Here is a 124,911-nt window from a genome sequence, read left to right as displayed (position 1 = left end):
GGCGTACCCCAGTGATGCAGACCTGAGTGACGTTGTGGAGGCTCTGACAAGGAAACATCCCTGCTTGAGGCAACCAGACTCCTTCAATGAGAGCTACGGATGGAAACTCAGACTAAAGACTAAGATGAACAATTACCGCACTCAGCTTAAGTCACATGGACTTGCATCTGAGCTCTTAGTAAATACCCTCAAATCAAAGTCACGAGAAGATCCTTTTCCCAAGCCAGCCAAGAACAACAAAAAGGCAAGAAGAGGTGAGGCCAATTACTATCCTCAGACCAGCAGTGAGAATCCAGAAAGCCTAGAACTAGAGCGAATATCTCTCCTGACCGAATTAAAGAAGAGAAACAATGAGAAAACTGTACGAGAGAAGATGGCCAGGACCTTCGAATTCAGGAGGAAAGAGGTTGTGGATAAGAAGCCTGACATCAAGAACCTCTTGGAAAGATGGCCAGGTCTATTTCAGATGGAAGAGGTATAACTTTAACTTTTTTGTACTAATGCCTTTTATCATAGTTTGGAAATGGGAAATATATGTTTTGACTTTTTCTTGTTGGAAGTTGGTCTTTAAAAAAATGTATTGTACACTGTCTACTCATGTACAGATTAATGCAGAGTTTCTGCGGGTTACTGCAGTTCCCCTGCTAACCAGATTCCCAGCTGGACAAGCACTCCCCACAGCTACTTAAAATAATCAGAAAGAAAGGAGGGACAACCAAAGCAAAAACTGCCATAATCCTAGAGTTTCTTGATCAGGTAGGGTGTATATAATTAACTATTAAGATGACAGTTAGCATTTTAACCCCTGTATCTAATGAGAATTTGTATCCTGTTACAGTTTTATTTTGGTAACGTCAGTGATTATGGCTGTGACCTTTTAAAATGTTGAAAGGAAGTGTGGGCTTTGTCCTTGAATGAATGAAGAGATTTATTGTCATTATACAAGTACAGAGCAGAACTACAACAAAATTTATTTTGGAGACACATTTTCACTCTCACTCGCCAGATACACATACATACATATATACGTATAAACTTTTATTTTGGAACAAGAAAGCATATGCCGCTTTTCCACCACACACCAACATTGGCCCGGGTGTGTGTGGTGCTCACGTGATGTGATATAGAAGCACTCCCACAAAAGGCTTTAAAAAAAAAAAAAACTCCCAGCAACCATAATCCATTGACTTTGGACCATGGTGACTTCCTCCACAAGAACCAAAAATCAAACCAATCAAAATGAACCACAGACAGAGCAAAGTACAAAAACACATATATCGCGATTGTTGTTGTTCTTCGGGCTGTGACGTTGCGGACAAAGACTTTTGCGCGCGACTTTTCATAGCCAGATGGGTTCGCCCCTGTTCCCAGTTACGTCCATTTTATGTTTCCACCACAACAAGCGAGTTCATCCGTGCTAAACTGAACTGCTCTCAAGCGCACCGTGCCGATTTGTCTGTGAAAAAGGGGCATTAGTCACCTCATGAGGATAGAGAGGTGAAAAAAAATTCCTTTCATGCAGCATACTCTCCATACTGCATAGTAACAATTTTAACTGTTCCTGCAGGATGCTGATGCTGACATTAGGAGGGAGTGTATACTTAAATCTCTCATTATCTACCTTGGAGAACGTGTTGAGGACTTGATAAAAGAATACATGGTATGTCCATATCTGTTCTGTCTCTACATGAGATGCAGTCTCTTGATGTAAATTTGACAACTCTGCTATTAAATGCAGTGATTAATGTAGAACAGCAACGATTAATCAACTCATCAAGTTAATATCTTAGGGTTCTGTATTGTTTTCTTTTTTTTCTTGGGCTTTGTGGAACGTTTATGAAAATGTTCCACCATTGATTAAATTTAATAATTATGCAATTCACAATCTGATTAGTCAAATAATTGTTCTAATAGTCTGTGACCAAACAACTATCAAAATAGTAGTTTATTATGGTCAAAGATTTATCAGGTGTGCCAGACTTCAGTTCTTCACTTGTACATTTTGTTCCACATTTTACCTCAAGATATCCCAGAAAGATGAAGCTGAGGAAGAGCTGCAGAGTACCACCATGGCACTCTTTGTCTTCAGGGACAACTCAAGCCTCCTACATCAGCCTCGAGACATCGGGATAATCATTGATGGTGTGGAAGTCCTGAATGAGTTGCCTTCTGTGGCAGCTGGAGTGGCAATGATCTTTGGACTCTGTTATGCTCTTAATATGGAATATCCACGAGGATTCAGGTTCACCTTTGAGGCTCTTCAAAAGATTATGATGGAGCTTGACTTTAACAAGATGACCTCTAAGATTCGCAAACTTAATTGTGAACTTAACACTGCACAGTAGTGTGTTTGCATGCATGTGTGCATGTGTATGTGCACATGCATGTGCATGTGTGCTTGGTTATTTTGCTTGGTTGGCCTGCAGTGGTATTCTACATTCAAAAATTATAAGAACACCCATTTGAAAGGGAGATTTAAGTTGATTTCATTGATACATGTGTAGATTTTTTTTACATTGTACAGGCACAGTGCACATATAAACATTTTTGAGTACTTGCAAATTGATTTAAAAAGAGTTTTGGTTTTATGCCAGTTTTAGACAGGTTGCAGGTTTTATACCAGTTCTAAAAAGATTGCAGGTTTTATACCGGTTTTCAAAAGATTGCAGGTTTTATACTGGTTTTCAAAAGGTTGCAGGTTTTATAAAACAAACATTTCTCTAATCATTTCTGCCGTAGCACTAAATCTTTATATTACTAATCCTCTCTATTGATTATAGTTAAAATGGTTTGGAACAATAAATAATTTTGAAATAATTGGTTGGCCAACTGTCTTGTTTTTTTAGGAAATATAGAGGATTTTTGAACTGAAATAAAATGAAATGTAAAAAATATAGTTTGAATATATGTAAATCAATTACCTGGCTTCAACACAAACATATTAGTTCATGTTAATTTGGTTCGATGTGAATACATTAGGTTGGTTAAATTTCAATATATTAGCTTGGTTCAATAATTAAAATATGGTTCTATGTAAAAAAATCAATTTGGATCAATGCAAAATTTAAAGTTTCAGTCAAGTCTAGTAATATTGTTTATATCAACATAAAAGTATCAGGTCATATCAAGTGACTCAATTTGGATTCTATGAAGTCAAATATTTTGGATGTGACCATTGGACATCAATTTTTTTAAGTTGAACAGGGTTTTTCTTTTTACAGTGCAGAGGGTGGTTAACACGACGACTTAAGAACCTGCTGATAGAAAAATGTTCAGAAATCAGAAGCATTCTACAAATCACTGTTCCGTTCATCCAGGTTGCAGGACTCGACAATTTTCAGCAGACTGCTGAACAGGATTTTGGCTGTTTTACTGCAAGTTTGGTTGACTAATAAATATATGGAAAAATATGAATATCAGCTGGAAACCCAACAGAACCGCACACATCAATTAATAATTACATGATTATTTATCACAATTATTAATTAACTGATTTTAGTTCAATTATCTCAAGATGGTTAAAAACTCTCCTCCTCTCGGAATACACCAAATACTCTAGATAAACAGATTTAAAAAACACAAAATGCTTCAAAATAAAACAAAAAGAAATATATCAATATAAATCAATAGAATAAAACAAAAAATATTAAAAGCTTATCTGTATAAATGTGTCTTCAGATTCTTTTTTAAAACAGTCAGTGGAGTCTATACAGTGGAAAGAAGGTTAAAGAAAATTCTGCAATCTTTGTGCCACTGCCTGAAAAGCAGCAACCTCTGACTATTAAGAGCTAAGATCTCCAGAAGAATGAAGTTTGAGCAGGTCAGGTCAGAGATGGTGAGCTTGACCATGTAGTGCCCTAAGAGTTAAAGCCAGGATTTAAAAGCAAAACCTAAATTTTACTGGCAACCAATGAAGAGAAGCCAAATCTGCAGCATTTTGCACAGTCTAAAGTTACAAGTCTGCTACAATAAAAAAAAAAACAAGAAAAACAATCAAATACAAAATCAAATCAGAAGATGTGATCATTCTGTGGGTTCATGATAGAAATGAAGGTAAATTGATGTAAATATTCCTTTATTGAATGAGAAAATCATGACATGTCACAACTCTCTTTGGTCTGATGGAAAAGATCTCAGAGCTGCAATTAGGACAGTTTTTAATGGGTCTAACAGGACAGAGATGCTATGAAACAACATACTTATAAAATATCATTTGATGCTGCAATTAACTTACCTCAGAATATAGATGGCATATAAACATCTACAGCAGCAACAGACACAAATGTAGCAGTAATATTTATCCATTTGTCCAACATAACTGAGAAAATGCTGACAGCAGTTACTTGGGCTGTCTGCTATTATTTGAAAAAATTATTCCACCTCCACTGGACGTCTCATTCAGATCCCGACCATAATCAAGTGAGCCATTTGTGAGCTGCGGTAGGTCGTTGGAAGAGAAGTATGCTTTTGGAGGAGTGTTTATCGCCTTGTTCATCGGAGCACGCAGACACATCTCATGAATCACCATTGTTGTAAAAGAAAAACAAAAAACTGTTCACTGGACTAAACAGAGAGGACAACTTTTATTATTTAACGAATTGATAAGTGCCTCTGTGTCACGCGACTGACCAACAGGACACAACAACAAAGCAGATCAGGAGGAGGAGTGGTGTGTGCAGACATGGCTGAGAAGAGACAAAAACTAAAGTATCGATCCCGTCAAGTTAGTGTGGATCTGATACCAAAACCAACGTCGGTATCACTTCCATCAATGCAACATAAACATAAACATAAAGGTGAGTCCTCTTCAGTAACTTAAAGTGTTTCCAAAGGGGGGCGACATTTTACCACAAAGACTGCAGGAAGAGCGAACAGCGGGGCGTTCGTGAGGATTAAGCTGCAGTCTGATGGGGCCAAACCTGGGTGACTTTGTAAAGCTGAGAAAGAGAAACTATGGTGATTATACTGTTTTTATTCATTTTTTCCTCCTTATTTGGAGAATGTATTCTTGCTGTTTCATTCACTGTTTAGTTTTGCTTTCACTTGTTGTTGTTTACTTTCAGTTTGCGAGCTGATTGTCCTGAATATCCAAATTGTTATGACTATTGATCAGAGGCCATGAGAGATACACAGCAGTATACACTGATGGGATTCTCATCTTAGGGATGGCTGTTCCCTTTTTTGGCATTCATGAAACTGGCTCAGGGTGGTGCTGGTTTCAATCACTATTTATAAAATCACTGTTTATAAGGTTGAGGAAGTCTGCAGTCAGCTGAGGCTGAAGAAGTCACTTCAAAGAGGGAAAGTTTCTCACACTAAAAATGCTGCATCCAGATGAACATGATCAAGTTTGTTGGATAAAGAGGAAAATGAAAATATATATTAAAAAAACCATGACAGAGTGTAATAGTACAGACATGATGGACATTTAGTTTGTCTATTTCTGAGAACCTTTGTGTTTTGTATATAATCTCTAAATGTCACAGAGAAACAGACGAGTCGATCCTCTGCAGATAAAGTGCTCTTTGATTGAAGTTTAATTTTTCCTCCATTTTCACCGTTCATTCATTTTAAGCACGCCTGCTAATTAAAACTCACTTCCACCTGTGAGCTCCTGAAAGACCAGTGGATTTTATCACATGTGACTCTTATTCAGTTACATCCCAGCAATGAATTAAAGTCATTATGTTTTAATTTAAATTAATATAAAAAGTCAAGAAAGTACAAACGATACACAAATCCAGAATGTAGTTTGATTTCATCATAAATGAAATAGAAACATTAAGGTGTTTAAATTACACAGAGAGGCAGAGTTTACACACAGTGTGTCTTTGTCTGCTCAGCTGTTTGCAGGTTTACCTCCATGTCAGTGTGGAGCTAAACTAGACAATAAAGTGCTGTGTACTCTTTTCTGTCAGGATAAAGTATAAGACAGTCAGTACACTGAAGTCCAGCCTGAGCTCTAAGGAAAAGCAGCAGCTACACAAACAGCTTAAAGTGCACAAAAAAATCTGGAGACTGATTCATGTAGGCTTCATTAAAGAAGTGAAACTGGCTGATAAACTGAAGGATACTTTGAACTACTGGAAACATCTGTGATTGTAATTAAACTCAAACATATGCTCTAACATGAGTCCTGTGTGGGTTTCTTTTTTCAGAGAAACAATTAAACTGTTTTTGTGGTTAAATGTTTCTGAAACAGTTTTAAAACATTTAACACAGAAAAGATGATAAGATGTCAATTGAGTGTATTTAACTAAACAGACTCTTAAAACGATCCAACCAGTTCTCACTGAATGCATCTGGTGAGCAGGTCATCACAGTGTTGTCTTCAGTGCAGTAGTACTGCTCCTGCAGATACTTCCTGTCAGATTCCTGTCCTGTAGACTTATCACTCAGACAGGTATCAAGGTGCACGGTGGCTTTAAACCTGGAAGAGAGGAGCACCAGGGACAGAGCCAAGGCAACGACAGAGAACGGGACACTTTCACTCTCTCCTGGGAGGATGAATGGGATGACGATGCGGTTTCGTCCTGGTGGACCATATTTTGATGAGAGAGACTTAAATGTTTTCCACGTACCATCATCTTCCTGCAGAGGGCTAACAATGATATTTGGGATCTTCCGTCCTCCAGCTTTCTTCAGTGAGTTCCAGTAGTCTGGCAGGTTCAGGGGTTGATATTTGTCAAGTGGAATTACACCGTGAAAAAAAAACGGTAGTGAACGGTAAAAAACTCTGTGCTCTGGCCTCATTTTTCCTGTTGCAATGCCATAGGTTACAGCACCAGTGGTGCCACAGTTCCAGGGAGAGTACAGGACCAGGTCCGTGATGGTGGGCAGAGGCAGCAAACAGCTGGCTGGGATCATGGAGTCTCTGATTGCTCCATGTGCCACAAAGATTATGTCAACAGTGTCACTGTGGTTCTTCTTTTCTTCCTCATCAATTTTACTTTTCAGGAAATCAAACATGTCTGAGAGTTTTCTCAAGGTGCCAGACTCTGAATTTTCTCTCAGCCACTGCAGGACAGTTTCATCTTTGCAGTTTTCTATTGCAAGGTTTATTAATCTTTTCCTTTCAGCAGAGCTCCTGGGACTTTCAGGGCGACATGCAGCAGCCAGCCTTTTCCTTTTATAAAATAACAAAAAAAACATTTTTTTAGCAAGTACAGAAAGCTTTGACTGGATCACTGTGATACTAAAGAGAGTGAGGTCATATATGAGCACACGTATGCAGATCTGAGTAGTATTATACCTGTGGCTTTTTTTGCCCCCCCCCCCCCCCCCCCCCCCACCCACCCCACCCCAACCCCTCAGGCATCCCCCCTCCCCTATCCCCCTCCGCGTTCATGTGTGCGCGTGAACGGACTTTTTGCGCGTGAACGGACTTTGCGCGTGAACGGACTTGTGAGTTCAGAGGTCATATGAGTTTACATGTGTTTAATGGCGTTTTATTTAATGAAACCATTATGTGTTTTAATTAAACTCTTTTTTAAAGGATTGTATAGGTCTCAGAGTTCTGTTATTTAGACATAGATGATTTAATTTAACTAGTTTAGGAGTATTTTGTTTTTTTCTTTAGTACTCTGAAACACACAGAGGCTAATAGTTTCAAACAGAAAGTTTCTCCACCTTCTAAATACTGTGTATTCCCACACAGCATTTAATTTAACTATTTAGGAGCATTTTTGCTTTTAATTTAACTATTTAGGAGCATTTTTGCTTTTTCTTTAGTGCTGTTTAGGAGCAAATAGTTTCAAACAGAAAGTTTTCCACCTTCTAAAAACAGCGTATTCCCCACAGCATTTAATTTAAATAGTTTAGGAAGATTTCACTTTTCTAATAGTTTCACAGGCTAATAGTTGTTAAATAGAGTACCACAAACAACATGTATTCCTTTAGAAATAAACTTTTTATAGGGATTCTTAACTCTGCAACAGTTAGACCCCCAACAGTCAGCAAAAGAAGTCATGAAACAATAAAAGAGACGCCCTTATCAAGAACATCCCAGCACACACCCATAGATGATTTAACTGTTTTAAGAGCATTTTTCTTTAGTGCTCTGAAACACACAGAGGCTAATAGTTTTAAACAGAAAGTTTCTCCACCTTCTAAAAACACATATTCACACACAGCATTTAATTTAACTGTTTTAGGAGCATTTTGCTTTTTTCTTTAGTGCTCTGAAACACACAGGGGTAATAGTTTCAAACAGAATACCACAAACAGCAGGCATTCCTTTAGAAATAAACAGGGATTCTTAACTCTGCAACAGTTAGACAGAGGGGGGTTACAGTAGACCACCTACAGGCAGCAGAAGAGGTCATCTTTATCAAGAGCATCTCATCTGTACATGGAGTTTTCAATACAAACAGTCTCCTTTATCTTATGTCAGAGGTCCGGCGGAGCCAGGTCCATCGGAGCCACCAAAGCTTTTTCACCTTTTATCATGCCATTACACTTTATACTGACCATCCTCCAAACAGGTTTCACCTTTTGTTTACACCTTTATCTCTGCATCTCAGAGGCCAGCTGAAACCAAGCCCCACACCTATATAAAAACGCCCTAATCAAACACCCTGTATTTTCCTCACTACTTTACAACGAGCCTTGAGAGCATAACACTTCGTTCATCAGCACAAGCATTTTACTTTTAATTTAACTAGTTAGGAGCATTTTACTTTTCTTTAGCGCTTTGAAACACACAGAGGCTAATAGTTTCAAACAGAGTGTCACAAATAACATGTATTCCTTTAGAAATAAACTGTGATACTTCTAAAAACAAAAAAAACAAACACATATTCTTTTCCTCATCACTAGCCATTTCACCATTTTATTTAAATATCTGAATTTTCGGAATGATGATCCAAGCGGGACACAGAGGCTGCTAGTTTTAACGCACCAGAATGCAAATATAAATAAAAGCCTGACTATCCTGACAGCCTAGCTGCAGCGACACCTTTCTTTCACACGGATGCCTGGATGTGCGTTGGAGCCGACTTTGCTACCCGCACACAGCGTTTCTGACCTACGGGCGCTGCTTATACAACAGAGAAAAGCAACAATACAGCGTGTTTCTCTGCTCCAAGGCATCAGAGGGCCTTTCACACGGTAAGCATGTCTGTTATACCCAGAGCATAAATGTCTGTATGTCAGTACTGATTATACAAACCCTGTTTAAAATGTGACACATATGCTGTCCGAAAACAAATCCTCTAAATTTGCAAAGTTACTGATTTAAAAATATATTTTCGAATTTTTAGTTGCATGACAAACATACGATAGACTCTTGAGCGTATTTATTTATATAGCTACATTCACAATGGTACAACCGTGCTAAATAAAAGATGCCCAAGCACCAAAGCACTCTAATGCAAGCCTCTAAACTGTATGTTTGATAAGTGCATAAAGTGTACCTCTACCTCTACAGCTGAAAACAGTTTGTATCCGCACTCTGAGGGTCTGCTGAATTGTTTTTAATATTGCGCTTTTTCACGAACTGCAGATGATGAATTCCTCTTTATTGGAGAAAGTGTCCTTAAGCTATTGTTGCTCATACTTACTGAGTTCCCTAGCTACTTCTTTACTATGTCAGTAAACTTTTTGAAAAGGAAGGTGTTGTAGATTTAAAGAAACATCCTAATTGAAGCAAAGGCAAAAATTGGAATGAATTTTATGTGACTGTTCATATTAAAGCCAACAACAAGTGAAAATCCAAAACCGACTCCAATCCTTTGTATTAATGATCTCCCCCCCCCTCTCTCTCTCTCTCTGTGTGTGTGTGTGTGTGTGTGTGCGTGCGTGTGTGTGTGTGAGTGTGTGTGTGCCCTCACAGAAGGAAGGTCACAGCAGGAGCTTTTTCAAACACATTTCCAAACAGTTTTTACAAGAAGTGTAGCTCATACAATGGTATAAATGTATTATTTGCGATACTTTATAAATATGAAACTCTAAAGATTTTGAGTTCATGCACATTGTGAAACAAGAATCTAAATATATGTGTCACAATGACTTCTATAAAAGCATGTTGTTTATGGGGATAATGTGACAAATCTTTTGTGACCCTATTAATGATCAATGGTGATTGAAGAGGAAGCTGAACCCAGGCTCTGGACATTTTCATGACAAGCGACAGTGCAGACATCTACTAATGAGAGAACATGTTTTATCATCATAAACATGGTGATATGAAGCATCGTTAAAGTGTCACTTCAGTAATGCTGACCCATGTTTTTAATAGATGACTTTAAAACACTAAACTCTAATTTCTGTGGTTTATTTTAAGTTTACAGAATATAACATGTGGTAAGACGACGAGTTTTACTTCTCACAGGTCGTGATATGTGTATCTATTTATCATGTATGCTGCTTTGCTCTGTGGACTGTAAAATGTTTCATTGTGTTCATGAAATAAACCAGAATTTCACCGTCTGCATCTTTCAGTGTTTTTCTGCTTTTGTTCACTCCAAGTTTGACAAACCTACAGACATCCAGAGTTAACTTGCTAACAATGTGGAGCAGTCTCAGTGTATTTAGCTGCTTTTTTCCCTAAACACAACCAACTGAGAGAAACGCCTGTAGTCCTCACTTTGGTCATTTTGAATGCTGAAGGAGATTTGTTCCATAGACACCTTATACTAGTGTTTCCCGCACTTAATCCATCACTACTATGTTCTATTAAAATTCAGATTCCTTTTATAGTTTGCAGTGAAAATTGTTAAACCGTTGCTTAATGGGACAGAAGTACACATCACTCTTTACTAACACATTTGTAGATAAGTTTATTGCTGAACCACACAGCTAGCAGTCTCACACACTCTTTGAGTTTTGAAGTTTTGTGTGTAACGGTTTAGTCTACCAAACCTTACCCTTTTCTCCCCAGTATCACAACAGCATGACTCCCAAAGTACGGCTCAGTAAACAACCAATGATTCTAAAGCCAGAACAGAAAGATACAGTTGGAAGATGCATGATTGCGTTTTTTATGATGCATAGTTAAACTACCCCTCTTCTTCTCTGTGTTGTTGTTGTTCTTGTGTGTGTGTGTGTGCGTGTGTGTGTGTGTATGCCTTAGAAGTCAAATAACACATTAGCCACACTTAAAAAAACAAAAAACATTTGAATTTCATTTAGAACTAAGATTCTAAGTTGTAAGCAGAAATCTTATGCTCAGCCACAAACATGTTTCCCCACTTTCACAATGCTGAGGTGTCAAATCCACAACCCCCAACAAATGGTTTGTTACACGCGGGTGTGAAGGGCAAGCTTTACTTACACAGCCTCACACACAGTAGATTTTTAAGTTTTTGGGGTACAATGTTTTAGCCACAGATGCAACTTATACTTTTGATAAAGATCACTCCACCTGTTTATTTCTTAAGAAATTAAGCTCTGATTTATAAATGTCTACACAATAATAGACACCGTGTGCTCTGTGACATTATAGTCTTCTGCTGCGTCCATTGGTTTGCATTTTAAACTCCCAACCTTTCAGGTTGTTATGAACGACTTACATTTCTAATATTTTGTGGTATAAAAGTGAACCATGTGGGTTTTTTTTAAATTTCTGTGTGATGGAATGACTTAAGACACAAGTTATTTAAACAATTCTAAATGGCAGTATGATGGCCATAGTACTTAGTGCGGGTCAAATATGTTAAGGATAATGTTTATCAATGTAAAATTGCAAAGAACCTTAGGATAGATTATAACATCTTGTAAACAGTTACCTCAGATCCTGTACTGTCAGATCTATGTATGCAAGGTAAAACATTCCACAGTACTTCCACTTAAGTAAGTAACTAAACACATAAAGTCACCCTTACCAATAATCCACTGCTCCTTGAAAAAAGTAGCACAAACAGACAACTGACTCAGCAATGATGAGTAGAGCTACCCGAGGCCGAGACTCAAGCGGAAGAAAATTAAAAGTTTTGGTTTTTGTGGCTCGAAAAATTAAAGAAAGTATGTTTAGTAATTCAACAAGACCCGCACCTTCAACACATGTACATTCAAATTTTGGAACAGCCTCAACAATGCTGTTGTTCAATAGTTTTTAGCCGCTCGAAAAAGTCATTTTATGGCTTTAACGTTTCCAGCTGATTAGGAGAATGACTGCATTTCAAATGTGCGTCCAAAGGCTTTAAACATCCGCATTGTCTGTAACGACAGTATCAAACTACAGTGCAATGTTTTTACTAAAATTCAACATTTTCAGATGAAAATATGGCTGCTTTTTGTTTTTTTTCACTGTAACACACCCCTCAATGCCATTTTTAGGATATTCTTGGTGATCCCATTTTTTTTCATATTCATGCTTTTGGGAGTAAGGGGAATCTAATACGTACGTTGTCACTGTGTTTTGTACTACCAACTGTGAGGGCTCTGCGTTTGCTTTGAGCAGTCTGTTTTTATTTTGTCTTGTGAGTGCGTGTTTTTCAAACAAGATCCTCATCAGTTTGATTTTGTTACCACAAACTTTGTGTGAAGTTCACAACAGAGGTAAAGACATTTAAACACACAAGTTTAAGGAGGCAGCGGTTGGACCAGTTGCGCAGGGCAGGTGAAACAGAGAGTGTCCGGGGAGATGTGCAACAGAAGCAGAGGGAACATTTTACAAGATGATAAATGGCACATTTAGGCGATTAAGGATTTGTTGACAAGATTAAAAGACACGGCCGTCAGAGTTCAACAACATTACAGTTTGATTCAATAAAAAGTTTTAAACTACACAAGGTTCATTTTCTCCTCTGATAGTAATCATATTAAACATGTCAAGAAAGAAAGAGTACAAAGAAAAATAGTAAATGTTTGTCTAATTCAACTCTTCCTGTGAACCTTATATGGTGAACCTTATATGGTGAACCTTATATGGTGATGGCCAGAGGGGCCGATGGCGCGATATGGCAGCCTCGCCTCTGTCAGTCTGCCCCAGGGCAGCTGTGGCTACAACAGTAGCTTGCCTCCACCTGTGTGTGAATGTGAGAGTGAATGAATAGTGGCATTGTAAAGCAATTTGGGTGCCTTGAAAAGCACTATATGAAATCCAATCCATTGTTATTATTGTTATATCATCCCTTAATATGTTCGGTGTTACAAACTTGAAGAGGCAGAGAAAAGATCATCAGACATTAATCTAATCAGTTTTCAGCCTTCATTCATATTGAAATGTTGAAATCTTCCCTGCTAGACCGAAGTGTAGCGTTTAACACCGTTGACCATAACATTTTATTACAGCTATTATTAAATGGAGAGGCCTCTTCACACACTGAGGTTAATTATGAAGCTCCACAGGCTTCTGTGCAAAGACCAGTTCTGTTTACATTATACATGCTTTAGAAGACATAGCATACATTTTCACGGCTATGCATATGATACCCAATTTTATTGATTAAACTGTCGGGATGTCTTAGACACATAATGAGCTTTAATTTTCTGCTTCTAAGTTCAGATAAAACTGAGGTTATTGTAATGAGTCGTAAAAATCTTAGAAACACTGTGGCTAACAAGATCCTTACTCTGGACGGCATTGAGCCGCCTGTTGTAGTCATTTGGCACATTATAAGTGAAATTGAAGCACACAATCCCGTCGCACAACATCAACATTTATTTATATACAAAAATAAAAATGCTTTTTACAGAAAAGAATTGTAACTTCATATTTTATCAACGATTACGTGGGTACATGTTTTAAAAATGCACTAAATGTAGGATACATTGTTTGGTAAAATGCAGGTTACACGTTTTAAGAAAGAAAAATCAGTGTTTCAGAGAAAACATTAGCAGCCTCCTTTGTAACACTCTGCGACCAACCGTAGCTGTCTGATTTTCACCATGTCCAACCCTACCAGATTGGTGTATGCCTCGGCTATGGCGTCAAAGACTTTCCTTTCCGATTTCAGTTCGTGCAAGAGAGTTTCCGCCACCATGCGGACTTTGACGTCGTCCATTTTGATGTTGCGAGCAATCAGAAGCCGTTGAATAGATGGAATGAAACGTGGGGTGAGGAGTCTTTTTCTGATGCTGTGATAATTTTCAGCGTAAAAGTCATCCTCCAAGACTTGCACACACTCGTGTTGTTTCTGGCGGGGTTGATCGGACTTACAGCCGTTGCATTCGTCAGTGAGGTACCTGTTGATTACTAGGTTGACTAGATGATACACCGCGGTTTTCACGGTATCGATGAAAAAAGAAGATGCCCAACCGTCAAGCTCGTCGGCTTGCTGCTGCTGCTTCTCCAAGGGGCGATGGTAACCGGGCGTGTCGGGTACTATTGTGCCCTCGGCCGCAGAACTTTCGTCCTCCTCAGTGTGGCGCAGGGCTGTAGAGGCCATACTTCTGGTTTTTGAGCTAAAAAAAGGTTTGAAGGAATGAGACGGCGGTGTTCTTTTTAAAATAACAGGAGGGGGCGTAATCTGGAAGTGGGTTGATCTTAAAGGGTGCGGGTAGGAGTGGCAACAATTTTCATAAACCGTAGAGTGGCCACTGTGTCTCTCTACCAGCTGCAACTTTGGAAAAGAACGGTAATTCTCATCTGTTGGGCTTGAAATTCTCCATGAAAATGGCATCTTCCAGCCCTTCTGCTCAATCAACCATCAAAGTGGCTGAACCTGGTACATACTTGGTACTTGGTACTATCAGGGATGCTGGGCAATCTTTACTCTCTGAAGAGCCATCCACGAGCCCTGCATTTGAAAATTGGAGTGAAGACGCACCGTGTTCACTAGTGTCAGAGTGGAGCCCACCCCCCTCACCACCGCAACTGTGGACTATGGACACTGACAACGAGGAAGATTTTTTGTATTTCGGCGACTCTCCCGACATTGATGAGGTAGACTGGGCATGGCCACCCTTCCAAGGTCCTGAGAGATTACCGGAACCGCTATGGGATAATGATGAGGAGTTACCATATGTACCCACGTAATCGTTGATAAAATATGAAGTTACAATTCTTTTCTGTAAAAAGCATTTTTATTTTTGTATATAAATAAATGTTGATGTTGTGCGACGGGATTGTGTGCTTCAATTTCACTTATAATGTGCCAAATGACTACAACAGGCGGCTCAATGCCGTCCAGAGTAAGGATCTTGTTAGCCACAGTGTTTCTAAGATTTTTACGACTCATTACAATAACCTCAGTTTTATCTGAACTTAGAAGCAGAAAATTAAAGCTCATTATGTGTCTAAGACATCCCGACAGTTTAATCAATAAAATTGGGTATCATATGCATAGCCGTGAAAATGTATGCTATGTCTTCTAAAGCATGTATAATGTAAACAGAACTGGTCTTTGCACAGAAGCCTGTGGAGCTTCATAATTAACCTCAGTGTGTGAAGAGGCCTCTCCATTTAATAATAGCTGTAATAAAATGTTATGGTCAACGGTGTTAAACGCTACACTTCGGTCTAGCAGGGAAGATTTCAACATTTCAATATGAATGAAGGCTGAAAACTGATTAGATTAATGTCTGATGATCTTTTCTCTGCCTCTTCAAGTTTGTAACACCGAACATATTAAGGGATGATATAACAATAATAACAATGGATTGGATTTCATATAGTGCTTTTCAAGGCACCCAAATTGCTTTACAATGCCACTATTCATTCACTCTCACATTCACACACAGGTGGAGGCAAGCTACTGTTGTAGCCACAGCTGCCCTGGGGCAGACTGACAGAGGCGAGGCTGCCATATCGCGCCATCGGCCCCTCTGGCCATCACCATATAAGGTTCACCATATAAGGTTCACCATATAAGGTTCACAGGAAGAGTTGAATTAGACAAACATTTACTATTTTTCTTTGTACTCTTTCTTTCTTGACATGTTTAATATGATTACTATCAGAGGAGAAAATGAACCTTGTGTAGTTTAAAACTTTTTATTGAATCAAACTGTAATGTTGTTGAACTCTGACGGCCGTGTCTTTTAATCTTGTCAACAAATCCTTAATCGCCTAAATGTGCCATTTATCATCTTGTAAAATGTTCCCTCTGCTTCTGTTGCACATCTCCCCGGACACTCTCTGTTTCACCTGCCCTGCGCAACTGGTCCAACCGCTGCCTCCTTAAACTTGTGTGTTTAAATGTCTTTACCTCTGTTGTGAACTTCACACAAAGTTTGTGGTAACAAAATCAAACTGATGAGGATCTTGTTTGAAAAACACGCACTCACAAGACAAAATAAAAACAGACTGCTCAAAGCAAACGCAGAGCCCTCACAGTTGGTAGTACAAAACACAGTGACAACGTACGTATTAGATTCCCCTTACTCCCAAAAGCATGAATATGAAAAAAAATGGGATCACCAAGAATATCCTAAAAATGGCATTGAGGGGTGTGTTACAGTGAAAAAAAACAAAAAGCAGCCATATTTTCATCTGAAAATGTTGAATTTTAGTAAAAACATTGCACTGTAGTTTGATACTGTCGTTACAGACAATGCGGATGTTTAAAGCCTTTGGACGCACATTTGAAATGCAGTCATTCTCCTAATCAGCTGGAAACGTTAAAGCCATAAAATGACTTTTTCGAGCGGCTAAAAACTATTGAACAACAGCATTGTTGAGGCTGTTCCAAAATTTGAATGTACATGTGTTGAAGGTGCGGGTCTTGTTGAATTACTAAACATACTTTCTTTAATTTTTCGAGCCACAAAAACCAAAACTTTTAATTTTCTTCCGCTTGAGTCTCGGCCTCGGGTAGCTCTACTCATCATTGCTGAGTCAGTTGTCTGTTTGTGCTACTTTTTTCAAGGAGCAGTGGATTATTGGTAAGGGTGACTTTATGTGTTTAGTTACTTACTTAAGTGGAAGTACTGTGGAATGTTTTACCTTGCATACATAGATCTGACAGTACAGGATCTGAGGTAACTGTTTACAAGATGTTATAATCTATCCTAAGGTTCTTTGCAATTTTACATTGATAAACATTATCCTTAACATATTTGACCCGCACTAAGTACTATGGCCATCATACTGCCATTTAGAATTGTTTAAATAACTTGTGTCTTAAGTCATTCCATCACACAGAAATTTAAAAAAAACCCACATGGTTCACTTTTATACCACAAAATATTAGAAATGTAAGTCGTTCATAACAACCTGAAAGGTTGGGAGTTTAAAATGCAAACCAATGGACGCAGCAGAAGACTATAATGTCACAGAGCACACGGTGTCTATTATTGTGTAGACATTTATAAATCAGAGCTTAATTTCTTAAGAAATAAACAGGTGGAGTGATCTTTATCAAAAGTATAAGTTGCATCTGTGGCTAAAACATTGTACCCCAAAAACTTAAAAATCTACTGTGTGTGAGGCTGTGTAAGTAAAGCTTGCCCTTCACACCCGCGTGTAACAAACCATTTGTTGGGGGTTGTGGATTTGACACCTCAGCATTGTGAAAGTGGGGAAACATGTTTGTGGCTGAGCATAAGATTTCTGCTTACAACTTAGAATCTTAGTTCTAAATGAAATTCAAATGTTTTTTGTTTTTTTAAGTGTGGCTAATGTGTTATTTGACTTCTAAGGCATACACACACACACACGCACACACACACACACAAGAACAACAACAACACAGAGAAGAAGAGGGGTAGTTTAACTATGCATCATAAAAAACGCAATCATGCATCTTCCAACTGTATCTTTCTGTTCTGGCTTTAGAATCATTGGTTGTTTACTGAGCCGTACTTTGGGAGTCATGCTGTTGTGATACTGGGGAGAAAAGGGTAAGGTTTGGTAGACTAAACCGTTACACACAAAACTTCAAAACTCAAAGAGTGTGTGAGACTGCTAGCTGTGTGGTTCAGCAATAAACTTATCTACAAATGTGTTAGTAAAGAGTGATGTGTACTTCTGTCCCATTAAGCAACGGTTTAACAATTTTCACTGCAAACTATAAAAGGAATCTGAATTTTAATAGAACATAGTAGTGATGGATTAAGTGCGGGAAACACTAGTATAAGGTGTCTATGGAACAAATCTCCTTCAGCATTCAAAATGACCAAAGTGAGGACTACAGGCGTTTCTCTCAGTTGGTTGTGTTTAGGGAAAAAAGCAGCTAAATACACTGAGACTGCTCCACATTGTTAGCAAGTTAACTCTGGATGTCTGTAGGTTTGTCAAACTTGGAGTGAACAAAAGCAGAAAAACACTGAAAGATGCAGACGGTGAAATTCTGGTTTATTTCATGAACACAATGAAACATTTTACAGTCCACAGAGCAAAGCAGCATACATGATAAATAGATACACATATCACGACCTGTGAGAAGTAAAACTCGTCGTCTTACCACATGTTATATTCTGTAAACTTAAAATAAACCACAGAAATTAGAGTTTAGTGTTTTAAAGTCATCTATTAAAAACATGGGTCAGCATTACTGAAGTGACACTTTAACGATGCTTCATATCACCATGTTTATGATGATAAAACATGTTCTCTCATTAGTAGATGTCTGCACTGTCGCTTGTCATGAAAATGTCCAGAGCCTGGGTTCAGCTTCCTCTTCAATCACCATTGATCATTAATAGGGTCACAAAAGATTTGTCACATTATCCCCATAAACAACATGCTTTTATAGAAGTCATTGTGACACATATATTTAGATTCTTGTTTCACAATGTGCATGAACTCAAAATCTTTAGAGTTTCATATTTATAAAGTATCGCAAATAATACATTTATACCATTGTATGAGCTACACTTCTTGTAAAAACTGTTTGGAAATGTGTTTGAAAAAGCTCCTGCTGTGACCTTCCTTCTGTGAGGGCACACACACACTCACACACACACACGCACGCACACACACACACACACACACACAGAGAGAGAGAGAGAGGGGGGGGGAGATCATTAATACAAAGGATTGGAGTCGGTTTTGGATTTTCACTTGTTGTTGGCTTTAATATGAACAGTCACATAAAATTCATTCCAATTTTTGCCTTTGCTTCAATTAGGATGTTTCTTTAAATCTACAACACCTTCCTTTTCAAAAAGTTTACTGACATAGTAAAGAAGTAGCTAGGGAACTCAGTAAGTATGAGCAACAATAGCTTAAGGACACTTTCTCCAATAAAGAGGAATTCATCATCTGCAGTTCGTGAAAAAGCGCAATATTAAAAACAATTCAGCAGACCCTCAGAGTGCGGATACAAACTGTTTTCAGCTGTAGAGGTAGAGGTACACTTTATGCACTTATCAAACATACAGTTTAGAGGCTTGCATTAGAGTGCTTTGGTGCTTGGGCATCTTTTATTTAGCACGGTTGTACCATTGTGAATGTAGCTATATAAATAAATACGCTCAAGAGTCTATCGTATGTTTGTCATGCAACTAAAAATTCGAAAATATATTTTTAAATCAGTAACTTTGCAAATTTAGAGGATTTGTTTTCGGACAGCATATGTGTCACATTTTAAACAGGGTTTGTATAATCAGTACTGACATACAGACATTTATGCTCTGGGTATAACAGACATGCTTACCGTGTGAAAGGCCCTCTGATGCCTTGGAGCAGAGAAACACGCTGTATTGTTGCTTTTCTCTGTTGTATAAGCAGCGCCCGTAGGTCAGAAACGCTGTGTGCGGGTAGCAAAGTCGGCTCCAACGCACATCCAGGCATCCGTGTGAAAGAAAGGTGTCGCTGCAGCTAGGCTGTCAGGATAGTCAGGCTTTTATTTATATTTGCATTCTGGTGCGTTAAAACTAGCAGCCTCTGTGTCCCGCTTGGATCATCATTCCGAAAATTCAGATATTTAAATAAAATGGTGAAATGGCTAGTGATGAGGAAAAGAATATGTGTTTGTTTTTTTTGTTTTTAGAAGTATCACAGTTTATTTCTAAAGGAATACATGTTATTTGTGACACTCTGTTTGAAACTATTAGCCTCTGTGTGTTTCAAAGCGCTAAAGAAAAGTAAAATGCTCCTAACTAGTTAAATTAAAAGTAAAATGCTTGTGCTGATGAACGAAGTGTTATGCTCTCAAGGCTCGTTGTAAAGTAGTGAGGAAAATACAGGGTGTTTGATTAGGGCGTTTTTATATAGGTGTGGGGCTTGGTTTCAGCTGGCCTCTGAGATGCAGAGATAAAGGTGTAAACAAAAGGTGAAACCTGTTTGGAGGATGGTCAGTATAAAGTGTAATGGCATGATAAAAGGTGAAAAAGCTTTGGTGGCTCCGATGGACCTGGCTCCGCCGGACCTCTGACATAAGATAAAGGAGACTGTTTGTATTGAAAACTCCATGTACAGATGAGATGCTCTTGATAAAGATGACCTCTTCTGCTGCCTGTAGGTGGTCTACTGTAACCCCCCTCTGTCTAACTGTTGCAGAGTTAAGAATCCCTGTTTATTTCTAAAGGAATGCCTGCTGTTTGTGGTATTCTGTTTGAAACTATTACCCCTGTGTGTTTCAGAGCACTAAAGAAAAAAGCAAAATGCTCCTAAAACAGTTAAATTAAATGCTGTGTGTGAATATGTGTTTTTAGAAGGTGGAGAAACTTTCTGTTTAAAACTATTAGCCTCTGTGTGTTTCAGAGCACTAAAGAAAAATGCTCTTAAAACAGTTAAATCATCTATGGGTGTGTGCTGGGATGTTCTTGATAAGGGCGTCTCTTTTATTGTTTCATGACTTCTTTTGCTGACTGTTGGGGGTCTAACTGTTGCAGAGTTAAGAATCCCTATAAAAAGTTTATTTCTAAAGGAATACATGTTGTTTGTGGTACTCTATTTAACAACTATTAGCCTGTGAAACTATTAGAAAAGTGAAATCTTCCTAAACTATTTAAATTAAATGCTGTGGGGAATACGCTGTTTTTAGAAGGTGGAAAACTTTCTGTTTGAAACTATTTGCTCCTAAACAGCACTAAAGAAAAAGCAAAAATGCTCCTAAATAGTTAAATTAAAAGCAAAAATGCTCCTAAATAGTTAAATTAAATGCTGTGTGGGAATACACAGTATTTAGAAGGTGGAGAAACTTTCTGTTTGAAACTATTAGCCTCTGTGTGTTTCAGAGTACTAAAGAAAAAAACAAAATACTCCTAAACTAGTTAAATTAAATCATCTATGTCTAAATAACAGAACTCTGAGACCTATACAATCCTTTAAAAAAGAGTTTAATTAAAACACATAATGGTTTCATTAAATAAAACGCCATTAAACACATGTAAACTCATATGACCTCTGAACTCACAAGTCCGTTCACGCGCAAAGTCCGTTCACGCGCAAAAAGTCCGTTCACGCGCACACATGAACGCGGAGGGGGATAGGGGAGGGGGGATGCCTGAGGGGTTGGGGTGGGGTGGGTGGGGGGGGGGGGGGTGGGTGGGGGGGGGGGGGGGGGGCAAAAAAAGCCACAGGTATAATACTACTGATCTGTTGTGATATTTTTAATCATAAAAGTTTTCTACCACCCTGTGACAGACAGCATGTCCAGCCTGTCACTATAGAGTTCGACTTTAGCTGATTCTCACTGCTAATCACTACATTAAACTTCTGCAGTGAACCACAGATAAAAGACCTGCAGAAGTCGTGAGGTTAATCTTAACTCTACATATTATTTTACAGAAGATTTGCATTAATTATAACAAACTCTGTGAAGAAGGATTTCATGTAAAAAATAAAATGGAGGCAGGTATGACCTCAGGTTTATCACTCAGTTCTCTTTCTGCTTTTTCTTTTAAAACTGGATTCATGTTCATTTGTTTTCTGCCGCAGCTTCAAATCTCCACCACCCCATAATGTTCAAAAAGCCCCATTCAAAAAGTGGATTTAGACACAATTAATTTAAATAGTTTTATTCATTGTACAGTGACTGAAATATGAAAATCTTTATTATCTTATAAATAAATGTGCTTGTGAGAGACTCACAGAATTTCTGCTTGCATTTCCAACGCCTCTAAAAAAGCCATGGCTCTCAGAGCCTGGAAGAATTCGAGTTCCTCTTTGTCCATATTTAGTCGATAATCGGCTCAGGAACACAAAGCAGCTCTTCTTTCTGCGACCTGGACAAGAACCAAAAGTCCAGTGTAGCTGTAGCACAGTGATATTATTCTGTTTTAAAGATCTTCAAAGTGAACAAAGACACGTCCACTCAGATTTACACTGTTTCTATTATTTTGTTACCGTGTTTATTGAGTTTAGCTGATTGACAGAAAACCTCTGTGAACAATTTAATGTCACCAGCTTGTTAAACTGAAGCCTTCATAAAGTCTGCTGATCAATAATCCAACTATGATATAAAGTATGTACAGAGTGGATCACATAGATCACCAGAGTCTCCAATGAAAGCACAACAATAATCACCACACATGAAGAAGTTAAACTTTTGGTCTGAATCAGACTGTTTACCTTACCTGCTTTGGAGAGCACAGATGAGTGTGTGAAGGAATCTGATTATGTGAGGTGTTCAGCGATCTTTATGTAGCCTGAATCATGATCACAGGCAAATAAAAACACAGTGAAAGTGAAAGCACAGACACCAGGGTAATCCCCGGGATTTACACAAAGAAAACGAAAGAAAAATATCTTAAAGTAAAATTCACTGCGTCATGTGGATTATTTATATTATCAATAGTTTTTGTTTTTAACAGCCTTTCCTTACTCTATGAAAGTAAGCAAATAAAGTTTCCAGCAGCTCTGCGAGGCTCTTTCATATCAACCTGTGAAGGCAGAGACACAAACACAGTAGAGATTGTTCATTTTCTAGGTTTTTGTTAGTTTAGCTCTTTGGGGTCTTGAAATCATGGTACATGTTTCCACTTCTTCATAAAAGATAAGACAGGAGACTTTGAACCTCTGATCAGCTGATTTTACAGCAGTGACAGTGTTTACACAACAACCACGAGTTCCTGTAAACCAGCTGATTTACTCTCAGCAGTTACAGTCAGGTCCATAAATATTGGGACATCGACACAATTCTAACATTTTTGGCTCTATACAACACCACAATGGATTCCAAATGAAACGAACAAGACATGCTTTAACTGCAGAGTGTCAGCTTTTATTTGAGGGTATTTACATCCAAATCAGGTGAACGGTGTAGGAATTACAACAGTTTGCAAATGTGCCTCCCACTTCTTGAGGGACCAAAAGTAATGGGACAGAATAAGAACCATAAATCAAACATTCATTTTTTAATACTTGGTTGCAAATCCTTTACAGTCAATCACAGCCTGAAGTCTGGAACACATAGACATCACCAGACGCCGGGTTTCATCCCTGGTGATGCTCTGCCAGGCCTCTACTGCAACAGTCTTCAGTTCCTGCTTGTTCTTGGGGCATTTTCCCTTCAGTTTTGTCTTCAGCAAGTGAAATACATGTTCAATCGGATTCAGGTCAGGTGATTGACTTGGCCATTGCAAAACAGTCCACTTCTTTCCCTTCAAAAACTCTTTGGTTGCTTTTGCAGTATGCTTTGGGTCGTTGTCCACCTGCACTGTGAAGCGCCGTCCAATGAGTTTTGAAGCATTTGTCTGAATATGAGCAGATAATATTGCACGAAACACTTCAGAATTCATTGTGCTGCTTTTGTCAGCAGTCACATCATCAATAAATACAAGAGAACAAGTTCCACTGGCAGCCATACATGCCCACGCCATGACACTTCCACCACAATGCTTCACTAATGAGGTGGTATGCTTAGGATCATGAGCAGTTCCTTTCCTTCTCCATACTCTTCTCTTCCCATCACTCTGGTACAAGTTGATGTTGGTCTCATCTGTCCATAGGATGTTGTTCCAGAACTGCGACGGCTTTTTCAGATGTCGTTTGGCAAACTCTAATCTGGCCTGCCTGTTTTTGGGGCTCACCAAAGGTTTACATCTTGTGGTGAACCCTCTGTATTCACACTGGTGGAGTCTTCTCTTGATTGTTGACTCTGACGCACATACACCTGCCTCCTAGAGAGTGTTCTTGAGCTGGCCAACTGTTATGAAGGGTGTTTTCTTCACCAGGGAAAGGATTCTTTGGTCATCCACCACAGTTGTGTCCCGTGGTCTTCCTAGTTTTTTGGTGTTGCTGAGCTCACCAGTGCGTTCCTTCTTTTTGGGAATGTTCTAAACAGTTGTTTTGGCCACGCCTGATGTTTTTGCAATCTCTCTGATGGGTTTGTTTTGTTTTTTCAGCCTAATGATGGCTTGCTTCACTGATAGTGACAGCTCTTTGGATCTCATCCTGGCAGTTGACAGCAACAGGTTCAAAAAGCAAACAGCACACTTGAAATGAACTCTGGACCTTTTATTTGTTCATTGTAATTGGGGTAATGAGGGAATAACACACACCTGGCCATGGAACAGCTGAGAAGCCAATTGTCCCATTACTTTTGGTCCCTCAAGAAGTGGGAGGCACATATACAAACTGTCATAATTCCTATACTGTTCACCTGATTTGGATGTAAATACCCTCAAATAAAAGCTGACACTCTGCAGTTAAAGCATGTCTTGTTCGTTTCATTTGGAATCCATTGTGGTGGTGTATAGAGCCAAAAATGTTAGAATTGTGTCGATGTCCCAATATTTATGGACCTGACTGTACATGTAGCGCTCTCAGAAAATTTCATGTCCATCCGTGTTAGCAAGTCATTTAACTTTCTCTTCCGAAGCAGCGGCCTGCCTCTGGAAGCTTCCCCTCCATCGTGACTCCCATGGATCTCCCCTCCAGTGCTCTCCCTTGTGAAATAAACAAGACAAATCCTGCTTTTCATATTACACAATACCCACAACAAGCTGGCGCTACATTACTAACTCTACTCTCCTCCACTTCACACATCCTGCCCTGTGCCGTTCTATGTTTTTTATAATTGTAATATTTTCATTTTACTCTTTATAACGTTCACTGTTTTTGTCCTTTGTTTTTGTCCTTTATGCAGCTGCAGTGTTTATAAGGCTGAGGAAGTCACTTCAAGGAGGAAAATTTTTCACACTGAAAATGCTGCATCCAGATGAAAAGAGTCAACTTTGTTGGATAAACAGGAAAATTAAAATATGTATTAAAAAACCACATGACTGAGTGTGTCTGTAAAGGATATAGACATAATGGACATTCAAATTGTCTATTTCTGATGACCTTTGTGTTTTGTATATAATCTCTAAATGTCACAGAGAAACAGATGAGTCGATGCTTCTGCAGATAAAGTGCTCATTGATTGAAGTTTAATTTCTGCTTCATTATCACAGTTCATTCATTTTAATCATGCCTGCTGATTAAAACTCACTTCCCCCTGTGAGCTCCTGAAAGACCAGTGGATTTTATCACATGTGACTCTGTTTCAGTCACATCCCAGCAATGAATTAAAGTCATTATGTTTTAAACTACATTGATATAAAAAGTCAAGAAAGTACAAATAATACAAGAATCCAGAATGTAGTTTGATTTCATCATAAATAAAATAGATACATTCAGGTGATATCTTAAAATTACACAGAGAGGCAGAGTTTACACACTGTCTGTGTTTTTGTCTGCTCAGATGTTTGCAGGTTTACCTCCATGTCAGTGTGGAGCTAAACTAGACAAAGTGCTGTGTACTCTTTTCTGTCAGGATAAAGTATAAGACAGTCAGTACACTGAAGTCAAGCCTGAGCTCTGAGGAAAAGCAGCAGCTACACAAACAGCTTAAAGTGCAAAAAAAATTTGGAGACTGATTCATGTAATAATTAAATGAATTCCCCTAGGGAAAATAAAGTATTCTGATTCTGATTCATGTAGGCTTCATTAAAGAAGAAAAACTGGCTGACAGACTGAAGGCTACTTTGTATGGGATTGTAATTGTAATTAAACTCAAACATATGTTGTAACATGAGTCCTGTGTGGGTTTCTTTTTAAATCTGAGCTCCACAGGTAAAAACAATAAAATGGTTTCATGTTTCTGGAACAGTTTGTAAGAAACTGACACAGAAAAGACATAAGATGTCGACTGAGTGTATTTAATTAAACAGACTCTTAAAATAATCCCACCAGTTCACACTGAATGCATCTGGTGAACATGTCATCACAGTGTTGTCTTCAGTGCAGTAGTACTGCTCCTGCAGATACTTCCTGTCAGATTCCTGTCCAGCAGACGCATCACTCAGACAGGCATTAAAGTGAACGGTGGCTTTAAACGTGGAAGAGAGGAGCACCAGGGACAGAGCCAAGCAGACGACAGAGAACGGGACACTTTCTCTCTCTCCTGGGAGGATGAACGGGATGACGATGCGGTTTCGTCCTGGTGGACCATATTTTGATGAGAGAGACTTAAATGTTTCCCACACACCGTCATTTGGCCGCAGAGGTCTAACAATGATATTTGGGATCATGCGTCCTCCAGCTTTCTTCAGTGAGTTCCAGTAGTCTGGCAGGTTCAGGGGTTGATATTTGTCAAAAAGAAATCTACTGTGGAGAAAAAACGGTAGTGAACGGTGAAAAACTCTGTGCTGTGGCCTCATTTTCCCTGTTGCAATGCCATAGGTTACAGCACCAGTGGTGCCACAGTTCCAGGGAGAGTACAGGACCAGGTCCGTGATGGTGGGCAGAGGCAGCAAACAGCTGGCTGGGATCATGGAGTCTCTGATTGCTCCATGTGCCACAAAGATTATGTCAACAGTGTCACTGTGGTTCTTCTTTTCTTCCTCATCAATTTTACTTTTCAGGAAATCAAACATGTCTGAGAGTTTTCTCAAGGTGCCAGACTCTGAATTTTCTCTCATCCACTGCAGGACAGTTTCATCTGTGCAGTTTTCTCTTGCAAGGTTTATTAATCTTTTCCTTTCAGCAGAGCTCCTGGGACTTTCAGGGCAACATGCAGCATTCCTATTTGCCGTTTTATTAGAAAAGAACAAAGAACGAAGATTAGCAAGTGCAGACAGCTTTGACTGGATCAGTGTGATACTAAAGAAAACTGAACCTTTAAGTGTCTGAGTGAGGACATAAATGGTACCAAGTATTGAGTTTAATCATAAAAATGTTTCCTACCACACTGTGACACACATGTCCAGCCTGTCACTATAGACTTTGATTTTAGTGTCCATGTTAAATGCTGATTCTGCATTTTCACAGTTACACCCTCAACCACCCTGTGATGTTAGCTCCATTTAAAAAGTGGATTCATACATTTATTTTAAAATTTGTTTTTTGGGGTTTTTTTTTTTGCGCAGTTACTGAAACATGAAACACATTTATTTTTTAAATCAATTTGTTCTTCAGAGACTCACAGAATTTCTGCTTGCTTTTCCATCGCCTCTAAAAAAGCCTCCACGAGTCTCAGAGCCAGGAAGAGTTCGATTTTCTCTTTGTCCATATTTAGTCGATAATCAGCTCAGGAACACAAAGCAGCTCCCCCTCCTGCGACCTGGAGATCAACCAAAAGTCAAGTGTAACTGTAGCACAGTGATATTATTCTGTTTTAAAGATCTTCAAAGTGAACAAAGACACGTCCACTCAGATTTACACTGTTTCTATTATTTTGTCCACCTGGTTTTTGAGTTTAGCTAAATGACAAAAAACCTCTGTGAACAATTTGATGTCAACAGCTTGTTAAACTGAAGCCTTCATAAAGCTGATCAATAATCCAACTATGATATAAAGTATGCACAGAGTGGATCACACAGTTCACCACAGTCTCCAATGAAAGCAGCAACAATAATCACCACACATGAAGAAGTTAAACTTTCAGTCTGGATCAGTCTGTTCATGATTATATGAAGAATTAAAGGTGAAGTGCACTAAAATATTCAGTGTAACTATTTCTGAAGTAACTGAACGAAGCAGAATAGAAATCTGTCACTGAAGTAAAAATCTACTTTACCTTACCTGCTTTGGAGAGCACAGGTGAATGTGTGAAGAAAATATGAGTATGTGCTGTCTTCATCTACGAGCTTAATGGAGTCTGAATCATCAGTCATGATCACAGGCAAATAAAAACATGGTAAAAGTGAAACCACAGACGCCAGGTAATCCCCGGGATTTACACAAAGAAAACAAAAGGAAAAAAAACTTAAAGTAAAATTCACTGCTTAATGAGAGTTCTCAATATTATTAATAGCTTTTGTGTTTAGCAGGCATTCTCACTCTATGAAAGTAAGTAAATAAAGTTTCCAATAATTTAACAGATAAAAAAAGCCCAAGTGTTGATGAAAATAGCTTAAAGTTCCCACACATTTATGCAGAACTTTAATTACTGTACTTTTCCTCTCACACACAATCACACTCTGCTGGTTTGTCTATAACACATGTTTTGCTTTCACTTTGTATTCTTTGTTTAACCTTTTCATATTTATCTAATATTATAGTTTTGTCTTCCTTTGTACAATGACTTGCTCAGGCCACTCCTCTTATTGGAGTGGGGAATAACAACAACCCTCCCTCTTCTTCCTGCCCTTAAACACAGATTTTTAGCACAGGCACCATATTGAGGACAGGTGGCAGAGAAAACATGGAAATGAGCTTTTTTGTAGTGGATCAAAAAGTAAAAACCTTGCAGCTCAGTTTAACTGCAGAAAACCAAAGGTGAAAGAATAGAGGCAGAAAATAGGTTTTAGTTTATTAATGTCATAAGTTTTGAGTTGAAAGTTCACCAAGAACCTCTTGTTCCTGATGTTTATTCATCCTATACTATATCTCCGGTACATCTCCACCCCTACTGTATACAAGGTTCTAGTGTCTTTTATTAACCAATGAAATCAGTTGAAAATTGAGGACCTTCAATGTGCAGGAAAGTCTGAGGTGCAGTGAGGCTGGACTGACTTGCTGACAAGAGGCATGATGATGGTGAGTGTGATTTTTCTTCTGAGTAGTTGACTGTGAAGAATCTGTGGAAACTAACCACAGATGTGCAATCAGGACAGCAGGACCAGATGAAGAAAAAAACCTGGAGCGCTCCAACTGATCCAGCAAATGGTTGCATCTGCTGGATTCATTATCTGGTTGCATTGTTGTGTCATGTAGCGGAGTGTGTTGAAATGAGGACCCAAATGCTCTGATGTCAAGAGGCAGAATTTGCTACACCAGAAATATTACTCACCATCCACTGACAGAACCACGTGGACAATGTATTGCCTCTGGAGTTACAGTCACAAATGCCATTTAAAACTTTACAGTGCAAAACAGAAGCCTTGCCTCAATCATCTGGGATGTGTGTCACACCAACATGTATTGTGGCATAAGAACCAGTTTGCTGGATTTGAACAACTTGAAACCTTGAGATTTAATACAAAAACAAAAAGGAACATCCAGATTGTTATATCTGGATATGACTGCTCTTGGCAAAGGCAGATGTGTGTGAATGGGAGAAAATAACACCTGAAATGCTTCTTCGCTCTGTATCCTCAGTTCCAAAGTGAAGATACAGAGAGACTTTACAAACTTCACAAAGTGATAGCGACTTCATCCGCCCAATGTTATGGGGTGTACTGAAGTGCATGAATGAATGTATATTAACAACTGAAATTAAGTTAACCAGATGAAGCATGAAATGTCTTACTCTTGTTTTCTTACTGTCTGCAATGACATACATTTAAGAATCATGCTGAAGAATCACCACCTATTGTTCTTTGTGTTTTCCAAACCATGCCAACTTTTTCTGCTTTGGGGTTGTATGTGTAATCATAGTAAATGACACATACTTGACTACAGACCAGTTTTGATTGAAACATCTGGCACAACTTGGCCCATGCTTTAAGATTCTCTGCATTCATTTGTGTGAACAGATGGCTGAAAAAAATTTTCAAATATTGATGTACGACAGATGTATATTAATGAATGAAATTACATTTTGGTTATGTTTTATGCATAACAAAAAACCTTAAAATAATGTGGTTCAAACTTTAAAACATCAGGCATGTTCAACAGATATAGTTCCCTCATACAAACTGTTTCTCTTATCGAGTTTTTGGTCTTCCAGTCATTCTGATAGAAGTTCATCTTGGCTTCATCTTTTCAAGACTTTATTTTCAGTGCTGTGCAGCCTATCCTTCTTGTTCCTGAGCGTAACCAGTGGTTTGCATCTGGTTGTAAACTCTTGAGAGGATGAACTCAACAGCATCACAGACTGCATTACGGATTACATGAACTTCTGTGTGGACAACACCGTACCCATCAAAAAGGTACAGTGTTTTTCTAACAACAAGCCTTGGATAAATCCTGAAATTAAGGCTCTCCTCAAGGAGAAGAAGAGAGTCTTTAGATCTGGAGACAAACAGGAGCTGAGAGTTGTCCAGAAGAAGCTGAAATGGAAGATAAGGAAAGGAAAACTACAGGAGGAAGATGGAAGAGCAGCTGCAACAGGACAACATCAGAGGGGTTTGGAACAGCCTGAAGACAATCTCAGGACAAAAACCAACCCCCCAGGCTGCAGGAGACTTGTCTTGGGGTGGCTGCAGGAGACTTGGGGAGCTGAGAGACCTAAATAAATATTTTAATAGGTTTGATCAACCACCCACCCCTCCCACAGCATCGTCCCCCCTGCTGCAATCTCCTTCATCTTCAGGGACTGCCTGTCCTTCATCTCAGGACTTCACACCTCCCAGCTCCCAGTCATTACACCCACCCCTGGCTTCTGTGGACTCCAACATACACCCCCCTCCCCCAAAATCCACTCTTTCTATCTCAGCACTTCAAGTGAGGAATGAGCTTCGCAAGATCAAGGTGCGGAAGGCTGCAGGTCCAGATGGCGTCAGCTCCAGGCTCCTAAGATGCTGCGCAGATGAACTGTGTGGCATCCTAGAATATCTGTTCAACCTGAGCCTGTCACTGGGGAAAGTACCACAGCTGTGGAAGACATCCTGTGTGGTACCGGTACCAAAGACCTCCCATCCCAAGGACCTCAGCCGCTACAGGCCGGTAGCCCTGACTTTGCATCTGATGAAGACCCTCGAGAGGTTGGTTCTAAACCATCTGCGCCCCCTGGTGAGGTCTTCATTGGATCCGCTGCAGTTTGCTTACCAGCCTGGCATCGGGGTGGAGGACGCCATCATCTACCTCCTGCACCGAGCTCTGACTCACTTGGAGAAGCCTGGAAGCACTGTGAGGATCATGTTCTTTGATTTCTCCAGTGCTTTCAACATCATCCAGCCACGACTTCTGAGAGACAAGCTGGAGCTATCGGGAGTGGACCACCACATGTCCCAGTGGATACTGGGCTACCTCACAGAACATCCACAGTATGTGAGGTCACAGGGCTGTGTCTCTGATACACTGGTCTGCAGTACGGGGGCCCCACAGGGAACTGTGCTGGCACCGTTCCTCTTCACCCTCTACACTGCAGACGTCTTCATCATCTCCCCACGCCACCACCTACAGAAGTTCTCTGGCGACTCTGCCATAGTCGGCCTCATCACAGGTGAGGACGACTCAGAGGACAGACAGTGGACTCTGGACTTTGTAGACTGGTGTCAGCAGAACCACCTGCTGATCAACGCCGGGAAAACCAAGGAGCTGGTGGTGGACTTCCGGAGATGCAGACCCACCACACTGACACCGGTGAACATCCAGGGAGTGGACATTGAGATAGTGGACTCGTATAGGTACCTGGGTGTTCACCTGAATAATAAACTGGACTGGAGCCACAACACTGATGCTCTTTACAGGAAGGGTCAGAGCAGACTCTACCTGCTGAGGCGGCTGAGGTCATTTGAAGTACAGGGAGCGCTTTTAAAGACCTTCTATGACTCTGTGGTGGCATCTGTCATTTTTTACAGTGTTGTATGTTGGAGCAGCGGTTTATCTGCAGCTGAGAGGAAGAGGTTGGATAAACTCATCAGGAAGGCCAGCTCTGTTCTGGGATGCGCCCTGGACCCAGTGCAGGTGGTGGGAGACAGAAGGACTCTGGCCAAAATAACATCTCTGATGGACAGAGTCTCCCACCCCATGCATGTAAATGTTGCTGAACTGCAGAGCTCCTTCAGTGACAGACTGCTGCATCCTAGATGCATGAAGGAGCGTTTCCGCAGGTCCTTCCTCCCTGCAGCTGTCAGACTGTACAATCAGAACTGCTCCCAACAAACATAGATGTTTACATCAGCACTGTAACTGCAAAAAGTTAATTAACCAATTCCCACTACAACCTGGTTTGCCTCTTATCTGTAGTTATTTATATTTAATTTAATAACTGTACAGTACTCTGTTTATAGTAACCATTGTCCTTAATGTAAATATGTAAGAAAAATTGTGTATGTTTCTGTTCTGTGTCCCGTGTACTGTTTGTTTGTATATGTGTCTTTTTGGCTGCTGTTACAACCAAATTTCCCCTTGTGGGACAATTAAAGGATTATTCTATGTCTGTGAAGGTTCTCAGTCATCAAGGCCTCGTAGTCTAAGGAGTTTGGGAAGAAAAGCGTCTGGACTTCTTTAAGCTGCTTGAAGACGTTTCACCTCTCATTTGAGAAGATTCTTCAGTTCTAGAGTCAGATGGTCGAGAGTCCCAGGCTAAGTCCACACTAATGTGTTTTTATTTGAAAACTGATCGTTTTCTCTCCGTTTTGGCCTCCCGTCCACACTGAGACGCTGTTTTTGCTGACATAAAATGCAGCGTTCACACTAGCTTACATTACAGTACAGTGCATGCGTGAAACACAAGAAGATTCAGCCTGCCTCATTTCTGTCTGCCACTTATTTACCTTCCGGCTCTTTGAAACGTTGCAGCAAAATGTCGAGGAAAAGCACAGAGTTTTTTTAAATGGACTAACAATGAGGAGTTGTTGCTGCGAGTAACACAAAAGTGCGAAGTAGCAAAAGCAAGTGAGAGTTAAAGAATTTGAAGAAAAGCTATCTGGAGCATGTACAGACTGATATTGATTTTCAATAGGGCTGTCAAAACTGAGAGCAAACAAAACAACTGCTGTATAATGCCCTCTGCTATCTTAGTTTAATTGGTCACATGACTGCATCACATGACTAACATGCATCATCGTTTTAGAAAGTCTCGGTTTTTGCTGTCCACACTGCGACACAAACGCACCGTCTTCAAAAGTATGCGTTTTGGAGAGCGTTTTGGAAAATGATGTGTTTTTCCTTGGAGAAAACGCCGTCTCAGTGTGGACAGGAGGCCAAAACGGAGAGAAAACGATGCGTTTTTAAACGAAAATGCATTAGTGTGGATGTAGCCTAGAGCAGCTCTCAGGCTGCTGGTTTATTCATTGTTCCTTGGATATTTAAAAGTAAAATGGGAGGCAGAGCCTTCACCACCTCTTCTGTGGAATCAGCTCCCAGTTTGGATTTGGGACATGCTCTCTAGTTCTAAGATTAGGCTTAAAAAGTTTTCTTTTTGGTAAAATATATAGTTAGGGTCGGATCAACTGACCCTAAATCCTTCCTTAGTTATGATGAAATGGGCCTAGATATCTGGGGGATTCCCACAATGTGGTGCATTAACTCACCGCATTTAATTATTAGTTATTATTCATCGGTGGCTCTCTTCCACAGCATGTTTTTGTCCTGTTTTCCTGCTGTCACCTTCAACTGATCACGGCAGATTGCCGCCCCTCCATGAACCTGATCGTCCTGTTAAAAGGGAGTTTTTCACTCTTAAAAGTTTGTCTAATTGTTGTGGTTTCTCTATATTATTGTAGGATCTATGATTTGGTGCAATATAAATATTACTGAATTTAATAGATAGACAGATCAATACTTTACTTTATTGTTCCCACAAGGGAAATTGCTGTATTACAGACCATGATGAAGAATAAAAATTATATTAATTTATCATCTACAATAAACAACAAGTGAGAAACAGCTTTAAAATAAAATAAAACATTGTATTAATATCCACCCAGAAGCACCACATATCTGATATAACTGAATAAAATATTTACCGGAGTTACTCTGCTTGACATTTACTTTCAAATATATTTTCTTGCTGACCCTTAGACACTGCCCTGTATACTTTTTATGTGAAGGGCTCGAGTGTTTTTGTTTTACAGCTGAAAACAGCGATTATCCTACTTTAATAACCGCATTATTTCAACATGAATTAAAAAACAGATTAAGGATAGATAACTAGTTATTTTAAACTTTCTTATCAGTCACACACTTCTGAATTGTGTATCATCAGCCTCTTTCATATCGCCTCGCCCTCAAAGACACCACAGCTGAGCTGCAGCAGACTCTGGACACTTGCAGTCCAAAGACAAAGGAAATCAAATATGGCAGTCAACAAAAATAGTATCGAATGTTAACACACATCTTATAAACTTTCAGTAAGTTGCAGGAATAAAAGAATCATACCCTATAATCATGTGTATATACTTTGTATTTCTAAATACAGAGATAAAGTAACTAAGTGTATAAAGCACTTAACAAAGTCCTTTAGGAGGGATGGGTTTTATAACAAAGGTGACAGGCTCTGGTGTTCAAAGCACACAAAGAGAAGGACAGTAGGGAGATCTGAGCATTAAGGAGCAACTCGCATCACTGATGTTACTGTTAAAACAACACTGAAATGTGTTGACGATTCATTTGAATTAAAATGGGAGTGTTTTGCTGTACTGTATCTGAAAATATCTTGTTTATCTCAGTCTCACACACACACAGTTACTGGAACAACACTGATAGAAAACGAGTCCAACAGGTTAAAGATATGCAGAAAATATTTTTTGGACGACTTGTGACCAAAGCAGTCATAGTAAAACCTGCAGATTAGAAACTGAAAGTTCTGACTTTAATCGTTTAAAGTAAAACTAAAAGCTGCTGTAAAGTCAATTGTATTCAAAGTCTGCATTCATTATTTATTTTCATACATTTCAAAATTTTCTCTCCTCTAGCTATTTAATGTAGAAAAATATGATGCTAACATTCCTCTGTACTCCTTCCATAACTGTCAGATAACAGCATGACGTGCAGCTCCTGTCAAGAATGTCAGTACTGTGTTTTATCTCAATGACAAGAATAGATATTTTACTTGCTTTATTCACTCCTGTCATTTTCATTGTTAAAAAAAAGGGGAAGAGCAAAAACCACTAACCTGTAATACTCAACGATTATTGGGCGATTGAGAGAAAGTCCTTCTTTAATAAATACCACTGAAGAGTTGCTGTGGATTACAACTGCCAGTAAATATGAACTTCTGTTTTTTAAATGTATATTCAGTAATAAAGATTTGGATTCACTCATCTGCCTCTATTCATGGCTGATGGTCTGTTCTCTACATCACATCCACTTTTCCTCTGCTCTCAGTCTCAGTTCTGTCATTGTCATTCTTAATCAATCAATGTTTCCTGCCCCAACAATCACACAAAGCCCTATGAGCAAGCACTTGGTGACAGTGGGAAGGAAAAACTCACTTTTAACAGGAAGAAACCTCCTGGCAGAACCAGGCCCAGGGAGGGGCAGCCACCATCCATGACTGTTTGGGGGTGAGGGAAGGATGAAAGGACAAAAGACACATTGTGTAAAAGAGCCAGTTATTAATAATGACTAATGATTAAATGCAGAGAGGTGTTTAAGAGAGATGAGTGTAGAAAAAGAAGAAGATTAGGCTACTGGAATGCCCCAGTGGCATAACTAAGGGAGGGTTCAGTGTGAGCTGATCCTAACTACGAGCTTCATCAAAAAGCAAAGTTTTAATCCTTATCTTAAAAGCAAAGTGGGTGTCTGACTCATACCTAAGGGGCGCAAATCAACATCTTAAAAAAAATATAAACTTTAAGGCATACTGAAATGTGTTTAATTTTGGACTACTAACATGCAGTGTTGGGGAGTAACGGAATACATGTACCGCCGTTACGTATTTAGAATACAAAATATGAGTAACTGTATTCCGTTACAGTTACCGTTTAAAAAGGTGGTATTCAGAATACAGTTACTTTGGTGAAATAAATGGATTACACGGCGGTACTTTCCTGTTTCATATTGTCGCGGGTCAGGACTGTTTGGGTTTGTTTGACAGCTACGTTCTGTTATTCCAGGCGGCAGCGTTACGGTTGCCATGGTTACAGGGTGACGCGCTCTCTCGCTGCGTGTTTCCTGGGTGAGAGAGCGCTTTTTTGTTGTTGTTGTTGTTGTGCTAAGCTAAAAGGCAGAATGCTACAGGCATGGCCCTAAAGAATGTAGCCTCATGGGCAGTGTAGTCCGTGCTGCAGCGAGAATGGACTGCCATACACGTTATGTGTCTGTGAGCGAGGGAGGGAGAGAAAGGAAAGTCCGAGCTGTTACGGAGCAAAAACGGGAGCTGGAAGCATGTAAATATAATAATAACCACAGCAGCCAAGAAGAGTGACTGACGAGCCCAGTTGTAAGTAAGCTATTAAGACTCGACTGTACGCTGTATTCGTGTTTTCCTCCGAAACAATAAGTTCCGTTGGAGCAGCCTTTCAACGCCCCTCTCTGTCTCTGGCAAGCAAAGTTGACCCAGACAACAAAGTAAAGCTATTTTTCGGCTACCAGCCCGACACGGAACCCACCGTATTAGCCAGATGTCCCTTTACTACGGTTCGGAGCCGCGGACCTTCAGTAACAGTAATAAATCACAGCAATAGTACATTCACGTAGTTGTAAACAGCATGATAATATATTAAGTAATCCAAAGTATTCAGAATACGTTACCCTCATTGAGTAACGTAACGGAATACGTTACAGAATACATTTTGGGGCATGTATTCAGTATTCTGTAATGGAATACATTTTAAAAGTAACCTTCCCAACACTGCTAACATGTTTTAATGAATAGCTGAAGCAGTTTTCCTTCTTGGTGCCTGCAGTGGAGGTGTGCTCCCTGGCCTGCTGCAGAGGAGGGGGGATAAGTTAGATCGCACTGCTATCTTCTTGGCTTTTTCAGTGACAGCGGAGCAGAAAGACAAGTGGGTGGCAGCAGCCTTGGAGTGACTGTTTCCAGCGTGCAAAGCACCAAAACAACAGAATCGGCTGCCAAACTGAGCAAACTGACAGCGGTGTGTGTGCATGGGGTCATTTCTACAGTGCCTTTGCACTGATTTAAAATTCTGTTAGCAGGAAGTTCATGTTGAGCTCAGTGTGTTTGATTTGACTTCATATGTGAAAAAAAAACAATTACACACAACTGAACAAACATTAAAATGACCAGAGACCGAAAGAAAACTCACACACAGAAAATGAGCTGAGGGAGACACCTGGTGGACAAACACAGACACCACAGGAAGAAAGACTAAAGTGCAGAGTGGAGACAAACAGCTGGAAATACTTGTTGGAAAGGATTGTCATGCTTCAGAAAAACACGCAGCACACACTCTAACAGTCCTTTATTTGCAGTGAAGGAGACACGTGAAGAAACCAAATCACACAATAATGAAGTGAACACATTTATAGCCAGTGTTCAAGATGATGGATAGAAATGAAAATCATTTTTATGCATTTTTATGTCTGTGTCTTACAGCAGATACAGAATTTACATAAACTCACTGGCCTTTTTCTACTGAACACTCTTTACTGATGGATGATTCATTGTAAAAAGTGGATCTACCAACATTTTATTTCTTTGTTATTGTGATTAAAATGTCAAACAAATATATTTTCCACTTTTTGTGTGACAGAGGCAGGAATTTCTCTGTCCTGCATGTGGAGAAATCTGCTGTTAAATCAGAACATTAACAGGTTTCAGGTTGTATTCAAACACGTATTACTGTGTATCATGTGTCAGCAGGCATGTGTTAACAGGTGTTACGGGTTCGAAATTGAGGACGAGAGTAAAACAATGATAGTCCAGAAGAGGTCGGTCAAACAATTGATTTTAATGAATGCACGCAGCGTGGAGAGGTGTAAACTGCAAAACATCAGTTGTACATCTCTACCCAAAATACACTCTAGATTGCTTTTATAACATCAGGGTATTGTAACGCCCCTTCTTGCGTTTACAAGCACATAATTTGCATGTAGAGAACATCCATGTATTTTAAGAGATAACTGCAGACACAGAAGTTCCCCATCCATCCAAATATGGTAAAGATCTCAGGCCTTTGAGGTCCCCATGGACTGGACATCCTTTCGTCACCTGTAACTAAGCAAACTCCAATACCACAAGAAGCTGAATACATTCAGGCCTTTGCTCAGCTACTATTTTACTGTAACAATATACTCAGGCTCTGAGTTATGATATATATATATTAACTCAATCATTTTAAAGTAGTTATAACTGCACCTGTAATAAACATGTTAATATTTGATTATGATAACCCCTGTAATACTAATTATAACACAATGCCAACAGCTTCAATAAATGCTTTGATGAAATGATAATTAATGTAATGATAAGGATGATGGTTATATACAGTTCAGCAGTGACCTAATTTCTTTAAATATTACAATTCCCTCTCTTGATGTCTCTCCAGAGACATCACCACACCATTTCCTTGTGTCACTCCTCGACCCACTCTGTCACCTCTACTTCCATTAATGGCATCATGGGCCCCGAAACCACCATTCCCAGGTCCACTTCCTTCGCTCTGACCCTCTCTAGCCGTCCCCTGACTCAGCAAATCAGACAACCACCTCATGTCCTCTAGGTGGTCCAGTAATAAAACACCAGCTCCCACTTGAAAACACTTCATACTTAAGTGGTCTCTGCTCCTTTTCTGGGTCCCTCTCTAGTGGAAATCTTCTCCTGTAAGGGATAAAACAAACAGCCTCTCTCTGCTACCCCTCACTAACCTACTTTGTTCATCTAATGTTCCTTTAATTATTCAAAGTCGGTTGACAATATCATGTTCTGGGCTCTATCCATTATATTAACTTTACTTAATCTCAATACTCTTTATGTGTGTGAGCAACGCTTTTAGTTCTATTAAAAACACCCCGGGTAAAATATACACCATCCCTATGTCAGCCTAAATCTCCGCTAAAAAGCACACTTCAAAGTTTTCTATCAGGATTTACGCCTCTTTTGGCCTCAAGCATATACATAACATGCAAAAGTTACTGTTAATGCCAGTTAGACAAGTTTCCATTATCTACAACATTTTGTTTCACCCGGCTCACCCTCACACATTTCCTGTTCACTTATTGCATATTTATCTTTAACACCTTTTACCTCAGCAGTTGCTAAGCAGAAACAAAGCAACATGTGTTCCACCTTTACCCTGTAAAATAAATCCATTTCATGCTTGTGTCTGTAAGCATGTTTTGCATTCATTCATTACACTCCACGCCATTCCTGCAAGTTAGGAGCTGTAAATTTAAAAGCTACATAAAGTCCAGGCCTTCGGCCTGGCCTATATTTAAATCATGTGTGTTTGTAAGCGTGCATGCAATTAACCTGCTATGTTCTCATCTTCCCTCAACATGTATCACCTGGACACTCTCACCAGTGAAGCTTAAAACCCTTTTGGACGGAACATCAACTCTAAACAAGCACAGTTATGCATTGTGTCTGAAATAAACTCAACCTGTAAATAGAGACATCACTGTTATCACAAACATATTCAATACTATTAAAATTATACTGTAGAACCTGTTATTAATGCAGTCATCATAAGGCACATTATATAATAGCAATAAAAATCTCTAAATCCCCAATCCCAACAGGTCCTGTTTTTAAATCTTCCCTGACTTTCCCTTCAAGTTCTGCTTTCTTAGTACAATAATTAGGTCCTCCTAATCCCATTACATCTGCCATATTGATTCCTTCATGTGTAAGTATCAGATTTCGAGCATCTAAAACTTTACTCAGTCTCTGTTGTGCTAATGATGTCATAATTAAAACCTGCAAATTCACATAAGCCACCACACTATGTGTAGTCAGAACTTTTAGTGAGTGTTCTCTCCCTACATGAGCTTCTCACGACGTCAGGACTCGATGAGGTTTTCCCGTAGGAGCACACAAAACGTTATGTCCTAATTCCGGCTCGAAGGACCAAATAAATGTTAGGAGTTTTCCTGTAAATTCAACTCAGATTGGAATAAATGACACTCAGAGAGGTTTTACAAATTAACGTGCACGGGAGAGAACTGGACAGGCGCTGTTCCTTCGCTTGACCTCAGTTGCTCTCGTCCGCTCTCCCGTAACACTGCTCTTTTATTGTGGTTACATGAATATGCATAGGTTCATTAACATATGACATCTTATAGGTATACATGTGAACAAAGAATACCCTTCGTGTGTGTGTGTGTGTGTGTGTTCATAAAATGACTTCCTAACCCTGCTGGCCTGGAAGTCCAGCAGTTCATCTAAACAAAATGCACTTAGAGTAAAACAGACATAGATACGTGTATCCTACCATAAAACAATAAGACAAGGTACGACCTCTCCCATGCTCCCAGGATGTGGGTGTGAAAGCCAGAGTGCTCTGGAATGCACACAAGCTTCCTAGGATGAGACATCCTTTCAGGATACTATCAACTACATACTTCTAAACACAAATGATTACATGCAGCATTCTACCATAAGTAAACCTATATAATTAAAAGGTAATACTGACATTATATTTAACATTCTATTAACATTTGCCTTGTACACTAAAACTTCCTGTTTTTCAGTCTGGCTGAGCACTTGTTTGTCAGTATAAAGTGGCCTTGCTCTACAAGCCAGCCTTCATTATTAAAGTACATAAAACAAGATAATGAGCAGATTCATATTAAAAATATAGCTTTTATTCCTAACACCAGTCCCCGTTTTTTTTTCATTTCTCCCCTGAGAAATGAACTAATTCCTAGTTTATGACATTTAAGTTTACTTCAATACATTCCCATTTAATTTTATTTATATAGTGCCAAATCACAACAAAAATTGCCTCAAGGTGCTTCATATATACAGAGAAAAACCCACCAATCTTGTGACCCCCTATTGAGCAAGCACTTTGGCAACAGTGTGAAAGAAAAACTCCCTTTTAACAGGAAGAAACCTCCGGCAGAACCATGCTCAGGTACGGGCAGCCATCTGCTGCGACCGGTTGGCGTCAGCTAACAGAGACTTTTGAAGAGAAATACTTAATATTTAATAATCCACATTTCACTATTTTATTGTTCGGTTCAAATTTATTCTGTATTGTTCTTTATTTGTTATTGTTTATGTTTAGATTGTTTATTGCTAGTCTTGGTTTATTGTTGTCTGTTTGGGAGCTGACATGGTCTCTATGGATAAGCGTCTTTTGGTGGGGTAGCATCAGGAGAGAAGCTCCAGAGAGGCATCTTCCATGTTAAACACTAAAATATAACAAAAGAGATCTCCTCAACGTGTTGTATATTTTTAATATTTCCTTATTATTTTGTCATAAAATAAATCAACCAAATAACTTAAGCTGTGACAGCACCTTGCGTTTACGCCGGGCTGTGAACTGCCCTGAAGCTACACCCCCTTTTACCCCATTTAATTTCTCAATCTTACTTTAAACTATTCCTGACCTTCTCCTTCTCTCATCTGATCTTCTCAAGTACGTCCTGTACCAAATTTGCTTCCTCTTTTCAAGTCCCACATTTAATTACAAGCTCTAATACATTTGCCCTATATGGCTGTTCCGACGTGTTTCCTGTCAACTTAACAGAGTTATTCTCAAAACTCAGAGCTGAGGTTCCCCTTTCCTAAGTCTGTATGTTCTACAAGAGAGCAAGTCTATAAACAAGTTTATCATCACAAAGGTTGTTAGGTAAAGGTCACGTAGACATTTGCTTAGTAACCCTAAAAGAGCACATTTCATGTAGCTCATTTCCTGTAGCTAATCACATATATTAAGACCCCCCTTTTTGTGACACATCTCATGTGTTACAAACTCAAAATCCTTCACTCAGGTTAGGGAATTAAAAGAAAAGTTAATCATATCATATTAGGTATAGTTGCTCCGGGCCTTCAAACCTGTGTTTAAGGAATGAAATCAAATTAATCATCATGTCAAATCTTTTCTTGGCTCCATCCACAGCCTGCATCCTTTAAACGTTCTAGAAACAAAAGCCTGTGTGTTAACCAGAACATCACCTTTTATACTCACTTTCTCCACTTATGATCCAACCTGTGTTATAAAACAAAACTTAAAACATAACAATTATCAGTCATGTGTCCAACCTTAGTCCAGTCTTTTGTCAGTGTCCAGTCGGTCCAACCTATGGTCTGCCTGGTCGTCCATTCACCCACACATTCACTCACACGCATTAACATCGGGTATTGGTAGACTTCCGCACGAATAATCAGATTTACCACCTTCAGCAAACTCAGTTTATTTATATAATCATTTATTTTCTTTTTACTCGTTTCTTAAGAAAATAGTTCTTTATACTTTTGGACTGGATTGGCTCGCTGCAATCCTCTTAGACAGGGACCCACAATCTGACCCATTGTAATTCGGAAAAGGTCACCTTACTTTTTGTTTTCCTGAGACTATTGTCGGCGCCGTTATTCATTGTTGTCTTTTGCAGGCCTGCTTAGAACAAAAATGAGAAAAAAGAGAGCTGAGTATTAGCTCATCAAAGTACAAAACAAAATCACCTGACAGGTTTTTTCTTTATAAGTGCACTGTTACAAAACCCCTTAAACATGTCCATGTTTATTAAAACTCCCTCTTTAAAAATAAAACAACAACCTCAAAAATCTTCAACAATCTTAAATTTCACCCATAGAACACACCCAAAACGTAAAAAACTACACCGTTTCGTACACAATATCCCCCTTTAAGCATTTTACCATACTTACATTCAGCCTAAGATATAAGCACGTTCTCACAATATGTCAACACTAATTTATAAACCTCTTAATCAAATTTTACACCTCGTAACAGTCTACTTTGCTTCCTTTCCTCAAGGCCTCAATCACACACACACAGCAAGCTCCTCTGTCATCACTCACATTAGCTCTCCAACTAATTTTCATACTCAGTCACAAGATAAATACATGTTTAAACCTTATCACATTATTCAATTATTTTCATTTTCTTTCTATACTAATCGCCTACTTTTATCAATCAGTACGAGAGCACTCCTAAGGCACTCTTTTAAAACTGCGTTAATACTTTTCTTGTGTTTTTTCCATCTTTTTAAATCTTTCCATCAATTTTATTAACCATTCACACCATTCTCTCACTCATACAAGCAGCAAGCAGATCTTCATTGCATATGCTTATGTTCTTAGCCAGGTTTATTCAATGTCTCTATGCATTAAACTTCATGAGCTTGTTTTTTTAGAGTTAATGCATTTTCTGTTTGTGTGTGTTATTTATGCATCTATGGCTCCGCAGTCTTTCAAACTCCTTCCCAATTCTCCAGTTAAGCAGTCAGTTTTCTCTTTCCCCGAATTACTAACCCTCTATTTTAATTTCCCACCTTAAATAAGCACTCCTAATCTTCAGCCAGGAGCTAGGGCCTGTTTTCCAGGTTCATGGACACATGATTCTGTGAACAATTCAACCAGAAACTTGCCTTAACATATCCATTGGCGTTAACCTACAATTTTCTTCCAACTGCTGGATCTGGAGAGTTGGTCCGGGTCTGCTTTGCTCCTAAAAATAACAAACTAAGACATTTGCATTATTATCACGGGTGCCTAAACGACCCACTAAACCACCCATTTCTCTTTTTCTAGTCAAAAATACCAATTATGTCATGTATGTAAGCGTGTTCTTCCTTGCGTTATGTGGTCATGTAAATGCAGTGTAAGCTGTTTTCTTCATTGCATGCCAGGTGATCATCTTAATTAAGTGTAAGCAGTTTCTTCATTGCATGAGTGTAAGCTGCTTCTTCATTGCATCCTTATGTATTCATTGCATTTTCATGTATTCATATTTAATTTATGCATCTTTTCACTGAGCTCTACATTCAAACTATCTCACTTCTGATTCGTTTCGAAAATAATCTCACATGTAACAATTTGTATATGTGTGTTTTCTATTCATTAATATAATTGTCAGTTATTTTGATTATCTTTACCTTTTGTATTGTTTACCTCTTTGTTGTGATGTAGTGGACATCCCTAAACTATCACGAGTTCAGGGTTCAATTTCAATCCAATCATCTCCTATCTTCTCGCAGTCAAACTCGTCCAGCTTCATCTCTCACTGGTCCTTTTCATTCACAGTGTCCTGTTCGGGCTTCAGAGCCCCAGCAAACACAGTCTGTTTCTCCTCTGTTTTGATCTTTCAGTATTTCCTCTTCCTTCAGTCTTATTTTCATTTGCTCTGTTTTCTTCTCCATTCATCTTTTCTGTCTTTTCTTCCAAGATTGCTCCAAGCTTGGCAAATATGACAGTCAGTGCCTTCAAGCAGACATGTCACGCTGTTCTTCACCAGCATGCATGTTGCATCACGTGCTTTCTTCCATGCTGCTGGACTCATCAGTCGTTGTCAGTGTTACTGCTTTCGCCTGCACTGTCTTTTAGCTTCCGTTACTTCTTCACGTCCACGATGTTCTATCGGTCTTCATCAGGAAATTGACTGTCCTTTGCGTTTCTTCTCGGGGTCAAGGATAAAGTGAGAGCTCAAGCTGCACAATTTCGAGCCAAAGACTGGCTTATTTTCTCCCAATTCTTTTAATCTACTTTTCTGCTGCTGAACTCAAGGTTCCAATGTTGAGAGAGTCCACCTGTATTGGCACACTAAAGCATATAATTAGTATCCTATTCATTTTTATCTTAAAACCTCCCTTTTGCTTCATCTGCCCACAGTTAACTCTCTCTCTCTACTCTGGGTGCACACTTGTCACCGTGAGCTTCCCTTTTATGGGCATGCATTTCCTGTCCCAGACACACACACACACAGTTTCCTGTTTCTACAGCTTCTGCAGAGACTTCTTTTTAATTTCACAGTCTACAAATAATCAGTAATTCTACTAAATCTTTATCTAAAAACAATATGCCTTCATTTCACTCACACACATTTTAATAGCGCTCTTTCACACATCAGGACAACTAACACTTCTCCACACACATCACCATTCTTTAGGTCAGTTTTGTAGCATCAGTCACACAATCATTTCTTGAGTGGGTGTACTAAGTACATATACTTATGTGTTTTTAAACAGAAAAATAAACTCAACCTCTCATAACATCAGTCAAGGTCAAATATCTTCATAGACCCAAAAGTAAGCATATTATTTCCCTAGTCAAAAGTCAAACCGTTACTCACAGTAATTTTTAATCTCACAGCCTTTGTGTTTTGAGTCATGGTCAGTGGCCCCTATTTCACAGCAAACACGCACCTCTGTTTCAACCAGCCCTGTCTGACCATCCGTTATTGGAGTCAACACAAGACTAAACGTAAAGCCAGTCATATCTCTGCTATCTTCTTCCAAAACTCCATGGTCTGTTTCCTCCATGGAGTGTACAGGTTACATTACAAAACTACATTTGAAAGCCAATCGCACACATGCAAAATGAGACAGACATGTATCATAAAGTAATCCTCGTATTTAACAACCGTAATGCCAACAAAGTAGAAATAAAAGCAATTCTTCCCTTAAAACACCAATATAAGTCGTCCTTCACCCAGGCTCTGCAGTCAGTCATTAGCCACTTATTAGTAAACAGGAAATGTCACTCGAAATAAGTCACAGGCACCTCATTTACATAGACACACACACTCTCAAAATAACCGGCTTGCTGCAGTACCCGTGGCAGACAGAGACTATATACAAACATAGAAATTATAACAACCAATTATAACACCGAGACGTCTTATAAAATATACAAATATGTACAAGGCCTGAAAGCGAACAACCTACCGAATTTAGAAAAAATTTAACCTTAACGGTCCAACCGATAAACTCCCTGAGTTTTTTGTAATCAATTATAACCAGTCTCGGCCCCGGGCCGTGGTCAGATAACTAATACTCTAAGACAATTTAAAAGCGGCAACCAACTAAACCCCTGTCGAAAAGTTATGGTAGACTTCCCCGAAGTTATAATTGTAACGTTACACGCCCGAAACCCGGTTTCTATCGACCAAAAAAGTGCAAAATACCGTCCCGGACGGTAAAGTGGTCCAACCACTAGTTATTCAGGAGTGCCCCAGGCTCCACAGTGACCAACTGACTATCCCTCAAAAGAGGACAAGATCGAAGCGTCCTTGACCTTGGCAAGCGTTACCTCTGAGCAATGCACTTCTTAGAACATTCCCAATGTTCCGTTCTATACAATTTAATTACTTTTGAAGACACCCCACAAAAACCACAAAACCAACTACCTCGGTGTCCAAGCCCGGCTTTATAGTCAATAGAGACATTACTGTCACAAAATTCACCAATTCCCTGCCATCTTTAATTCCTTTACCAGTGTAATTCCTTAAACTTATCTTAATTCACTTTTCTCATACCTTTATTACTTCTTCACAACCATTTTAACTTCACTTAATCCTATTTTCTCTTATTCTCTTTACTCTTTACTTATTTTATACTTCATTATCATTACTTCAACTTCCATTCTCATGAGATTTTCACCAAAATCAAAACAGACCTTTACCAGTAATTTTCAGTGAGTAGACTTTCAATTTTGTCAGAACCAATTCAGCACTGTTTGGAAATAATTCAACAGGTAGTGCCTTACCTTTAAATAAGCCGGCTTATGTCCACCCACTTCGACCACTGACTCGTGTCTGCCTGTTTGAGCACCTTGGACCCTCTCAGTCCCAACCTCCAACTTTCTCCCTCTCTCAACCCTCGGCCAATGCACCAAATGTTACGGGTTCGAAATTGAGGACGAGAGTAAAACAATGATAGTCCAGAAGAGGTCGGTCAAACAATTGATTTTAATGAATGCACGCAGCGTGGAGAGGTGTAAACTGCAAAACATCAGTTGTACATCTCTACCCAAAATACACTCTAGATTGCTTTTATAACATCAGGGTATTGTAACGCCCCTTCTTGCGTTTACAAGCACATAATTTGCATGTAGAGAACATCCATGTATTTTAAGAGATAACTGCAGACACAGAAGTTCCCCATCCATCCAAATATGGTAAAGATCTCAGGCCTTTGAGGTCCCCATGGACTGGACATCCTTTCGTCACCTGTAACTAAGCAAACTCCAATACCACAAGAAGCTGAATACATTCAGGCCTTTGCTCAGCTACTATTTTACTGTAACCATATACTCAGGCTCTGAGTTATGATATATATATATTAACTCAATCATTTTAGAGTAGTTATAACTGCACCTGTAATAAACATGTTAATATTTGATTATGATAACCCCTGTAATACTAATTATAACATAATGCCAACAGCTTCAATAAATGCTTTGATGAAATGATAATTAATGTAATGATAAGGATGATGGTTATATACAGTTCAGCAGTGACCTAATTTCTTTAAATATTACACAGGGATTATGAAACACGTTATAAGACGGTCTCAGGCTAAAAATACTTTGCTTCAATTAAAAAAATGTAGGCAAATATTTTCACGGATATGCATTAAAACAACAACAAATATGTAAATGAGTCATATCCAAGCAAATAAATAAATAAATAAAATAAGACTCTTTGTTAACTCAGGATTCAGGATTCATTTTTGACATATTGAATCCTGATAGTTTCTCAGCAGCTTCATCATAATGTGTTTTTGTTATCATACAAATTGGACAAATTCAAAATATCCATAAAACCAAAAGAATCTGCTGTAGTTTTTGATGCTGTACCAACAAGTGTCCTCATACTGTTGATGATTTAGCCTTCAGTTTAGAAGCTTTAATAACAGCTGACTGTAGGAATATAATTAGTTATGTTACTACCTCTTTTGCTCTTTCTTATTTAATGATATACAGCAGGAGAATGCATGGAGGACCTATGATAAATACTGTATCAATAACAAGCATGAACCTGTTTACGCTGTCTCTTTGGGATATGAATAAAGTTATGAACGAGGGGGAAAAAAACGTCACGTGACTGCAGGCCAACAAACCACAGCAGAGCAACAAAGTAAAAGGAGGCGTGTCCATGCGAGAATAGTCACGTGCACAGACATGGCTGCTGTTTGACGAAGCAGACTGAACTCAGGGGTGAGAGACAAACTTAAGTATCGATCCCATCACGTCAGTGTAGATCAGTCTGTATCGATGCTTGTATCGATCCGTCCAGCCTGAGTTGAAGCAGCAATGAGTTCAGTTCAGTTTCTGAGAGAGTTCATCAAGGAGAGACTAACTGCTGTTTGTGAAGAAATCTTCTCTGAGGTTCAAAGAACCATCGTCCAGTATGAGGAGGAGATCAACCGTCAGCACAGACTGCTGGATATCAGCCGGAAACCCGACAGGAACTCACACATCATAGGTATGGACATGTTTTTAACTCTGTGCTGTTCAAGCTCAGATTCTTCAGTGTGACTGACTTTACTAGAAGATGTTAAACTGGGTATTTATCAGTGCTGTGGTTCATTGTCCAGTGATGGACTATGTTGGACTGGTGCAGGTCCATGGTCACTGCTAGGTTAGCTCCTGGTAGCAGCAGAGTAAGAGTAAGCCAATGTAGACAGCAGCATCTCTGAGCAGACCAGGGACGGATCCAAAGAAATTTTCTGCGGGTGGCAAAATCAAAGCCCTTTTTTCAAACACATATGCAGGTGGTTACAATGATTCAAATGCAGTAAGTATACACATTTTTCATATAAATATAGTCTATAACTTAATTATTGTCTGTAGCCCACATACATAAACACTTTAGTTACATAAAACATGTGATGTTATGTACTGTATAGTAGAGCTGGGCGATATAAGATTTTTTCATATCACGATATGTTTTTTTCATTTCAGGCGATAACGATATATATCACGATATAAGCCAAATAACTATATTTGTAAGATTTAAATGTGCCGTTGCTCACAAGTAAAATGTGAAATAAACAGCAGCTTGTTTTGATTTAAATATTTATTTCCCATAATAAGTTCAACAGGGTAGATGTACTTAAGGAACATGAGACTTTTTCAGATAAATAAAGGCAAATATTGCAAACTGCACAAAACGCAGCCGCTAAAGCGTTTAAGTTGTAAAATAGAAAAAAAAAAACGGACTACTAAATTGTCAATTCCACTTAGAAACAAAATATTAATTCTAAAAATAAATCTTAGTTTGTTTTACAGAAGAACAGACAAAATTGACTAACTTTTGTCAATATCAAATAAACTGAGAACTAAAAGGAAATTCTCAATCTCTCCTTGTTGTATAGCTTAGCTTTTCAAACAGTTACTTTAGTCTGACAAAAGCCGAATGACGAATTAGCGCTTTCATTGAGAGATTGAGCATGCACCGGTTTATTGTATTTCCAGACTTGCTTTCGGCACAATTTACAGTGCGCGCTACTCTGTTTTTTGTCAGACTTGAAATAGCCGAAATACCTTCACACTACGGAACTTCTATGACCCTTCCGTTCGACAACCTCTCCGGCATTGGAACCATCATCTGTTTTCTCTTCAGTAACCTTCGGTCACGCTCTCGGTTGATTTTTCTCTAGTCGGCACACTCATTTCCTCCATTACCCAGGCGGCGCGGCTGGCTGCTTCCCAAACAAATACACATGTGCGGCTTGGCACTTGTGCTGTACATAACAAGTCACGTGACGTGATGTTGCGGCTGTGATTGGTTTGGCTCTGCGCTACTTAATTTGGATTGGCTGTTCTTCTTTTTTTTTTTAAGAGGACAAGAGAGATGAGGCCTATCGCAATAGTTTAATTTTTCTATCAAGAAAAAGTTATTTCGCAATACATATCGTTATCGTTCTATCGCCCAGCTCTACTGTATAGCCTGTATAATAAATAGATGTGTAGCCCAATAAGTATAAAATCCAGAAAGCTACACAACATGGGGCGGTTCATTTACAAACACAGGTCTAACTTAAGTTTCACACTTTTTTCATTAGAAAAATTTCAAATTGTTACATGCTTAAATTTACACAAAATGTCATAAATCTGCACTGTCATGAACAAAAAATTTTTAAACAATGTCTTTTTATTAGGAGGTTTTCCTTTTATACACGTAAACATCAACATATATATTATACATATAAACAGAAAGAAAAGAGAAGGGTTACAGATGATCTGTACATTAAGGTTAAGTAGTACATTTAGGCTGTAAAATGAGGTCAGAAATGTATCTTCAGCTGTGAAATAAAAGGAAAGAAAAAAGGGATAGAAAGAAAGAAAAACATAAACATATGTATGATATATCCCACAGTAACATAATCCCTGCAAAATAATCCCATTCATTCCCACCCAGGTCACTGCCCTAGACCTGCACACTGTATTTCCACACCTGACTTAAGAGAGTTTGCTGAAAAATTCTTATAGATTTTGAGAAGCATCAAGGAAGGGTCCCCACATGCTTTGAAATTTCGCAGTGGAGTTCTGAAGTGAGTGTCTTATCTTTTCCAGTTTTAGACAGGCCATGAGGTCATATAACCACTGTTTGTGAGTGGGAGGGGCAGCGTCCCGCCACCTCAGTAGGATTGCCCTCCTAGCCAACAGGGAACAGAATGATAATGCCTGTTTTTTAGAGGCTGGTAGAAGCACCTCATTCCCACTGATGCCAAACAGAGCAAGAAGGGGGCCAGGGGCCAGCATCACACTGAGAATCATGGACAGGGTATGAAAAATGTCTGACCAGAACTGAATGGGATTGGGACAAGACCAGTACATGTGGACCAGTGAGGCTTCAGCGGTCTTGCATCTGTCACAATATGGAGTGATTTCAGGATAGATACGGGATAATCTGGATTTTGAGAAATGGGCTCTATGCACTACTTTGAACTGGATTAAAAAGTGGCGGGCACATAATGATGTTGTGTTGACATGTTTGAGTATAGAGGCCCATGTTTCATCAGAGATTATCATGTTTAAGTCTTCTTCCCACAGTGTCTTGAGCTTGGATGAAGAGGTGTGTGTCATATTTAACATTTTATTGTAAAGCAAGGAAATCAGCCCTCTATTGGTTGGATTGAGTTGTAGGATGGTTTCTAATAGTGTAGGCTCTGGTGGAGGGCTCGAGCCTGAAGTCTGGGAACAAATAAACTGCCTGACTTGCAAGTATCTGAAAAAGTGTGATGGTGGAAGACTATATTTATTAGCAAGTTGTTCAAATGATGCTAGTTTGTTGGCTATGAATAGGTCCTTAAAGCAAGTTATTCCACTTCTGTGCCACTCCGCAAACCCACCATCCTGGATAGAAGGTTTAAAGAGATGGTTAGATGCAATGGGGCTGAGAAGGGAGAAGTCACAAAGTTTAAAATATTTCCTAAACTGGCCCCATATTTTTAATGAGTGCACCACTACAGGGTTGGGAATAGAGTTGAATGAAAAGGATGAGAGTGGAGAACAGAGTGCAGCTGGTAAGGATATACTGTTGTCACTATGCAATTCCATAGTCACCCAGTCAGGACAACCACTCCGATTATGGTAAAAATACCAAAACACCAAACATCGTATGTTAGCAGCCCAATAATAAAAACGAAAGTTGGGAAGTGCAAACCCACCCTCAATTTTAGATTTCTGAAGATGCATCTTATTAAGCCTTGGGCGTTTACCCTGCCATAGATAAGACGAGATGACACAGTCCAGCTCATTGAAAAAAGTGTTGGGAATGAAAATGGGTAAGGCCTGAAAAAGGTATAAAAATTTGGGTAGAATGGTCATTTTAATTGAATTGATACGTCCTACCAGAGACATAGAGAGTGGTGTCCAGTGGGTGAGGGACCGCTTCACTTGGTTCAGCAATGCATTCACATTTTCTGTGAAAATGTTTTTATGTTTTTTTGTCACTGTGATTCCCAAATATGTATTTTTTTTCCTTTCAACTCTGAAGGGCAAGCAGGTGAAGTCTAACATACTTGCTTTGCTACTTAGCGGGAAGAGCTCACTTTTATTAAGGTTCAGTTTATACCCTGAAATCTGACCAAACTGATTAAGCATATTCAATGCAGATGGTAGAGAGGCTAAGGGCTTAGAAATAAAGAGCAGGAGATCATCTGCATAGAGCGAGACCTTGTGTTCTGTATTGTTTCTCCAAATGCCGTGTACCTCTTTGCAAGTGCGGAACGCAATGGCAAGGGGTTCTATGGCCAGATCAAAAAGCAGGGGGCTGAGAGGACATCCCTGGCGTGTGCCTCTGTGAAGTTTGAAAGGTTTTGATAATTGGAGGTTAGTTCGTATTGTAGCAGATGGTTGAGAATAGAGTAATTTAATCCATGAAGTAAATTTCGCTCCAAAGCCAAATCTATCAAGGACTGCAAAGAGATAATCGAACTCAACTCGATCAAAGGCCTTTTCAGCGTCAAGCGAGACTACACATTCATCAGAGTCTGTAGAACTGGAGTAAACTATGTTAAATAGCCTCCTTATGTTAAAATATGAATGACGACCTTTAATGAAGCCTGTCTGGTCTTTTGAAATAATTTTTGGAAGAACTATTTCTAGTCTACGGGCAAGTATCTTGGCTAATATTTTAGTGTCTGTATTCAATAGAGAAATGGGTCTATAGGAGGCACATTCCAACGGATCTTTTCCTTTCTTTGCAATAAGTGTAATACAGGCTTCATAGAATGATTGAGGAAGAGATCCTTGTTTGATGCAGTCCGTGAGGGTTGCACTAAGCTGTGTGGACAATAATGAAGACAAGTGTTTGAAAAATTCTGACGGAAAGCCATCCGGACCTGGACACTTGCCAGATTGCATTGAAGCTATAGCCAAGGAAACTTCTAACTGAGAGATGGGTTCATCCAGCCTTGTTTTAAGTTCTGGTGGAATTTCAGGAATGTCAAGTTTAGCTAAGAATTCATTAATTGCATTGCAGTCAGTTTGGGACTCTGAGGTGTAAAGCTGTGAGTAAAAATCCCTGAATACTTCATTGATTTTTTTGTGATCTGTGACTATGTTGCCATCTTGTTGTCGAATTTTAAGAATACTTTGCCTTGCCCTAGAACCTTTTAGAAGGCTCGCCAGTAATTTATCAGGTTTGTCACCATGCATATAAAATTTGGATTTGTCATGTAAGAGTAAACGTTCAGTCGAGTACGTTGTGAGTAGGTCAAGTCTTGTTTTAAGTTCAATGCGCTTTTTAAATATTTCATGACTCTGTTTGAGAGCATACTGTTCATTGGTCTCCTTAATTTGTTGCATTAGCTTATTTCTTTCATGGTTGGACTGTTTTTTAATTCTTGCTGAATAAGCAATAATCTGGCCTCTGATATACGCCTTAAAGGCATCCCATACGACAAGGCTGGAAGTCTCTGGGGAAGAGTTGGTGGCAAAGTAAAAGCATATCTCATCCTGGATAAACTTTACAAAATTTTCATCCGACAGAAGGGTCGAATTGAAACGCCATTGTGCAGCTTTAACAGGAGGATGTGGAAGAGACAGAGACAGAGTAAGAGGGGCATGATCTGAAAAAACTATGGTATGGTAGGCACAGGAGTGGACCTGCTGCAGACAATTAGTGTCAATGATAAAGTAATCAATTCTTGAATATGTATGGTGCACATGTGAAAAATAGGAGTAATCTCTTTTATGAGGATTTAGGGTACGCCAAACATCACACATTCCATATTCTGATAGAAAGGCATGAATGACAGATGCAGATTTGCTTAGGACAGTACTCTTAGTGGATGAGCGATCCAGGGCTGGGTCTAACCAGCAGTTAAAATCACCCCCCAGAAAAAGAGAGTAGATATTTAAGTCGGGTAGAGAGGAGAATAGTTGTTTAAAGAAATTCTCATCATCTGTATTAGGAGCATACACATTTACTAGGGCAACAAGACTGTTATACAGTTTCCCACTGACTATGACATATCTGCCATATTTGTCTGCTACGACATTGTGGGCCTCAAAGGGAATGTTCTGCCTGACCAATATAGAGACCCCACGTGCCCTAGCTTGGAAAAGTGAGTGAAAACACTGGCCCCTCCAACGTGAGAAGAGACGGACATTATCAGAGGCCCTGACGTGGGTCTCCTGCAGGAAAGCCACGTCAGTGTTATGGTGTTTAACATGTGATAAAACCTTCCTTCTCTTGACTGGATGATTTAGACCTTTAACATTCCAGCTTAGAAAGTTTAATTGCAGACTCATCTGATTTATAGAGCAAAGACAATATGCACACTGGCCTTAGATGATAAGAACAGAATAACTTTACAGTGGGTGGAAATTAGTTCAGAACAGGTTAAAAAAAAGAACAGTGTATGAGGTTCATAGCAGTGACCCTTACCCTCCCCAAACCCTCCCCACAACAGAAAATGGCTGCCAAAAAAAAGAACAAGAACAAGCAGCGAGCTCTTCAAACTTAACATATTTAGAGTGTTACTCCTCCTGTCTATGATAGCAACAACCTAGGTGTTGAAGCAATCGAACCACTGCTCCGGTGGCCATAGCATAGTAAGCTGAAACCCCTTATCTTACTGTTAAGTTTTGAAACTGTGTATCAGCCACCAAGTCCAGATGTAATTGCTGGAGTGTTTCAAAGCAGAGTCCAAGTATGTAAACAAACAAACAACCAAACACAAAAAAGAAGATGTAGTTCAATAAGTACTACTGGTATAACTGAATTATTGCATGAGAACAGACAGAAGGCTAAGAATAGATAACAAAACTCCCCGTCTCCGTACAACAGGTATTACGTCATTAACCAATGGGTAGAGGTCAATGAGGTTGCCTCCTTATTTATCAAAGAAAGAAAAATAATACAATTATGGAGTTAAATGAAAGTAATAATCAGCATTTCAGTACTATAGCATCCAGACTATATCTCTACACTCGGAGGGGAAAAGCAACGTCTTACGTGGATGCCGACTACGCCTCTATACATGTATGGAATGTTTGGTACCTGCAATTGGTGTCACTGTTTTATTAGTAATAATTCTTCATGGGGCTTCCGGAGCCTTTGGGAGCCTCTCAATGTACTGTTGAGCCTCGTCCACGGAGCTGAAAAACTTTCTGGCGCCGCTGGCCTGCGTTATGCGAAGCCGTGCTGGGAAGAGGAGAGCCAGCCTCAGGCCTCGCCCGTAGAGCTCCGACATAATGTCCTTGTACTGCGCCCGCTGATTGAGGACCTCGGGACTGTAGTCCTCCACAATTCGGATAGGCACGCCTCGGTAGTCGAATTTCCCTCTCCTCCTAGCTTCTCGGATGATGAGGTCCTTGATCTGGTATCGGTGTAGGCGGATAATGACCGGGCGAGGTGAGCGTCCCGCGGGTGGCTTCGCTGCGAGGGACCGGTGCGCTCTATCGAGCTCCGGTGGAGACTGAAGTATTTCTTTGCCCAATAACTCACAGAGAAGGTTGGAAAAGAAGTGAGTGGGGCGCCCACTTTCAGTGTCTTCAGGCAGTCCAAGGACGCGGATGTTCTGACGCCTGCTACGGCTCTCCAGGTCGGTGACTTTGTTCTTTAGCTGGTTGTTGTCTTCGCGAAGAGCGGCACACGTGCTTTCAAGGTCAGTGACTCGTTGGCTCAGGTCTTCAGTTGCAAGCTCCAAGGACGAAACTCTCTCGGCCTGTTCCTCTTGGGCTTGTCATACCTGGTCCAGTTTTGAATCGAGGGCGTTAAATGAGGTCTTAAATTCAGACGCCAACTCATCTCGGTGCTGCTGGAGCAGCTTGGTGATAGCCTCCAGCGTCAAGCTAGCGTCCTCCTTTTTGTTTGCTTTTGCAATCTTGGAAGCCATTAGAAAGGGTTAAAAGTGTTCAAAACACTAAAAAAAAGTAGTTACAAGTGTAAGCGACTTAAAGGTGGCAATTGAAGGGGTGAAACTGGTCAAAGCGGAGTTAAGTTTACCGGAGCAGTTCGTTCCTGCGTCTACTCGGGTCGCATGCTGACCAGAAGATGAACAAAAATTTAAACCTAATTTTTCATGATTTGTTGGGTTAACCCTCTGAGGTCTGAAATATAACCGGCCATTTTTGACACCTTTTGATTTTACATTTGTATTTCACCTTCAGATTGTTTCATTTGATTTTTTTCCCCTTGCCTTGTTTGGTATCATTCTTTTCAGCTCAACCTCACGTCTGAATTTAGTTGTTTTTTCATTGACATACTGTATTAATATTACTGATCTGAAATCACACAAAAAACAAAATCCTACTAGCATTTTTTTACTGTTAAAAAAAAACACAGACATGTTGAGTAAATTATTTTTATAACTTGAAATGCAAATACAAATTGTACATTTTGAACACTTATGTACACATTTTGTAAACATATTTAAATTGAAACTAGCTTATCTTTCTACAAAACCAGATTATAATAAATACTTAAACAAAGTGCTCTAAAGTTTATTCTGCACTAAAATTTGGATAAGCTTAATGAAATAAATGTTTTTTTTAAAGAATACGCAGTTTGTTACATTTATTTATTTTTTAAACTTTAATTTCTCCAACAGGATTCCACAGTTCATCAGGTGTCAGTGTTTTAGGTCCTAATGATATTCTTAGACAGGTCATGTAATATAATAGACCTTATCACGTGACCTGGTGATGAAGCTCTACAGTGAACATGAAAAATATAACGCCAAAGTGCAACACTGTTTCTGCAAAAATGACAAGATGCTAAAAGAATGTTAGCAGAATACTATTAATTTTATACATTTACAAATGAATATATCTCACTGCTCAGTGATGCCTTTAAACTGGAAAACTTTCATGCGTTTTCTGCATCATCACCTGTGAATTCCACCTCATTGCCTGAGAGTGCCTCCGTGACACGCCTCAGCTGATGAAAACATCCTACATTCATACACTTAATTTAACATGATCAAGACCACACTGTGGCACCGGTCAGGCTACAATCTGAGCTCACTGTCTCTCCAATTCATCACGATTTATTCAGGTTTAGATTCATGCTTTTGTAAAATAGTGTTTTGTGTTCTTGTATCATCACATTAGTTACCTTGTTCTGTTTTTTTTTTCTTTGTTCCTCAAGACCTCCCATAAAATCATGACTGTAATGAAGAGGAGGGTCTGGATGAGCAGCAGGTCTGTAACCAGGAGAGGAACTCCAGTCCGGACCAGGAGAACCCAGAGCCTCCACAAATTAAAGAGGAACAGGAGGAACTCTGCAGCAGTAAGGAGGTAGAGCAGCTTGGACTGAAGCAGGAGGCTGAAGGCATTATCGTCTGGACTGATGAAGAGCAGCTCAGACTGCTGGAGACCATCTGCAAACCTGTGATAAAGTTACACAGAATAGGTATGTAAAACTCTGATGTCTTAATAAAATTGAAGATTACTCATGTAGGTGACGAGTAAAAATAACATTGTAAAAATAACAGTGTTACTAAAAATAACATTGAGCAGAGTAAATCAGTTCAGCTGATTTCAGATATCCCTGAAGTGAAGAAATGACACACTGAAGCAGATTACCTCCCAAACATAGAACATGACAGAGACAAAGGGGATAGAATTATCTCTCTGTTGACTTAGCAGGGAAATTTGGAAAACATGCCCTATAACTGCACACAATCCAGACATCTCATTCATTTAACATTCATTTAATCATTTAACCAACAGTACATTTCATACATATACACATATACAGCAGCACATACATCCACATATGAAGCTGAACTTTGCCAATCAGAGTGTCAGAACTAAATAGTCATTTGCATCAGTGCACAAATAACTGGGTCAGTGCCCTGACCCACTGGTGCCGAGACAACCACTTCACCCTCAGCGTCGCAAAGACAAACAAGTTGATAGTGGACTTCCGGAGGTGCAGAGGAGTACACACCCCCATCACCATAAACGGCGCTGCTGTGGAGAGAGTAAGCAGCTGCCATTTCCTAGGTGTACATCTGGCGGAGGATCTCACATGGTCAGTACACATAAACAAAACAGTGAAGAAGGCGCAGCAGTGCCTCTTCTTTCTCAGGAGACTGAAAAGATTCGGCATGAGCCCCCACATCCTCAGGACCTTCTACCGCTGTGCCATTAAGAGCATCCTCATGCATCACCACCTGGTGTGGCAACAGCACCGCTTACAACCGCAGAGCTCTCCAGAGAGTGGTGCGGTGTGCGGTTGTTGTGGTCGTGATCATTTTGTGAGGCCACATCGAAAAGGCTCGGATGAGCTTTCCAAAGTTCTACAAGTTGTGCCTCCATCGCTTGTGTCCAGATCACACGCTGCACAGCCGAGCTTTCATTTTGGGCGTGAAAGCTCGGGGAACCGTTAACCATTTTTTTTGTCCACCAGGCCACGGCAGAAGCAGATATGGTATGTAAACACTGGTTTGTTTGTTTTTTAAACCCTCTGGTTAAGGTTAATATGGGCATGTGCAGTGAATATCAGCACTATGGTTGGGTTGCCCGGCCCTGGCCACAAGGTGTCCCTTATTTATTTTTCAGGGAGTTGGCAACCCTATTTAGGACCCAGATTACTCCCAGCTTTACAAGCACCTTAGTCCGACAAATACGGCAATAACGACGGCCCACTTGCATGTTCTACAAAAAAAAGTGCTCTTTTGTGTATCTGACGGACAAACACCAAACCAGTTAAGCTGCACCATTTTTACAAAACAATTCTGGCTCATCCTTTTCACTCAACAATCTACTTTCCCCATTCACATTCTCCGTTACCGTGCATTCTCCGTGCTTTTTCGGCACTGCGCATGCGTGTTTTACCCATATTCTATTGCGATATGTCATTTTCTTATCGTTGCCTAGCTTTCTACCGGTATTATCGTGAACAGTATAATATGGCCCAGCCCTAGTATATATATATATATATACATACATACATACATACATACATATATATATATATATATATATATATATATATATATATATACAATTTTCGTCGGAGAGACTGTTAGCTGTTAGCTTCAAATGTGACATGAAGGAAGGAAAACACACAGACTGGGAATACAAACTCTACAAGGATGGTCGAGCCTTTATCCCGTACAACGCATACATAAATTACAGAAAACAAATAAAATCTACCTCTGATACTGGTAAATACCAGTGCTCTGGTCACATGAAGAAATCACATTATACAAAGAACAGTAATACTGTCTCCCTAACTGTGCTGGGTAAGTCCTCAGTGACCATGATCAATAAATATAATATACTTTATATAATAATTCAAATATTCATCTAAATTATAAAATAGAGTACACTTAATTAATGTGTTCATGGAAGGAGCTTTGAAAAAAATCTTTAGCCAGGACCTGTGTTCTTATTACTTCATAATAGATCATATGTATACATATTTTATTTTTTCTAACAGCATGTAAACCCAGGGCCACACTGACTCCAGGATCAACAATCATACCAGTAGGGGGCAGTGTGACACTGACCTGCTCTGTGGGGAGCTCTGCTGGCTGGAAATATGAGTGGTTCAGAGGTGACCAAAACACTGAAGTTCAAATGAGAACAGATGATCAACAAAACAGAGTAATCAGAGTATCTGAAGGAGGAATCTACCGCTGCAGAGGAAGAAGAGGAAACCCAGTTTACTACACTGATAAAAGTGATGATGTCACCATTGAGATAACCTGTGAGTTGAAAAGTTTTATTTGAAATGGGCAGTGGTGTGAACTCGTGTTTGCCCCCCTCCAGATTTCCTATTTTTTGTATGTTTGTCACACTTAAATGTTTCAGATCATAAATCAAGTTTAGTGTAATATCAGAAACAGATAACACAAGTAAACAGAAAATAAAGATTCTAAATGAAAGGTTTCATTGCTAAGGGGGGAAAAATTCAGACCTACCTTGCCTTGTGTGGAAAAAGCCCCCACGTTGTTAAATAATATTATTACCTGTGATCAACCACATTTTTTTTTTACAAAGCTGAGTTTAGTTTCACTCCCATATCAAGGCCTTATATACTGCCTTGATATTACAGCCAGACCTGCTGGAGGTCGGTCTGTCAGGCCTCAGTTGCCTCAGTTAAGGTCAGTGTTCATGGCTCCACCCTAAGAAAGAGACTAGTCAGAAATGGCCTGCATGGTAGATTTCTAAGACAACAACAATAACAACAAAAAGAGGAAAATTAAGGCTCGTCTCAGTTTTGCCAGAAAAAAATCTTAATGATCCCCAAGACTTTTAGGAAAATACTTTGAGAAAATAGTTGAACTAATTGGAAGGTGTATGTAAGATAAGATAAGATAACCTTTATTAGTCCCACACGTGGGAAATTTGTTTTGTCACAGCAGGAAGTGGACAGTGCAATGAAGCAAAAATTAGAATAAAATAAAATAAGAATAAATACAGTACACAACTGTACAGAATAAAATAAAATACTATATACAGTAGAATAAAATAGAATAAAATATACAATAAGATAAAAATAGAATACAAATGCTATATACAACTCAGTAAAAATACAACAATGCCAGAAAAGATTATTGCACATTAGTGTTATTGCATATTTGTGGATGTGTGTGTTTGATCAGTTAAAGTATTTGTTGTGGAGTCTGACAGCAGTGGGGAGGAAAGACCTGCGAAATCTCTCCGTCCCACACCGTGCGTGCCGCAGTCTCCCACTGAAGGAGCTGCTCAGTGCTGTCACAGTCTCATGCATGGGGTGGGAGATGTTGTCCAACAGGGATGACAGCTTAGCCACCATTCTCCTGTCACTCACCACCTCCACTGGGTCCAGAGGGCATCCTAGAACAGAGCTGGCCCTTCGGATCAGCCTGTTCAGTCTCTTCCTGTCCCCAGCAGAGATGCTGCCGCCCCAGCAGACCACACCATAAAAGATGGCTGAGGCCACCACAGAGTCATAGAAGGTCTTCAGGAGTGGGCCCTCCACTCCAAACGACCTGAGTCTCCGCAGCAGGTACAGCCTGCTCTGCCCTTTCCTGTAGAGGGCGTCTGAGTTATGAGTCCAGTCCAGTTTGTTGTTCAGATGAACACCAAGGTACCTGTAGCTGTTCACAGCCTCAATGTCCATACCTTGGATGTTCAGTGGTTGCAGTGGAGGATGTTTGTGCCTGCGGAAGTCTACCACCAGCTCCTTGGTTTTACTGGCGTTGATCTGGAGGTAGTTCAGCTGGCACCAGTCCACAAAGTCCTGAGTCAGTCCTCTGTACTCCTTGTCGTCCCCATCAGTGATGAGGCCGACTATTGCAGAGTCATCAGAGAACTTCTGCAGGAAGCACTGGGTGGAGTTGTGGGAGAAGTCTGCAGTGTAGATGGTGAAGAGGAACGGAGCCAGAACCGTTCCCTGTGGGGCCCCCGTACTGCAGACGACCCTGTCCGACACACAGCCCTGAGTCCTCACATACTGTGGTCGGTCGGTGAGGTAGTCCAAAAATGTCCTATTACATTTGGCTTAAAAGTAACACAGCATTTCAGAAATGGAACACAAGGTTTTTTTTTTTTTATACTTAATGATAAAGAAGTACATTTAGAAACTGCATTTTGTGTTTACTTTTGATATCTATGTTTAATATTTAAATTTGTTTGATGATCTAAAGCATTTAAGTCAAAAATACAAGACATAAGAAATCAGGAAGGGGAAGACACTTTTTACACTACTGTACATTCACTCGTCACTGTCAACCAACTCAATATTAAATTATTTCTGTTGATTTTGTGTTTGTTTGTATCTCAACTGTAAATATATGTAAACAGTTTCCAATAAGGTTGTTGTAAAAGGACGACCCAGCTGGCCTCAGATATTCAGCGGTGAGATGATCAGTCTGAAATGTGAGGTGCAGGAAGGAGGTGAAACCACTGAGTGGGAGTATAGATGGAGAGGACCCAACCAAACCACACAGTGGACTCACAATAATTACTGGATATTCAATGTTTCTGAGTCCAGCAGTGGAGACTACATGTGTAAGAGTCGACGCAGAGATGACTCATATTCTTCAACAGAGTGGAGTGAAGCCTTCAACTTGTCAGCATCAAGTAGGTCATGTTTGTTGTTGAGCTTCATTTTACAAAAATAACAACGGTCAGCACAGGACGAAGTAAATGGTCTAGAAAGCAAATCATATTGGGGTTTTTTTTTTAGATACAGAGATTTTGTGAGGCCTGTGAGGCCAACACTGACCTCCCTTTTAGGTCTGCCATTCACAGGAGGAGCCATAGGAGTTAAATGCATTGTGTGTCAAGAGGGGATCAAGGGTGGAGACCTTGGCAATAACATTCCCAGCTCCTAGCTATCATTGCTGGCTGTTGTGTTAAGGAGTATCTACTCTCTTAAAGGCAAAGTCAAAGGCAAATGACTTAGGTATCCAGTTCCCAGTTGCTGAAACTAGCAATTACCTCTCTGCTGTGGAAGGAGGCAGAGCTACTGCATGAGTTTGACAGATTGACAGTGTTACAGTTGGGCTGACCTCAATCTGGAACAAGTCTCCTGGAGAAACTCTTGGGTTCTCTGTGGCAAGAGTTGCCAGACAGGGCTGGATGTCCTAGTACCCTCGGCTTGCTGCATGTGTTTGTGATTTTTACCAGTGAAAGAGAGGATTGCTTTCCACTGGGTTTGTCACGATATGCGGAGGCAGATTGTGTGGATTCTCTTATGTGAGGACCCAAATGCAGACCACAAAAGACAAAAACGGGAAGTAACAGAAAGTGTACCATTTATTAACTAATCACCAGTCAGTCGTAATTTGCATCAGCTAACAGGGGAGGGTGCTAGATATGCCTGGTAAACCTAAACACATAGTCAGAGTAGTGCTCTTGATGTTGCAGAGCTGTCTTGGAATCTGTTTAGTTGATCTATTTTTCTTTAGAAGTCACCTTTCATTGTTATTCAAATGGAAAATTCACTTGAGTTGATTGAAGTTAACAGTTCACGTTTCTAATTTACAACAGCTGTGCCCAGTCCTGAAAGCTCTTCATTTCTTATTTTGATGATCATTGGAATAATTTCTGGAGTCATATTTATATTCTTGCTGCTCTTGTTCTGTCACTACAGAAAATCCAGAGGTGAGCATTTTTGTTCCTCTGATATAAGATATTTTACTCTTTAAATATTTAAGCACACAGATGCAGCATACAGACATGAGGAGGAAACTGTTCCATGCAAAGGCAAATGTCTTATTTCAATTTCTTTTTGTTTTAAAGGTTCTACTGATGACCACAGGGTCAGTCAGGTAGAAGATCAACAGCAAGTATACTCCTCTCTTCTTCATGGTTAGCACTTTCTCTGGTTCAAATATACAATATATTCTGAAGCAATTTGCAAGACTGTACTTTAACATCTGCTGCGGTTTTAACACTGTTGAATTAAACAAAGCTACAACAATATCAACATTTAATATAAATGCTACTTGCATGAATACTTATGCTTAAATTAGGCTCACAGAAATGAGAAAACTAATTTTCTTTGACCTGCAGGTGACCGTTGTGTCTATGAGTCCATCAGATGGTCTAAAAACACTGAAAATGGTACAGTATAAACTTTACTTTATACACAGTTTGTGGAAGCTGTGTGGTTATAAAAGAACTGTAATTACAACTATAATATTGTAATTATAGGTCACCAGAAGGTGATTACACCAATGCCTGTGATTCAGCTCTTATGAACAAGAGACGTGAATACACAAAATAAGAAAAATGAAATATACAAACAAGCAAAAATAAACATTATTTATACAGTAATAGCAGAGTTTATCCATCAGTCATTTAATTTTCTTCTACTTATCCAGGTCTGGGTCACAGTAGCAGCAGCCAAAGCAGAGAAGCCCACACCTCCCTCTCCCCACCCACCTCCTCCAGTTTATCTGCAGGAACGCTGAGGTGCTCGCAGGCCAGCCGAGACACTTAATCTGTCAAGTGTATTCTGGGTCTGCCCTGGGTTTCGTTTTGGTCGACCCCAAAGGAACCAAATTAAGGGACTAGTCTACCCTACCCAGGATAGGCTTACCAGGACCTCACCCTGGAATCAAGTCTGGGAACGGAGCTCAAGGAAGCATCTGGTGACCGGAGACTGGAGACATTGGCCTGTGAGGCCATCACCCGCATGAGCGTCATGGGGTGTGAGGTGTAATGTGTGTTGGGCAGTGATCTGATCCGTGGCCTTTGGGGCATAACAGACGCCTTAACGCCCACTCACATCCTGGGCCATCTGACCTCAGGAAATCACATGATAGGGTGGGGCCAGGTTTCACAATGAGCTCACCAGAAACTCTGGCTGATTGTGACTCACACCCGCTTTCACACTTCGGCTCATGTGATTAGGTAGAGGATCATCAGGGGGTCCTTTGTCCCCCTTTGGGGGGAAACTTCCACTGGGTTTAAATCTGGTACTCTCCACCATTTGACCCTAGAACTGAAGAAGCTTCTCGGAAGAGAGGTGAAACGTCTTCAAGCAACTCAAAGAAGTCCAGATGCTTTTCTTTCTAAGCTCCTTAGTCAAAAGAGATGGGTGTTCCACAGTTAAAGTAATAGTATCTAGAATACTATCTTTTAATAAAAATTCAAAATGGGAGAATTTGATTACACATTATTGCACATGGAGAAAATTAAATAATGAAATCGTATACACTACACTGTTTGCCCTGAGCTGTGTCTCACAGGAAGATCGTCCCGCACTCTACCAATCTAATGGTTCTGCTTTGGTTTATTTGCTGGAAGTTTCTGAAAGTTCAATGTCATTAAACAGTTTTATCAGGTTCTGTTCAGCATCCACTCATTCAGTCTAAGTGGGTGGAGTTTGAAAAGTTTGCTAACCTGTTGTTTTTCTTGGTGGTTTTGCACTGATTTTAGTTTCTGTTAGCAGCAAGTTCATGCTGATCTCAGTGTTGGAGAAAGCCTTAAAGTGAGCAGGGAGGTTGAAAGTAAACTCTTCATCATGGGTGTAGAAAACTGTCACACAGAGGAAATGAGCAGAAGGAGCCACCTAGTGGACAAAAAGCATTCACATCAACTCGTTGGCCTTTTTTCCACAAGTGAACACTCTTCATTTTCACTTCATCTGCCTCATTTCACTACTGCGGAGTTCCAACTTGCGTTTAATAATTACATTAAATTAAATATTAGCTATTTTAATTGGTTTTACCTCCTCAGAAACCTTTACTAAAAACACAGACAGACCTATGGGATTTAAGCTGTTTTAAAAAGCAGAAATCAGAGAGTAGTTGAAACTTAAGAACCTGCTGATAGAAAAATGTCCAGAAATCAGAAGCATTCTACAAATCACTATTCTGTTCATCCAGGTTGCAGGACTCGACAATTTTCAGCAGACAGCTAAACGGGATTCTGGCTGTTTTACTGCAAGTTTGGTTGACTAATAAATATATGGAAAAATGGGGATATCAGCTGGAAACCCAACAAAAGTTATTAATTAATTTTTGATTATTTATCACAATTATTAATTATTAACAGATTTTAGTTCAATTATCTCAAGATAGTTAAAAACTCTCCTCCTCTCAGAATACACCAAATACTCTAGATAAACAGATTTTAAAAATCACAAATGCTTCACAATAAAACAAAAAGAAATATATCAATGTAAATCAATAGAATAAAACATAAAATTATTGAAAGCTTATCTGTATAAATATGTCTTCAGATTAAAAAAAAAACAGTCAGTGGCGTCTATACAGTGGAAAGAAGGTTAAAGAAGGTTCTGCGATCTTTGTGCCACTGCCTGAAAAGCAGCAACCTCTGACCTTAAGAGCTAAGATCTCCAGAAGAATGAAGTTTGAGCAGGTCAGGTCAGAGATGGTGAGCTTGACCATGTAGTGCCCTAAGAGTTAAAGCCAGGATTTAAAAGCAAAACCTAAATTTTACTGGCAACCAACGAAGAGAAGCCAAATCTGCAGCATTTTGCACAGTCTAAAGTTACAAGTCTGCTACAATAAAAAGAAAATACAATCAAATACAAACTCAAATCAGAAGATGTGATCATTCTGTGGGTTCATGATAGAAATGAAGGTAAATTGATGTAAATATTCCTTTATTGAATGAGAAAATCATGACATGTCATAAGTCTCTTTGGTCTAATGGAAAAGTTCTCAGAGCTGTAAATAGGACAGTTTTTAATGGGTCTAACAGACAGAGATGCTACAAAAACAACATACTTATAAAATATAATTTGATGACGTCGATTAACTTACCACTGAATATATATGGCATATAAACATCTACAGCAGCAACAAACACAAATCTAGCAGTAATATTTATCCATTTATCCAACATAACTGAGAAAATGCTGACAGCAGTTACTTGGGCTGTCTGCTATTAATTGAAAGAAATAGTCCACCTCTACCGGATGCCAGCTGATTACCCTGAATATCCAAGTTGCTATGGCTATTGTCAAGAGGCCATGAGTGATACAGAGCAGTGTATGCTGATGGGATTCTCATCTTAGGGATGGCTGTTCCTTTTTTTTGACATTCATGAAGTGTGTGGCGCTGGTTTCAATCATTATGCAGCTGCACTGTGTCAGGTTTCCTGGGTCGTTGACCCAGTGTTTTCAGTTTTGTCATGTTCAGTTTATTTTCCACATCCATGTTTTTCACTTCCAGTTTTCTGTGCCAGCCTGTCTACCAGTGTGTTATGTTCCAGTTCATTCCATGCATCATTAGTTAGACTAAGTTCAGCCGTGTACTCACCTGTTTCCAATTGTTGTCATCATTCAGCCTGTGTATTTAAGTTCCTCAGGTTCACCAGTTCATTGTCGCGTCATTGGTGTTGTCACTGCTGTCTATTCCTCGCGTTTGCCTTCCAGTTCAGTCAGTCAGCCTTCTTCCCTGTTCTGTTTATCCTGCCATTGCAATAAACACCCTTAATCATCACCACTAGTCCAGCGTTTGGGTCCCCTCTACTCCACATCCACGCAGCAACTCCTGATACACTGTTTATAAGGCTGAGGAAGTCTGCAGTCAGCTGAGGCTGAAGAAGTCACTTCAAGGAGGGAAAGTTTCTCACACTGAAAATGCTGCATCCAGATGAACAGAGTCAACTTTCTTGTTTAAAGATGACAGAGTGTATCTCTTATAGTACAGACATGATGGACATTCAGTTTGTTTATTTCTGATTGCCTCTGTGTTTTGATTATAATCTCTAAAATTAATTGAGAAACAGATGAGTCGATACTTCTGCGTCATTTTCACAGTTCATTCATTTTAATCATGCCTGCTGGTTGAAACTCACTTCCACCTGCAAGCTCCAAAAAGAGCAGTTGATTTTATCACTCTGTTTCAGTCACATCTCAGCAACAAAAAGTAAGTACAAACGATACAAAAATCCAAAATGTAGTTTGATTTCATCATAAATAAAACAGATACATTCAGGTGATATCTTTAAATTACACAAAGAGACAGAGTCTACACACTGTGTGTCTTTGTCTGCTGAGCTGTTTGCAGGTTTACCTCCATGTCAGTGTGGAGCTAAACTAGACAATAAAGTGCTGTGTACTCTTTTCTGTCAGGATAAAGTATAAGACAGTCTGTACACTGAAGTCCAGCCTGAGCTCTGAGGAAAAGCAGCAGCTACACAAACAGGTTAAAGTGCACAAAAATCTTGAGACTTGATTCATGTAGGCTTCATTAAAGAAGTGAAACTGGGTGATAGACTGAAAAGACGATAGGATGTGGGTGAATGCATCTAATTAAACAGACTCTTAAAACGATCCCACCAGTTCACACTGAATGCATCTGGTGAGCAGGTCATCCCAGTGTTGTTTTCGGTGCAGTAGTACTGCTCCTGCAGATACTTCCTGTCAGATTTCTGTCCTGTAGATGCATCACTCAGACAGGCATCGAGATGCACGGTGGCTTTAAACCTGGAAGGGAGGAGCACCAGGGACAGAGCCAAGGCAACGACAGAGAATGGGACACTTTCACTCTCTTCTGGGAGGATGAACGGGATGACGATGTGGTTTCTTCCTGGTGGACCATATTTTGTTGAGAGAGACTTAAATCTTTCCCACACACCATCATCTGGTCGCAGAGGGCTAACACTGATGTTTGGGATCATGCGTCCTCCAACTTTCTTCAGTGAGTTCCAGTAGTCTGGTAGGTTTGGGGGTTGCTGTTTGTGAACAACAGTTACACTATGGAAAAAAAACGGTAGTGGAAGATCACGGTAAAAAATTCTGTGCTCTGGCCTCATTTTCCCTGTTGCAATGCCATAGGTCACTTCAGGTGTGGTGGCACAGTTCCAGGGAGAGTACAGGACCAGGTCAGTGATGGTGGGCAGAGGCAGCAAACACTTGGCTGGGATCATGGAGTCTCTGATTGCTCCATGTGACACAAAGATTATGTCAACAGTGTCATCATGGTTCTTCTTTTCTTCTTCACCAATTTTACTTTTCAGGAAATCAAACATGTCTGAGAGTTTTCTGAAGGCGTAAGACTCTGAATTTTCTCTCAGCCACTGCAGGACAGTTTCATCTTTGCAGTTTTCTGTTGCAAGGTTTATTAATCTTTTCCTTTCAGCAGAGCTCCTGGGACTTTCAGGGCGACATGCAGCCTTAAGGTTTGCCCTTCTATTAGAAAAGAACAAAAAAATTAGCAAGTGCAGACAGCTTTAACTGGATCACTGTGATACTACAGAAAGTTAGGTCATATATGAGCACAGGTATCTAGATCTGTTGTGATATTTTAAACAATTAAATTTTTTTCTGCCACCTGGACAGCATGTCCAGCCTACCACTATAGGCTCTAATTTGAAGTGATTTTCACTTCTAATCACTACTTTAAACTTCTGCAGTGAACAACAGATAACAGACCTGCAGAAGCTGTGAGGTTAATCTTAACTCTACATACTATTGACAGAAGATTTCAGGTGAGAACCTTAACCAACCCTGTGAAGAAAGATTTCCTCTATAAAACAAATTGGAGGCTAAAATGACTCCACACACTCTTCTTAGTGGCTGTAATAAGTTTGTTACTCAGGTCTCAGCCAGCTGCTCCTGACTTTCTGTTTATTTTATTTGTGTTAACTGGATTCATGTTTATTTGATTTCCATGTTACCTGCTGATTTTGCAGTTTCACTGTTTAAAACTCCACCACCCCATGATGTTAGCTCAATTTAAAAAGTGGATTTATACACAATTAATTTAAATTGTTTTTTATTGTAAAGTGAGTGAAAAACAAAAAGTTTTATTATTTTCTAAATCATTTTTTTCCCAGTGTCATGAAACTGTGACAGACAGAATTTGAACACAAAAACACAGCTTTATTGTTGGCATGAGTTAATACAAAAACTAAACTGGAAAACGCAGGAACTAAACTATGAATGGAACACAAAGCCAGGTATGAGTGAGACGCTGACATAAATTCACAGAAGCATAACTAGGGAAGTGACAACACACAGGGAACGCAGCTGACACAAATTAACATGATGCCACAGGGGAAGCAAAACAAAACAAAACACACCAAACATGGAAACAAGACTTTCACAATAAAACAGGAAATGGTGGAACATGGCACAGGAGTGGAGGAAAGGCAGAGGAGAGTGACCAAGGGAACATGAAGGAGCACACGGGAGATAGATAGGTACAGAGAGAGAGAGGAGAGACATGACAGAGTCGGGAACATGAATAAAACACGACAAGGGAAACAATCCACAAGGACTCACACAAACCTATAAACACAGACACCCAGGGAGAGACAGAGAGGGCAAAGACACAAGAGGGATTCTAATAATCAAGGAACTAAACAGGAAATAAAAGAAACTCAAAACAGGGTAACTAAGACTACTAATGAACCAGAATATGAACTACGATACAAAAGAATGCTAAAACACAGGAAACTCATAAACACTGAGTCAAAAGGACCCAGAACCAAGACATTCAGAGACTCACAGAGTTTCCAATTGTTTTTTCATTGCCTCTAATTTAGCCTCCATGTCTCTCAGAGCCAGAATGTGTTCGGCTTTCTCTTCGTCCATATTTAGTCGATAATCAGCTCAGGAACACAAAGCAGCTCCTCCTCCTGTGACATGGAGAAGAACCAAAAGTCAAGTGTAACTGTAGCACAATGATATTATTCTGTTTTAAAGATCTTCAAAGTGAACAAATACACGTCCACTCAGATTTACACTGTTTCTATTTGTTTGTCCACCTGGTTTTTGAGTTTAACTGAATGACAGAAAACATCTGTGAACACTCTGATGTCAACAGCTTGTTAAACTGAAGCTTTCATGAAGTCTGCTGATCAATAATCCAACTATGATATAAAGTATGTACAGAGTGGATCACATAGATCACCACAGTCTCCAATGAAAGCAGCAAAAATAATCATCACACATGAAGACGTTTCAGTCTGAATCAGACTGTTCACGATTATCTCAGGAATTAAAGGTGAAGCTCATTAAAATATTCTGCATAACAGATTCTTAAGTATTGAAAGAAGTAGAAATTTGTCACTGAAGTAAAAATCTACTTTACCTTACCTACTTTGAAGAGCACAGGTGAATGTGTGAAGAAAATACAAGTATGTGCTGTGTTCAGTAATGAGCTTAATGTAGTTTGAATCATCAGTCATGATCACAGGCAAATCAAACATGGTGAAAGTGAAACCACAGATACCAGGGTAATCCCCGGGATTTACACAAAGAAAACGAAAGGAAAAAAAATCTTAAAGCAAAATTCACTGCTTCATGTTCATTAGTAATATTGTTTTTTTGTTTTTTGTTTTTAGCAGGAACTCTTACACTAGCCAAGTAAGCAAATAAAGTTTCCAGCAGCAGCTCTGTGAGGCTCTTTCGTATCAGCCTGTGAAGGCAGAGACACAAACACAATAGAGATTGTTCATTTTCTAGGGTTTTTTTTCTAGTTTAACTCTTTGGGGTCTTGAAATCCTGGTACATGTTTCCACTTCTTCATAAAAGATAAGACACAGAATTTGATCTCCTCCTCTGTACATGTTACCACTATAAGCAGGAGTCTACCACACAGTCATAACTGCATTCAAGGAGATGTGAACATGCAGGGAGTCATTTTAAAATATAATAATTTATTTCAGTTCTCTGTTTAAGAACAATGTTCCTCTAAGTCCCAGTGGAGATGATCTGAGGACCATTCAACTACACAAGGTTAGAGGCCTGTTTCCTGGACAATCAGGCACCAACATGTCGATTGCAGAATACACATCAGCCAAAGGATCCCACTTTACTGACACCAGATGTGTCATGATCCTGGGCCATGTTGGCCCAGCATTCTTAGTTTTCGTGTGTTTTGTATTTTGTTCATTTATGCCATGGTTCCTAGGTTGTTCTGTTAAGATGTTGCTTATTTGATTTCCCCTCGTACTTTACACCCTGTGTGCCCCCTCTGTGTATCTGTGAGCCCTTGTGTTTAATTCCATGTTTTCTCCAGCTCGTTATGTCTGTGCTCTCCCCGTGCTCTCTCTCCTCCTGTCTGCACCTCTGTTTACTTCCTGTTTTACTTTGACAGTCTCTCGTCAGTATGCGTCATGTTGGCCGTTTCTCAATTCTCAAGTACGCGAGCACGGACTCGCGATTTCTACAATTGGAACACCAGCGTACGTGATGATGTCACAGGTCCGGAGTTTTCACTGCCGTCCCTCTTAATTTAACTGTGAGTAACATGTTATGAAGTTTAACTTTAATCACAGCCAAACCGGTCTATTCAGGAACAAATAAAACACTGAAATAAACCAAACATTAACATTTAGAAGTGATCTACGTGACTTATATATCATTTTTAACCTCAGTAGTGAAACCTCTAATGATAAAAATAGTGTACATGTACATACGTGTACATACCTTAATAAAAACAAGCAGGTGAGATGTTAAAATGCTTTTATTTTTATTTTAGTGGACACCCAATACTATAGACAGCTGCTGGGGTTTCTTTAACCTGAGTAGTGGAGTCCGCTGTTGAGTTTTGGATGAAATGCATTCTGGGATATTTAGCTGTACCAAGTCCACACTGATGCATGCTCAATAAAACGGGCGGAGCGAGAACACATCCGGGACTTTTTCGCGTTCTCGGCTTGATGCGTACTTCGAATTGGAACAGTACTTGGTCTCCGACTGATGACGTATCACGACTACACGAGAACGCAAGTACGCACAAGTACGCATATTGAGAAACGCCCGTTGTGTTTGCGCCTGCCCTGTCTCGTTATGATTATCTGTGTCAGCTGTGTTCCCCGTGTGCTCCCACTTCCCTCGTTAACCCTCTGTGTATTTATGTCCGCGTCGCCCTCAGTTCTGTGTTGCATCGTCAATGTCCCTTCCGTGAACCTGTGTGCCTTTCTCTGTGTTCCCTAGATCCTCAGTTTAGTTTTCACAGTTTAGTTCTGTTTCTTTGTGAAGCCTGCAATAAAGCAGAGATTTTGAGTTCAGCTTCTGTCTCCGTGAGTTTTGCATTTGGGTCCTCATCTGCCTGCACACAGCTAGTTCATGACGAGATGGTTACATAAATCTGAAATAAATCCATTTTCACACAAACAGGTTGTCTTTGTGAGGATTTACTTTACCTTTACAAGCATGTCAAACAACAATACCAATCACAGCAGCAGTCTGCCTGATTTTAGAACAAGAAGAATAACAAGAATAATTTTTAGACGCAATTTATTTACCCACCATGGTCACAGAATACAGAACATCAAACATCTTTTGTACAGCAACATGTGGTATATCTGAACGATTACATGGAGACAGAATGTGACATTATGGAGCTTTTGAATTCATTAAGATCATGACACGGCCACAGAGACACAGAGAAGTAGAAGAATCTTAAATCTTCCATCACACACCTGACAGGAGACTTACAGCAGTGACAGAGTGTTTACACAACAGCTGAGACTTCCTGTAAACCAGCTGATTTACTCTCAGCTGTTCGGCTCACATGTAGAGCTCTGAGACACATTGTGCTGTTTCTGCTTCTTCTAATTTTCTAACCACTGTCTTGTGACATTTTGCAGTGATCTGTGGCTAAAAGAGCAGAAACCTCGAAACCTAATAAAACCCAAAGTTGTTGATGAAAGCAACTTAAAGTTCACACACAGTCATACAGAACATTTAATAGTATACTTTTCCTCTCACTCACACTCTGCTGGTTTGTCTACATCATCTGTGTTTTATTCTGTATTTAACCTCTTAAAAATTATTTTTAATATTATAGTGTAACCGACACCACGGCAGACCTGATGACATGTACATGCTTTGCAGCATACTTTATACACACACGGTTGCTGTACAAACATAGTCGGCTGCCGCTCCACAGCTCACAGCCTGACACACACCAACAACAATCACAACAGGCGGCGGGGCATGACTGCAGATGCCTCTCAGATGTGTCCGCCTCCCCTGCAGCGGCACCGCAGACCACACCCCGCCACGTTTTGTCTTCTGTTGTTCACTCACTTACTTTGCTGCCACTTAGCTCTGTGTGACCTCGTTCCTGAGTGAGTTTCTGTTTATCCAGCAGTACCAGGGGTAGAACTCTGACAATGATACTATGATAGCCCATGGAAAAGATATATATAAATCTTATAAAGTTTGTATCTGTCTTGTGTGAAACTTGTATGAAAAGCATACAAGAGTGAAAACAGATATAAGATCCCTTGAAAAATTATATAAATTAAACTTGTATGTTTTGGATACTTACTAAAACAATCTATGAAAGTAATGAGAAAGTGGCCACTTTCATGAGTAAATCATATAAGTTTTTACTATTTCTTTTCCATATGGGAGGTTAGGAGTCACACCAGTCTCACTGTTACCACTAAAAGTACATCACAGTATGATTAAGGAACTGACCTCACAGCCCATTGTTCCTTCAGTGGGCTGGTTTCAGTCAATATGCAAATGTACTGTTTATAAGGTTTGGGGAAACCTGCAGTCATCTGAGACTGAAGAAGTCACTTGGATGAGTGACGAAATGTTTCTCCCACAAAACGCTACGTCCAGATGAACAGAATCAACTTTTGGAGATTTACTTTCCTGGATGATTGAGAATGCATCAAGACGATACATCACAGTACCTGCACTAAAGTATGTTTCTGTAAAATACCACCAGCTTTGATCTAACAGTAGTATTTGAACCATCTGGTATGAGTTCAGGATCACTGGTTAGAAATGAAAACTGTAGAATTAAAGAAATTAGTTTACTGCTGAACTGTATATAACCATCATCCTTATCATTACATTAATTATCATTTCATCAAAGCATTTATTGAAGCTGTCGGCATTATGTTATAATTTGTATTACAGGGGTTATCATAATCAAATATTAACATGTTTATTACAGGTGCAGTTATAACCACTTTAAATCGTTGAGTTAAATCTATCATCTTAAAAGCTTATATGCTGAGTATATTGTTACAGTAAAATAGTCTGAGCAAAGGCCTGAATGTATTCAGCTTCTTGTTGCATTTGAGTTTGCCTAGCAACAGGTGACACAAGGAGGACAAGTCCATGGGGACCTCAAAGGCCTGAGATCATCACCATATTTGGATGGATGCCAGAAAGGGGAACTTCTGTGTCTGCAGTTATCTCTTAAAATTGATCATTGTCTGTAAAAGAGGCAAATAATGTTCTTAAGATGCAAATTATGTGCTTGTAAACGCATGAGGGGGCGTCATAATACCCTGATGTTATAAAAGCAATCTGAAGTGTATTTTTGGGTGGGGATTTACGACTGATGGTTTCCAGTGTACGTCTCCCCACGCTGCGTGTATTCATTAAAATCAATTGTTTGACCGACCTCTTCTGGACCATCATTGTTTTACTCTCGTCCTCAATTTCGAACCCGTAACAAAACCTTGTAATGAAATAAAAATAACAGCAAAACCATCAATCTGTCTATATATCTATGTATAAACACAAACACAAGTTTGTAACTGAGTTTTACGTTACGGTCTAAAGCGCATCAGCAAACCCTGCAGACTACAGTTTTCCATAAATCCCCTGATTTACATCACTGTTTATCTTTTTCTGTTTTATTGTTATTGTAAACATTGATCTACACTTGTGTGTTGCAACCAATCAGGACACAGGAACACAAACCAATTTCTTTCTTTCTTTCAACCTTGTTTTATTACTTTCATTCTACTCAACATTTTCATTTTATTCTTAAAAATATTCATTGTTTTTGTCCTTTGAAACAACTAAAGAGATGCATGCTCAATAATCCAGGTAAGCAAATCTCATGAAGTTGATTCTGTTGATCTGATCGTTAATATGCAAGTTGCTATGACTATTGATTAGAGACCATGAATAATACACAGCAGTGTATGCTGATGGGATTCTCATCTTAGGGATGGCCATTCCCTTTTTTGACATTCATGAAACTGGCTCAGTGTGGTGCTGGTTTCAGTCACTATGCAGCTGCACTGTTTGTAAGGCTGAGGAAGTCTGCAGTCAGCTGAGAGTGAAGAAGTCACCTCAAGGAGGGAAAGTTTCTCACACTGAAAATGCTGCATCCAGATGAACAGAGTCAACTTTCTTGGATAAAGAGGAAAATGAATATATATGTTTTAAAAAAACATGACAGAGTGTATCTGTAAAGGTAGAGACATAATGGACATTGTCTACTTCTGAGTACCTTTGTGTTTTGTCTATAATCTGTTCAATTCAATTCAAATTTATTTATATAGCGCCAAATCACAACAAAAGTCGCTTCAAGGCACTTTATATTGTACAGTAGATACAGAGAAAAGCCCAACATCCATATGACCCCCTATGAGCAAGCACTTTGGCGACAGTGGGAAGGAAAAACTCCCTTTTAACAGGCAGAACCAGGCTCAGGGAGGGGTGGGGCCATCTGCTGCGACCGGTTGGGGTGAGAGAAGGAAAACAGGATAAAGACATGCTGTGGAAGAGAGGCAGAGATTAATAACAGATATGATTCAATGCAGAGAGGTCTATTAACACATAGTGAGTGAGAAAGGTGACTGGAAAGGAAAAACTCAATGCATCATGCAAATCCCCGGCAGCCTACGTCTATTGCAGCATAACTAAGGGAGGATTCAGGGTCACCTGGTCCAGCCCTAACTATATGCTTTAGCAAAAAGGAAAGTTTTAAGCCTAATCTTGAAAGTAGAGATAGTGTCTGTCTCCCAAATCCAAACTGGAAGCTGGTTCCACAGAAGAGGGGCCTGAAAACTGAAGGCTCTCCCTCCCATTCTACTTTTAAATACTCTAGGAACAGCAAGTAGGCCTGCAGAGCGAGAGCGAAGTGCTCTAATAGGGTGATATGGTACTACAAGGTCATTAAGATAAGATGGGACATGATTATTTAAGACCTTGTATTTGAGGAGCAGGATTTTGAATTCAATTCTGGATTTAACAGGAAGCCAATGAAGGGAAGCCAAAACAGGAGAAATATGCTCTCTCTTTCTAGTCCCTGTCAGTACTCTTGCTGCAGCATTGTGGATTAACTGAAGGCTTTTCAGGCAGTTTTAGGACATCCTGATAATAATGAATTACAGTAGTCCAGCCTGGAAGTAATAAATGCATGAACTAGTTTTTTAGCGTCACTCTGAGACAGGATATTTCTAATTTTAGAGATGTTGTACAAATGGAAGAAAGCAGTCTAACATATTTGTTTAATATGTGCATTGAAGGACATGTCCTGGTCAAAAATGACTCCAAGGTTCCTCACAGCATTACTGGAGGCCAAGGTAATGCCATCCAGAGTAAGAATCTGGTTAGATACCATATTTCTAAGATTTTCAGGGCCGAGTACAATAACCTCAGTTTTATCTGAATTAAGAAGCAGAAAGTTAGCGGCCATCCAGGTCTTTATGTCTTTAAGACATTCCTGCAGTTTAACTAATTGGTGTGTGTTATCTGGCTTCATGGATAGATAGAGCTGGGTGTCATCTGCATAGTAGTGAAAATGTATGCTATGTCTTCTAATGATACTGCCTAGGGGAAGCATGTATAATGTAAACAGAATTGGTCCTAGCACTGAACCCTGTGGATCTCCATAACTGACGTTAGTGGGTGAAGAGGACTCTCCATTTACATGAACAAATTGGAGTCTATTAGATAGGTATGATACAAACCACTGCAGCACAGTACCTGTAATACCTACAGCATGTTCTAATCGCTCTAATAGGATATTATGGTCAACGGTATCAAATGCAGCACTGAGGTCTAGCAGGACAAGCACAGAGATGAGTCCACTGTCAGAGGCCATAAGAAGATCATTTGTAACCTTCACTAAAGCTGTTTCTGTGCTGTGATGAGCTCTGAAACCTGACTGAAACTCTTCAAATAAGCCATTCCTCTGCAGATGATCTGTTAGCTGTTTGACAACTACTCTTTCAAGGATTTTTGATATGAAAGGAAGGTTGGAGATTGGCCTATAATTAGCTAAGACAGCTGGGTCTAGAGATGGCTTTTTAAGTAAAGGTTTAACTACAGCCAGCTTGAAGGCCTGTGGTACATAGCCGATTATTAGAGATAGGTTGATCATATTTAAGATTGAAGAATTAATTAATGGCAGGACTTCTTTGAGCAGTTTTGTAGGAATGGGGTCTAAAAGACACGTTTATGGTTTGGAGGAATTAATTACTGAAGATAACTCAGAAAGATCAATTGGAGAAAAAGAGTCTAAATGAATATCAATGGTACTAAGAGTAGCTGTAGATAATGTTACATCTGTGGGATGATTATTGGTAATTTTTTTCTCTAATGATTAGAATTTATTTGTGAAGAAGTTCGCGGAGTCATTACTAGTTAACGTTAAAGGGATTGTTGGTTCAACAGAGCTCTGACTTTTTGTCAGCCTGGCTACAGTGCTGAAGAGAAACTTAAGGTTGTTCTTATTTTCTTCAATCAGTGACGAATAGTAAGATGTTCTGGCTTTGCGGAGGGCTTTCTTATAAAGCAGCAAACTATTTCTCCAGGCTAAATGATGATCCTCTAAATTTGTGACACGCCATTTCCTCTCCAGCTTACGAGTTATCTGCTTTAGGCTACGTGTTTGAGAATTATACCACGGAGTCAGGTACTTCTGATTTGAGGCCTTAGTTTTCACAGGAGCTACAGTATCAACAGTCATACGCAGTGAGGAGTTAAAATTATTAACAAGATGATCGACCTCTGATGGGGTAGTGTTCAGATAGCTGCTCTGCTCTATGAGCATTGAAGATGATAACAGTGGGTGGATTATATTCTTAAACTTAGTTACAGCACTTTCAGAAAGACATCTACTGTGATAAAGTCTACTCTCCACTGCTATGTAATTAATTATTGTAAATGTAAATGTTATCAGGAAATGATCAGACAGCAGAGGGTTTTCAGGAAACACTGTTAAATGTTCAGTTTCTATGCCATATGTTAAAACAAGATCTAGAGTGTGATTAAAGTGGTGGGTGGGTTCTTTTACATTTTGAGAGAAGCCAATTGAGTCTAATAACAGATTAAATGCCATGTTGAGGCTGTCATTTTTAGCATCTACATGGATGTTAAAATCACCCACAATAATTATTTTATCTGAGCTGAGAACGAAATCCGATAAAAAGTCTGAGAAATCAGAGAAACTCTGTGTAAGGCCCAGGTGGACGATAGATGATAACAACTAAGACTGGTTTCTGAGTTTTACAGCTGGGGTGGACAAGGCTAAGCATCAGGCTTTCAAATGAATTAAAAGTCTGTCTTGGTCTTTCGTTGATTAATAGGCTGGTGTGAAAAATTGCTGCCACACCGCCCCCTCGGCCTGTGCGTCGAGGTTTCTGGTAGTTAGAATGACTCGGGGGTGTTGATTCATTTAAACTAACATAATCATCCGGCTGCAGCCAGGTTTCTGTAAGGCAGAGTAAATCGATTTGTTGATCAATTATTAAGTCATGTACTAACAGAGACTTGGAGGAGAGAGACCTAATATTTAATAATCCACATTTCACTGTTTTACTCTTTGGTTCAGATGTGGATACTGTATTGTTCTTTCTTTGTGATTTTTTTATGTTTAAGTTGTTTGTTGCTGGATTTTAGTTTATTTTTTGTCCGTTTGGGAGCTGACACAGTCTCAATGGAGATGGGTTTTTGGGGAGGTAGCAGGAGGAGAAAAGCTGCAGAGATGTGTGTAAGACTGCAACTCTGCTTCCTGGTCCCAACTCTGGATAGTCATATTTTGGGGGGTTTAATAAATTGGTCCATATTTCTAGAAATGAGAGCTGCTCCATCCAAAGTGGGATGGATGCCGTCTCTCCTAACAAGACCAGGTTTCCTCCAGAAGGTTTGCCAATTATCTATGAAGCCCACATCGTTTCTGGGACACCACTCAGACAGCCAGCAATTCAAGGAGAACATGCGGATAAACATGTCACTCCTGGTCTGATTGGGGAGGGGACCAGAGAAAACTACAGAGTCCGACATTGTTTTGGCAAAGTTACACACCGATTCAATATTGATTTTAGTGACCTCCGATTGGTGTAACCAAGTGTCATTACTGCCGACGTGAATTATGATTTTACTGTATTTACGTTTAACCTTAGCCAGTAGTTTTAAATTCCCTTCAATGTCGCCTGCTCTGGCCCCTGGAAGACAATTGACTATGGTTGCCGGTGTCTCTAGCTTCACATGTCTGAGAACAGAATCACCAATTACCAGAGTTTGACCCCCGGCAGGTGTGTCACCTAGTGGGGAAAAACGGTTAGACACATGAGCAGGTTGGTGGTGTACCTGGGGCTTCTGTTTAAGACTATGCTTCCTCCTCACCGTCACCCAGCCGCCCTCTTTCCCCAGCTGCTTGGGGTCTGCTGGGGAACAGCTAGCGGGGCCTACGCTATCTTTGGCTGCACCAGCTACAGGGGCCTGGCTAGCTACGGGTGGATGAAGGGTGCGAAGCTGAGTCTCCAATTCAGTAATCCTGGCCTCCAGAGCTGCAAATATGCTACATTTACTACAAGTATCATTACTGCTAAAGGAGGCTGAGGAGTAACTAAACATCTGACCAGTGTTGGGCAAGTTACTTTGAAAAAGTAATTAATTATAGTTACTAGTTACTTCTTCAAAAAATTAACTGAGTTAGTAACTCAGTTACAATATTCTAAAAGTAATTAATTACTTGAAAAGTAACTATTGCGTTACTTTAAAAAAAAAGAAAAAAAACGTTTAACCCTCTGGGGTCCAGGGTATAATTGGCCATTTTTAACTACTTTTGATTTTCCCTCCACATTTTCCCTTTAAAAACTATTTACTTTGCCTTGTTTGGTATCATTCTTTTCAGCACAACCTCACGTGTCTGAATTTACAGTTATGTTTTCATTTTGACATACTGTATTAACACAATTGATCTAAAATCAGACAAAAACCATAAAATCAGAGTAGAAAAAGTTATATTTTTTTACTGTAACAACCACAAACATGTGTAATGAATCATATTTCATAACTTTAAATGCAAATATAAATTGTCAATTTTAAAATCCTATGCACAAGTTTTGCAAACAACAAAGTTATATGCAGCCATTTACCTTTTACCTTGATTTTTTAAATAACCATTTCAAACTATTTATAGAACAATCAGCTGTTCTGCATTCAATAAGATGCCACACAAATTATTTGTCGCCTCATTGTTCTGACACACAACACAACACTACACTCTAACTACAGAAGACAACACATTAACTACACACTCCAAACACGCTAAATGTCACAAATCTCTCACATCTCAAAACTCGCTCTCTCTCTTTTTCTGCTCTCTCTTTCTCTCTCTGTGACTCCTAAAACTTCCCCTGTGCTTTGTGTTTTTTTTTTTTTTGCTCAATAGTAAATACTGCATATTTTGGTATCGATCCGATACCAAGTAAATTCGGGCCAGTATCGCCGATACCAATACCGATACGATACATTTCAATAAATAAGGTGGATGCCTCATTGAATTGCTAAATCGCTATTAATTTTCATGACCTTAAGTGTTTTTTGTGATGTTTCCTTTGGTATTATTAATTAGTTAAAACCCAGGACATAATTAGGAGAAATAATTTATTTATAATTAAATAAAAAATGTTTTATTATTGTGGCAGCTCGTGGTCTGCGATGCCGCTGCTGGTGAGATGGACTCACCTTCACTGCATCTACAGTGATGATTCGCCGGCTTAAAACCTGTGCGCTGCTTGTGCTGTTGTTGTTTTTGGTGTTGATATGTACAGCTGCAGCAGGAGGGCTGCAGCCGTTGAATGTAGGCTACTGTTACAGCAACCGTGTGATCACTGTCAGGGTGGACAGCGAGCGGCTCGGGGTGAGCCGGAGGCTGGCGCGCCAGCGGGACCTGCCAAGCTGGAGACGGAGGTCGAGGTGCACGGGGGTCCTGCCACGCCTGAGGGCGGCATGCTGTCAACTTCGGCACGCAGGCTGCATGGTCCTGTGTGCCGGCCGTCTGCCCAGCTGCCTGTGAGCCCCAGCTCACTCCCACGCCTGCTGCAACACCGCTGCTTGCCATATGGGTGGCCATCAGGCCAGCACCGGGGCTTCCGCTGGAGGCGCGGGCGACCGCCAGAGTGGACACTTTCCCGTCGCTGGGCTGGGGCATGGGGCGCCGATGGTCTGGGCCGATTCCCTCGCCTGCTCGCGGGGTGGGGTGAAGTGGGCAAGGGGGGTTTGTGGCAGGGTGTGCTCTGTGATGTCGCTGCAGGTTTGGTGGTAGTGATGTGTACGGCTGCCAGTGGGAGAGCTGAAGCCACTGAATGTACTGTTACAGCAACCGTGTAATTATTGTAAGAATAAATGATGCTGCGAAGCATGAAAATGCCATCGGGTCTGCCGTGGTGGTGATTTTTTTTTTTTTTAAATCTTAAGTGCACGCAAACCAGTAAACAAATTAAAACAAATACTGTTGATAAACTATAATACAAAAATTACAATTAAAATTCTCAACAACAAAAAGAAAAATATATAATTAATATGTAAACAACTTAACAACCCCCAAAGTGTCTAAGTCACGTGACGTGTCAGCGCAACACCGAAACATAAGAATGGGGGAGGGGGAGCAAAGTGTGCCTGCTCTCCGCTGACACAGGAGCGGTGAGTCCAGCGACCTGGTTGTTTCGTTTTTGCCGAAAGCACAGCGTAGCAAACAAGCAAAACTCAAAGTATAGAATCGATCTCACCAGGCTAGTATCGATCCGATACCGATGCCGCCTTGGGATCGATACTATCGATATTTGGATCGATCCTCCCACCACTACTCAATAGCAGAGAGTGCTTGCTAGCGCTAACGTGGCGAAACTATTGAGGAAAAAACGCAGCGTATATATTGTTTATCATGACTCTGGTTTTACGTGGCCTATCAACACAATTTATAAACTGGTATATGTCACCTTGTTGCTTTGTCTTGAAGTGGTCATGTGATTGGCTTACCACGACTACTTTATTCTTCCTCAGTCAAACAGCAGCACTCATGCGATTGTTTTGCCCCCTTAGCTCCAGGTGTTGTGCTAGACAGTGATCGTGATTACGGTCTGCAGGAGCGCGCGCAGCTGCTTAAAGTTGTACTTACGTAGTCAGCTACTTCCGTGCAACTGATATAAGATGCGGTAAGCTGAACACAGCTTCAACCGTCTGTTTGTTGAAAAATAGTAACGGACCACGTTTCCTTGTTAGTAACTGTAACGGCGTTGTAACAATAGGAATAGTAACGCCGTTATTCCCATCACTGCATCTGACACAATGAGCAGGAAAGTGCAGGAGGGACAGATGAAGTAGCCATGGTGCTAACGAGTCGGCTACGAGCTAAGCTAAGCTAGCGAAACAGTACAGAGACAGTGAGTGAATACTTTGGCTATAAATTAGGTAGTGAGTACACAGAAAGTGTGCTTCGGATGAAGCACGTGAAGATTATACTATAAAAAAAGAATGTATTTTAAAGTTGTTAATTAAATTGCTAAGCAGATAAGCTACTCAGAAACACCACTGTGTTTGAGCAGGAAGTGATACTCTACCGCAGAGCGAGCGAACACCAAGTGGCAGCGCCACCAAGAGTCAAAACAAAAAAAATCTCTAAATATCATTGAGAAGCAGATGAGTTGATGCTTCTGGAGATAAAGTGCTCTTTGATTAAAGTTTAATTTCTGCTTCATTTTTACCGTTCATTCATTTTAATCATGCCTTTTGGTTAAAACTGACTTCCACCTGCGAGCTCCAGTGGATTTTATCACATGTGACTCTGTTTCAGTCACATCACAACAACAAATTAAAGTCATTATGTTTTAAATTACATTTATATAAAAAAGTCAAGAAAGTACAAACAGAATCAAGAATCCAAAATCTAAAATGTAGTTTGATTTCATCATAAATAAAATAGACACATTAAGGTGTTTAAGTTACACAGAGAGACAGAGTTTACACACTGTTTGTTTTTGTCTGCTGAGCTGTTTGCAGATTCACCTTCAGCCTGAGCTCTGAGGAAAAGCAGCAGCTACACAAACAGCTTAAAGTGCACAAAAATCTAGAGACTGATTCATGTAGGCTTCATTAAAGAAGTGAAACTGGCTGATCAACTGAAGGATACTTTGAACTACTGGAAGCATCTGTGATTGTAATTAAACTCAAGCATATGTTCAAACATGAGTCCTGTGTGGGTTTCCTTTTTCAGACAAACAATGAAACTTTTTTTGTGGTTTAATGTTTCTGAAACAGTTTTAAAACATTTAGCACAGAAAAGATGATAAGATGTGGATGAGTGCATCTAACTAAACAGACTCTTAAAACGATCCCACCAGTTCTCACTGAATGCATCTGGTGAGCAGGTCATCACAGTGTTGTTTTCGGTGCAGTAGTACTGCTCCTGCAGATACTTCCTGTCAGATTTCTGTCCTGTAGATGCATCACTGAGACAGGCATCGAGGTGCACGGTGGCTTTAAACCTGGAAGAGAGGAGCACCAGGGACAGAGCCAAGGCAACGACAGAGAATGGGACACTTTCTCTCTCTCCTGGGAGGATGAACGGGATGACGATGCGGTTCCTTCCTGGTGGACCATATTTTGTTGAGAGAGACTTAAATTCTTCCCACGCACCATCATCTGGTCGCAAAGGGCTAACAATGATGTTTGGGATCTTTCATCCTCCAGAGTTCTCCAGTGAGTTCCAGTAGTCTGGCAGGTTCAGGGGTTGAAATTGGTCAGGAGTAATTTTACTGTCTTTTTCTTTTCTACAGTAAAAAACTGTACTGTGGCCTCATTTTCCCTGTTGCAATGCCATAGGTTACATCAGGTGTGGTGCAGCAGTTCCAGGGAAAGTACAGGACCAGGGCAGAGGTAGGGCTGGGCGATATGACCCAAAATTCATATCTCGATATTTTTTAGCTGGATGGCGATATAAGATATATATCTCGATATTTTTTCAAAGCCATAAAGTAAGAACAAAAAGAGTCAAAGCTGTGTCCCAGATGTCACACAGGCACTTTTATTAACATACAGCATAGATGTACATGAAAAAAACTACTCAAAAATAAATTATGAGTATTTATTAAATAATAATGCTCCATAAATAAAAGAAAACTATGTTGTTTTTGTGCATAACAAAGAGCTCACAATTGTGCAGTCAAAATGTAAACTAAAAGACGCTGAAGATAATAACAAAAACAGATTTCACAGCAGCTCTGTTCCCAACTTCTACTGCGTGACTGACAGCCTGGAGTTTGAAATCCGCTTCGTAACCATGTCTCTGAACAGGTGCCATTTATGGTCCTTATACACACACAATACCGTAATATTACGTTGAAGCACAGTACGTATTACTACGCGAGGCTCCTTGTTATCCGTAATGCTCCGACAATCCATCAAGCGGTGCAGCTCCGTAGCTTACCAAAGTCGTAATAAAACATTTTTTGACAGATTGCTGAGCGCTGTGTTCCACATAAAATCGGTTCGCGGTCATCAAGCACAACCAGAATTCATACAAAAGGCGCACTGTCAACTTTTGAGAGAATGAAAGGATTTTAGGCTGTGCAGCCCCTCTGGGCAGCATGGCGTTAGCGTGGTTAGCTCGTTAGCGTGGTTAGCTCGTTAACAAGTTGACGCCGTCCAGCCCCACGCACGGGGCGATGCGCAGTAACTCGTTAACGGAGATTTGCCATGTCCATCATGTCGCTGCCTGCAAGTGAAGCTATGGGGGAGGAGGGGGAGTATTGTTCAGTTAAGGAGAGAGGCGAGGTCGAGTAACGTTGCGTAAAGACAAAAGTGGACGAAAGAGAGGCAAACATGTGGCTCCAAAACTATAATTATAATGTAACATAGATTATATCGATATAAAGGATATTGTCACATCTTATATCTCGTATAAAAATATATCGATATTTTTAAAAAACTCGATATATCGCCCAGCCCTAGGCAGAGGCAGCAAACAGCTGGCTGGGATCATGGAGTCTCTGATTGCTCCATGTGACACAAAGATTATGTCATCATGGTTCTTCTTTTCTTCTTCATCAATTTTACTTTTCAGGAAATCAAACATGTCTGAGAGTTTTCTGAAGGTGTCAGACTCTGAATTTTCTCTCAGCCACTGCAGGACAGTTTCATCTTTGCAGTTTTTTTTTAGTGCAAGATTTATTAATCTTTTCCTTTTAGCAGAGCTCCTGGCAGTTTCAAGGTAACATGGAGCATTCAGAATTGCCCTTTATTAGAAAAGAACAAAGAAAAATTAGTGAGTGCAGACAGCTTTGACTGGATCACTGTGAGACTAAAGAATTTGAACCTTAAAGTGTCTGAATGAGGTCATAAATGATGCCACGTATTTAGTTTTGTTGTGATATTTTTAACCATAAAAATATTTCCTATCATCATGTGACGGACATCATGAGTCCTGCCTGTCACTATCCGGACTTTAAGTCTGACATCATTAGCCATGTCTGGGCCCAAAGTGGGCCCTAAGTCAAACGATCACTGCAGCATCACTCACAGTTAAAAACTGTCTAAATTCTTTCATCTCAAATTCAAATTCAAATTTTATTTGTCACATACACAGTCATACACAGTACGATATGCAGTGAAATAGGAATAAAATAAAATTAAATTAAATATAAAAATTAAAGTTAAAAATGAAATAACTGTACAACACAAATTAGAATGAAGGGTAAATTTAACTGGGAAAGAATAAGATAAAATATATAAATTAAAGTTGAAAATAAAATAACTGTACAACAAAATACACAATACACAGTATAGAAATATATAAGAATAGCAAGGGTCGCTGGGAGCTCATTGCTGATAGGCCAAGGTAAACGACAACAGATAATCTTATTTGTCCAAATCTTCCTTTAAACAAAAAAAAAAAGAAAAGAAAAGAAAAGAAAGAAATGACTAAATTGTTTACATCATATACCAAAAAATTACTTTCCATTGCTCTTTTTTTCCTAGCTGGGCTACACTGGTTTCAGTCATTATGCAAATGTACTGGTTATAAGATTGGGGAAACCTGCAGTCAGCTGAGACTGAAGAAGTCACTTGGATGAGTGATGAAATGTTTCTCCCACAAAACGCTACGTCCAGATGAACAGAGTCAACTTTTGTAGGTCTGTCTGTCAGGCCTCAGTTGCCTCAGTTAAGGTCAATGTTCATGCCTCCACCATATGAAAGAGACTAGTCAAAAATGGCCTGCATGGCAGATTTCCAAGACAACAACAACAACAACAACAAAAAAAAAGAAAAGAAAAATTAAGGCTCATCTCAGTTTTGCCAGAAAAAATCTTAATGATCACCAAGACTTTTGGGAAAATACTCTGTGGACTAAGAAGAAAATAGTTGAACTATTTGGAAGGTGTGTGTCCTATTACATTTGGCTTAAAAGTAACACAGCATTTCAGAAATGGAACATCACACCAACAGTAAACTACGGTGGTGTTAGTGTGATGGTGCAGGTCTGTTTTGCTGCCCCAGGACCTGAAAGACTTGCTGTGGTAAATGGAGCCATGAATTCTGCTGTTTATCAAAACATCATGAAGGAGAATGTCCAGCCATGCGTTCATGACCTCAAGTTGGAGCACACTTGGGTTCTGCAGCAGGACAACGATCCAAAACACACCAGTAATCTCTTCATGTTTTTCCTTCCTACATTTGCCAAAGCGCTTGCCCACAGGGGGTCATATGATTGTTGGGGTTTTCTCTGTTTTCTTTGTATTATTTTAGAGTCTTCACCTTACAATATAAAGCACCTTGAGGCAAATGTTATTGTGAGGTAACAGGTATTAGGTTTAGGTGGCGATCGCTTTTTCACACAAGGTTTGGATTTTTTTTATACTTAATGATAAAGAAGTACATTTAGAAACTGCATTTTGTGTTTACTTTTGTTATCTATGTTTAATATTTAAATTTGTTTGATGATCTAAAACATTTAAGTCAAAAATACAAGACATAGGAAATCAGGAAGGGGAAGACACTTTTTACACTACTGTACATTCACTCGTCACTATCAACCAACTCAATATTAAATTATTTCTGTTGATTTTATGTTTGTTTGTATCTCAACTGTAAATATATGTAAACAGTTTCCAAAAAGGTTGTTGTAAAAGGACGATCCAGCTGGCCTCAGATATTCAGCGGTGAGACGATCAGTCTGAAATGTGAGGTGCAGGAAGGAGGTGAAATCTGTGGCGCTGTCACGTGGTGTTCGCTCGCTTTGTGGTATAGTATCACTTCCTGTTCCTGCTCAAAGACAGTGGTGTTCCTGAGTAGCTTTTCTGCTTAGCAATTTAATTAAAAACTTTTAGATACATTCCTTCTTCATAGTATAATCTTCACGTACTTCATCTGAAGCACCCTTTCTGTGTACTCACTACCTAATTTATAGCCAAAGTATTCACTCACTGTCTCTGTACTGTTTCGCTAGCTTAGCTTAGCTCGTAGCCGACTCGTTAGCACCATGGCTACTTCACCTGTCCCTTCTGCACTTTCCTGCTCATTGTGTCAGATGTTTAGCTACTCCTCGGCCTCCTTTAGCAGTAATGATACCTGTAACAAATGTAGCATATTTGCAGCTCTGGAGGCCAGGATTACTGAATTGGAGACTCGGCTTCGCACCCTTCATTCACCCGTAGCTAGCCAGGCCCCTGTAGCTGGTGCAGCCGAAGATAGCGTAGGCCCCGCTAGCTGTTCCCCGGCAGACCCCAAGCAGCTCGGGAAAGAGGGCGGTTGGGTGACGGTGAGGAGGAAGCATAGTCTTAAACAGAAGCCCCAGGTACACCACCAACCTGCTCATGTGTCTAACCGTTTTTCCCCACTCGGCGACACACCCGCCGGGGGTCAAACTCTGGTAATTGGTGATTCTGTTCTCAGACACGTGAAGCTAGAGACACCGGCAACCATAGTCAATTGTCTTCCAGGGGCCAGAGCAGGCGACATTGAAGGAAATTTAAAACTGCTGGCTAAGGGTAAACGTAAATACAGTAAGATCATAATTCACGTCGGCAGTAATGACACCCGGTTACGCCAATCGGAGGTCACTAAAATCAATATTGAATCGGTGTGCAACTTTGCCAAAACAATGTCGGACTCTGTAGTTTTCTCTGGTCCCCTCCCCAATCAGACCAGGAGTGACATGTTTAGCCGCATGTTCTCCTTAAATTGCTGGCTGTCTGAGTGGTGTCCCAGAAACGATGTGGGCTTCATAGATAATTGGCAAACCTTCTGGAGGAAACCTGGTCTTGTTAGGAGAGACGGCATCCATCCCACTTTGGATGGAGCAGCTCTCATTTCTAGAAATATGGACCAATTTATTAAACCCCCCAAAATATGACTATCCAGAGTTGGGACCAGGAAGCAGAGTTGCAGTCTTACACGCCTCTCTGCAGCTTCTCTCCTCCTGCTACCCCCCCAAAAACCCATCTCCACTGAGACTGTGTCAGCTCCCAAACAGACAAAAAATAAACTAAAAACCAGCAATAAACAATTTAAACATAAAAAAATCAAAAAGAAAGAACAATACAGTATCCACATCTGAACCAAAGAGTAAAACAATGAAATGTGGATTATTAAATATTAGGTCTCTCTCCTCCAAGTCTCTGTTAGTACATGACTTAATAATTGATCAACAAATCGATTTACACAGAAACCTGGCTGCAGCCGGATGATTATGTTAGTTTAAATGAATCAACACCCCCGAGTCATTCTAACTACCAGAAACCTCGAAGCACAGGCCGAGGGGGCGGTGTGGCAGCAATTTTTCACACCAGCCTATTAATTAACGAAAGACCAAGACAGACTTTTAATTCATTTGAAAGCCTGATGCTTAGCCTTGTCCACCCCAGCTGTAAAACTGAGAAACCAGTCTTTGTTATCATCTATCGTCCACCTGGGCCTTACACAGAGTTTCTCTCTGATTTCTCAGACTTTTTATCTGATTTAGTGCTCAGCTCAGATAAAATAATTATTGTGGGTGATTTTAACATCCATGTAGATGCTAAAAATGACAGCCTCAACATCGCATTTAATCTGTTATTAGACTCAATTGGCTTCTCTCAAAATGTAAAAGAACCCACCCACCACTTTAATCACACTCTAGATCTTGTTTTAACATATGGCATAGAAACTGAACATTTAACAGTGTTTCCTGAAAACCCTCTGCTGTCTGATCATTTCCTGATAACATTTACATTTACAATAATTGATTACACAGCAGTGGAGAGTAGACTTTATCAAAGTAGATGTCTTTCTGAAAGTGCTGTAACTAAGTTTAAGAATATAATCCACCCACTGTTATCATCTTCAATGCCCTGTACCAACATAGAGCAGAGCAGCTACCTGAACGCTACTCCAACAGAGGTCGATTATCTTGTTAAAAATTTTACCTCCTCACTACGTACGACTCTGGATACTGTAGCTCCTGTGAAAACTAAGGTCTCAAATCAGAAGTACCTGACTCCGTGGTATTATTCTCAAACACGTAGCCTAAAGCAGATAACTCGTAAACTGGAGAGGAAATGGCGTGTCACAAATTTAGAGGATCATCATTTAGCCTGGAGAAATAGTTTGTTGCTTTATAAGAAAGCCCTCCGCAAAGCCAGAACATCTTACTATTCGTCACTAATTGAAGAAAATAAGAACAACCGCAGGTTTCTCTTCAGCACTGTAGCCAGGCTGACAAAAAGTCAGAGCACTGTTGAGCCAACCATCCCTTTAACGTTAACTAGTAATGACTTCATGAACTTCTTCACAAATAAAATTTTTATCATTAGAGAAAAAATTACCAATAATCATCCCACAGATGTAATATCGTCTACAGCTACTCTTAATACCATCAATGTTAAGTTAGACTCTTTTTCTCCAATTGATCTTTCTGAGTTAATTTCAATAATTAATTACTCCAAACCATCAACGTGTCTTTTAGACCCCATTCCTACAAAACTGCTCAAAGAAGTCCTGCCATTAATTAATGCTTCAGTCTTAAATATGATCAATCTATCTCTAATAATCGGCTATGTACCACAGGCCTTCAAGCTGGCTGTAGTTAAACCTTTACTCAAAAAGCCATCTCTAGACCCAGCTGTCTTAGCTAATTATAGGCCAATCTCCAACCTTCCTTTCATATCAAAAATCCTTGAAAGAGTAGTTGTCAAACAGCTAACTGATCATCTGCAGAGGAATGGCTTATTTGAAGAGTTTCAGTCAGGTTTCAGAGCTCATCACAGCACAGAAACAGCTTTAGTGAAGGTTACAAATGATCTTCTTATGGCCTCTGACAGTGGACTCATCTCTGTGCTTGTCCTGCTAGACCTTATGCAGCGTTCGATACTGTTGACCATAATATCCTATTAGAGCGATTAGAACATGCTGTAGGTATTACAGGTACTGCACTGCAGTGGTTTGTATCATATCTGTCTAATAGACTCCAATTTGTACATGTAAATGGAGAGTCCTCTTCACCCACTAAGGTCAATTATGGTGTTCCACAGGGTTCAGTGCTAGGACCAATTCTATTTACATTATACATGCTTCCCCTAGGCAGCATCATTAGAAGACATAGCATAAATTTTCACTGCTATGCAGATGACACGCAGCTCTATCTATCCATGAAGCCAGGTAACACACACCAATTAGTTAAACTGCAGGAATGTCTTAAAGACATAAAGACCTGGATGGCCGCTAACTTTCTGCTTCTTAATTCAGATAAAACTGAGGTTATTGTACTCGGCCCTGAAAATCTTAGAAATATGGTATCTAACCAGATTCTTACTCTGGATGGCATTACTTTGGCCTCCAGTAATGCTGTGAGGAACCTTGGAGTCATTTTTGACCAGGACATGTCCTTCAACGCACATATTAAACAAATATGTAAGACTGCTTTTGTGAGTGTGGACGCTTCCTCTCTTTGCTCTTCAAATGCTTTGCTTCTTTTATTGATTTTTATTGATTTTTATGCTGATTTTTTCCCTTTTTTCTGTATGAGCCTACCTGCGAGAGCTTCTGGACACTTATAGATCATTAGGACTAAAGTGTTCTTAACAGAAACAGCAACATTTTTAGTTACCTTATCCTCAGCGCTCCGTGTGTCTGTGGCCTAGACACAGCTGAAGCCTGATTACAGCGTCTGGACTCCGAACAGCCTCAATAGCCTGGAAAGGTGCTAACTGCTAGGCTAACTAGCTAGGCTAACTAGCAACAAGATGCCTTCCCTCTCCACAGATGACTACCACAAACTCCTGCAGAAGATTGCAGTACTGGAGACAAAAATTCATCGCTTAGAAGTAAATGTGGAGGTAAATGGACTGTGTGGAAATGAAACAACCTTGCCTTTGATTCAAAGCAATGGCGATGAGCAAGCTAGTACACAGCTAAGGAGCACAGATAACATGACCAAGAAAGTAGACTCTGTGCATTACTATAAATCATCAAGCGATAATCCCCCCTTGGACTGTCCTGGTGCAAAACCAAGACACAAATCATGTCTCCTAGAAGGGGGAGGACGTATCACAGGCAGAACACAGCGAGCTGAAATCTCTGAAACCGACTGGCCTTCACTTCCTACGAGACAGAGAAGCTCTTCTACCCCTGTATACGGGAGGAAACAGGACTGGACAACCGTGAATAGAAAGGTTAACAACAAACCTCCAAAACAACTGAATGTGAAACTGCAGAACAGATTTGCTCCACTATCAAAGGACCCTGGATCTATATCGGACAACCATCCATCTAAAAGTAGCGAAGTAAGGTCTGAAAATCTGTTGAAAAGTAAAAGGCCACAGGGAAAGCTAAAGGCTAGGCCTGAAACCCTGATTGTGGGTGACTCTGCCGTAAAGGATGTACAAAGGATGTGCGGTAAGAACACTAAAGTCCTATGCTTTCCTAAGGATATGGTCAACAACCTGAAGGAGAGAATTCTTCAGATTGCAGATGAATATCCAACTGTGACAAATATTGTTCTGCATACAGGGTCAAACGATGTGTCCAAACAACAGTCGGAGGTTCTGAAACGGGACTTTACTGGATTATTAAATACTGTAAACTCTCTGAATGCAGCTGTATTCATCAGTGGGCCTGTACCGCCCGTCAGAGGAGGAGACGAGAGATTCAGCAGATTGTTTGCACTGAATAAATGGCTTATATCAGCATGTACTGACCACTCAGTGCATTTTATCAACAACTTTAATATTTTTTGGGAACGCAGGCATCTGTTTAAAGCAAATGGATTTAATTTTAACAAGTCAGGGGTGAAACTGTTCACCTCCAACTTGTTTTATTCCATACGTCATCCATCTGTGCTTGGTGCCAAGGCTGAGATAAACGAGGAGTTATCTCATAAAGAGGAACAAACAGTACTCCAAGAACAAACAAAGCCCAGCAGAAACCTTGAGGAGGAGCTCCATCTGCCCCCACCCGGGAAGAGCCTCAGAAAGGAGAGACATCTGAGGCAAGAAGAGGGGTCCCTATTTGCCTCCACCTCTCTCAACAACACCAACGACCAGGACCAGGGACCACGACCTTCCCCAGTCCCCCAAACCCCTGACAGGCCATCACCCTCCTCCCCCTCCCTTTCTCCCTCCTCCCCACACCTGAAATTCACTGAGGAGATGATGGAGCGGGTCAATGCTGGGCTCAGATCTACCCCCCGGCCCAATCCCTTTTTGTCCCCCATTAACCCCCCACCAGAGCAGCCAAAGGTTCGCCATCGAGCCCCGCCCTCAACAGAGCAACCAAAGTTACACTGCGCAGCCTCGCCGCCCTTAGTTCCTCCTTACCACCTTCATGCTCTGTCTCCGCAGTCTGATGTGTGATGTGTGGAGGGTCCGGGCTGCGAGGATTATGACAGTGGTGACTTTTCCCAGGAGAAGCTGGGACCCTGTTTATTAGAAGGTTTCAAAATTTCTGTACTTTTAGGTGACAGAAGGAGACATGTGGCCTGGTCAAAACACAAAGAGCTGCACTCTAAAAGATCTTTAAATGTAGTAAACATACCTTGTGTGCCACAGACTGCTCCCAAACACGAGGGGGCAAATAATACCTCTAAAACACTTAAGTTGGCTTTATTAAACGTTAGATCTTTAGCTGGGAAAACATTTTTAATTAATGATTTAATCACTGAGCACAGCCTTGATTTTATGTTTTTAACTGAAACTTGGTTGGACCAAAGTAACAGTGGAGCTGTTCTCATCGAGACGACCCCTCCTAACTACAGTTTTATCAGTGAGGCCAGGGTGAGCAGGAGAGGAGGAGGGGTTGCCGTCTTATTTAATGAATCATTTCAATGTAAGCAGCTATCTCCTGGAAGTTTTCAGTCTTTTGAATATGTGGCGTTACAGCTGAAGGCCCCATCCAAAGTTGTGTTTCTTAATGTTTACAGGCCTCCCAAATACTGCACAGACTTTTTTAATGACCTCAGTGAACTGCTGTCTGTGATCTGTGTTGATTTCGACTGTGTAATTATTGTTGGGGATTTTAACATCCATGTGGACAACCCTCAGGACAAAGGGACTAAAGACCTGAGTAACACTCTGGGCAACTTTGGGCTGACTCAGCATGTAACAGAGGCCACACATAATAGAGGACACACTCTTGACCTACTGATCTCCAAGGGCCTGAGCATTTCAAAGGTTACTGTGTCTGATGTGGGCCTGTCTGATCATTACTGTGTTTTCTTTGAAAGTAAAATCTCAGCCCACACAACTATATCAACAGCAGTGATCACAAAACGGTGTATAACTGAACACAGTAGTGAGATCTTTAACCAGGTCTTCCCATTAACACCTGACCTGTCCAGAGGTTCAGTCAATGAGCTCGTCACTAGCTTCAATGCTAAAATGTTAAATGTAATGGACACTATTGCTCCCATTAAGGTGAAGGTTATCTCTGGAAGGAAGAAGTCTCCATGGAGAAACTCCACACTGGTGAAAAATGAAAAAAGAGAGTGTAGGAAAGCTGAGCGCAGATGGAGAAAAACAAACCTCCAGGTTCATTATGACATCTATAAAGAGAAACTTCACAATTATAATTTACAACTGAGGAGTGCAAGGAGGTCCTACTTCTCTGACATCATCACCAAAAACAGTCATAACGCTCGGGTCCTATTTTCTACAGTTGACAGGCTAACAAACCCTCCTGTGTCAGTGGCAGCTGAACTTCATTCGACCATGGCCTGCAATGACTTTGCCAAATTCTTCACAGAAAAAATCCAAAAGATTAGACAAGCAATTGGTACATCAACAGCAGATCCAGGACATGTACTGTGTCCACCAAAAAACTGTTTAAACACCATCAAACAGTTTCACCCTATTAACAACAAAGACCTGGAGGACATCTTAGGTCAACTGAACTCCTCCTCTTGCTGTTTAGATGTCCTGCCAACGAGTTTTTTCAAAAAGGTCTCAAAGACTTTGGAGTCAGACCTGTTACAGATCATAAACTTTTCTTTAACGTCAGGTGTGTTTCCAGAATCACTAAAAACTGCTGTAATTAAACCTATACTGAAAAAGGACAATCTTGACAAGACACAAATGAATAACTACAGGCCGATCTCAAACCTCCCATTTTTAAGTAAGATCATTGAAAAAGCAGTTTCTCAACAGCTCAATTACTTCTTAACACAGAATAACTGCTATGATGCCTTCCAGTCAGGTTTTAGACAGAACCACAGCACTGAAACCGCTCTGACCAAAGTGTTTAATGACATATGTCTGAATACAGACAGTGGAAAAATGTCAGTCTTAGTTTTACTGGATCTCAGTGCAGCATTTGATACAGTTGACCACAACATATTACTCAAACGACTGGAGAACTGGGCAGGTCTTTCAGGAACTGTACTAAACTGGTTCAAAACATACTTAGAAAACAGGAAATACTTTGTATCAATAGGTAACTTCACATCTGAGCAGACAAGTATCACATGTGGAGTTCCCCAAGGTTCCATCTTGGGACCCCTTCTGTTTAACATCTACATGCTCCCACTGGCACAGATTATAAAGAACAACAAAATAAACTATCATAGCTATGCAGATGACACACAAATATATATCACAATGTCACCAGGAGACCAAGGCCCTGTACAGGCTCTTGGTAAATGCATTGAGGAAACTAATGACTGGTTGTGCCACAATTTTCTCCAGCTAAACAAAAACAAAACTGAAGTAATAGTCTTTGGTGCCAAAGAAAAACGATTACAGGTCACCAGAGAACTTCAATCTATACACCTAAAAACCACCAACCAGGCGAGAAATTTGGGTGTAGTGATGGATGCAGACCTAAACTTAGAAAAACACATTAAGACAATAACAAAATCGGCTTACTATCACCTCAAGAATATTTCAAGGATAAAAGATCTGATGTCTCAACACGACCTGGAAAAACTAGTCCATGCATTCATCTTTAGCAGGCTTGATTACTGTAACAGCATCTTTACAGGTCTACCTAAAAAATCAGTCAGACAACTACAGCTCATTCAGAACTCTGCTGCTAGAGTCCTCACTAAGACCAAAAAAGTGGACCACATCAGTCCAGCTCTGAGGTCTTTACACTGGCTGCCTGTCCGTCAGAGGATAGACTTTAAAGTTCTGATGCTGGTTTATAAAGCTCTGAATGGTTTAGGACCAAAATACATCAGTGACCTCCTGACCCAGTATGAACCTTCCAGATCCCTCAGGTCATCTGGATCCGGTTTTTTATCAGTTCCCAGAGTCAGAACCAGACACGGAGAAGCTGCATTCAGCTTTTATGCTCCATATATCTGGAACAAACTCCCAGAAAGCCTCAGATCAGCTGAAACACTCAGTTTATTTAAATCCAGGTTGAAGACTCACCTATTCTCAGCTGCTTTTGAATAAAGCACCAAATCCACACTTTTAAGCTTAAATTTCAAAACTTACATTTTAACTACTGACTTTATCTACTGTTCTGATTTTATCTACTGTTCTGATTTTATCTACTGTTTTGATTTTTGATTTTAAATACTGTTTTGTTTGTTTGTTTGTTTGTTTGTTTGTTTGCTTGTCTTAATCAATTTTAAATCGTGCTTTTTATTTGTTTTTGTTTTTAATGTCTCTGTAAAGCACTTTGAATCACCTTGTTGTTGAATTGTGCTATATAAATAAACTTGCCTTGCCTTGCCTTGCTTTCTTCCATTTGCGCAACATCTCTAAAATTAGAAATATCCTGTCTCAGAGTGATGCTGAAAAACTAGTTCATGCATTTATTACTTCCAGGCTGGACTATTGTAATTCATTATTATCGGGATGTCCTAAAAACACACTGAAAAGTCTTCAGCTAATCCAAAATGCTGCAGCAAGAGTACTGACAGGGACTAGAAAGAGAGAACATATTTCTCCTGTTTTGGCTTCCCTTCATTGGCTTCCTGTTAAATCCAGAATTGAATTCAAAATCCTGCTCCTCACCTACAAGGTCTTAAATAATCAGGCCCCGTCTTATCTTAATGATCTTGTAGTGCCATATCACCCTATTAGAGCACTTCGCTCTCGCTCTGCAGGCCTACTTGCTGTTCCTAGAGTATTTAAAAGTAGAATGGGAGGGAGAGCCTTCAGTTTTCAGGCCCCTCTTCTGTGGAACCAGCTTCCAGTTTGGATTTGGGAGACAGACACTATCTCTACTTTCAAGATTAGGCTTAAAACTTTCCTCTTTGCTAAAGCATATAGTTAGGGCTGGACCAGGTGACCCTGAATCCTCCCTTAGTTATGCTGCAATAGACGTAGGCTGCCGGGGACTCCCATGATGCATTGAGTTTTCCTTTCCAGTCACCTTTCTCACTCACTATGTGTTAATAGACCTCTCTGCATTGAATCATATCTGTTATTAATCTCTGCCTCTCTTCCACAGCATGTCTTTATCCTGTTTTCCTTCTCTCACCCCAACCGGTCGCAGCAGATGGCCGCCCCTCCCTGAGCCTGGTTTTGCCTGTTAAAAGGGAGTTTTTCCTTCCCACTGTCGCCAAAGTGCTTGCTCATAGGGGGTCATATGATTGTTGGGTTTTTCTCTGTATTTATTATTGTGCGATCTACTGTACAATATAAAGCGCCTTGAGGCGACTTTTCTTGTGATTTGGCGCTATATAAATAAAATTGAATTGAATTGAATTGAATTGAATTGAAACCACTGAGTGAGAGTATAGATGGAGAGGACCCAACCAAACCACACAATGGACACACAATAATTACTGGATATTCAATGTTTCTGAGTCCATCGGTGGAGACTACATGTGTAAGAGTCGACGCAGAGATGACTCATATTCTTCAACAGAGTGGAGTGAAGCCTTCAACTTGTCAGCATCAAGTAAGTCATGTTTGTTGTTGAGCTTCATTTTACAAACATAAAAAAGGTCAGCACAGGATGAAGTAAATGGTCTAGAAAGCAAATCATATTGTTTTTGTGAGACACAGAGATAGATTTTGTTAGGCCAACACTGACCTCCCTTTCAGCTGGTAAAGGGAGGTCAGTGTTGATCTGTTGATCCATTATGTTATGAGGGTCCAGGCAAACCACAATTCAGGGGGTCTAGCTGTACGCAGACATTAGCCCTGCCTCCTAAAGGTCTGCCATTCACAGGAGGAGCCATAGGAGTTAAATGCAATGTGTCTCAAGTGGGGATCAAGGGTGTAGACCCTGGCAGTAAGATCCCCAGCTCCTAGCTATCATTGCTGGCTATTGTGTTAAGGAGTATCCACTCTCGCATAGTCAAAGGCAAAGGACTTGGGTGTCCAACTCCCAGTTGCTGAAACTAGCAATTGGTGTGAAAGGAGGCAGAGCTAGTGCATGAGTTTGACAGATTGACAGAGCTACAGTTGGGCTCACCTCAATCTGGAACACGTCTCCTGGAGAAACTCTTGGGTTCCCTTTGGCAAGAGTTGCCAGACAGGGGTGGATATCCTAGTACCCTTGCTGCATGTGTTTGTGTTTTTTTTTTTTACCAGTGAAAGAGAGGATTGCTTCCCACTGGGTTTGTCACGCTATGCGGAGGCAGATTGTGTGGATTCTCTTAGGGTGAGGACACAAATGCAGACCACAAAAGACAAAAATGGGAAGTTACTGAAAGTGTACCATTTATTAACTAATCACCAGTCAGTGGTAATTTACATCAGGTAACAGGAGAGGATGCCAGATTAGGGTGACCATATTTTGATTTCAAAAAAAGAGGACACTTGGCTCAGTCATGAAGAACTTGCTTAAAGAAACATATTTATATTTAAACGATGCCTTCTCTGTGCGGTTAATGAATTGTGAAATAAAATATGTCACACAGGCTTTTACAAGTCAACAAGTGCAAAGAAACAACTTAAAAAACCCTAGAATTAAATAATGGTACAGAAATAATGCCTCCTCTGCATAAGAAAAATTACCAGTACTGGTTCAGTACCAGGGAAATTTCTTTTGCAGTTCATCTGAAAAGATTTACTTGCACTTTGGGATCTTTTAAACATCATTAGGGGCGTTGCTGCGCACTGTCTGTCCAGTCTGTGAGCTCAGAACAAGCGCTCACAAAGCAGCAGTTTGGGAATGACGTCACACACATGGGCCCTCTGTCGGAATATAGGAAAACCCGGATATTTTTATCAATCTCGAAAAGCCCCGGACGGAACGTGAAAAGAGGACGGTTGGTCACCCTATGCTAGATAGGCCTGGTAAACCTAAACATATAGTGAGAGTAGTGCTGTTGATGTTGCAGAGCTGTCTTGGTTGGAATCTGTTTAGTTGATCTATTTTTAGAAGTCACCTTTCATTGTTATTCAAATGGAAAATTCACTTGAGTTGATTGAAGTTAACAGTTCACGTTTCTAATTTACAACAGCTGTGCCCAGTCCTGAAAGCTCTTCATTTCTTATTTTGATGATCATTGGAATAATTTCTGGAGTCATATTTATAGAATAGAATAGAATAGAATAGCATTTATTGTCATTGTACAGGGTACAACGAAATTGGAGTGCCACTCACTTGGTGCAAAATACATGTATGATATGTAAAATATAAAAGGTACAATAAATATTCTTGCTGCTCTTGTTCTGTTGCTACAGAAAATCCAGAGGTGAGCATTTTTGTTCCTCTGATATAAGATATTTTACTCTTTAAATATTTAAGCATACAGACATGAGGAGGAAACTGTTCCATGTATGTCTTATTTCAATTTTTTGTTTGTTTTAAAGGTTCTACTGATGACCAGAGGGTCAGTCAGGTAGAAGATCAACAGGAAGTATACTCCTCTCTTCTTCATGGTTAGCACTTTCTCTGGTTCAAATATACAATATATTCTGAAACAATTTGCAAGACTGTACAGGGTGGGCCATTTATATGGATACACCGTAATAAAATGGGAATGGTTGGTGATATTAAAGTCCTGTTTGTGGCACATTAGTATATGTGAGGTGGCAAACTCCTCAAGATGGCTGGTGACCATGGTGGCCATTTAGAAGTCAGCCATCTTGGATACAACTTTTGTTTTTTCAATAGGAAGAGGGTCATGTGACACATCAAACATATTGGTAATGTCACAAGAAAAACAATGGTGTGCTTGGTTTCAACGTAACTTTATTCTTTCATGAGTTATTTACAAGTTTCTCTTTGTTCACAGCCATTGACATGTCGAAGAGGTTAACACGTGAGGAGCGGATCGAAATATTGTTGATATCTAGTGAAAGCAGTAACCGGGTCATTGCAGCAGATTTCAATGCAAGACACCCTACGAGACCACCCGTCTCCCATGCTACAGTCAGCAAACTGCTTGCTAAGTTTCGTGAAACTGGTTCAGTGTTGGATTTGCCAAAATGTGGACGCAAGAAAACTGTCACTAATGAAGAAACATCAGTGGCTGTCCTAGCTTCATTCAGCAAGAGCCCACAGCGTAGCACTCGCCGCATGTCACTGGAGAGTGGCATTAGTCGAACATCCCTTCGGCGGATATTAGCTACTCACAAATGGCACCCTTACAAACTCCAGCTACTGCAGCATCTCAACGAGGATGACCCAGATCGGTGCACAGAATTTGCAGAATGGGCAAAACAAAAATTGGAACAGGACCCTCAGTTCACGCAGAAGATTTTGTTCAGTGATGAGGCAAACTTTTATGTGAATGGTGAAGTTAACAAACAAAACCACCGCTATTGGTCTGACACTAACCCACATTGGATGGATCCCTCCAAGACTGTTGGAACAACAAAAGTGATGGTTTGGTGTGGTATATGGGGTACAACGATAGTGGGTCCATTCTTCATCAATGGAAACCTCAAGGCCACTGGATATTTGAAATTGCTACATGATGATGTGTTTCCCTCTTTATGCACTGAAGCTGGCACGTTCCCTGAGTTTTTCCAGCAAGATGGTGCACCACCACATTATGGGTGCCAGGTCTGAGCATTCCTAGATGAACAGTTTCCTGGAAAGTGGATTGGTCGTCGTGGGCCAGTTGAATGGCCCCCAAGGTCTCCCAATCTGACCCCCTTAGACTTTTATCTTTGGGGTCATCTGAAGGCAATTGTCTATGGTGTGAAGATACGAGATGTGCAGCACCTGAAATTACAGATACTGGATGCCTGTGCTGGCATTTCTCCTGCGGTGTTGCTATCAGTGTGTGAAGAGTGGGAGAAGAGGGTTGCATTGACAATCCAACACAATGGGCAGCACATTGAACACATTTTATGAGTGGTCAGAAACTTGTAAATAACTCATGAAAGAATAAAGTTATGTTGAAACCAAGCACACCATTGTTTTTCTTGTGACATTACCAATAAGTTTGATGTGTCACATGGCCCTCTTTCTATTGAAAAAACAAAAGTTGTATCCAAGATGGCCGACTTCTAAATGGCCACCATGGTCACCACCCATCTTGAGGAGTTTGCCCCCTCACATATACTAATGTGCCACAAACAGGACTTTAATATCACCAACCATTCCCATGTTATTACGGTGTATCCATATAAATGGCCCACCCTGTACTTTAACATCTGCTGCTGTTTTAACACTGTTGAATTAAACAAAGCTACAACAATATCTACATTTAATATAAATGCTACTTGCATGAATACTTATGCTTAAATTTGGCTCACAGAAATGAGAAAACTAATTTTCTTTGACCTGCAGGTGACCGTTGTGTCTATGAGTCCATCAGATGGTCTAAAAACACTGAAAATGGTACAGTATAAACTTTACTTTATACACAGTTTGTGGAAGCTGTGTGGTTATAAAAGAACTGTAATTACAACTATAATATTGTAATTATAGGTCACCAGAAGGTGATTACACCAATGCCTGTGATTCAGCTCTTATGAACAAGAGACGTGAATACAAAAAATAAGAGAAATGAAATCTACAAACAAACAAAAATAAACATTATTTATACAGTAATAGCAGAGTTTATCCATCAATCATTTAATTTTCTTCTACTTGTCCAGGTCTGGGTCATGGTAGCAGCAGCCAAAGCAGAGAAGCCCACACCTCCCTCTCCCCACCCACCTCCTCCAGTTTATCTGCAGGAACGCTGAGGTGCTCACAGGCCAGCCGAGACACTTAATCTGTCAAGTGTATTCTGGGTCTGCCCTGGGTTTCATTTTGGTCGACCCCAAAGGAACCAAATTAAGGGACTAGTCTACCCTACCCGGGATAGGCTTACCAGGACCTCACCCTGGAATCAAGTCTGGGAACGGAGCTCAAGGAAGCATCTGGTGACCGGAGACTGGAGACATTGGCCTGTGAGGCCATCACCCGCATGAGGCGTCATGGGGTGTGAGGTGTAATGTGTGTTGGGCAGTGATCTGATCCATGGCCTTTGGGGCATAACAGTGTGTTTGTCTTCAAGTGTTTTCATTTGATCACCTTGAGGCAGCTGGTGACAAAATGTAGTCTTATCTAGGATATTGATCAAAAGAGATGGAGGACAAAGGACAAAGGTCACTCTTTCGAGGATGCCAATGTTCACATTTTGGACAGAGAGGACAGATGGTTTGAAAGAGGAGTGAAAGAAGCCATTTACGTCCACTGTGAATGACACCAACTGTCTGCCATCTATAATCCAGTTTTGAGATCCCTTCCCAGACGCCTTAACACCCACTCACATCCTGGGCCATCTGACCTCAGGAAATCACATGACAGGGTGGGGCCAGGTTTCACAATTAGCTCACCCGAAACTCTGGCTGATTAGGACCCACACACGCTTTCACACTTCGGCTCATGTGATTAGGTAGAGGATCATCAGGGGGTCCTTTGTTCCCCTTTGGGGGGGGAAACTCCCACTAGGTTTAAATCTGGGACTCTCCACCACTGACCCTTAGAACTGAAGAAGCTTCTCGGATGAGAGGTGAAACGTCTTCAAGCAACTCAAAGAAGTCCAGTTTAGTCATGTTTAGCTGTTTTTTTGTAAAAAGATAACAATGTAAGCCTTTTCTGCAGCTATAGGGCATATATGGTATCACTCTTGGCTGGAAGCAGTGCTTAAACAATGGAAAAAACACAAAATTGGTCCAAAAACCTCTCATGTTTAACTGTTTTCCACTTTTTCTTTGGTCATTTTAGCCTTTTTGGCCTGGGTGAAGGGAGTATCTGCCATCAAACAAGAAGACAGCCGCATGTAACTACGACGGTGTTTGCTAGTTCACCTTACATGCATTAATGTAATAATGTGGTTATCCTACTCAACGTAAATTACACACGAACAACATTAAGCTACTCACGCAGAGAAGAACGGCTGCTGCTGCCATCATCATCCGTCATCATTTCTGCTACACTTGCAGGGCTAGGGGCCAGGACTCTCCTCTTCGGGTTCTTGGGGGATGTTGCTAACTCCGGGTCCGATAACAGGCACCACATCCGCAGTAGATGTGCACGGTGTGAGGTCTCGCAGCAAGCTATCAAACACGGCACATTTCTTGGCTTTAAAAAAAAACGCTATGCGTCGCCAGGTGTTTCATCGGATTCGAGGTGTTACCTCCTTTGACAGTATCATATCAGCTTAAAGCACTTGTTGCAGGCTGCTGAGTTTGCATCTTTTGCTGTGAAGTACAGCCAGACTTTGACCGCTTCACCTTGGGCATTTTTAACCTGTAGGTCTGCTCTAAAAGAACGTACGTACCTGAGCCCGCCTACTATCCTCAGAAACATAAAATGATTAGCTAGAATTGGCGCAGGAAAAAAAAAAAAAAAAGCACCGAAATAAAGCACCGAAATGTGCACTGCTTTTCTGTCTGGTTACTACCGTTTATGTCAGAACCGGTGCCATCATGGCACCGGACACCGGTACCCATCCCTAGTCATTAAACAGTTTCATCAGGTTCTGTTCAGCATCCACTCATTCAGTCTAAGTGGGTGGAGTTTGAAAAGTTTCCTAACCTGTTGTTTTTCTTGGTGGTTTTGCACTGATTTTAGTTTCTGTTAGCAGCAAGTTCATGCTGATCTCAGTGTTGGAGAAAGCCTTAAAATGAGCAGAGAGGCTGAAAGAAAACTCTTCATCATGGGTGTAGAAAACTGTCACACAGAGGAAATGAGCAGAAGGAGCCACCTAGTGGACAAAAAGCATTCACATCAACTCGTTGGCCTTTTTTCCACAAGTGAACACTCTTCATTTTCACTTCATCTGCCTCATTTCACTACTGCGGAGTTCCAACTTGCGTTTAATAATTACATTAAATTAAATATTAGCTATTTTAATTGGTTTTACCTCCTCAGAAACCTTTACTAAAAACACAGACAGACCTATGGGATTTAGGCTGTTTTAAAAAGCAGAAATCAGAGAGTAGTTGAAACTTAAGAACCTGCTGATAGAAAAATGTCCAGAAATCAGAAGCATTCTACAAATCACTATTCTGTTCATCCAGGTTGCAGGACTCGACAATTTTCAGCAGACTGCTGAACAGGATTTTGGCTGTTTTACTGCAAGTTTGGTTGACTTATAAATATATGGAAAAAGTGGGGATAACAGCCGTAAACCCAACAGAACCGCACACATCACAGTTATTGTTAATTATTAATGGATTTTAGTTCAATTATCTCAAGATAGTTAAAAACTGTACTCCTTTCAGAATACACCAAATACTCTAGATAAAGAGATTAAAAAAAAAATCACAAAATGCTTCACAATAAAACAAAAGAAATATATCAATGTAAATCAATAGAATAAAACAAAAAAAGTATTGAAAGCTTATCTGTATAAATGTGTCTTCAGATTTTTTTTTAAAAAATAGTTAGTGGAGTCTATACAGTGGAAAGAAGGTTAAAGAAAATTCTGCGATCTTTGTGCCACTGCCTGAAAAGCAGCAACCTCTGACCTTAAGAGCTAAGATCTCCAGAAGAATGAAGTTTGAGCAGGTCAGGTCAGAGATGGTGAGCTTGACCATGTAGTGCCCTAAGAGTTAAAGCCAGGATTTAAAAGCAAAACCTAAATTTTACTGGCAACCAATGAAGAGAAGCCAAATCTGCAGCATTTTGCACAAGATGTTTATATGGCATATATGTTTATATGGCATATAAACATCTACAGCAGCAACAGACACAAATGTAGCAGTAATATTTATCCATTTATCCAACATAACTGAGAAAATGCTGACAGCAGTTACTTGGGCTGTCTGCTATTATTTGAAAAAAATATTCCACCTCCACCGGATGTCTCCTTCAGATCCTGACCATAATCAAGTGAGCCATTTGTGAACTGTCATTTTTGAGCTGCGGTCGGTCCTTGGAACCAAAGGACACGTTTGGAGGAGTGTTTATTGCCTCGGATTGGAATATGCAGACACAATTTATGAACCCCCATTGCTGTAAAAGAAAAACAAAAAACTGTTCACTGGACTAAATGGAGAGGACAACTTTCATTATTTAACAAATTGATAAGTGCCTGTGTGTCGCGTGACTGACCAACAGGACACAACACAAGAGCAGATCAGGAGGAGGAGGAGAGGTGTGCATGGACATGGCTGCTGTTTGATAAGGCAGATTGAAGTTAGAGGAGAGACACAAACTAAAGTATCAATCCCGTCACCTAAGTGTGGATCTGATACCAATACCAACGTTGGTATCACTTCCATCAATGCTTGTATCGATCCGCCCAGCCCCCATCATGCTCTCATCCTCTTTAAATAAAAATAAAAGTAATGTCCCTATCCACACTGGAGACCATGCCCCTATATCCCTCCTCTGAAACACAAACTGAAATCAGCTGATTGTATTGAGTGGAAGAACCAATAAACAGGATCATAGGCTTCTGGGAACCTGTACAGAACCATTTCCCATTACGTGGTAGCGTACTCGGTGCTTGCTCGGAAGTTTATGGGGTTTTTTCGCTGTAAAAAGAAGTTTTCTTCCCACAGCGGATGCTAATGTTTTTGTCATTTTTTACGGAATCAAACTCAAAGTAAGGTCAGTACTTCCACGCTTTAAACGCTGCATGCTCATACTCTCTCCCGCACTTGATATATTATCTATTGTTTATCTGCACACAGCTGTTGTCACGAACGTCGCACTCACTTACGTCACTGTCATGAGACACTCTCGCAAAAAAATCATGGTTTTAGTAATGCAGTAACGCAGCATGCTTACGGGAAAGTAACAGTAATCTAATTACCTTTTTTGCAATAGTAATCCCTTACTTGAAAAAAGTAATCGGATTACATAACGCGTTACTGCCCATCTCTGGTAATGACGCAGCAGAAACTTAAAGGTGAGTCCTCTTCATTAGTTAACTTAAACTGTCTCCACATGGGGGGCAACATTTTACCACAAAGACTGCAGGAAGAGCGAACACCGGGGCGTTCGTGAGGATTAAACTGCAGTCTGATGCGGACAAACTGAACCTAGATGACTTTGTAAAGTTGAGAAAGAGAAAGTATGGTGATTAAACTGTTTTTATTCCTTTTCCCTCCTTATTTGGAGAATGTGTTCTTGCTCCGTTTCACTCACTGTTTAGTTTTGCTTTCACTTGTTGTTTACTTTCAGTTTGCGAGCTGATTGTCCTGAATATCCAGGTTGCTATGGCTATTGATCAGAGGCCATGTGTGATATACAGCAGTCTAAGCAGGTGGGATTCTCATCTTAAGGCCGTTCCCTTTTTTGACATTTATAAAACTGGCTCAGTGTGGTGCTGGTTTCAATCACAATGCAGCTGCACTGTTTATAAGGCTGAGGAAGTCACTTCAAGGAGGGAAAGTTTCTCACACTGAAAATGCTGCAACCAGATGAACAGAGTCAAATTTCTTGGATAAAAATGGCAATAAAAATATAAAAAAAACATGACAGAGTATATCTGTAATAGTACAGACATGCTGGACATTCAGCTTGTATCTGTAACCTGTAATCAACAGTAATCTGTTTCTGATTATCTTTGTGTTTTGTTTATAATCTCTAAAATTCATTGAGAAATAAATGAGTCGATGCTTCACAAAATAAAGTGCTCATTGATTGATGTTGGGTCTAAACTCAGACCCCGCTGTATCCAGGACTTATTCCCATGAAAGAAAAACAAGGCAACAGCGTTCGATCGATTACTTGCGCAAGGGAGGCCTCTCATCTGTGTCCAGCACGACAATGACCCCGATGATGGCCTCCTCTCGCTGCCTTTTATTGAGAGACAGTTCACACAAAACACAGCAAAGCAACGCCCACATGGTTCTAAGGCATTGTATGAATAGGGCTTTGGAGTTGACGTCACGCCGCAATGCATTGTGGGAGCGCGGCGCCATGTGTGGGGTCTACGAATCAAAACAAACACACTGTGTTGGAACGACGATTACAAGATGCTTAAAAGCAGCTCAAAAGAGAATGGACTGTATAGAGACCAATTTCGTCCGGAGGCGAAGCGGCGGTACTTGCAGAAAATAGCGTGCATTGGAAATGTGGACCCGTATGAAATACGGCGGTGGAGTAGAAACCCTGAAGATCTACCGCTATTGACGTAGCCTGACATATTTTCGTACCTTGTCTGTGGAGTCAGCGCGTACAAGTCGTCATTCAAACAAAGGTAAGTCAGCTCGAGTACTGCGTGTGAAATGCGTTTGATTTCCCTGCAAACATTCAGATTAGTGCAGCATAATTTCATTCATGAGGGGAAATTACAGTGAGAACATGTAGAGGCTCTGTTAGGTGGATAACATAGTGAGTTCAGTGCATTGATGTGACATTGTCCTGAAGGATTTAGTTATTCTTTATGGTTAAAGAAATTGCAATGATTTATTCAGATTTTTTATAAATAATTCTAATTATACATCTTGCTTCCATCTTGTGTCACTAAAATACATTTTATTTTAATTTTATACATTGATTAATGACCTGCAGAATCTCCTTATCATATCAAGTGATTCATAATTGTCACTTTATGCTTTCTCCATCTCTAAAGTGATGACATCCTTGCATTACATACTTTAGGTTCATTTTCTGCAGGCAGGTTTCTGAGAGAGAACAGGCAGATTTACAATATAAAATGCAGCGTTCTATAGATGGATACATAAAAAAAATGAAAAATTACATGTATGTGCTAATTTTCTAAACACTTTGTTACATTTGTGATAAAGTAGATAAAACACATTTATGTCGGCCTTGGCTCATTAGTTCTTGTCTTTAAATGAACTTTGTCTGTGTGTGTTTCAGGTACTGCACTCTCAAAGACTGAATGAACCAGCATTGCAGCCATGGGTCACTGTGAGCATCACAGGGAAGGTTGAAGCCGCCCACTGCACCTGTATGGCCGGAGTCGCGGAGACCTGTCGCTGCTCTTCTGTTTAATGTAGAAGCAACAGTGTTGATCCGTGGCACAAGGACTGTTACGGATGAACCTGCATACTGGGTTTTGCTGGGTAATGTGACCAAGATACAGCCAGAGGTTGGCCATAAGATGGACTTCTCCTCTTCAGCTGCCCAAAAAAAGGCTCTTGATCAAAACATAAACAGACCATCCGTATTGAAAGGTAAAAGGAGACGTCCTCAAAAAAGACAAATCCCACCTGCTACTGTGGAGGAGTTGTCACTGCTATAATGCCATAATGTTTTATCTAAGGGTCTAGATTTATGCCTGTAGTGCACTGCCATGTAAATAATTAGCATTTACTGAATATGTACAGACTGAGTACCACTGTTCAATAATTGAATAAAGAAACAAACTAATTTTTGACTCTCTTTTTTTTATTAAAACCACTTTATAGAACATCACATCAGTTACAATGTAGAATCCATATCATTTATAGTTTATAAATGACAAAATGTTTACATAAAATCATGACAGTGTTTACATGATATCACCCACTACTAACATTATTTACTGTATCTTTTGAAAGAATACATTTCCACTATTTATACAGCAAAAGATTTAAGAATATTTAACAGGAGCAAGTTTCATTGTTCCCTGGTTTTACTACCACACTGTTCACCAAACGCAGCAAACCTTCACCATCTTATCCAGGAGGGTCACCTCTTCACCCTCACATGGAAGAAGTAATCTGATTGGCATGGTGGTATGTTTGAAACAGGTCCCTTGTGTAGCGCTGGAACCCAGTCACGATGTGTTTCATCCATTTCATAGGCTGGTTTGCTGCAATAATGCCAAATAATTAGCAACTCTATAAATAGAAGGTAGTTCTGCAAAATCACTCAGTAGGATGTTTGTTCTAATTTGCTATGACCTCAGAAGGGATTGAAAATAAAACTAATAGGCTATAAAGAGTGATATGAACATATTTAGAACTTACCGGAATGAAACTGTCTGGAGCACACCAACAGATATTAGGAGATGGAAGAGAACTGGGTATCAGCTTGTCTCACAGCTGCTATCCAGGCTAGACGCCTTCGTTTGGTAACATCCGATACCTGAGCTCCTTGACTTATTCCCGTGCCGATTGTAAGATCGAACATTGCAGCCGACCACACAGCAAGTACGAACCATGGCTGTGCTTTCGCTCCTTCGTCGCTTGCGCTTAGACCCCGAAGATGGCGGATCAGGCCAAAATCCTTTCCACGCCCACCCCCGTGACATCACGCTCCAAAGCCCTATATGTGTGAACTTCTATATGTAAGTAGGAGAGAGTGTGTGTGTGTGTGTGTGTGTGTGTGACCTCCTGCTGGGCAGGAAGCTTACATCAAAAGGACCTTCACAAGGATGTCTGTAATAAAAGACTACAGCCCCTCACCCAGAACCTCGAGAATCTGGGGAGGGGACTGTGGAATTCCTTTCATCCTACAGTTAAACAATGTAGAAATGGATGGTAAGCATAAAAATGACAAACATTTAACAATTCACTCTAACAATTGAAGTTTAATTTCTGCTTCATTTTCATCCTCCATTTATTTTAATCATACCTTTTGGTTAAAACTGACTTCAGTCACATCCCAACAACAAATTACAGTCATTATGTTTTCATTTAAATTGATATAACAAGTCAAGAAAGAACAAACGATAAAAAAAATTCAGAATGTAGTTTGATTTCATCATAAATAAAATAGAAACATTAAGGTGTTTAAATTACACAGAGAGGCAGAGTTTACACACAGTGTGTCTTTGTCTGCTCAGCTGTTTGCAGGTTTACCTCCATGTCATGGACCTAAACTAGACAATAAAGTGCTGTGTACTCTTTTCTGTCAGGATAAAGTATAAGACAGTCTGTACACTGAAGTGCAGAAAAATCTGGAGACTGATTCATGTAGGCTTCATTAAAAAAGTGGAACTGGCTGATAGACTGAAGGCTACTTCGAACTACTGGAAACATCTGTGATTGTAATTGTAATTGAGTCCTGTGTGGGCTTCTTTTTAAATCTGAGCTACACAGATAACAATCAAACCAAAAAAAATTAACCTCTGCTTTTATGATTTTATGTTTCTGGAACGGTTTAAAAAAAACTGGCAAAGAAAAGACCATAAGATGTGGATGAGTGCATCTTATTAAACAGACTCTTAAAGCGATCCAACCAGTTCACACACTGAATGCATCTGGTGAGCAGGTCATCACAGTGTTGTCTTCAGTGCAGTAGTACTGCTCTTGCAGATACTTCCTGTCAGATTCCTGTCCTGTAGACGCATCACTCAGACAGGCATCGAGGTGCACGGTGGCTTTAAACCTGGAAGAGAGGAGCACCAGGGACAGAGCCAAGGCAACGACAGAGAACGGGACACTTTCTCTCTCTCCTGGGAGGATGAACGGGATGACGATGCGGTTTCTTCCTGGTGGACCATATTTTGTTGAGAAAGACTTAAATGTTTCCCACACGCCATCATATGGTCGCAGAGGTCTAACAATGATGTTTGGGATCTTCCGTCCTCCAGCTTTCTTCAGTGAGTTCCAGTAGTCTGGCAGGTTCAGGGGTTGATATTTTTCAGGAGTAATTTCACGGTCTTCTTCATTTTCACGATAAAAAACTCTGTGCTGTGGCCTCATTTTCCCTGTTGCAATGCCATAGGTTACAGCACCAGTGGTGGCACAGTTCCAGGGAGAGTACAGGACCAGGTCAGTGATGGTGGACAGAGGCAGCAAACAGCTGGCTGGGATCATGGAGTCTCTGATTGCTCCATGTGACACAAAGATTATGTCAACAGTGTCATCATGGTTCTTCTTTTCTTCTTCATCAATTTTACTTTTCAGGAAATCAAACATGTCTGAGAGTTTTCTGAAGGTGTCAGACTCAATTTTCTCCCAGCCACTGCAGGACAGTTTCATCTGTGCAGTTTTCTATTGCAAGGTTTAGTAATCTTTTCCTTTCAGCAGAGCTCCTGGGACTTTCAGGGCAACATGGAGCAAACAAAATTTCCCTTTATAAAAAAAAAAAAAAATTAAAAAAATTAGCAAGTACTGACAGCTATGACTGGATCACTGTGATACTACAGTGAGGTATTTAGTTCTGTTGTGATATTTTTAATGATAAAACGTTTCCTGTGACAGACAACATGTCCAGCCTGTCACTGTAGACTTAGACTTTAGGTGATTTTCACTTCTAATCACTACATTAAACTTCTGCAGTGAACCATAGATAACAGCGGAAGCTGTGAGGTTAATCTCAACTCTACATATTGTTAACAGAAGTTTTCATGTCAGCACTGTAATAAAACATTTGAAGAAATAATTCCAGTATAAAATAAAATGGAGGCAGAAATGACCCCACTCACTCTTCTTAGTTGCTGTAATAGGTTTGTCCCTCAGGCGTGAGCCAGCTCGTCGTGACTTTAGGGCTATTTTATTTGTTTTAATTGGATTCCTGTTAATTTGATTTCTGTCTCAGTTTGTTCTGTTGAGTTTGCACATTTTAGATGCTGATTCTGCAATTTCACAGCTAAAACCTCCACCACCCCGCCATGTTATCTCCATTTAAAAAGTGGATCTAGATACAGTGTAAATTTTCTTTAGTGTACAGTGACTGAAACATGAAAAAGTTTCCTATTTTCTAAATCAATTTGTTATTCAGAGACTCACAGAATTTCCAGTTGTTTTGTCATTGCCTCTATATGAGCCAGAACAAGAAAGAGTTCGGCTTTCATCCATTCCATTTTTACTTGATACTCAGGAACACAAAGCAGCTCCTCCTCCTGCAACCTGGAGAAGAACCAAAAGTCAAGTGTAACTGTAGCACATTGATATTATTCTGTTTTAAAGATCTTTAAAGTGAACAAAGACACGTCCACTCAGATTTACACTGTTTTTATTATTTTGTCTACCTGTTTTTTTTATAGTTTAGCTGATTGACAAAACATGTTTGTGAACACTCTGATGTCACCAGCTTGTTAAACTGAAGCCTTCAGAAAGTCTGCTGATCAATAATCCAACTATGATTTAAAGTATGCACAGAGTGGATCACACAGTCTCCAATGAAAGCAGCAACAATAATCACCACACATGAAAAAGTTAAACTTTCAGTCTGAATCAGACTGTTTGCCTTACCTGCTTTGGAGAGCACAGGTGAGTGTGTGAAGGAATCTGATTATGTGAGGTGTTCAGTAGCGAAATTTATGTCGCTTGAATTATATAGGCTGTGATGGCTGCATGCAACCACACAATTAAGATACTTAGGTAATATTCATTTGGTCTTTTGTCTTATGTTTACATCATGCTCTAAAGCTTCTGTGATCATAAGTTAACTAATTTGTTATTTTGAGTTTACCTGTAGTGCATGACAGCACTAAGCTATAGCCCAAATGGTGGCATAGACTCTGCTTTGCATTGTTTGTTGTTTTATATAGGTATATGTTATATTGATTATATTTCTGCTCTTTCTGAGTTACCTGACCTCCGCTCCTTCCTGGTTTGGCTTAAAGAGGAGGCTGTGGGTGGAGCTGGTTTAAATGCAGACGCCAATAAAGTGGACTGGACCATCTATTGTGATCATGCAGGGGGAATGGGGTTCTTCTTGAATGATGGTTAGCTGTTATCTCTTTAGTTTTCACCTTTGCTGTATATATAATGGTTTATTCATGGGGTGACCATGGCTCAGGGGGTTGGGAAGCGCACCTGTAACCGGAAGGTCGCTGGTTCGATCCCCGGCTTCTCTGTCCTGGTCGTTGTGTCCTTGGGCAAGACACTTTACCCTACCGCCTACTGGTGTTGGCCAGAGCGGCCGATGGCGCGATATGGCAGCCTCGCTTCTGTCAGTCTGCCCCAGGGTAGCTGTGGCTACAACCGTAGCTTGCCTCCACTAGTGTATGAATGTGAGCGTGAATGAATAATGGCATTGTAAAGCGCTTTGGGTGCCTTGAAAAGCGCTATATAAATCCAATCATTATTATTTGCTATATAACTGGAGCTGTTTCTCATTTGGGCAGGTCAGTTTGTTAAGTTATGTTTTTGTTAAGTGACTTTTGAGTAAAGTTCTGTCAAGTTAACCTCTTTTATGGGCCCACTTGGTTCTTAAAAAAGTTTATTTTTGTTATTTTGAATTTTTGTAATCATCTTGTCCTTTTTGGGGTATAATAAAACCCATTTTTTTGAAGATTACATTTGTGCCTGTGTGTTCCTGGCCGCTTGGATCCTGACATAGGCAAATAAAAACACGGTGAAAGTGAAACCACAGACACCAGGGTAATCCCCGGGATTTCCACAAAGAAAACAAAAGACAAAAAGCTTAAAGTAAAACTCAATGAGTCATGTAGATTACAAATATTATTAATAGTTTTTGTTTTTAGCAGGCACTCTCATGCTAGCAAAGTAAGTGAATAAAGTTTCCAGCAGCAGCTCTGCGAAGCTCATTCATACCAACCTGTGAAGGCAGAGACCAACCCGTTCTCACTCCCAAATCGTAACATTTTACGCTAGGTGACAAATCGTCAACATATTACGTTTTCGGGCACCCAAGGCGTTCCTACGTCACGACATCGGAAAACTGCGGACACATGAGAACCGTTTGGACTCAATCTACACATCTTCGCTTTTTCCCTTAAAATCGCTTTAGAAAACACTATTTCACCTCATTAAAGTGCTGGTTAAGGTTAGGCATAAGGTTATGGTTAGGCTTAGGGATAAGGTTAAGTTTAGGGCTGCAGTACAGGGCTGGAAACCGCTGCGTACCATAACAACGTGGAAGGTCACTTTTCGCGTTCCTCAGGAACGCCGCAGGACGTGACAAAACGTCGGGATGTTACGCCTGGGGTCTTGAAATCCTGGTGTCTGTTTCCACTTCTTCAAGATAAGACACAGAATTTGATCTCCTCCTCTGTAAGTGTCAGCTCTGTAAGCAGGAGTCTACCACACAGTCATAACTGCATTCAGGGAGATGTGAACAAACAAGAAGTCATCTTAAAATTATAATAATTTAATTTCAGTTTTGCGTTTAAGAACAATGTTCCTCTACATCCCAGTGAAGATGCCTTGAGGACAAAACGATCTCTCAGCAACACAAGATTTGACACCACCGTGTTGACCCCAGAAAACACATCAGTCAAAAGATCCCACTTCACTGACACCAGGTTGTTACATAAGTCTGAAATAAATCTACTTTTACACAAACAGGTTGTCTTTGTGAGGATTTTCTTTGCCTTTGCAAACATATTAGACAACAACACAGAGCACAGCAGCAGTCTGTCTGGTTTTAGACCAAGAAGAATAGCAAGAGTCATTTATGGACAGAAGTTAAGTTGAACAAGTTGAATGATTACATGGAGACAGAATATGACGATATTGGCCTTTTTAATTCATTACGGTCATCTTGACACAGAGAAGTAGAAGTATCTTAAAATCTCCTATCACAGACCTGAAAGGAGACTTTGAACCTCTTATCAGCTGATTTTACAGCAGTGACAGAGTGTTTACCGAACAGATGAGAGTTCCTGTAAACCAGCTGATTTACTCTCAGCAGTTCAGCTTACGTGTAGCGCTCTCAGAAACTGTCATGTCTGTGGGTGTTGGCGAGTCAATGAACTTTCCCTTTTGGAGCAGCAGCCCACCTCTGGAAGCTTCCCCTCCATCGCAACTCCCACGGATCTCTCCCTCCACTCCAGCGTTCTCCCTTGTGAAATAAGCAAGACCAACCCTGCTTTTCATATTACATAATACCCACAACAAGCTCCGCTACATCACTAACTGTACTCTCCTCCACTTCACACATCCTGCCCTGTGATGCTCTTTATATTCTGTAGTTTCCTGCCAACAAATAAACCTGTTAAATTCTGTGTATTGTGTCTGCTTTTGGGTTACAGCAAGTGTGGTAGAGATCAACTTGATTTTTAGCTGATGATTCTTAGATCCATACACTGAATTTCACCTTTATACCAACTTTATACTGTCTAGTATAAAGACAGTATTTGTAGAATTAACAAAGCTAACTTCATTAGCACTGTTAATTGAATAGTCAGATGGAATAGAATAGAGTAGAATTTAACTTTATTGAGATTATACATGTCACAAGTACAAGGCAACAAAATGCAGTTTGCATCCATCCAGAAAGTGCTTTAGCAATAATATAGATATATTACAGAATATAGATCTATTATAGGTATGTTACAATGTACACAGTATGAGGGTATGTTATGAATATACTATAACTATAAGTATGTACAGGCTATAGCTGCAGTGAGTGTACAAGCTATGTACAGGTTACACATAGGGTTAAAAAAACAACAACAAAAAAAAAACAGAAATTTGAAATACGAAAACTATACAGATTGTAGATATACAATTGGGAATATTAATAAACAGTTGTAAAAAGTTGTAAAACTATAATTATTGTATTGTACAGTATGATTGTCTATACAGCATTTACAGTAGTGCAGTTGAGATCAGTGAGATATATTGATAATTTATACAGCAGTTATATAAAGTGCCAGTGGTTGTAAGTGGTGGTTCAGTCCATGTTATTATTGTGTGTATAAGGGTACAGTCGGCCATTTGTTTCTTTTGTCCATTGTGTGTGTGTTCACTTATGGGTGGTTGTGGGTGTGTATATGTTCAGTCCATGAGTTTAATGTGGGTCAGATGTCAGGAGGCAGAGTTCAGGAGTCTGGGTCTGTTAAAGGGATGGTTGGCTCGATAGAGCTCTGACTTTTTGTCAGCCTGGCTACAGTGCTGAAGAGAAACCTGGGGTTGTTCTTATTTTCTTCAATTAGTGACGAATAGTAAGATGTTCTGGCTTTGCAGAGGGCTTTCTTATAAAGCAACAAACTATTTCTCCAGGCTAAATGATGATCCTCTAAATACAATTCAACTTTATTTGTATAGCACGTTTGAAAAACCAGCAGTACACCAAAGTGCTTTACAATAAAAGCAGGAAAATTAAGACATGATTAAATAAAAGACTATTAACAAAGTACCACATATGTCATCAGGTTAAGGGCAATAATAACACGGCAATAGAAAGGAATATAAGAACAAAGTTACTAAGAACAGATATCGCTAAAAGATAAAGTACATAAATAAAAAATTGAACCAAATATAAAATAGGGACACTAACTAGATGGAAAAGCTATGTTGAATAAGTGAGTTTTTTAACGGGATTTAAAAGATAAAATGGAGTCTGACGCACAGATAGCGATAGGAAGGTTGTTCCGCAGATTAATTTGTGACACGGGATTTCCTCTCCAGCTAACGAGTTATCTTCTTTAGGCTCAAGTTAGGCTACGTGTTTGAGAATTATATCACGGAGTCAAGTACTTCTGATTTGAGGCCTTAGTTTTCACTGGAGCTACAGTATCCAGAGTCGTACGTAGTGAGGAAGTAAAATTATTAACAAGATAATCGACCTCTGTTGGAGTAGCGTTCAGATAGCTGCTCTGCTCTATGTTGGTACAGGGCATTGAAGATGATAACAGTGATTGGATTATATTCTTAAACTTAGTTACAGCACTTTCAGAAAGACATCTACTGTGATAAAGTCTACTCTCCACTGCTGTGTAATCAATTATTATAAATGTAAATGTTATCAGGAAATGATCAGACAGCAGAGGGTTTTCAGGAAACACTGTTAAATGTTCAGTTTCTATGCCATATGTTAAAACAAGATCTAGAGTGTGATTAAAGTGGTGGGTGGGTTCTTTTACATTTTGAGAGAAGCCAATTGAGTCTAATAACAGATTAAATACCATGTTGAGGCTGTCATTTTTAGCATCTACATGGATGTTAAAATCACCCACAATAATTATTTTATCTGAGCTGAGAACGAAATCAGATAAAAAGTCTGAGAAATCAGAGAAACTCTGTGTAAGGCCCAGGTGGACGATGGATGATAACAAGACTGCTTTTTGAGGTGGACAAGGCTAAGCATCAGGCTTTCAAATGAATTAAAAGTCTGTCTTGGTCTTTAATCAGACTTGAATCAGTCTGTTCACAATTATCTCAGGAATTAAAGGTGAGGCTCACTAAAATATTCTGTGTAACTAATTCTGAAGTAACTGAAAGAAACAGAGAAGAAATCTGTCAGTGAAGTAAAAATCTACTTTACCTTACCTGCTTTGGAGAGCACAGGTGAATGTGTGAAAAAATATTAGTATGTGCTGTGTTCATCTATGAACTTAATGGAGTCTGAATCATCAGTCATGATCAGTGATGGGAATAACGGCACTACTATTCCTGTTGTTACAACGCCGTTACTGTTAATAACAAGAAAATGCGGTGCAGTTGCGTTACTATTTTTCAACAAACAGACGGTTAAAGCTGTCTTCAGCTTACCGCTTCTTATATCAGTTGCATGGAAGTAGCTGTAAGTAATCTGGGCGCTACAGCTTTAAGCAGACGCTCCCGCAGACGGCAATCACTTTCTGGCACAACACCTGGAGCTAAGGGGGCAAAACAATCGCATGAGTGCTGCTGTTTGGCTGAGGAAGAATAAAGTCAATCACATGACCACTTTAAGATGACAAAGCAACAAGGTGATATATACCAGTTTTTAAATTGTGTTGATAGGCCACGTAAAACCAGAGTCATGATAACAATATACACGCGTGTTTTTCCTGAATAGTTTCGTCACGTTTACTGTCTAAGGACAGCGCTAGCAAGCATTCTCTGCTTATGACCAAAAACCCCCCCAAAAAAACCCAGTCCTTTCGTGTTGGTGGAAAAATGCACGATGTTGACCAATCAAAAATGATATGGCAACATGACATTTGGGTGTTTAGGAAGAGGGGGAAGTTTTAGGAGTGACGGCGAGAGAGAGAGAGAGAGAGAGCAGAAAAAGAGAGCGAGTTTAGAGATGTGAGAGATTTGTGACGTTTAGCGTGTGTGTAGTTAGTGTGTAGTATTGTGGATAGTTTTGTGTTGTGTGTCAGAACAATGAGTGAATGAAAACTGGAGGAGTGATACACCTGCTGCTGTCAGACCTGCAGGTATCAGGTCTGAAAGTAACGCAATAGTTACTTTTCAAGTAATTAATTTTTTTTAGAATATTGTAACTCAGTTACTAACTCAGTTACTTTTTTGAAGAAGTAACTAGTAACTATAATTAATTACTTTTTCAAAGTAACTTGCCCAACACTGGTCATGATCACAGGCAATAAAAACACGGTTAAAGTGAAACCACAGACACCAGGGTGATGCCCGGGATTTAACGAAAGAAAAAAATCTTAAAGTACAATTCACTGCTTCATGAGAGTTCTTCTTCTTATTAATATCTTTTGTTTTTAGCAGGCATTCTCACTCTATGAAAATAAGTAAATAAAGTTTCCAGCTGGAGCTCTGTGAGGCTCACTCATACCAACCTGTGAAGGCAGAGAGATAAACACAGAGCTAAAACACTTTTTAGCTCTTTGGGGTCTGTAAATGTAAATGGATCCACATCTTTGTTTTCATCCATCCAGCCATCCATCCATTTTCTTCCGCTTATCCGGGGCCGGGTCGCGGGGGCAGCAGCCCAAGCAGAGAAGCCCAGACCTCCCTCTCCCCAGCCACCTCCTCCAGCTCCAGGGAAACACCAAGGTGTTCGCAGGCCACCCGAGAGATATAATCTCTCCAGCATGTCCTGGGTCTGCCCCAGGGCCTCCTCCCGGTGGGACATGCCCGGAAAACCTTGCCCAGGAAGCACCCAGGGGGCATCCTTGTCAGATGACCAAACCACCTCCGCTGGCTCCTTTCGATGTGGAGGAGCAGTTTCCAATTCTTCATAGAAGATCAGAAAATTTAAACAAGGATCAAACAGAAATTAATCCTCTCATTCAGGGAGATGTGAACATACAGGAAGACATTTAGAAATTATAACTATTTATTTCTGTTTAAGAACAGCGTTCCTCCAAATAATCCCAGTGGAAATGGTCTGAGGACCAATTAACTACACAAGGTTAGAGGCCTGTTACCAGGATGATCAGGCACCACTGTGTCGACCCCAGAATACACATCAGCCAATGGATCTCACATCACTAACACCAGATTATTACATAAATCTGTAATAAATCAATTTTCACACAAACAGATTGTCTTTGTACGGTTTTACTTTGCTTTTGCAAAGAGACCAGACAACAACACAGAGCACTTTGTTTGTTTAACCTTTTCATATTTATCTAATATTATAGTTTTATCTTTCGTTGTACAATCACCTGCTTTGCTGCCAGTAGACTTATCCATGTTTATGACTGTTGTTTTCTGAGATTTCTGAAGTGAAGTTTATTTATATAGACAAAAAGGGTTAAAAAAGCTTAAAAATGTAGGTGAGCAGTGAATAAAAACGGGTGAAACACACAGTATCGCTCTCAAACCGCTCCTCTAATTGGAGTTAAGAATAACAATAACCCTCCCTCTTCTTCTTGGCTTTAAACACAGATTTTTAGCACAGGTAACATATTGAGGAGAGGTGGCAGAGAAAACATGGAAATGCAACATGTTTGTGAAAGTAGATCCTGAGCTTTTTTGTACTGGATCAAAAACTTGCTCCTTTTGGAGTAGTAAAGACCTTGCAGCTAAGTTTAACCACAGATAACCAAAGGTGAAAGAATAGAGGCAGAAAATAGGTTTTAGTTTATTAATGTCACGTGATGTCATGTGATATACAAGAATACAATTACGTTGAAACCAAGCACACATTGTTTTTCTTGTGACATTACCAATAAGTTTGATGTGTCACATGGCCCTCTTCCTATTGAAAAACAAAAGTTGTATCCAAGATGGCCGACTTCTAAATGGCCACCATGGTCACCACCCATCTTGAGGAGTTTGCCCCCTCACACATACTAATGTGCCACAAACAGGACTTTAATATCACCAACCGTTCCCGTGTTATTATGGTGTATCCATATAAATGGCCCACCCTGTATATTAACAACTGAAATTAAGTTAACCAGATGAAGCATGAAATTTCTTACTCTTCTTTTCTTACTGTCTGCAATGAAATACATTTAAGAATCATGTTAAAGAATCACCGCCTATTGTTCTATGTGTTTTCCAAACCATCCCAACTTTTTCTGCTTTGGGGTTGTATATGTACTTATAGTAAATGACACATACTTGACTACAGACCAGTTTTGATTGAAACATCTGACACAATTTGTCTCATGTTTTAAGAGCATTTTATACATAACAGAAAACCTTAAAATGATGTGGTTCAAACCTCAAAACATCAGGAATGTAAAATGTTCAACAGATATGGTTCCCTCGTATGAACTGTTCCTCTTATCGATTGTTTGGTCTTTCAGTCATTCTGATAGAAGTTCATCTTGGTTTAATCTTTTCAAGATTTTATTTTCAGTGCTGTGCAGGCTATGCGGCCTTCTTGTTCCTGAGCGTAACCAGTGGTTTGCATCTGGTTGTGAACTCTTGAGAGGAGATATGTCTGTGAAGGATCGTGTGTTCTGGGTTCATGTGGTTATTTCTGTGAAGGTTCTCAGTCATCAAGGTCATCGTAGTCTAAAGAGTTTGGGAAGAAATGCATCTGGACTTCTTTAAGTTACTTGAAGACATTTCACCTCTCATCCAAGAAGTTTCTTCAGTTCTAGGGTCAAATGGTGAAGAGTCCCAGGCTAAGTCCACACTAACGCGTTTTTGTTTGAAAACGCATAGTTTTCTCTCCGTTTTGGCCTCCTGTCCACACTGAGACAATGTTTTCACTGATGGAAAACGCAGCGTCCACACTAGCCTGGATAGATTTGAAAATGGCGTTTTCATTTGAAAACGCTCAGCGTCCACACTAGCGTTTTCAGTCGTTTTCACAGAGTTGTGCGTCCACATTTAAAAGGCTGAAAGCGCTTACGTTACAGCACTACGCAAGAATTTCGACCGGACTCATTTAGTCTGCCGCTAATTTACTTTCCGAGCTCTTTGAAACGTTGCAGCAAAGTGTTGAGGAAAAGCACCGAGTTTTTTAAATGGACTAACAATGAGGTGGAGTTGTTGCTGCGAGTAACACAAAAGTATGAAGTAGCAAAAGCGAGTGAGAATTAAAGAAATTGAAGAAAAGCTATCTGGAGCATGTACAGACTGATATTAATCTTTAATAGGGCTGTCAAAACTGAGAGCAAACAAAACAACTGCTGTATAATGCCCTCCGCTATCTTAGTTTAATTGGTCACATGACTGCATCACATGACTAACATGCGTCATCGTTTTAGAAAGTCCCGGTTTTCTCTGTCCACACTGCGACGCAAACGCACTGTCTTCAAATGTATGCGTTTTCGGGAGTGTTTTGAAAACGCTGCATTTTTCCTTGGGGAAAACACCGTCTCAATGTGGACGGGAGGCCAAAACGGAGACAAAATGATGAGTTTTGAAACAAGAACGCATTAGTTTTCTTCCCATCACCTGATCACGGCAGATGGCTGCCCCTCCCTGAACCTGATTCTGCTAGAGATTTCTTCCTGTTAAAAGGGAGTTTTTCATTCTTAAGAGTTTGTCTAATTGTTGTGGTTTCTCTATATTATTGTAGGTTCTCCACCTTACGATATTAAACACGTCGTTATGATTTGGTGCAATATAAATATTACTGAATTTAATAGATAGACAGATCAATACTTTATTGTTCCCACAAGGGAAATTGCTGTATTACAGACCATGAATAAAATAAATAAAATAAAAATAGTATTACTTTATCATCTACAATAAACAACAAGTGAGAAACAGCTTTAAAATTATTATAATAAAATAAAACATTGTATTGATATCCACCCAGAAGCACCACATATCTGATATAACTGAATAAAATATTTACAGGAGTTACTCTGCTTGACATTTACTTTCAAATATATTTTCTTGCTGACCCTTAGACACTGCCCTGTATACTTTTTATGTGAAGGGCTCGAGTGTTTTTGTTTTACAGCTGAAAACAGCGATTATCCTACTTTAATAACCGCATTATTTCAACATAAATTAAAAAAAGAGATTAAGGATAGATAACTAGTTATTTTAAACTTTCTTATCAGTCACACACTTCTGAATTGTGTATCATCAGCCTCTTTCATATCGCCTCTCCCTCAAAGACACCACAGCTGAGCTGCAGCAGACTCTGGACACTTGCAGTCCAAAGACAAAGGAAATCAAATATGGCAGTCAACAAAAATAGTATCGAATGTTAACACACATCTTATAAGCTTTCAGTAAGATGCAGGAATAAAAGAATCATACCCTATAATCATGTGTATATACTTTGTATTTTTAAATACAGAGATAAAGTAGTGTATAAAGCACTTAACAAAGTCCTTTAGGAGGGATGGGTTTTATAATAAAGGTGACAGGCTCTGGTGTTCAAAGCACACAAAGAGAAGGACAGTAGGGAGATCTGAGCATTAAGGAGCAACTCGCATCACTGATGTTACTGTTAAAACAACACTGAAACGTGTTGACGATTCATTTGAATTAAAATGGGAGTGTTTTGCAATACTGTATCTGAAAATATCTTGTTTATCTCAGTCTCACACACACACAGTTACTGGAACAACACTGATAGAAAACGAGTCCAACAGGTTAAAGATATGCAGAAAATATTTTTTGGACGACTTGTGACCAAAGCAGTCATAGTAAAACCTGCAGATTAGAAACTGAAAGTTCTGACTTTAATCGTTTAAAGTAAAACTAAAAGCTGCTGTAAAGTCAATTGTATTCAAAGTCTGCATTCATTATTTATTTTCATACATTTCAAAATTTTCTCTCCTCTAGCTATTTAATGTAGAAAAATATGATGCTAACATTCCCCTGTACTCCTTCCATAACTGTCAGATAACAGCATGACGTGCAGCTCCTGTCAAGAATGTCAATATTTTGTTTTCTCTCAATGACAAGAATATATATTTTACTTGCTTTATTCACTCCTGTCATTTTCATTGTTAAAAAAAAGGGGAAGAGCAAAAACCACTAACCTGTAATACTCAACGATTATTGGGCGATTGAGAGAAAGTCCTTCTTTAATAAATACCACTGAAGAGTTGCTGTGGATTACAACTGCCAGTAAATATGAACTTCTGTTTTTTAAATGTATATTCAGTAATAAAGATTTGGATTCACTCATCTGCCTCTATTCATGGCTGATGGTCTGTTCTCTACATCACATCCACTTTTCCTCTGCTCTCAGTCTCAGTTCTGTCATTGTCATTCTTAATCAATCAATGTTTCCTGCCCCAACAATCACACAAAGCCCTATGAGCAAGCACTTGGTGACAGTGGGAAGGAAAAACTCCCTTTTAACAGGAAGAAACCTCCTGGCAGAACCAGGCCCAGGGAGGGGCAGCCACCATCCATGACTGGTTGGGGGTGAGGGAAGGATGAAAGGACAAAAGACACATTGTGTAAAAGAGCCAGTTATTAATAATGACTAATGATTAAATGCAGAGAGGTGTTTAAGAGAGATGAGTGTAGAAAAAGAAGAAGATTAGGCTACTGGAATGCCCCAGTGGCATAACTAAGGGAGGGTTCAGTGTCAGCTGAGCCTAACTACGAGCTTCATCAAAAAGTAAAGTTTTAATCCTTATCTTAAAAGCAAAGTGAGTGTCTGACTCATACCTAAGGGGCGCAAATCAACATGTATCTTAAAAAAAATATAAACTTTAAGGCATACTGAAATGTGTTTAATTTTGGACTACTAACATGTTTTAATGAATAGCTGAAGCAGTTTTCCTTCTTGGTGCCTGCAGTGGAGGTGTGCTCCCTGGCCTGCTGCAGAGGAGGGGGGATAAGTTAGATCGCACTGCTATCTTCTTGGCTTTTTCAGTGACAGCGGAGCAGAAAGACAAGTGGGTGGCAGCAGCCTTGGAGTGACTGTTTCCAGCGTGCAAAGCACCAAAACTGTCATGGCTGTGTGCAGGCAGGCACGGAGAAAGGACCCAAAATGCAGGACTCGGAGGCAGACGTGGACTCAAAAACGCACAGCTTTATTGCTGAATAGCAACAGAACAGAACTAACCTAAACTGAGAAAAATAGAAAATAAACTAAGCAGGCTGGCAGACAGAACACACAGTTAACCTGAGGGTTGAAGACATTAACGACACGACACCGAGTAGGGGAAGACACAGACACTAAATACAAGAGGTGAACGGAGCGAAGAGGAAACAGCTGGGAGACACGGCTGACACTGATTACACTGACGAGACAGGGAGAGCACAAAGCTGAACGCACTGACATAGGACACAGACCTACAAAATAAAACAGGAAGCACACGACAGACAGAGACACAGACGCAGACTCATAAGCAGGCATAAAGACATCATGGACAGACAGAAGACTAAGCACAGGCAACCTAAACTAAACATGAGGGCAAGATAACGAAACCCAAACCAGAAATAATCATCATCATCACCAGATAGCTTAAAGAAACAGAATACAATCACAATCAAAACAGCATCACCCGAGAATAAGAACTAATCCATAATGCAGAGATAAACCAAAACCTAAGGAACTCAAAATGCTGGGTCGAACCGACCCAGGACCGTGACAAAAACAACAGAATCGGCTGCCAAACTGAGCAAAAGGACAGTGGTGTGTGTGCGTGGGGTCATTTTAACAGTGCCTTTGCACTGATTTAAAATTCTGTTAGCAGGAAGTTCATGTTGAGCTCAGTGTGTTTGATTTGACTTCATATGTGAAAAAAACAATTACACACAACTGAACAAACATTAAAATGACCAGAGACCGAAAGAAAACTCACACAGAGAGAAAAATGAGCTGAGGGAGACACCTGGTGGACAAACACAGACACGACAGGAAGAAAGACTAAAGTGCAGAGGGGAGACAAACAGCTGGAAATACTTGTTGGAAAGGATTGTCATGCTTTAGAAAAACACACAGCACACACTCTAACAGTCCTTTATTTGCAGTGAAGGAGACACGCGAAGAAGCCAAATCACACAATAATGAAGTGAACACATTTATAGCCAGTGTTCAAGATGATGGATGGAAATGAAAATCATTTTTATGCATTTTTATGTCTGTGTCTTACAGCAGATACAGAATTTTCTACTGAACACTCTTTACTGATCGATGAATCATTGTAAAAAGTGGATCTACCAACAGTTCATTTCTTTGTTATTCTGATTAAAATGTCAAACAAATATATTTTCCACTTTTTGTGTGACAGAGGCAGGA

The 124,911-nt window shown here is 40.0% G+C and overlaps 2 protein-coding genes across 4 annotated transcripts in view; both read left to right on the top strand.

Annotated features, from left to right (window-relative positions):
• The window catches only part of LOC134624622 (uncharacterized), a 4,171-nt gene extending 1,520 nt beyond the window's left edge, over positions 1-2,651 (top strand). For all 3 annotated transcript variants that reach the window (XR_010093593.1, XM_063469632.1, XM_063469631.1), the window contains exons 3-6: positions 1-475; positions 606-756; positions 1,568-1,660; positions 2,025-2,651. The exon at positions 1-475 is cut by the window's left edge. Coding sequence is in view for 2 of the 3 variants with exons in the window: in XM_063469632.1 (XP_063325702.1) it covers positions 1-475; positions 606-689 (559 nt within the window). In the remaining variant the exon portion in view is untranslated. The remainder of the gene's footprint in view (positions 476-605; positions 757-1,567; positions 1,661-2,024) is intronic.
• Positions 2,652-47,803: 45,152 nt separating this feature from the next.
• On the top strand, positions 47,804-101,315 carry LOC134623605 (uncharacterized). The gene is made up of 8 exons (XM_063468658.1): positions 47,804-48,102; positions 56,725-56,988; positions 59,026-59,295; positions 61,377-61,655; positions 62,568-62,681; positions 99,198-99,266; positions 101,128-101,178; positions 101,269-101,315. Exons 3-8 carry the CDS (start codon positions 59,166-59,168, stop codon positions 101,313-101,315), a joined length of 690 nt encoding a protein of 229 aa, XP_063324728.1. The 5' UTR covers positions 47,804-48,102; positions 56,725-56,988; positions 59,026-59,165.
• The last annotated feature ends 23,596 nt before the right edge of the window (positions 101,316-124,911 follow it).

The sequence above is a fragment of the Pelmatolapia mariae genome, linkage group LG3_W (genome assembly GCF_036321145.2).
Source record: "Pelmatolapia mariae isolate MD_Pm_ZW linkage group LG3_W, Pm_UMD_F_2, whole genome shotgun sequence".
In the NCBI taxonomy this organism is placed as follows: Eukaryota; Metazoa; Chordata; class Actinopteri; order Cichliformes; family Cichlidae; genus Pelmatolapia; species Pelmatolapia mariae.
Note: the sequence above shows the minus strand (reverse complement) of the source record. Positions and strands in the feature narration are given on the sequence as shown.

Bases quoted from the DNA above. Each gene is read 5' to 3' on its own strand.
- LOC134623605 (XM_063468658.1), top strand. From the start codon at position 59,166: ATGAGAACAGATGATCAACAAAACAGAGTAATCAGAGTATCTGAAGGA. The intron at 59,296-61,376 runs GTGAGTTGAAAA...ATATGTAAACAG, and splicing joins TGTCACCATTGAGATAACCT to TTTCCAATAAGGTTGTTGTA. The intron at 99,267-101,127 runs GTTAGCACTTTC...TTTGACCTGCAG, and splicing joins ATACTCCTCTCTTCTTCATG to GTGACCGTTGTGTCTATGAG.